The sequence below is a fragment of the Numenius arquata genome, chromosome 5 (genome assembly GCF_964106895.1).
Source record: "Numenius arquata chromosome 5, bNumArq3.hap1.1, whole genome shotgun sequence".
Lineage (NCBI taxonomy): Eukaryota > Metazoa > Chordata > Aves > Charadriiformes > Scolopacidae > Numenius > Numenius arquata.
Window position 1 is genome coordinate 38,015,646 of NC_133580.1, and position 119,165 is coordinate 38,134,810.

Here is a 119,165-nt window from a genome sequence, read left to right on the forward strand (position 1 = left end):
GCCCCGGCCCCCTCCCCCCCAGCGACTCCTCCCGGGGCACCCCCCTCCCTCCTCCCCCGGCGGCTCCTCCCGCTCACACTCACTTTCCGGGACGGGCTCCGCTGGGCTCTCCCTCCGTTCGCGGCGCGCACGCCTTCCCGCCGGCGAGGCGATGCCGGCGGCGAGGCGGAGCCCCCCTCCCCCGGCGGGAGAGGGCCCGCCGCCCCCTGCCCCGAGGCTGCCGCCGGGGGCCGGGCGGCTTCAAGGGGGCAGGCGGGTCCAGCCCCCCCCGGGGCGGGTTGCAGGCAGGTGGTTCCTCGGGCCCGTTCCCCCGCCGGCTGCGGCTGTCCCGGCGGCTCAGGTGCGCCGCCGCCTCCTCTCACATGGAGCCGCCACCCCTCGCTGCCCCCCGCGCCGCCGCCGCCGGCCGGGAGGAGGCGAGTGGCTCGGGCCGCGGCCCCCGCCCCGCTCTCCCTCTCATGCACTGCGGGCGCCGACGGGCCCCGGCTCCAGCGGCGGGGAGGGGGGCCGCTAGGGCCCCAGCCGGGCGGCGCGGGGCAGCCGGGCGGCGGGGCTCGGCGCCGCGGCCGCTCCGCTCTCCGGCATGTGGGAGCGGCGGGGCGGGGCGGCGGGACCGGGGGTGGGGTGGGGGGAGGCGGCGGGAGCGGCGCCCCGGGATCCGCTCGTTTCCTGCGGCGCCGGGAGGGAGGGGGGCGGGGAGGGCGGGCAGGCGGGCGCGAGAGAGAGCGAGCGAGCGCGGCAGCGGCGGCGCGCGCAGATGACAGCCGTAACCCCAGCAACAGGCCCCGCCTCCCTCCCCCCGTGCCGGCGCAGGGCAATGACGCAAGCGGAGGGCAAGGTGGAGCCCCCGCAGGTAGCGCGGCGGCAGCTGCATGGTTCAGCCCGGGACAAGGGGGCGGGGCCCGTGCCCGCGCCCGCGCCGGCCCCGCGCGCAGCCGCAGCCGGCGGGGCCCCGCCCCCTTGTCCCGACCGCGCGGGGCGGGACCTCTCGGCGGCGCAGCCTGAGGACCGTGACGTCAAGGGGCGCGGGGAGGGGCGCGAGGCCCTTGCCCGCGCGCACGTGCGCGTGCCCCCGCCCCGGTGGCGGGGAGGGGCGGGCGTTGGCGCTGCCACGGCAACGGGCCGGGACAGGCCGCGCCGCCTCCCGACGGCCCAGGGGTTTGTGCCACTTCGCGTCCGTTGAAGCCGTTGGTGGTTTAAGGAACGGCCTCGGAAGGTGTCGGTCACCCGGCAGGCGTTGCTGCGCCGATAGTGTCGGAGGCCAGGGTATGCCGGTCCCCAGCAGGGCCCGGCCTCTGGGCTCGGGCTTCTCCCCAGCGCCGCCACCTCTGGGCACCTCAGACGCAGTGGTCGGGGCGGTGGTTACACAGGCCCTGCTTTCCTAAAGATTGGGAAGGAACATAGCAATGGCAGGAGCCGCTCGCATTGATGGCAGAGTTGTGGCCGTGGTGCGAGAGCTCTGCCAGGCTGCCTTCAGCACGCGATGCAGAAGATACGATGCCGTTCATTGAACACAAGGAAAAAATAAAATACTTAATTGCCGCTCATTAAGTGCGTGGGATGGCATCCAGCTCATGCAGTAAGAAAAGTTTAGGCCCTGTGGAAAAAAAAAAAAAAAAAGGCAATATTTGATCGTGTTGCCATCATAAAACACGTACAAGGGAGCAAAATTAAGGTTACTCGTATAACTCAGGTCTGGCGTTTGCTGCCTTTGGAGTGCTGATCTCTGCCACGTTAATGTCTCCCCCGGGCAGCTGCTCTGCCCGGACCGCACGGCAGTGCAGGCCAGAGGCGATCGCACCGCCCTAAAAGCCCTCCCATTGGAGGACATTTTTCCTGTCCACTACTCAGTTTTAATACTGCCTCTTACTCTCCATCGTCTTATGCTGGACATCTTTTCCCGTAACCTTGTTTACCTGATTTTTCTCTTCCTGTGTGTTAAAAACAGGTGTTTGAACTGACCTGAGTCTCCAACCCTCCCCCTGGGACAATGTAGCACAGGAGCACTCACCCTTCAGAGCAACAGCCGGGTCCTGTCCTCATCAGCTGAAGCTCCACACCTCAGTCGCTGCCCAGCTTATGCTTTTTGTCACAAATTGGCGGGGGGTGTTTTTGCAGAGAGCAGCTTCCTTCACCAGTGAGCACCTCCTTCCTCACAGAGCACCACTCACCTTTCCCACAGAATGACAACGCAGCCCTGTAATAAATACATAGATAAATATGCAATCGGATAATTAATTTAAACTTTGTATTCCCGGAGCAGGCAGGAATTAAGTCTGCATGACTAATCTAATTCTAATATTTTCATTTTGGTAAGGTTTTTTTTCCTAAGCTTACAAAAACGTGTGTGCGTTCTTCGCCCTCTACAAGGGAAATAGTGGTGCTAAAAACTTTTACATCTACTATATTGATCTCTGCCCCTCGAGCTCAGAGAAGGGAGATCTCTTCCCTCAGAGCTCATCCACATCAAGGAGTTACTAGTTTCTATTCCTTGGACCCATTGCTTGTTCTTCTGGCTTTCCGTTTTATTGCAGTGTTCTCCCTCTGCCAGCTGAATAATAGATTTACACATAGATCAAACATATCTGGGACACTAGTACTGAGTACGTATCACTTGGGAGTGAAGGGAAAAGTTGGCTGTCTGACCAGTGTAGATCACTGACAATGGCAGATGCATCATCGCTCAAGGAACAGAAAATCACTACCCTGCCAGCACCGATGATAGTGCCGGGACCGTATGTGGACTTAATGAAAATGTTACGATTTTTTATTAGTCACAGATTAAAATGGTTCAGCGCCTAGTCTTTAATGGAAATGTGGTCATGACTGACTGCACTTCAAACAGCGGGGATAAAAATAGGAATCATACTGCAGATCGATGCATTGGCAGAACTAAGCAGGGAGATTAACACTGTCATATGCCAGACTCCAATGCCACCACACATACAGTTTCAATAAAACTGATTTTAAAAATAAAACATAGAACAGTTTTGAGTGGAACTGCATTGTTTTCAACATTTAATCTGGTGACAACACAAAAAAAAACTTGCCAGAGGTTATTACTGTGCATGAAAGAGTGACAGAGCTAGAGAAACACAGTTTTCAAGCACTATGTCTAGAGGCTGAAGGGATACCTGCTGCCTGTCTGCATGTATTTTCTTCCCATGATGTTTGTAATCTTGATGGACTACCATCTGTACCAGAAATTGGTATGAAGCTTAATGGCAAGACTGCAATCTATCATTTTTTTATTATGCCTATAATGCACGTATGAGAAAAACTGCACTGAAAAACATTAAAACTTCCCCACAGCCTTGGTAGCTGAAAAGACTTACGTGCTAAAAGGCATAGAAAAATTAGATGATGATTTGAAAATGTGCGTTAGCCAGGAGGGAGGGGGCACATGCATTAGTAACAAATCTACAAGAAAATCGTTATTATAGAGGAAAGCTGACCCTGAATTGTACTATGTCATCTTTAAAATGACATAAATAATAAGGTGAAATAACCAAATGAAGGGAACAAATTCAAATACTAAACCACCATTTTAAAAATCTGATTAATTTGCCCATTTTCTGGTTTTATCAGATGTCTACGATAAATTTTGTAAGCTTGAAGTACTGTTTGCAGATAAAGGGAAGCATAAAAGATTTCTTTGCGTGGGAAAACATGGACCCAAGTGAAGTTAATGCTGAAGGAGGCTTTCTGTACAAGGTTTGCTTCAGTTTAGCTAACGCAATATAAATTCACATTGTTACTTTTTTTTTAAGACCATTTGCCCCGAGTGTTTACAGAGAGATGTGTCCTAATGGCTTGCAGTGCTGTGCATCACACCGCCTGCAGAAACAAGAATGGAAACTGAGTGCCATCTCAGGTGGGTGTTTCAGCTCCTCTCACCTGCCCGTGTCCAGGCACGCTGCTTATCCGCGTTTCAGATCCCCCCCCGCCAGACGCAGGCCGGAGCTGTGGGGATGCTGTGCTGTTGCACTGCAGGTGTAGGAGGTGGCAGGCAATGGAGCGGGGGATGCCGGATCAGCAGCTGTCTTAATCACAGCGTGTTCTGCTGGGCGAGAAAAAAAAAATACCTCAGGAGCAGACAAAAGGTAGCAAAATGGGCAAGATAACCAAGTGACAAGGGACCAGCGCCGTGCTTTTTGTTGTTAGTGAAATATAGATCGGTTCATCTGTCTCAAGCTTCCCTCTACTAGCTGCAGTGGTGTATGTTGCACATAGGTTGTCAAAACCTTCATACTAAATCTACTAATTCAGATCGCCGGCTGTGACTTCCTAAACGGTATGAAACATCCTATTTATCTGCTTCATGTGAAGACGTAAAGTAAAGATGCAAAGAGCTCCTTCTTTTACAGACAACCTTCCTAGAAAAGTCACGGTTAGTTCTACCTTTAATTCCCAGGAAATGAAACCACTGTCCTAGCTGACCTTGGGGAGGTCATTTTAAATACCCTGCTTGATGGAACTGAAACCTCCCCCCTCCCAGCAGCTAGACGTTTGGTTCATTTCTGTTTTCTTGCTTTTCTTTTCAATAATGTTTTTAGAGTGACTGGTAAGGCATAATTCACATTTCTCCCGTGGTTTTACGGAGTATTGTAATGCTGTGCACAAGCAGGTTGCACCAAACTTCAACAATGAAATCATGGTAGTAGATAGAACCTATTGCATTCAGACAAAATAGAAAAGGTACAACAGCACTGACAACAAGAAACCAGGAAAGAAAATCTTTCATCTTCATTCCTATAAGAAATTTCCTATAGGAAACAAGGCCTCACAGATACACTGAGCTCAATCCAATAAAAGGAACAGCTAATGAAAAAAAGAGCTAGCCAAGATCTCATTTTCAAGAGCTGTAACAGCCTAATACTTCCCAGTTGGAGATAGAAGGTCTGGGAAAGACAGAAGAAATTTCTGAGATAGATAAGGCAAATTTTCATGCATGCATTCAAATAACCAGAGCCTATTTCCCAAGCCTCCTCCCTGCTTGGGAGACAAAGGGAGTAAATTTACTGCAACCAACATCGATGAAAGTTTAGCCAGACATAACTACAGCAGAGCCAGGACCAGGCTGCAAGTAAAGATAAAGGCCAATGCTGCGACAGCACAAGCTCAGGAAGCTGATAGTACAGATGGTCTCATCAACAGGGAATTTCAATCTCAAATCATAGGTCTTGGTGACAACACCATCCTTTGCCATGGACGTCTACATATAAATTTCGTAGCAGTACTTTATCAGAGAGGGTTTGTGAATTCTTACTCTTACTCAGGAAAACTCAGGGAAGAAAAAATCTTGCCCTGACTGAGGAAACTCAGTTTCTTTACAGTATTGTTGAACACCTCATGCAAAACTGTACTTTTAAAAGACACAGCTTTAAACAAAACCACTGGGTTTTGTGAAATGTTTGGAACTGAGCCCCAGTTTGACCTGACCTCTACAACACTGCAAGCTCAGATCTCTGATCTTAGAAACCTTACAGGCAGATATTTAACTCCATTCCTACGACTAACACACCTGATAACACACTCAAGTGAACCCATTTCTGAACGGTCTCCAAATAGACACCAAAACACAAAGTTTGTCAGTTCTACCAAGGGCATGGTTACAGCAGGACTAAACCAGCACTAGAACCTTGTTTAAAATTAATTGCATCCTGGAGAAGTCGGGGCAGACATAGCAAAGGTGGTGCAGATCAATGTATTGGCAAAACTACATTGGGCAGCTTGCCTGAAAGCTCGCTGCTAGCAAGCTTTGTCAGTCTCTTGCTGCTATGGGACCTGAAATTAATAGGAATAAAAAGAGAGCTTAGATATCTAAGAGCAGCTACTTGTTCCCATTAAAGCCACGGAGGGAGCACGGAAAATTCCCATGGGAGAGCATCTATTCTGTACCTTTGTTAAGTACTAGTTTACAAAACATCAGCCTATTTATAGTATTCGTCTAAGTGTATACTTGAACTTGAAAGTGTTAGCACCTTTCTTCTATAATCTATATTTAGCCACGGTAGTCTAACTGTCATGGTAAGCAAAGCAGGTTTGGTGGGAGCAAATCCTAATAAGGTATCCACCAGTATTGAAAATCACTGAGTCACAGCTGTAATATTTAAACTATAATACCATTAAACAACAGTTCATAGGAAATCACTGTGGAAACCTGTTTCCAGTAACACTGCTGTTTTCTGTGACAAATTGATCTTAGTGCTAAATAACCCCAAGCCACAGCAAAGCCCAATTTTTTTCAGAAATTTCATTAATTCCTTGCCCCTGTCTCCCGAGGTAATTGTCCAAAATTTAAGATTCATGTTTTGACTTAAATTTGAACATCTGTATTTCATCTTTATTTCAAATACTATCTGAGACTGTCCTGCTCTCCGGTATAATTAACATTTTGTTCAGCCATCTTACTTTGGCCATCAACAGCCCATCAGCAGCATATATTTTATAAAACAATTATTGAGCACATCAGCTCCTGAAAAAATGTTTGCACAGATCTGAAAAAGGCAGTCTTCAGAAGAAAAAGACATTGGACTCGTGTATTCGGCTAACTCGGAGAATAATCGCTAACTGTAACAGGTGACACAGCAGTCTCATCAATTAAAATTTCTGAAGCCATTTCTACTTTTGATTTTAATTATGTGGCTTTAAAATGGGACACTGAAGCGATCAGCATCTGGTCCTCCAAACTCATAGTCTGTGGAATGGGGGTAAAGGCACTTTCCCAAAGCCTGTCTGAGAGAGACAGCTCTCAATTTATCTGTATTTATCTATAATTAGGCTATTAGTAGTGCTGTGGAGTATCAACAGTATCTCATCAAATTCTGGGCTTTAAGGCTTTTCTGAGATTACGTTTTGCAATCAAAAATACTGGGAAATGAATATAAGCCTAGAACTTTGTTTCAATTAGCTTACATGCTCTCCAGTTAGTAGCTTGTTTCCTGCGTTGCTCTTTTACTTGATAGCACATTCTTACTTCTCCCATGTCTGAACAAATCAAACTCTCCCATGACTGAATAAAATATAATCAAGTTTTGTAGTTGTGCTGCTCCAGAATAGACTTTAACTACTTATATTTTAATAATGATATTTTAATTATATATACATTCAGAGAGAGCAAGAACAACTTCTAGAGTATTTAGCTGTATACTAAAAAAATCAAGACATAACTGTTGCACAAAATTGTACAATACAAACTGAAAACTATTCAGATATGTCAAGCCTTGTGAAAAAGGAATAATCTTCCTATCTCTTAATGGTGCAATCCAAAATAATAGTTTTGGTTAGCCAGTCATGCTGCTACCCTTTTTTATTTAGCTTCAGCTAAATAAATCCAGGCCCCTAGGAAGAATGGAAAGACAGTGGGGTTTAACACTTTACACTTCCTCAGTGCTCTTTGGGATATTTTTTCAATAAATTAGCAACAATTTAACAGGAAGCTATTAAATTATATAATGAAGAATGGCTTCTGCATGGCAGGTTTAAAGCACAGTGCTACTCTCTCTGGCTTCCTATAGAAAATACCTTTTCTCATCAGATAAACCCGTATCACATTGAGTCCAAAGGCAATCAAAAGCATTGAGAAATAGAAACATTCACCACATGGGGAGCACTAAATATTGAAAGTATCTTGAGCCAAGAGCTCAGCTTCACTGAGAAAATTCCCAGACTTGCTTTTCAAAGGCAGAACCCACAGACATTACCCGAGGAACCAAGCAGGCAGCTGCAGGTTTGTTCTTTCTTCAGAGCATACTTTTGCTGTAGGCAGGTAACACAAAATGTTCCAGAAGACAGTAGCGTAGAGGGCTAAATAGGCTCCCAGGGAAGACCCTGGTTCAGGGGAGGGGAAAAAAATGATACCATAAATTTGTGTTGAATACTGTCTTTTTCCCCTGAAAAAGGAAACTCTGAAGAGAGGAGGTGTTACAGCCCTGACTATTGCTATGAAGAGTGATCCCTTCAGATTATTATACTCCATCTATCTCAGATATAAAAGTCAGCAGTGCAGCATAAAGCCCCTTTCCAGAAGGGAAAAGCTGGAGATCTCCAAGCATCAGCAGGAAAGATGGTCCTGAAATACAACAGAGGGGAGAAAAACCATTTTTGATTCCCTAGTGTTTTCAAGGGTTATTCTGAGGATCATCATCTCTTTCAGAGATGGCACTTCTGTGCAGGCTATATCATGCAATGCAGAGTGTTTTAAAAGTTTTAAATAAAGAAACCAGCCTGAAAGCAATTGCTTATTGGACGTAAGAAGTAGTCTCAGCTGCCTGAGAGGGAAAGCTGAAGGCAATTCCAGGATATTTGGAGGCAGTCCAAATGAGTTTCCAAAATTTTACAGGATTCTTACATAGTTGGACCCTCTTGCTAACCCTGTCATTATGACAGCATTTTTTTTTTTTTTTTTTAAATGAACATGTTTATGGGAATCGGATTGTTTGTCTGAGTATCCTCAAATACGGTTCTCATTAGCAAGGTGTTACCACAGCTTTTTTGGCTAGTAGCTGGTATTCCTTTGGGTAATATTAACAGCTGCAATCGGAGACTGTTAACTATTACCTGGATTAAATAGCTTGTCATTCAGATTTATGTAATTGGGGGCAGGAAATAAGGATGAATTCCATTCTAGCACTCACAGGTCAAGTATTTATTGTAGCTTAGCTAGTATAATGGGCTTGAACCATGTCATAAGCTTCAACAAAAGGCAAGATAACATAACATCTCTTCTGCAGCTCTGCTCAGGTCAGGTTCTTCACTGTTTCTATTAAGCAAAGCAATGAGCCTACACATGTTATTTTGCAGAATTACCATTTAGCAGAAGCAGTACGAGAAAACAACTTAACAAACAAAAATTTCTCAGCCAGAACGTCTCCTCAATTGCCATCTCCAGTTGCTCTACCGTGCAATAAAACTTATCCTAATTCAGCAGGAAACCTCAAGACCCATGTTATTTGTAGAAAAAATGCCTAGAGTTATAGCACTCAATCAGCTGCATGAATATTAATAGTGCTGAGAGCCTTAAATGTAGATAGTTCTCAAACTTTGCAGACTTGTTCAGCATTATGTTCCCGGGAGCATGCCTCAATGACACAGAATTGGTTGCTGGAGCTGAGGAAAAGCTCGTACCGGTTCCTGACGCTGCTTGCGCTGCAACTATGCACCATTTAGCAGCAGAATCTGGGAAGGGAGGGTGTTAGAAAAACCCGCAAATTCCTGCATACAAGGCTGCAGAGGAAAAGCAGCATTCCGAGGCTGAGCATGCAGAGCCTGGCCAGGTGCACGCCAGCAGACCACATCCCTGCCTTCCCCTGGGAGCCTGGGCTGGGCTGCACCAGGAACCACTCCTTCAGCCTCCAGTTTGGTGTGTTAATGATGCTGCACACAAATCCTGATGCTCCCTAGCAACTGCTGCCAGACCAGGTGTAGCCTTCTGGATTTTTGTTAATGCTGCTACCAATAAAAAAGCCATCATTCTACTGTCTGATCAGCAGGTTAGCCAATCTGAAAAGGTAAAAACAGCCACAGGGGCTTGGCTTTTTCACTCAAGAATTGAGGAGAAGTGAAAAATGCTTTGAAATCTCAGACCCTGCTTTGGGAACTCTTTATTAAAAAGTCAGGTCTTTCATAGAATCGTAGAATGGATTAGATCTTAAAGATCACTTTAGTTCCAACCCCCCTGCCATGGGCAGGGACACCTCCCACTAGAGCAGGTTGCTCAAAGCCCCATCCAGCCTGGCCTGGACGCTTCCAGGGATGGGGCAGCCACAGCTTCCCTGAGCAACCTATTCCAGTGTCCCACCACCCTCATAGTGAAAAATTTCTTCCTGATATCTAATCTAAATCTCTTCTCTTCCAATCTACCCTCTTAGTTTTTTCCTCTGACTTGGGAGCAGCTTCGGAAATGCAGGCTGGGTTTTACCCCATGCCATTGCAGAGGACAGGGCACCGAGTGTCATGCCACAGTTTTGGCACGTGCCAGCTCTGGGGGGGCCTTCTCACCTCCACGCAGCACAGCCCTGTCCCCACCCCAACTGTGATACCAGCTTTTTGTACAGCCTTAAGAAAACCAGATCAGAAATAACCCCTTCTTAGGAGGTTGGTTTTGAAGCTCAGTCATTTAACTGCTCCTTTTTTTCCTATGATGTGGCGATGCTGGGGGCTGGTGCACTGAGTACGCTGGAGAACAAGCAGCTGAGGAAGCACGAACTTCCCAAATCCAGCCTGCTCTCGAACCTAGCGCATAGCAGTTTGTGTTTCATAAAGCCTCCCAAAGGCTTCACTCACTTCTGTTAAATGGTTGTTAAAGCAAATGTAAAATAGAAGCTCCTGAACAGTTGGCAGAAGTCACATTGACCTCACTAGGGCTAGGACTTCACCCATTTAAATAAAAGCACAATTAAATATTTCTTGTGGTGTCATCATAAACTTAGCTGTCCCCCAGCTGCCATAAAGCCTTCCAAGCTGGATATGGCTTGGTCTTCTAATGCAGCAGATGAAAGACCATACGTTTCTTAACTTTTACTTTCCAGCAGGAAGGAAAGTGTGAAACTTGGTTCATTTTTTCCTGTCGGTCACTTAGATTTTAAGCACTTGATATTCAGGGCTGAATCTCTGAGCCGGGGGGGAAGTTTGTGCCATGAAATTCAAATCTGTTCCATGTCCTTTGGATCTGAGTTTTAGTTTCACCTCTGCTTTTCTTTCAGTGTTCATATTCCACACACAGTGCTAGCTGCTTATTGTTGTTATATTTCCAGGAAAGTCATTCAATATCTTCTGATAAACCCTGAATTATATGCTTACGTCCATGTTTGTGTTATTTCTGAACTCTGTAACCATAGTTCCTAAAAGTTTAAATACATCAACAGAACACATAGCATTCACTTTCTTCATTTTATCTCTCTCCACTTAGTAAAATTCAGCAAGGGATCCAGGTAAATAACACGCTGAGGATTACAAAGGATTTCAGCAAAACCGGCTGCAGAGCTCAGCTTTGGCATGCAATATTGTGATGGAAGAACTACAAACATTTTGCTTAAGTTGTTACATTGAAAATAGACACCCTTTAAAATCTTGTTGCGTACGAACAGCTGATAATTGTTTAAAAGGTATAGAATAAGCTGAAATATGTAACTGCCTTAAGTTTTTAGTCAGATAATTAAATCTGATGCTTTATAATAACTGCAGGAACCAAGGAGGAATTTTTATTGTTATACACCCATGGAATCTAGATATACTGGAGGAGAATTTATTCTTTGAAGCAGTAGGTATTTGTCACAGGCAGAGTCGAGATGCTGAACTTGATGAACAAATTGCTTAATGACATATTTTCCTATTTTTTTTTCCCCTTTGTCTGTCTCCCTTTCCCAAAAATAGGTTACAATCTCATCTATCATTTTTTAAATGAAAATGTTTCATTAAGATCCATCTATGACAATTTTAGCTTCGTAAGCATAGTAGGGCTAATGCATTAGGCTTTCACTGATGAAGTCCTAAATTCTGTTTCAGAATAGTTCCCATGCAATATGAATTTCATTATTTAAGTCTGGTTTCTAATGGCCATAATCAGTATTCTCTGTTTAAGGGAAGACCAGAACTGAAACATCAGACATTTCTGCCTTTTATGTTGTAAAGGGAAACAATAGATTTCTACCAAACCAAATGCAAAGAAAACCAGTAACTGACAACAACAAATGCTTGAAGCCTCTTTCCTTTTTCATCAGCCATGAGCTTCTTATATATAGTCATAGTTAGACCCTAGAGACACTAAAGAATTCAGGTGCCTGAGAACCGGGTAAGGCAGTGACCAACCTTTGAGGCTTTATCTGCACTGACATCAAAAGCTACTCTTCAAACCATCCTTCACCTGATCCAACCAGCAGCCACTCGCAGTGGAAGTTCTGATATCTCAGCCCTCGGGAGCAATTCAGCCCAGCCCCAGGAATGGGTATCACCTGGAGTGACCTTGCCCGCTAATTTGTTTTGGTGTGGTCCTCTTACGCTGTAGACTTCAAGCAGTAGTGCCACAGCTTTGTGTTCCTGGCTCTCAGCTGTGGCTCGAGATTTGAGATAAACATGGAAATAAAAGCAAGGCTGATAGGCTGTGGGCTTTATGCTGCCTGTGGCAGTATGATGCCAGTTCTTATGGTTCTAAGATAAGATACACATTAGTGAGCCTCGGGCTGACTAAACCCCAAATAATGGCTTTTTATGAACCTGTTGAAACTTGCATCAGAATTATGAGTTAGGTGTGTTGATCTTGTGTGGTACCAGGAAAACAACAGAGGCCTTGGAGATTCCTTTTAATAAATGGTATGTTGGATTAGAAGGAAGCCATTCTACATGAATGCTGAAGACAGGTCTTCAAAGTCTCTCTTTTTCCCATATTCTTGGAGTTGTTTTCAGTTGGCCTGCTTTTGTGTTAGTGTAATGAGGAGCCAGGTAAGAAATTGGACATATGCCTATACTGAATGTTTCTGTTGGTCTGCTCTCTGCGGCTCCTGGCTCAGCACACAGGTTTTCTGGACTGTTGTTCAAAGGCCCCTTTGGGAGTCAGTTAGTCTGTGATGTGACCAAAGGGAAACCAAAAAGAGAAGGTATAAGGCAACAGATGTCCTATTGCCTAGGTCACTAGAGCTTCACAGTGATGGTTAGACTTGTAATGTTACAAATAGTGAGTGCATCATATTATTATTCATTGTTGCTATTAAATGTTTCTAGCTGCCTGGTGTTGCTTGAAATTGGGTATTTTGAAGTATTTCAGTGGGGGAAGAGGGGAGAAAAACAATTTTATGTGTATACCTAGAATCAACTGTGCTCTGATTTGTGTAGCCTGAAATGTATTGACAAAAAGGTATCTGTAGCAAAACATTTGCTCCAGCCCTGCAAATTGCAGGAACAGCTCTCTGATCCCTAAAGGTATTTACTGAGTCAGAGGGAGAGATTTATAATTCTAACTTCAATAGCACTGTGCAGATTTACATCAACCGAGGAGCCTCTGTGTGCTTTTTAGCCTTATCTGCTTGACAACTTGTCCATCTTCTCATGCGACTTGACTGTTTTCTGTTCTTAGGCTCTAGTCTTCTGCACATTAGTGGGTGTCATGGTAACTGAGGAGCAACCACGTGCATAGGCTAGCAAAAAACCCAGAACTGCTGAAGGTTAAGAAATAACTGGAAGGAATATTTCAGTAATGTAAAAATGAAAACAAGAAAGACACTTCAAACTGATCTTTGTGGGGCTTTTTTGTAAAGTAACACAGTAGCAGTAAATGAATAGCACAGATAGTGTCCAACAGCGATGTGCTGATTCAGTTAAATGTGTTGGCAAGCAACAGGCTATGGGTTCAAATCTGGGCAACTTCTTCTGCCTGCATAGGAAGGAGGCTGGAGGCAACAAACTCTGGTTCACAATTCAAATCCTCTTAATCTACTGACTTCTAGATAATCTAAAGATAAGTGGAAGACAAGGAATGAGCTTGGCCTATAAATCCCAGATTTTGGACCTTCACCTGTGCTGATATCCTCCATCCATGCATTTTTTGAAATGCAATGAAGACTGTGCATGGGAGGCATCTTCATAACTGCAGGACCTTAGAGATGTTAGAAACTCTTGTAACCATGCCTTAGTCAAAAAAATTCTCTAGCCAGCTGCTGACGGTGGTTCAGAGTTCCCATGTCACAGAGGGAAAGTGAGATTTCTTCAGAAGTCTTAAAATAACAAATGCATCCTGGTCCTAGGTTAGTTATCCTTTTTATGAGAAGCGTTTCTTACTTCTGCTTTGCATTTGTCTAGCCTCAGCTTTCATCCATTGAATCTTTTAATATAGACTGTAAATATCTCCCAGTGTTGAGACATGTAAAATGCTTCAATTTCAACTGGAATGTGTCACATGGCAAAATAATACCTGAAACATAGTATCATTTTTTTATATATAAATCATTCTTCACTGAGGCAGTCTTGTACTTGGAGAATTACAGGCTTTGCATAAGGCATCTGTCCGAAAACATCCTCTAACGGCACCCAAACAACGCGCTTCAGAGCTGTAGGCACATCCATTGCTGAAGGAAGACTTACAAGAGTAAGGAGGCTGAAGAGCTTCTCCCAGGTGCTGTAATAAGCCATTTTCTCTTTCTCTGTTGGTCACTTTTCAGACTGGACAATTTGAAATCACTGTGGTGGTCTGGTTTTCTTTCACAATAAAATTAGTAACTGCTCTGCTTGCTTTCTATCAGTCACTAGAAACTACATCTATCTATATAAAGGAAGCTATTACAATGTGTAGATGCCATCTAATTTCAGTGTCTTTTTTATGGAACAAGAATTTAATGAGACAGCAGTTGGATTCTTTGCCCCTTGCTCTTCCCCTGCCTCTTCTCCTGGACTATTACACCAGGGTCTTTCTTGCACACTTTCTTTTGAATGTGTACCCAGTCAGTCTTGGCTTTCCACCCCTCCCCATCCCAGTACTTCCCATGGGCTAGCTGTCTTCAACAGTACAAGTGGACACATTTGCCTCTACCTAAGCACATTGGTTTAGGCATGATCTTGGGATTGGGAACATATATATATATATAACTGGGAAAAGAACAGCAACCCTCTTGGCTTTATCTCAAAACTAATGATGAATATAGGTATATACATGCTTGTGCAATCTGTGTACAAAAATCATCTTCTGCCCCCCTCCAGTGGCTCTGTCTTTTGGATACTGCTGATGCTGTGAAGCTGAAATGCTCTCTCTGCTGCTCTTAGCAGCCCTGCAAAGCGCGAATCCTGTCAGTAGTTCTCAGCACTGAAGCAATTGGGTCGGGTGAGAGCAGGAGTGTGGCTCTCCCGTGGAAGCTGCATGGCTGCCCAGGAGGGCAAGGTGGTAGCTGGGGAACCATCACACCGCAGCTACGGGAGGGGAGCCAGCCTTGGGGAGGGTGGGATGTAATGTCTCAATCACCTTTGCCTCTGAAAAAGTAAAGAATTGAATTTTCGGTTGCAGTATCCTTTGTATGGGTGGAGTGAGTGATAGCTTTAAGCCATATTTCTGCTTCTCCCCAGTTCAAACCTAGGATGAGTAAAACCAGGCCCCAGTATAACCTGGCACAGACTCGATCCAGCTCTGAGTTATCCTCCGCTGCTGGCAGAGATGGCAGAAGCTCCCTGCAGCAGCTCTGTGCCGCTCCTGTGTGGACAAGCAGGGTCCAGACCGAAAGGGGAAGAAAAATGGAGTAGCAGATTATTCCAGGAGGAGCTCTGTATTGTATTTATAAGGCAGTCAGGTTGGTAACCAAGGATGGAGATGCTTATGTGGTAATGGAGTAAATGCTATAAATGCAGTTTAGAATGGATGGGAGGATGAAAGCAATTAATTTATTTTTAATTTCAGCTTTATTCAAGCGTAAAACATTTTATATGCACAAATGCAAGAATATGCAGACTGAAAGTAAAAACATACATGGATTTTCATATTAATCTGAAAGAGGTTAAAGGCTTCTTGCTGGAAGAATCACTGAGGGAAGTGATTTTTTTTTTCTTTGAAGCAAAAGGATGCAGGCCTTGTCTGTCTAGGATCAAGGATTGTGTTACAAAGGCAGACAGAGGAACACCGGGAAAATAAGGCACAGAACTGCACGCAAGAAAACGGTGAACAAAACCTTAAAATTGGGGTCCAAGGTAAGACAAGGGTAATGAGGTGATGAGCTACTGGAAATAAAATGCCTGTGTGTATGGATGTGGTCAAAACTCTGAAGAGGATTTCTAGAAGAGAAGAAGAAATCATTAAGTTCTTATACTTGGCATTTTGAATAGACTTGGAGGAGGAAAAAAGACATAGATACTGGGTAGGTCAAAGAGCTGATGACTATAAAGTTACAGATTGCTTTGATTCAGTTCGCCGATGTCATGTGGGAAAGACCCTAATAATAAAACTGTAGATGTCCAACCAGTGTGTCTCCTGTGTGGACAAACTCCCCGCTGCTCCATGCCTTTATGATATTTCATGAGTAGGGGGACAGATGAACAGAGATGGGATGCCCTAAGCTGGGCAGGGAACTTGCCAAGGCTTGCTTGTCAAATCGTATTTGCTGCAGGGACGGAGCCTGAGGTGGGGAGAGGGATCGACTTTGGTGTGGAGGCACTTGCCAAGTGAGCCCTTGGAGCCATCCTGCCTGGGCATGAGGAGGCGACAAGGGGGCTGCTGCCAGGCACTCTGGCTTAGTGCACGGGGGTCACTTCGGGGAACAATGTGAGTCCAGAACTGGCATAACTGAAGTGTCAAGTGTTACTGGTTTTAAACAACGGTTTGGGCTGGTTGATTTTTTGGCCTATGTTTCCCAGAACAACACACGTTTAGTCAGCTTTCCCAGTTGATAGTTAATGACATGGGGACAGGAGGGAAGTGAATCACTGGGGCTAAAGGAAAATGTATTTAAAGGAGAACAATAATGCCATATATAAACAATTTGTGGTTCTGTCACTTAATAGTTCATCAGCCATAAAGGAGCAGCTTGGGATCTCTGTAGACTGAGAGCAATGGCCTGTCTATACCTAAGTTATTTCAGGATTAAAAAGGGCTTCATGATACTTGTGTGAGAGTCATAGAAAGAGTCCTATAGAGATGAATGGTAGCTGGACTGAGGCCAAAACCATCACATGCCTCTTTGTAGTAGTTGCATAAACAGAGGATGAGTAGATCATTTCCCGCTCTCTTCTTCTCTTGTTTAAGTTTTTTCTTGTCATAGATAATTATAAATCAAAAATAATGAACTTCCCCTTTAATGCATTTGAAGCTTTGGCATGAAGTGATGTAAACAAGTTCTGAGGTCTAGTGTGCAGGAGCGTTAAACCTAATTATTAACAAATGTATAAAACTTGTTAGAAAACTGAGGCAGCAGTTTAGGGCTGGTGTTATTTTATATTAATATCTGTATAGTATTAGTAAATAGTCTTCTGTGGCTAATCTCATGTTCATAGAATAGACGCAATCTGTGCAAAATACATAGAACAAAAAGGAGCCAGTTTATTGTGCTGCCTGCCTGGACCTACGAGTCCTCCCCCAGACCTCAGCTCTTCCCGTGCTCCTGGAATGCACAAGGATAATACTTTGATTCATGCCTCCTTCTGGTTTTTGCTTTCAGTTCAGCAATTTGGCTCAAGCGAGGTAACACAAGGATCTGTCCTTTTTAGACTGTGGTCTTTTATATGTTGACTAGTTCTGTTTTTATTATATTTTTTAAGTTTTCCTACAAGGCAGCTCGTGATACTGAAAATTGAAAAGAATTATCTAAGGTTGAATTAACTGCTAGCAGTGTGTTTAAGTATTTAAATTACAGTAAAGAGGCATTTTTTTGTTTATGTGTTTTTTTCTAAAAATAAATCTTGCCTGTGAAGCTAACTAATGCATGGCTAATACCAATCCTTGTTTTTCCTCTAGGGTTATAGGCTTCTTATTTTATATCTACTCTATTTCTCCTTGATTACCCCTTTTATCCGTGCACTCGGACAGTCTCTGCTCTACAGACAGCGATGCTCTTTACACATATCCCTGTAGCACTGTCATCCAAACACTGGATGAACCAGCTTCAGAAGGCTTTCCACTTTACTGTCTCCACGAGTCCTGTTTTCCCTCTTTGCTGTTTGTGAATAAAGCATTAAACCCTTTGATGGGTCTGGCAATATAGTGACAGAAAGAAGCCAGTCTTAAATCAGCTTGCTCCTGAAAGTTGCTGTCTGACTTCTTCTGCATTAAATTTGTGTTCAAGCACCATACCGCCTAGCAGATAAGAAGTATCTATGTTCTGCAAGGAAAATGCTTATAGTTATTCTAGGGGGGTGGAAAATACTATGGTTCTTTGCTTTCTTAAACTGCCCGTTTTGCTACAAAATACCCTTTAGAATTATTTTAAAATCATGTAATACTTGGGAAAGTAAATGCTGCTGTTAAGGACTGTGAGGTTGGCCTGATTGTTTACTTGGGAGAAGGCCTGTTTAAGTTGGAGGAAAACTGTCAAAATACAGATTAAGTTTAATTTTCAGTGTTTTGAGAAGAGTCTTCTTGTATCATTTGGATTGGTCTGCAGGACTAGTACCAAATAAGACTGAAAAGGTCTGGCTGAAGATCGTACTGCTCTAGTGCTTCTCATACTGCTTCTTCCTGTAGAAGAAGCTTGTGCTGTGGGTGATGTTCCCTTGGGAGGAGTTTTCCCCTGGTTGTGGCACTGACCGGCACAGCTTCATGGCCTGGGGTGGTCACCCTCACAGCTGATACCACCAGCACAGTGAGCCATGTCACTGCCCCACAGCTCCAGTGTGCCCTCAGGATGATGGGCAGATAACTAGGGTCAGTGGTGCTCCCCAAAAAGTGTTGGGTACCCGTTTGCTGGGGTGAGAGCAATTGCCTTGTAACCAACCCGGGCTAAACTCCGGGGGGCAAGGCAGCCAAGCCAGTGTGGCCTGGGGAAAGAGTATTTCCCCCTCCCGCTGACACTGAGACCAGTTACCCCCAAACCCTGGGGTCCTTCTATGGCTCCTTCTTTCAGTCATAAGAAGTGCATTTCAGTGGGGAGTATGCAGTGCAGGAAAAAGCACTTCTGCAGTTGCAGGTCGGGATTCCCTCCTGGGGGTGGCACTCGGAGTTATCATTTCCAACCAGAGCTGGCTGTGACTAAGGCAGAGCAAAGCGGGGAAACACTTTGGTTCATTGTGATACCATGCCCAATTATATATATAGTCAGGAAATCTAAACAAGGGCTTTTTGGTAACCTTATTCCATCCTGCGCGTAATTCTCTCATTTCTCACAGTTTACTGGACGTTTCCCTGCAGTGAGTGCTGCTTGCTGTATTCTGCAAGAAAAATGTGAAGAAGGACAAGCGTGCAGGTACTTCAATCCAGGAAGGGTGTATGCTTATTCTTAGTACCTACAATCTGACTATAGTACACTCAATAATAAAAGTTACAGCTAATTCATGGTGAATGGTAACCTCAGAGGTCTGAGGCTGATAAATTATTGCTACCATTACATCTACTGCCTGAATGCATTTGCTACAGATGTTGGAGGGACTGTAAAGTTTTATGTATTTTTTCCAGATATTATTTGGACCTGTTGTAAAAGAAACAAAATTTTTCAACAAAAAGCCCACCTAGTGTCCCTGAGAATAGAAAGCCAATAAAACTAAACTACTATGTTTATTTAAAAAAAAATAAGGGGGCTGAATCTGCTAGAATTACTTGAATAAGGAATTAACAAAACTACTGCTTCTGTTGGGGAAACCTGCTAGTTTTGATACCTTGTCATACAAATCCCAATGACAGCAGCATAACATAAACCATTTGCTCCTTATTTCAGGTTATAAAATAGAACAGAAGTCTGATTACAACAAGCAAATCCCATGTATATTAATGAAACCTGTCAAATCTGGTAAACATCAGAGATTATAAGGCAAGTCTTCAACTTCTACTCTGTGTGCGTGCATTATACAAGCATATAGATCTTTTCATCTTATGAAGAAAATAAAAATTGAGATTATACTGCCTGATTATACTGCCTTCCCGGTGCCGACACTAATGTATGCATCTTCATTAGGTATTGCTTCTCAAAATTAAATATGTAAGTTCAAACTCAGCCTTGATTTTAGGTTTCTGTCTTGGTATTTTTAGTAGTAATATCTGGGTGGGTATTTTTGTAGTAGGCTTTATTTCCTCTGTTTTAAAGAGCGTAAGTCTCAAACATTAGCTTCTCCTGTGAATTGAAGTAAGAATAAATAAAATTTGAGTTGTTTGGAGGCAAGATGGAAAGTTAATTGAACTAATATGTTTTACTCCACTTCTGGACTTGATATTAGTACTCTATATGGAAAAACACTTTTGTTTCAAAACTTCCTAACAAAATATGTTGAGAAGTCCCATTTCAGTAATTTCTAAAGTTTTTGTAGAAGTTAAAAATCACTGAAGTGTCTGTACTTAGAAGTGCTTGGTTTTGAGAAAAATCATCGTTTTCATGAAAGAGCAACTAGTGAAAAGATGTCCTGATCCTTCTTTTGAGGCATCTTCTTTTTTTTTTTTTTGATTAAAATTAGCTGAATGAGCTAGATGTATTTATGTTGCCTTTCATTTAAAAGTTATATCACATCTAATCTCTTCAAAGAATGGGGAAAGGAAAGAATCCTTATTTTTGTGTGAAAATCTTCTTAGTGTGTATCAAATGGCTTGCTGTGTCTTTTAGGTACCTAAATTAGCAATTTTTATTTCTCCAGTTGCCAGAACCAATTTGACAATTCTTAAACTACAGTTATGCATGACTGGTATAAAAACAACCATTGAAAATCTGCTAATAAAAAAATGTGATTTAATATACAAATAAAAACCTGTAGGAGAGTGCGAATGGGACCGTAAAAATGCACTACTTAAATAATCCCCAACTTGTGAGTGGGTCGGTGTGACTGTGGCACTCGTACCAGTGTCCTGCTGCTGCTCGGGGGCCTGGGTGTGGAAAGGAGGTGCAGTTTGCTCCCAGAGCCGTGCTGTGTTTATAACCTTTCTTCTTGTGAGTCTTGTTTCAGGTATGCTTTTAGCCTTTTTTCGCAGAGAAAGATGATTTCCCATAGATCAGACAATAGCAATAGCCCTAACATACGTGCAAAACACCCTGTGCCTATGACTGTTTACATGGTTGTGTGACCCAACTGACCCTGCTTTGTAGCTTTCATTGCGGAGGGGGGTGATGATGCCGCCTGTCCCCTCCACGCACCCCTCTGCAGTATCTGCTTAGGGGCTCGGAGGGTTGTGCAGCAGCAGGGAAGCACTCCCAGCCCTCAGCATGGGGGATCCCACCCAAAATCAGGCCAGAGAACTGATCCAGCATAAAACCCGACCTGAAGCAACCACGTGCTTTTTACCACAAAGTAAATGCTTGGGATTTGTCCTTTGCCCATCCCTCATCTCGTCTCTGCTTGCCAATCCAGCTGCCCCATGACCCCTTCCAGCCTCCTTAGTGCACGCTGGAGGAGCCCCTGCTCTGGGGGGCAGCACGCAGAGGGGCACGAGGTGTCAAAATAGATCCTTGGGCTCTGTGGTCAAGTTTTCTTTTGCACCTCCGTAGAGGGTGCCCCAAAATACAGATTTATTTTTGTTGTTGTTTTTAAGAGTCTGAACTTGTACCAAAGACAAGTTTCTTGCTGATGTGGTGTTTAGGGGAGAGAGAGAGAGGGAGAGAACTAGTTTCTGCCTGGTTGTTGCTACGATGCTCTCATATCGAGGTTGTTTGAACATTAAAAGCATTACACAGAATCAAGACTGGTTTGAGCTTTCTGGATACCCCTGAGCCGTTCTGCTCCCCTCTAATGAAACTGCCTGCTGCAAACACGGGTGAAAGTAATGCTCTGCTTTATTAATCTTTTCTAAACCTCTATCTAGAAATACGTCTCTCTTTTTTTTTTTTCTCTTCTTTTTCTTTTTTTTTTTTTTTTCCTTTTTCCTTGTATCCACTAAAAGTTATTTTAGCAGCTTTATCAATTTGGAGACTCTCATTTTGGTGCTTAACTGGAATAACCTGAGAAGCGATCAATCATTAAAGAAAGATGGCTACAGTCACTCAAGGAGAAATCAGGGGTGTTTGCCCATTTCACTGGAGCCAGAATTTGACTATTGATAAAGACAATTCAGAACAGCCGAACAAAAATATAATGAAATATAAAGCATCCTATTTTTGCTTAGGTAAAATTCATTTCAAAGCACTTCAGTAATTTGGAAAGGCTAGGGAACTAGCCTTTGGCTTTGCTGCCTGAATTTTAGCTAGCTGATGAGAGTAACATATCAACATATCATATATATCTTTGTATATCTTTTCTGGCTTGAGTAATCTTGACATCAACAACAAATAATTAGCACCCATTGACTTGAATGGATTAGCAGGACTATGGGAAAAAGAGAACCTATAGACACTAAAACCTGCTATAAATCTTTATTAGAAAAGATTCTTTAAAATCTCCAACTCTTATATACAGTTCAGCAATACTATGACTTTTAGATATTTAAATTACAAAATAATTTGAAACAACTATTTGATAAAACAAATGCACATACAGCAGTTTCATATACAGAAAGTAAACGAAAGTTGGAGGTTTTTTATAGCCCTCCATTAGACTTAGCATTGCAAAAAAAATTACTTTTTTATCTCATACATCAATAGCTATCTATGGATCCATGACTTATGACTACCTACAAACTAAAACCAACATTCTTTTTGCTGAGGTTAACGTAGGGGTTATGTTCTTGAGAAGTACATGACTATTATGGTCTCAATCGACTGCTGCTAATGCCAGTAACGTTATGTTTGTAACTTTACGGAGTGGGCATTTATATTTTGTTGAAAAATTCTGTTAAGGTACTGATTTTTAGCATATGTAGAAGAGGCACTGGTTGATAATTACCCTTTTTCTTATGCATATATCTCTCAAACAATTCCTCCTTTGGCTTTCCTGCCTTCTGTAGGACAAAAAGTGCTCACACCATAAATCAGATGTCAAATTGTCTCAAGCAGTGCTTGAGCAGTGCTACTAAAACACTGGAGGAAAATGGAAGAAGTAACAGCTCCTTAGGGATCATCACATTTGCTAAACATTTTAGAGTAATACATAGTGCATGTGACTTTCTATTCGTATGGTTTTTTCTCAGTTTCTACTGAGGGATAATAACTTGAGTGATCGGTTGGTGGTAGGTGTTGCAAGATGATGGTGAGATGGGCCAGCTCAGATCAGGCTGCTGCTGAGGGTATTACAGCAGATGTGTAGTGTGTGGCAATATTAAAATAATTTTTAAAATCTGCTTGTTTCTTATCTGCTGTCTGGTTGTCTTGCTCTTTGTTTTGTGGATGAGAGGACCTGTCTGTGTGCATAATTTAGGGAAAATTAAGGTGCATCAACAGAAGGGTGTGAAGGTAGTACTTGTAAACTGGAATATTATAATGTTTTGGCTGTGCTAATACAGGAGTAAAAAGGTCTAAATCCCCTATAATTCAATCCACCTACAAGATTAAAATACTGAGATAAACTGCATGCAAAAGGAAATGCCCAGGAACTGATGACAAGTGTAAAACAAACAGGAGTGCAAGGGGCACACAAGTAAGCAGGAGAGGGCAATCTCGAATGGGGTGAGGGAGGAGGGGAGCCAAGGCAGGGACCAGGCTGGAGCTGGGGCCACACCGGAGCTGTGCCCATAGACTGGGGCTCCGTGGAAAGACTCGACTGTAGCCAGAGTGAGTGGATGCTGCGCGGTGGCCCTGGCAAATGCAGAAATCAATGTTAAAATAATGATCAAAGAAAGAGACCAGAGGGGTGAAATGGGGCAGCGCGGAGCAAGGGTGAGGTATCAGATGAATGAGTGATCCCCTCCATAGCTTAAGGCTGGCGTTTCCATTGGGAGGGGAAGAATTACAATGACGTAAAAATATTTAGGGAAAATGGAAATATTAAAAATTGTATTTGTCTAGTACTAAGGGAATCTATTAGAAATATCCATTACTATGCTGAAATGCAAATTATTTGACAGGTGGGCTGTTTCACATGGGGAGGATAAGATTTGATGAAATGCAATCTTTTTCAATAGTAACTCAGCAACTATGAGACTTATATTTTTTTAAAAAGCAGTAGGTCCAGATAATTTATATCCAAAATTGACCAAGTGTCCAAACCATTTTTTGTATTTTGCAATGCTTAGAAGGTTCCAGAAAAGAAATTTCCTGACATGCCAAATCTTGGAGATGGTAAATGGCATAACCTGGATAATTATAGAGCTCTCACCTAGACATTAGTTCTGGGCAAAATTGATTTTAAAGCTTGATGTAGAAACTGATTAATCATGAAATCTGGAATAAGAATTAATTCTTATTCATCTGAGTTTACAGAAGATGCATTCCCTTAAGCTAAACTTAAATCTTTTTTTTAAATGAGACTAAATCTCTGTGAGAAACTTATTTGGAACTGTACAGCATTTTATCTAACAAAAGGACCAACTGGTATTAACGTTAATCCCAAACAAACAACAAAACACAGGCATGACACAGCCTCTTCTCAAATGCCGTAGCAGACTGAGTTACTGCATTACGCTATTGTAGCTGCTATGCATAGCTGGGACAGGGTGAAGGATCATCAGCATGTCAGAACTGACTTCGGCTATATACTGCCATTTTGGGAGGCATTGGGTAAATTTTGAAAGTAAAAAAAAAATAATAATAAAACACTTAAAAAAGGCAAAGCTTCCAGTTCTTTGTCCCAGCTGTGCTTCGGCTCTCTTCATGGAGAAGGCGGTGGCTTCTGGATGCGGAGCTGCGTGGCCTGAAGCAAGGAAGGGCAGGAGTCACCACTTGGACACTGATGCTGCAAACTGCTGGGTCACTGTGGGCTGCCCTCCAACCACACAGCTGGTAATGGTCTCAAAGTACATATTTTTATCTTCTACTGTTAAAGAAAACATTCTCTGTTTTGAGCAGGCTACTGCTTTGCAAACTGTAGGAAGTCTGAGCATAAAATCTTAGTTGGAAAAGAGTTGCTAACAAGGCTGCTACCAGAAAATATTCACTTCCATTTTTCAAAAATTTCCTATATTTCAGTCTTTCACTCTTCCCCCTTGTGACTGCATTATTTTACATCAACACTCTAGAGAATGAGTTTACTGTCAGAAACTTGTGGAAATTTAAAATTAAAAAAAAAAAAATTATTGTGGAAGATTAACTTAAAACATTATTTTTAAAGTTAAAAATCATCAAAACAGGGAGAATTAATTTACCATCACTCAATATTAAATCCAATATTTGCAATAAATTGTTTTGGAACAATGAAGGAATCTTTTACTCCTTGAGGAAATTACTAGTCAAGTCATACTCAGTAACAAGTGAATATGGTTAGCTGTAAACATTTTTTCCTTTTAGATTTTGACACATCCTCAATTACTCACGAAGCTGAACCCTCCTCTGTATCTGTCAGCTGTTAGTGACACTCAGTTGTCATCCCAGAGGCTTGGAGTGTTTGCTTGCTCTCTTTAACCAAGCAGTGCCTGATAACATATTAGTGAAATATTTGCAGGCAAACCAAAACGATCATATTAAACATGCATTGAGTGGGGAGAAATGATACATTTTAAAAGAAGATGAGGATGGGTAGGATATAAAATTTTAAATAAGGCAGGGGAAGCTTTGCACAGACAAGGATCCACTTTCATGTGCGTTACATATTTAAACTACATCCATAAGAGACGTGCCACATAAAATCAATGGATGCAATTACAATATTTATATTCCCACCTTGAGGTATCTCAGGAGTCTGACTTTTTTTTTTTTTTTCAGTGTAATTAAAGTTGACCGGGCACACTTAGAAGTCAATGTCTTTCAGATATTCCAAGCTCAATATTCAAAAACAGAAGAAGCAGAAATCTTACTGCATCTGAAAACCTTGACCAAGTAGTTTCGCATAACACGTACTCATCTAAATGTGTGTTTGGTGTGAGTACTGAATTGTTCAGTTTTTCAACCTTTCTTATTTTTAAAATAGAAATATTTTCAAGTTGAATATTCCTGAAGTAGGTATTTGTTAGAGAACAGCACCCAGCAGGGTGGAGGGTTAAATAGTAAGAGCTAGCTCAGGGTACTAACCTGTGGAGATAATGAACTGAAAGGCAATATCAAAATAATCTTTTTCCACTTCTATAGTGCCTTTAATTTGAAAACCAAAAAGCACGCTACAAAGACCATGCCCTTGCTGGGCTGCAGTTGCTTCCGTCGAATCCTCTGAGAGGCTTTTCAGCTGCTCTGTCCCCCCAGAGCTGGTCTGTCAGTCCTAGTCTGGTACCTCCCCAGCAGAAGTCCTGTGCAAGTCAGTGCACTGTTACCAAAAAGCAAATTGAAAAACAAACATTGCATAGGCATGAGCTTCAGATCCAACAAACCAGGGTACTCCAGAATTATGGATGCTGTTCATATCTTTTAAAAAAAGGCACAAAAAATACAAAGAAAGCCACCAAACTTGGGACAGAAGTGGTTCTGCATGATACACAACTGAAGAACTAGGCAGAAAAGTGGACTATTTCAAGAACTCTTTTTTTGGGGGGGGGGAAGGCTTCTCTTGATTTGTGATTAATCCCATTGCAGAAGGAATTTAAATCAGCCCCTACTCTTACTATAGTGCTTTTCCTTTTTTTCTTTCTTTTTCTTCCCCTTGGTGATGTTTCCTTTCTGAAGACTGTACGTAGCAGGACACAACAAAAGCTTTTGCTTCTCTGGCCTTTTGAGACGAATTATGTTTAAATCCAGTTCATCCAATATCTGGGGGGAGGGGGGGATCGTTAGCTTGTGCGCTGCTTCCCTTTAATTAGTTCTTTGCTGTTCTGACTTCATGATTCACCATCGCTGCGTATACATGGAAAAGAAAAAAACACACCAGTGTCATGCTGTTGGGTTAGTTGTCTCGGCAGGAAATAATACGCAAGAGTATCTCTGGAGTCCCGGAGAAGGTGTTATCAGAAAACAAATGTGTCAGCCATGCAATGCACGAAATGACCCCATCTGTGGTGCTAGATGCTGGCACAAAGGGCTGGTCTGATTTCTCTGCTGGTTAGTGGCTACCCAGCACGCCCCTTCTCCTGCTCCCAGGCCAGGACTGAGCAATCAAAGTGTCCTCTTTCCACAGGGGAGGATAATTTTTTGCAGATGGAATTTCTGTATTAAATCTGGCCTTGTAACAGGTGAATTTTCTTTGTCCTGCTGGTTTCTGCCTAGCACTTTGGTGTTTGTTTTTTGCCAACATTAAAAATGCCACATTTTTAATCAGCTGTTTAGACTTAAGTCAGCATTAACAGCAGGGCTTTAAACCACCTCTGAAGTTAAAAGGGCTAGTCGTAATCTTAATATTTTGCATTTTTTAAAGTATCTTGCCAAACAGAAGCACAGCCTGAGAAAGGAGAATTTCTTTCTGTGCTGACTTATTCCCCCCCAGAACACCTCTCCATAAGAAAGAGCCACCCTTTTTCAGGCAGAAAGACTAGGAGGGTGCCCAGCAGTGCCCAAGGAAAACCAAACCCACTCGGGAGGTGTGATAAAGCAGGGGTAGGATTGCTTCATGGCACTTGACAGCCTGCAAAGACTCACGCCGTAAGGGGACAGGCTGTGCTTCTGTTTTGCTGCGGGAGTAAAGGTCCCCAGAGAAGACCTTGGTCTTGCACCCCTTGTGCTCCACAGGAGCATCAGCCCTCACCTGCCCACTCCCTCCTGCAGGCACAGCATGGGAACCCCAGCCCCAGTGAGGCTGGGGAGGCTTTGGGGTTCTCTGCTCAGGCACAATCAGGATTTTAGCACTAGGTTTCAAAGGCAAGATATATTATTTTAAATATATATATTAAAGAAAAAAATGTATATGCACATATATATTTTTAACTTAGCTTACACATAAGTCAGATGACCTCCACCTACAAAGGAGCCCAGGCTATTGTATTTTGCCTCTCGTGCACAAATCTGCAGCCTTGATGCTCACGAGTACAAATTTTTCTCATAAAAATAGCTTATTTCTATTTACTTCATAGTCTTTCATTTCTCTTGCCTAAAAAAAAGCTGCTGAAAACACCTATTTATCTGTACATAGTTCTCTCTCTGACATTATTTGTTCAGCTAAGAGTTTGGTCAGGAAAGCAGCAGATCTTGGTCTGATAAGGTTCAATTGCAGAAGTAAACAGGAATCAATTATTTTTGTTTACCAGGAAATCCCACCACCTCAGATACCTTTTCACTTTGCAATGAAGCACGTTTCAAAATTTCATCTAAAATGAAATTTGGAAAAGTAGTTTTGAGTGAAGGGAAACACTTAACTTAGAAATATTTCCCCACCGCAGGGTTCTGTTCTTTAAACCTTTTTAAAATTTTATATTAAAAAGTCACTTACTCTGAAAAGTAGTTTTGGAACAACTTTCATTCTGAAAATGTCAAAATGTCATTATTGAAACATTTAGTCTGAGATGTTTTCAAAATTATATTTTATCAAAATCAATTCATCGTTCAAAACATTTGGGTCTTGATGAACTCCCCCCAGCATCTTTATGAAGCAGGAAAACAACACTCAGCCAGCTGTGTTCAGTGAAGCCTTGAGATGTTTCCCATATTGAAATGTCATCAATAAAATCTAAAAAAGGAATTACCATAATCTGAGAAGAAATTTGCCCAAGCAAAGCAGTCTTTCAGAATCTGAAATTAAACCTAATAATCTTGCACTTTGTATTCAACTAATATCCTTTGTCTGAGCAGCTCTGAACGTTTTAGAGATAAATCCCCTCTTTTTATTTGCATTTGTTTGCCTTCCTACAATGTAACGGCATAAATTTCTCTATGGTGATGCTAAGATACCAGTCATGAGAAAATATGCTTAAATAATGTGTGTACCTTCACTTTGACTGAAGCATACTTATCTGAACAGGGCTGCCTTTTTGCATCAAGGCTTAAGCCTCGCAATAGTGCTTTGAAGTGACAATATCTCTATTTTACAGGTGGGGAACTTGAGGTAGGGTGTAGCCCAAAGATAACTTTTGCCAGTCAGGAGCAAAAACCCCCACCTTGTGATGGGGTTAATGCAAATCTAGTACAAAAGCACTTTAGCAAGGAGCACATTTAAAGTGTTGACTCAAGCTGGTAGGTCATGATGATTTTTTTTCTGAAAATTAAACGTTCAGCAAATCTGTTTTTAGAGAACCACTGTGTGTCTGCCTCTCCTTAACAATTTTCCCCTTCTGAGTTATCATTTAGAGGCTGGAAGGGAAGACCCAGATGGCTAGAGAATCCAGCATCTTTTCCAGCTGCTCAGGGTAAAATTATTGTTCATGCTTGTACCTGGAACCTAGGATCTAAGTATTTAAAAAAAAAAAAAAAAGGCAAACCAAACCAACCAAACAAAAAAACCCCAAACCACAACAGAACAACAATGGTTTCTCTTGCAGTAGGTGTAAGCAGAAACCTTTTAAATACAAATAGCTGCTGTGGAGCAGCCCCGTCCCAAAGCCACCCTGAAACTACAGCTTTGGAGCAACTGAGTTGCAAACTCTCCAGCAGCGGTGATTTAGCATCACTGCTGTTTCACTCCTGAGAAAGGAAACTCAGAAAAGAGGGAGACCAGGATACTGTGGTCATCTACAGTGGGAGGTGTAACTCTGTTAGAGAGGCATGTTGAGCTGAGTTATCCGGTGCCATGGGAAGGGGAAGAACTAGGTCCTCCTCCTGCCACCCCTTTCTGCTCCCAGCCTTGCCTGCTTGCATCCACTGCTTCCACTGCACCAGGGATTTTCTTGGCACACAGGATGGTTTAATCATTTGTTATCGTAACCTGGCACAGAGGAGCTGCTTTGCCCACTCCCCAAACAAACATGCAGGCAAGGGTGATGTACAGCCCCTTGCTTCCAGCAGGAAACAGAATTTTTAATTGGGGACAATGTGAGTTTGAGAGAGGTTTAAAGGGTTCTGGCCAAAACCCTGAGGAAACCAGCTAGAAAGTTTTTCAAGTTTGCAAGCTGTTCATTGTGGTTCCTCTGGGATCTCTGCTTGGAAGGGGAAGATCCTTTGGGTTTCTCTTGGGGTCTGACAAGCTGCTGTCTGGCAGGTCACAGCTCCAGCCAAAACATCTGGCAGTGGTTCTCAGGGACCTATAGGCACCTGGTGGCAGAGGGGAACTGGGTGTCTGCACTGCTGAGGAGTGGCAAGGAAGCTATGCTGAATGCTTGTATTAACACCTTAGGAAACTGTGATTAAAGTCTGATCAGTGAGTGAAACTCCATCTGTGCCATCTGGTTGTCTGTCTCGCACAGGTTTACAACTACAAGATTATTTAGTGGTGCAATTTACAAGCAGGGACCAGTTTAGAAATAAGAGTGTCAAACCTTTTGTTTAAGTTGAAATCAAAGTCCCTATATATAAAAACTTTAAAACTTAAATAGACCAAAGAATGACTCTATTTATAATTATATATTAAAAATTCAGAATATTTTGGAATGACATTGACCATATTTCTTCAAATAATATAATGAATTAAAAGTACCTTGGGTTGGCAATTGATTCTTTTTCTTCTTCTCTGACAGTAGGCAAACATTCACAGTCAGCTGAAAAAGGGTAAGAAACAAGAATACAGTTACTCTTGGCAGTTCTACATTTATTTCAAAATTGCACCAACTTTTATCATACAGTCTCTCTAGAATGTAAAACTGCACATACTCTTCTGCACCCTTTTATCTGTAAAATCTGCATGGCCCCCACAGCAGAAACGTTACGTGTTTTAAATCCTCCTTCCCTTTGATAGGTGTTGTCATAATTTCTTTATATATATTTCAGTTGTTTATGTACACCTATACAAATGAAATACTTTTAAGGACTGTTTCCTATGAACTGCTATAGGAAGGACTATTTGTTAACCTTCCACTGCTTATAGTTGCACCTATGCTTCATAGTCCAGCTTGAAAACCCATACATAAACTATTTACTTCCTTCTGTCCACAGAATTTAAAAAAATATTTTACAGCACAATTTCCCGGTGTACTATACACACTGTCTCTATTTCTCTGCTGTTGCTTAGCACATGTTTTCTGCTAGAGCTTACGGACCATGAAGGTCAAAACCCCATCATGTGGAGCACTGTGCTAACGCAAAGAAATGCTCCAAAGAGTTTTATGTCCTGAAAAACAAAGCATCCCTAGGAGGTCAGGCAAATGAGCCATTTGGACATAAGGCAAGAGAGCAGGAATGAAAAAAATATCAGGGCTTCAGCATTTCCTAGCCAGTGAAAAGCTGTTAGCAGTTCAAAATCAGGCCTTGGTTAATTCACATCTTACCCAAGACCTGCATTTTTTGAGGAGATCCTTGAAGAGCTCTTAGAGATTTTGATCGGGAGATTTCAGTTGGGAGGAAAATGGGGGAAAAAATACAAGACACTTAGAAGTACCTAAGAAGGAGCTGAAGATGCTGCTGGCAATAGTTAGTGCAGGTACTAATTGCTCTATGGGCTGATGACTTGCAAGAGAGGATGTAGATGGTGAACGGTGCTGGCAGCAAAGAGCAGTGTTTCATGCAGTAGAGGTGGTAAGCGAGGAAAAGGACACAAATAGGGGAGGGATGTATTCATAGGATCCCCGCAGCAATTCTAAGTGGTGGTCTTAACTATCAGTAAACGCATATTTCTTCTCCAAAAGCACAATATGGAGCAGAGAACTGTAGAAACTCCGAAGACTGGAAAGACTAGATGCATCAGAGAAACTAGTATTTCACATTAAAAATCTGTATTTAAAAATATAAATGCCATTCACAGCTATATGTGTGTTTAATAGAAGTGTCTACTGGAAACTCAAAACATTTATGATATTCCATCATATGTTAAAAATAAGCTCCCACACAAACTAAAATACTCCTCTGAACAATTCTACCCCTGACATTTGTGCTGCTATTTTTGTAGCAGGGAGTCAAGCACACAACTGAAAACGTTGAGAAAAGCAGCGAAACTGCCTCACACTCATTTTCTACACGTGGTATTTACATCAGCTAGAAAGAGAGGGATGATGGATTAGAGGGGTTACCGTGTACCGTTTTTGTTCATACTGTTCATCCATTTATCAAGCTCTTCCATTTCTATTTCCATAACAGAGGGTGTGTCTTCTTCAAAAATAGGACTTGAGAGGAGGGAGGGAAGAAAAAAAAAAAAAGGCATTACACAAAATGCTTAATTCAAACAACTCACAATGCAGTAATTTTAGAATCTTTCATAATTCCAGACACATGTATAAACTCTGGAAAGCCATCTTAGCCTAGTAATCTGAGAAGATGTCAGCCTACTGGGTGTGAATGAAACGGCTGCAAACTGATGCGAAGGAAAGGCAGCGAGATGCTGGACCTGGGCAGAGGTAGGGCTGGCTGGGACATCACATGCTGAGGGACTCAAATGGTGCAGTCTGGGGTATGCCAGTGCACAGGACCACTGCAGCTATTTGAGAACTGTCCTTACTGTAAATAGAAAACTGAAAAATAAAATAGTTTGCCCTGCTGGAACACATGCAAAAGTCCCATTGCTCCAGTGATAAAAGCAGAGGGCCTAAAGTTTCATCCTAGCTGTGACTGACATCGGCAGTGACTTCAAAAGGAAGGTCATGAGTAGAGTAATTCCACATTTATTTAAGTGCCTCTGTTTAGCTTCCCTTTGCTGATCAGTCCTGGAGTCACACGGTACAAAAATTACTTATAGCAAAACTCCCTTTTTTTCACCCTGTGAAACCAATTTAATAACTTCCAGCATTGATTAGCAAGATGGAGCTCGATAAAAGATAACAATAAAAATTATCATTCTGGTAAGAGCCACGCAGCTTTTGGCTTGTTTTCCCAGCAGGTAAGACATTGGTTCCAGGGCAGCTGGGCGAGCCTTTCTGCCTCACCTCAGAGTGAGAAGACAAACTTGAAAAACAGGGGAGCGAGACACAGAGCTTATTCTGAATAGTAAAAGCTTGTGATGAGCCTGGGAACTGATCCCCTTTGCTTATGGGGCGCCTTGCACATCCTGTGGTGTCTTGTGGCTGGTGGACCTGGGGGTGCCCAGAGCAGGCGTAGGGGTGGCTGTGGGCAGTGGGTGCCTGTGGGGCAGCGCTCGCCTCAGCCACCGTAACTCCTGTTCTCCTGCTCTAGTCTTACACTTTCAGCTAGATAGTGAAGTCACACTTTAGCCACCTCTAGAGATAGTTAACTGGAGCAACTGATGGCAAAAGGTAATGGTGTTCAGTGTACAGTTAAATTAAAACAGGTGGTAAAAGAGCCAAAAATCATAATATCCTGTTAAAGTATAATAAAAATAATAAAAGTGATGTTCATAAACTTTACCTTTTCACATTTTCACTTCCCAGCTCATCTGGAAAAGACAAAAGTTGGTGTTCATTGTTCTGCTCTTTGTATATACAGGGTCCAGACTGCAAGCAAGCCTTCAATAGGGTCACGTAAAACAGATTGCATTTTCAAAAGGCATAATAGTTAACTTGTAGATGAAAGACAAAACATTTATTCCTCTTCGTAATTTTCAGAGGAACTCATTATTTTTAATCTTGACCACACTAAAAGCAGCTCATTATTAGCTCAGCCGTGCTGGGAGGGAACTGACTGTTAGCGCCGTGGTGGGCAGGACACAGCAGATGCACGCTTCCCTGAGCAAAACAGATGTTGTGAGAGCAATGGCATCCCGAAAAGGAACTACTGCTGCAAAAAAATTGTTTACTCGGAGCATCGGGACATTTTGTTGCAGACTCCACGCAGGCAATCCGGCTCTGCCTGGAGACTCTGGGAGCCGCTCATGGAGAGAAGGGGGGAATGGACTTGCATGGCAGATTAAGTCTCAGTTAGGCAAATGAAGCTGAACTAGCCAAATGTCAAAAGGGATCCAAAACTAGTTATGACCCCAAGACAAAGTAAAGATGGGGGAAAAAGAAAATGTAACAGCCGTTATTAAAAAAAATAATCTTGCCCCCAAGGAATCAAGTGGCTGAAAAGCCTCAGCCCTCAAAACAGAATGAAGAACCACATTTACGTTTCACATTGTATACCATCTTAAATCAGCTTATTTTTAACACAGTGTCACCCATGGGTGCTGACACTTGTTCCAGCACATTCCCTGACTGCAGAGTCACCCCAGGATCACAGAGCCTGGGGCTGCCCAAAATCCCAGCTCCAAGCAACAGGCACAGGGCAAGAGATCCCAGGCTTGTGCTCCTGCAAGGCACCACAGTTCCCCTCCCTCTGAACGGTGTATCAGCATTTCAGGTCATCCAGAAATAGGCGGGTAACTAGGTGCCTGGTTGTGAATTCAGAGTTTGCTGTGAGGGTGACCTGGTGATAAGGCAGGTGCAGCCTAAAAATTCCTTGGAAAATGGACTTAAAATCTATGTTGAACATTTGTCACTGTCTGCAGGCTGAGGAGTTTACAGCTGCACTCTTGTTCTGTAGAGACACCAATACAACCATTTCAGGACTCCACTTGCCAACTGCCTGGTTCTAATATGACACCTCAGTTTGTTTTCTGTGGCTTGACACTCCAAGTTACCAATTTCTTTGCTAATAGATCAAGTTACCTTCCTGAAGCACTGCTCTCCCTATTGCAGCACCCAGGCAGCCTGACTATTGGATTCCTAGCTCATTTACTGAGATATCTTCATAGCTGCCACCACTCTACAGGATCCCTTGAAAGTGTTCCTTAAAATGGTTTTGCTTGTTCTTATTCTATTGAAGTTTTGAGCAGCTTTACCTTGTGGGCAGTATATGCAACAGAATCATTGAATTCACCTTGCATGAAGTTATTAAGCATAAAGAGAGAATAAGCATTTGCAGCCACATGGCTACATCCATATGCCGTTCCCGGCACTGCCAGGAGCCAGAGCTCAGTGTGGTGGCTCCCATGGGTGTGCTGCAAGAGCAGGAGGTGCCAAGAAGCCAAACAAGCTCCCACCCAAGGAGAGCTGCGTGCCCAGATACCACTGGACAGGGGTGGATCCCTTTCCCAGCTGTCAAACGTGCAACTACAACCAGAGAAGTACATCCTAAATGTGGCATCCTAGGCCTCCGAAAAAAGTTTTGTCCATGTCAAGTACATCCTAAAAATATCCTTCTGATGAGCAAGAATACAAATTTACCTTGCTTAGACTTTTTCCTTTTATGATGTATTACAAAAAATATGATGACAAAAATCAGCAGGACCAGCAGCACGATGGGAACAACGTATATCAAAATAGACTGTTCTGCTGCTTCGATGCTGTCCTGATTGCCCACGACATTCAATTCAGTACTTGAAGTACTTTTTGTTTCGAAGCTGCTTTCAGTAGCACTTGCAGTGGAAGGTACTGGCTTGTGGTCATCCCCAGTTGAAGAATGCGTAGTAGGAGGAGTCATTACTGTAACGGTGGATAATATCGGCAATCCATCTCCTGAACCATCATTTTCAGAGCCTGCCAAATATATGGGGACAACTTAACATTTTGTGGGTTACATTGGTATTATCAGTGAGTCAAAGCATACAGCTTTAATATTTACTTTTCATTTGACATCTTAAAAAGACCCCAGGAAATGCCCCATACACGCAAGTTTGAAGTCCCAGGCATCAGATGTAAAATTACATCACAAATTTGTCACAAAATCTTACCAGTCAGTCCTGACCACGTCCTTCAGCTGGCTTTTACTGGGACACGTCATCATGCGCGGTCTGTCTGCATGCAGCGGTCTTGCACAAACAGATTTTTTTTATCCTGCAGGTTGGCAACCGGTCTCACTCTCACATAAAAGTCCTCTGCTTCTCAGTAAACCACACCATCCTGCTTTGCTCCTCAGCCTTGGTGCGTACAGCTGCACCCTCTCTCACCCCACCCCTTACCCAAGGAGTTAGTAATTCCTCCAGGGAGACTATTATCCCTGATTCACCAATTCCGGCTCACTCATCTCCCTGTTTCTGTACCTTTCTCAAATGTGTTAAATTTGTTTCACTGTGGAAAACAGAACTGGTGAAAGGAAGTCTGAGGCCTGCAGAAGCTGCTGACTTTCACTTCTGCGTGGACTAGCAGAGGTAGTAACAACGCAGGGACTTTAGTCAATACAAATGCACTTACCTGCTCCTCCGTCTGAATCTGCAGGCTGTACAAAGGAGCGTTACAGTAAAGAGTCAGTGCTGAGTGTTCTTCACAAATGTTAGGATTGGGGGTTTTGAAGCTTGATTTGGGTTTAGGGTTCATTTAGCAAATACTTTGCAAGAAAAGTGGCTAAATTTGGCTGTACTGGTAATAGTGAAACAAACTTTTCTTTTTTTTTTTAGGTTAATTAAGAGTCTATGTTGACTGTCGTGGAGTTTAAAGCTTAACAGAAGTACAGCAAATTCTGGGCTCATACTGTATTCCATATCAAAGCGAAAAATTCTGTTGTAGCCAAAGATGCAGAAATCAGTCCCTAGAGAAATTACACTAGCATGTTTCAGAATGCAAACCCTTCAATAATTTTCTTAGCATGACACTAAATGATGACTTTTTGTGTTATCTGTCCTTTCAGATACAATGCTGGCATGGTGCAGCTCTCATTTTATGCAATAAAGCAGGGCAAGATTTCATGACTTTTTACAAAGACGTGTTTCTCCCTGTTCTTGTAAAGTGCTGGGCAGCCACAGTTTCCACTACAGTTAGCAAGAGCTTAAGGTTTTCAGCACCTCAGTGCTGGCATTTTGAATCTCACAGGACTGAAACCAGAAGTACTTAGCATTTTAAATGCTTTTGTAAACACATTAATCTTCATAATGGCCCTGAGAGATGAGCAGTTATCATCCCATTTTACAAATGAGAAATCAGAAGGACAGGGATGCTGTTCTTCCCAGGGACACCAAGTGAGAAAGGAAAACTGGGATTAGAGCGCTATCTTTTGCCTAATCCACTCTGCAGCATCTCCTCTCCTGTCAGATTTGTCTTGAAGAGGAGATAAGTATCTCGTGAGACTGTATTCCAGGAAAGCTAATTTCAAATGAATGAAATTATTTGAGTGTGACAGCAGTGATTTATCTAGATTTTTATTCTGCACTTATCACTCAGGCACCTGATTGTTTCATCCTTTCCTAAAAACTAGGAAAGAATTTTAATACTTAATAAATAATACCTAATACTTGAATGTAGTATTTAATACTGCAAAGCACACCAGAATCTTTCACCACAATATGGCAATGAAAATGTTAGCTTGCCTGTGGGAAAGCACTTCATATCCATAATCTGTCACTTTCTTCTGTATCTAGTATTTCAGCCAAGAGCAAAACACGAGCTCTGCCTCCCCTGCAGGTAATGACCTCTTTATGCGTGTGCTCCTCCACCCGTCCCCGTGATCTGCTGCCTGTCCTTAATCCTATTGCAGAGGACGGGAGGGAGAGTTCCACTCCCTTATTAGTTTGGCCACTTGACTTTTCTTTCCCGAGGTAGCTTATAGTCCCTGGGGCCCGCTGCTGCTCCATTTCGATTGCCGCGAGAGGTATCGCTAGAGACATCCGCACCGCAGACTGCAGTGTGATGGACTGCACTGCTGGCAGAGCTGCTGGACCACCGCAGCCTCACTGAACCGCATCGATGACCTTGCTTTGTTTTCTTCCTCTAGCCATCGCCCTTGAAACCCCTCATCTGCCACATCTGATATATTGACAAGGACAAGCCCGTTGCTTAGAACAGTACAAATGGGAAAGGGTGCGGGGAAGATACCTGATTTCTCATTTACTCTTAGAGCTAAGATGGATTTTTCAAATGTCTAAAGCCTGGTGTGACTTTAAAGCAAAAGCAACCAGTCACACCTCATTAACTGTGGGGCTAAACTTTCAGCGGCAGCGTACGCTGTGCTTGATTTCCGAGAGAGAGACTTCAGTGTCTCTGCTACTTTTTATTTGCCTGTTTTTGAGCTATGAATCACATTTCAAATAATCTGTCTCTGTGTGAAATAAAATTACCTTTTCTAGTCTCCAAGCAGAGAAAATGGCAAATTGTGGGGAGTGACCTTGCTGCCACATATTTTTGTTCACTTTGCATAATTCCAGGGACAAAACAGCATCTCTTCTGTGAACACCATTTTCTCTTACAGAGATCTTTTCTCCAAGTCATCTAAATACGTCTTTCAGCAGAAGGGCAGCCAATTGCACAATGTTCTTGGAAGGACATTGCTCTTATTTCCTGTGTTTCACCTGCTGCCTCTACACATTTCCCTTCAGCATTTCTGCCCGTCACCTCTGAGGACCAGAGCTCGGACCCACAGAATGCCTTCCCTACCTGTCACACAGGGGCTGCTCTCGCTCTTGGGCCACCCACACATCACATTTTTTAGGCCACAAGAAAATCACCAGCTGCACCTAGGTGGGCCTGGTGGCTTGCACCAAGGAAGGATTTGTACCTCCAGCCCAGCAGGGAGGGATGGATTCAGGCCTCCAGGTGCAGGCACAGCGCTCGCCGCCGCCAGCTGCCCGGGCCACATGAGACCCACGTGGTTGGCCCTGAGGTAGACGTTGTTTTTCATAATGTTTCAGTTTAAAGTGCTCAAAATAGCATGCGGGCTGTGCTGCAGCCAGCCCAAATGGCTGTTTTGTAGGGTGAACAAAAGCTGGATGTTGTAGGGTTTGGAGCAGGGCAGGATAGCATCTGAAAGTCAGAGATTTTGTGAGATGCTATTCAAACATTTTCTCCATGCCTGGAGGGAGCCAGATTTGCGATGGTCATTCATATCATGAACTGTCTTGTCAGCTGTGCTTGTGTTTCGTCTTGCAGAGATCATAGAATAGTTTGGCTTGGAAGGGACTTTTAAAGGTCATCTAGTCCAAACCCCCTACAATGAGCAGGGACATCTTCAACTAGATCAGGTTGCTCAAAGCCCCATCCAACATGACATTGAACATTTCCAGGGATGGGGCATCTACCACCTCTCTGGGCAACCTATGCCAGTGTTTCACCACCCTCACTGTAAAAAATTCCTTCCTTATATCTAGGCAAAATCTACCCTTCTTTACCTAAAAACCATTGCCCCCTGTCCTATCACAACAGGCCCTGCTAAAAAGTTTGTCCCTACTTTCCTGTAGGCCCCCTTTAGGTATTGAAAGGCCTCAATAATATCTCCCTGGAGCCTTCTCTTCTCCAGGATGAACAACCCCAATTCTCTCAGCCTGTCGTCACAGGAGAGATGTTCCATCTCTCTGATCATTTTTGTGGCCCTCCTCTGGATTTGCTCCAATGGGTCCATGTCTCTCCTGTGCTAAGGGCTCCAGAGCTGGATGCAGTACTCCCGTGTGGGGTCTCACCAGAGCGGAGCAGAAGGGCAGAATCACCTCCCTCAACCTGCTAGCCACGCTTCTTTTGATGCATCCCAGGATACGGTTGGCCTTCTGGACTGGGGGTGCACTTTGTCAGCTCACGTCCAGCTTTTCATCCAACAGTACCCCCTACTCCTGCTCAGCAGGCCTGCTCTCAACTCCTTCATCCCTCAGCCTGTATTGATACCAGGGGTTGCCCCAACCCAGGTGCAGGACCCTGCACTTGGCCTTGTTGAACCTCAGGAGGTTCACTCCCTCTGAAAAGGAGTCTGACCATAATATAACGTACATTCAGGATGAAAAACCAAGGCCAATGGAGTGAAACAAGGAGCAAGACACATATGACCATGTAGATATCTCTTGACTTTACAGAGCACACACCCCTCCTCTTGCTGAGCTCAGCCTTGTGCTTTTGGCCACAGTCTGACATCTGTACTTGGCTGTCTACACATCTCAGCCAAGGAGCAGGTGCTCACACAACTGCATCCGCTTCAGGTTTGACTGGACAGCCTGGGGCATGAGTGCTGGCAACTTCTCCCCACGTGGAGGGATGTGGATGGGCCACATCTTCATGTTATGGGCCACGCCACAGCTTCAGCGCAGCCTTTATTACCACTTTCCATGCTTTCAAGAGCAGAAGCGAGAGTGGCTGTCATGCTGCTGCGTCCCACCTTGATGGGGAGCTGGGCATAGCTGGAACTGGATGCTAAAAAGCTGAAGCTGGAAGCTAAGAAGTCCTCAGGTTCCTACCATTGAGATATTAGAGGATCTAGTTCTCAGGGGACCAAAATGCCTGAGCAAGCACCAGCAGCGGCTCAATAAAGGTTCCATTATGAATTACAAAAAGGCTATGTCCCTGTACGCAGATACCATGGTATAAGGTATTATTCAGTATTTTCTACTTTAAAAATATGCTCAGATTACTGATGGACTTTGTGTGAGTTTTGGAGCCTTTCAAGGGAGACAGTGGGAGTTGAAGATACTGAGCAGCTTTACAGACTAGAGTCCAAAAAACCGCATCTCAGACAAACAACCAACATTTCTGTTGTTGCAGCATTTCTTCCTCTGAGGCTTGTGCTATAGCACTCGGAGGTGGCGATATGAGCTTCTTGATGAAGTAAGTGGGCAAACAGGTTTCTGATTTCAGTTGGATGCGAGGCAAAGGAAAATAGCCAGCAGTCAGCACATTTGGTTCTGCTGTAAATCATCAGTCTCCCTGCTGCCTTCTCATCAGACCCGCGGATTGGGGGTCTCTGAAGGGAATTTTTCAAACTACACTACAGTACCTACTTACGGAGGAAAAAAGAACGAGACAGAGGAAGAGCAATAGCTAAGTCAGTGGGATAGTCAAGCTTATTAATTTGAAAGGGAATTTATTTCTCCAAACATTCCTATAAGGTATAAAAATGCAGTGAAAGGAAGGCTCATGAGAGGGTGACAAAACAAGAACAGGCTGTAAAGCCGTGCACACTGGAGTCAAGTTACCACATCCTACATCACTCCGTTCCATACACACATTCCTTCTGGTGGTATAGTCATACAGCTCCACGTGGTCCGTATGATCCTCTCTCCTATTGCTTGACTCATCCCTGTTCTGTTCCTCTCCCTGCGTTTCATGTTGCTGTAAGAAGGGCCGTTCCTTGCCATGGCCAGGGCTTGCCCGGCTGCCTGTTGCAGCAGGTCCCGCCTGTCAGTCTGGCTAGAAGAGGAATCCTCACAAGCCTGCAGGCTAGCTGTCAGGCACACACGCTCTTCTGATGAGGGAGCAGAAACATTTCAGGATGGCTAATCTGCAGACAAGATCCTATTAAAATGGGGTGCTTAGAAAGTGTTATCTAGGTATAACCTGAAAGAGGAAACAACTGTTTAAGTTCATTTCTAGCCAATGGAAACTGCTTTCTCCTCGCTGTGCTTCCATCCAGTGTTAACTGCCAGTGTTGCAAATTCAGTCACGCATCTTAGAATCAAACTGTGAACCTGTAGTCTCATTTCTTACCCCCAGTACTAAAGGTTTTCTGTAATTTATGCATTTAGTTGCATCTACTTAATCTCGTGGCCTTCCAGCTCTGCATCAGGGATATCTGTGTGACCTCACTGTGATGCGAATCTCTTGGTGTTCCTTGCTCTCAGGAGGACCCTGAAATTAAAGATGTAAAAGCTCCAGAGGCTCTCCAACTGTCTCTTCAGGGAACACAGACTGGGGTCACTGGCTGAAATTTAGTATACAATCTTGCTGATGTAAAGGAGAGATTTTCTGAAATGCCCCTGAAGCACTTGAATAAAACACAGTGGAAGTTTGTGTGTGTGGATGAAAGGGATGAATAGGAGTAAATATGTACCAGGAACTGATGTATTCAGTAGAAAGGGTTTTTCATCTGCTTTTTAGGAGGCTGCACTTTGGAAAGAGAGGATGTAGCAAATCCTCGTTTCCTATATCGCTGCTTTGCTAGAAAATTTTAACAGGCAACTGTTTGATGGGTTTGATGTTTGATTGATTGGTTCAAACGCATTCCTGAGTTCATTACTCTAGGGGGGAACAGGTCAAAAATATCACTCCCTTAGAGACCTTGGCTTTGTAGGGGACTTCACCTATAAGGCACTTCTCTGCGTAAGAGAGAGGTTACGCCTGTTCTTATGGCACAAGCTGCTAAGTATCTGGATCTTTGATAGGAATGTTTCTTTGAATGGCAGCTCAAAACAATAGCGCAGAGACACAGCCAAAATAAAGCACTATCTGCTCTTCCACTTAACAACCTTTCCCTGCTCCTCTCCTTCACATGTTTTCTTGCTCCCCCATCAGACCACTTATGCTGCAATTTTCCATGTGTTTCACCGAGCACGGAGGGAGATGCCGTACCCTTGGAAATGCCCATAGGGTCACAGCCTTTTCCTATAAGCTGCAGTAAGGGCCTTAATACTTGTTCCTAGGGTCAGCACACACCTAGGTAGGTCTTTAGGGCTGCTACGACGCTGAGCAGCAACGACCATCACCCAGGGCAGCAGCATCCACTGCTGGCCCTCAGCAGGTCATCAGCAGGGCTTTCTGCCTGCATAAAGCAAAGGGATGAGCAATGGGAAGGGGACTGGTGCAAACCCTGATGTCCCCTCCGTGTGGAGCCGGGAGAGGGCCTGCACCCACGGCTGAGACCTCAGGCATGCTCTTAGAGCTACCGGCTTAGAGTAATTGTAGCATAGCTGGGAGAAAACCGTCTGTTAATCATAATCCCAATGGCAAGGCTAGGGTTTTACAAGGCTCCAACAAGGTATGGGAACAGAACTTGTAAAGGCTTCAATCTGTCTATGCTGCAAGATTTAATCATACTCCTATCACCTATTTGGTAAGTGGTTTCTAGACAGTAGAGGTGAGACCTGGGAGATCTGCAAGAGCTTCTGCTCCCCTTCTCCAGCAGATCTCTTTAAAGGTGAGGACTGTGTCTGGGACTGGAGGAAAAAGGCAAAAAACTCCTTTAAAGGTTCTGCCTTGTTGATCTGTGAGCAAGCAGAGGTGGGAGCAAAGGATGTCTCCAGCTGGCTGCCCTCAACAGGGGGGTCCTGACCCACCAGTGCCTGTGAGGTATATAAGCCTCTACATAAACTCTTCCCCCTCCAGCTCAATTTCTCCCCCAAGGTCCAAATTCACAGCTCCCTCCTTCCCTCCCACCCTTGCAGTCAGAGTAAGCCCCAGGTATATTTTGGGGCTGCTTACGCAAGCAAAAGCCACCTTTGTGTGGGGAGCAAGGGTCCCTGCTCTTCTCTGGGCGGGTGCTCTCCTCCCTTTCCCCCGGCAGCTGAGGACTGGCTCAGGAGAGCTGGGGCTGATGGTGGTTGGGGAGAGCTCTGGCACAACTGACTCACTCCCATGGAGGGACCCTTCCTAAGTCAAACAGAATTTAAAAGTGGACCTACCGGAAGGAAGCTGCTAAAGGCAGTGGGGAGTAGGTGGGGGCACTTGGTGTGTGACATCTGCCCGGTGCTTTGTGCAGCCCTTTAATGCCCATTGTAAAGAAGGGCAGGAGGGCCAAGCCGTGGGCTGGGGGAGTTGGGGACTAAGGCATCCCTCCGCCCTTTGGAGATGGTGATGAAATGCCAGCGGCCGGTACACTGCAAGTGAGCCGAGGAGGCTGGAGCCTGGTCACTCTGCGTTGCTCGTGTTGTGCCCCTCTGTTTCCCTGGGACCTCTGTTTAGCTTTGTCCATGGTGGGATTTTTTCCTCTGACCACTTTGATTCTGAGCTACGTTCAGCGCTCGCAGCATATTTTCTCAATGTGTCTGTAATGCAGCAGGGCTGCAGTAATGCAGACAAGACCAAACCATTTCATACCTTGCTTAGCTCACTATTACAGCTAAACAAGACTGCTAACTGTGAGCAGCTCGGCAGCGCACCAGGAGCCCAGGTTTAGACCCTGCTTATACTACTGATTTTCAGGGAAAAAACACCCGTATCAAGCCACCTATTTCACCAATGCATTTTAAAACTGTGATAGAAGAAGTCCAGTGACAGCTGAGAGTGACCATCCTCTCTCCCTGCTTTCTGGAGAGCTCCAGTGGCAGCAAGCACTTCTTGTCCATACTGAGGCACTTGGGCAGTGATTTGTTTGACACTGACAGGCATATAAGCACCGCCTGACAAGGTTTTACTAAAAAAACTGCCTGTCTTGTGCAGTCATTGGCTGCCAAAATGCCAGTGGAACAAACTACCCCCAGTAAATGGGTGAGAGCTTCTGCAACGACACCCCAGCGCTTCAGCATTTTGTCACAAGCAGCTTTTCTACTTGTGGTTCTTCCCTTCAGGTCAGGACCTAAATCCATGGTGCCGACCACTTTGTTCTGCAGCCGAGAATTCAAAATATTTGTCTCTGGAACTGGCTGCTCTTTTGTTAAACCGGTTTCAGTGCACCAGGACTACGGAAATCAGCAGTCAGCTTTTGAATGGAAGCGGTGCTCCATCTTTAACTTTACTATTAAACGCTGATAGTATGGGTGTGGGGTTAAAAAAGTACAACAAATAATTAAAATTAGAGCCAAAATGCCTGTCAGGCCAGCATGGAAGCTCTGGTTCCCTATGCACCTGAAATTTAGGAATTGTAGGATTCGGTTGCTGCTATTTGGGGTTAGGTCTAAGGAAACAAAGTCAAAACTTTGAAAAAGACAGGCAGCTGAAAACAGAGAGGGTAAGCACAGCTAAAAGAAGGGGAGAGCAAGTCCCCACAGATCTTCCCCTAGCGCTCGGTTTGGAGGGTGTTGCCCTCCGACTCGGTCCCATTGCTGCAGGCACAAAACGCGGTCCCACCTCGGGAGGCAAAAAAGGGGCTTTCTTACTCACTGTTTTCGGCAGATCCCCTGGCCAGCGAGAGGACAGAAAGCAGGGTGACGAGGTTAGGCTTTGGCATGCTGCCTCGGCGGCGCTCCCACCCGAGGGGCACTCGGGCCGGCTCCTGCTTCACCCGAACATTGACGTTTCCTGTTTCCTGCCGGGGTGCATCTGAGTCGCATTTCTGCAGGAGATGGACTCTCTTTGATGGGTTTTAGGAAGTGATGTAATTCCGTCTGGGCCTGTCAAGCGAGCAATGATTGCAAAAGAAAGAAGTAAAAAAAAAAAAAACAAAAAAAAAGTTGCTCTTCAAGCACTAACTCGGCTGAAGCACCTTTATGCTGCAGGTGAGTGAGCTCCTACGCTCCTCTGCTTTTTTGACTCCTGACTTTACTACCATCCACCTACATCTACACACAGTGTCATGGGATGAACATCACACAAATAAAATCACAAAAGACCATTGACGTGTGTTAGCAGGGAGGTTTTAGGTTGCTTTTCAGGGTGGTTAAGCAGGCAGATTTCAATTGTACCTCCCCTCCCACCTCAGTTTTCGAGCTGTAATTTTCACCCCAGCATGGTGGGACACTGTGCATTTGTGATCCCAAAAGGCAACCCCCAAGCAGGGCAGTCTCCAGCAATTGGGAAAAGTGGCTGGTTCACTTGGCAGCTTGTAACTGAGTACTCTGGGCTGGTTTGAGCCAGGAGAGGGGAAAAAGCAGAAAACCACATCATTTTTTGTGAGGAGCAGGTGGCTTAGCTGGAAAGCACTTAGTCACCAGTGTGACAATGGCTGCAGATGCAGGGGATGGAAAGTCTCAAGCTCCACCAGGATGCAGTGCCTGGTGTGGGGGTCCCTGGTGCCACAGTTGATGGAGGTGGCGAGAGGGCAGGTAACTCCTGCCTCCCTTTCTCCATCCTCCCGATTTTTGCTCCCCCCTGCTGGTCTCTGGCTGGGGGGACAGACCACCGGGCATGACTGTGCTCCACCACGCTGCTCTGCCCTCTGCACCCACCACCCTACCACCACCCGCTCATTCAGAAACACGTGAGGGTTCAGCAGGGGCTTCCACGTATCGCCTGTTGCTGGATTAGAGCAACGGAGGAGCTCAACATTAAACCCAACATTTTCAATCATCTTGCTATATGGGGTGGGCCAAGCCAGGGCTCAGAATTTGGACCTGGGTCTAAACCATGCCTGTCCCCAAGCAAGGAGTGGGTGAGGTTGGACCATAGGTTTGGTTTGTTCCACTCTACAAATAAGTAGTAGGTCTGAAATGTATCCCTCTGTGTCCAGGAGAGTCTGCATCCCAGATTTTACTCTGGAGCATCCCAGGTTTGAGCCATTTTAAATACTTGCTTAAAATTTTCCGGTAATAGACTGAGCAGAAGAGAGGTATGCTGCATGTGTAGCAGCTTCATGGTACTCCCCCTAGACATTAGTCTGTGTCAAAATCTGACTTATTCTGAATTATTTGAAGCTGGCAATGGTCAATCTTTCTGTTCAGATTGGTGAGAGCTGCTGAAGTGGCCAATTGTTGCTCTTCTTCTGCAGCTAATAATTTCTCTTAACACTGATGCTTTTATAGGTCATCAGTTATAGTATCTTAGTTTGAGTAGCTGAGAAATAGGTCAGTGATTCATTTAATGACCAACTTGTTAATAGATTTAAAACAGTTGAGTGGCTTAGTTAACTATAAATCTGAAATGGTTGCCTAGTATTGGCAATGTGTGCTTATGCACTTTATAAAACAGTGGGGAAAAAATAGCAAACCAAAGTTACAACATTGCAGCTGCAAGAAGATAAAGAGGAACTCCGAGTTATGAAATGACTGACTAATTAAATATTTCTAGGAGATATTCTTTCATATGATATCATGGTCATACATGATAATACTTACCAGACAGAAGTGTTAGAGGTGAGACTTGTGACTGCTTTTGAGATTTCCTCGTTAAAGAATTACAGAAGTTCCAACTATTAGTAATATTGTCTAATTGATATAGATACTTTCAATTATGAAAGTACTATTGAGGCTACTCAGGCATCTCCTATGCGCTCAGAAATGCCGTGGCTTTGTCTAGTCTGGCAATGGGAAAACCAATAATCGGCCACTGGGGCAGCAGGGGCGAGGACCATCTGTGTTTTTATAAGCATAGACTCAGGCCCTAAGGCTATTACTATTGTCCAGCCTCAGCTTTTCTGTAGCTTTAATCAATAGCAGGCAAAGTCATGCTCTTTTAACAGTATTTTTATCTGTCATTTATTTAATGCATAAAGGATGTATTATCCTGCTTGCCATTTCTTCCTCATCTTCTTCCCAAGTTTGGCACTCTCAGTCTTTCCAATATCCCATGGGCTGCAAACATTTTCTCTCAGTTTGTCCTTCTCCCCGTTTTTAACTGGTTTGCCCCATTCTGTAGAATTAGCCCAACTCACTCATCCCTTACTAAAACATAAACCTAGATAGAAAGACCGGAATGGAAAAGAGGAAGGGACTTGTTATTTTTGCTTTGTATCTTTGCTGCATTTTATCTCCTATCTCCAATGTAAAAGACTATATCCTTTCCTCTTTTCCCTTCCAATCTGTCTCTATAGGTTGTATCATTTCCCACTCGGACTCCCATCAACTGCTTTTGACACACGTTCAGCTAACAACTCATTGCTGCCCCTTGAGACCAAGATAGCTGCCCACTGGTGTGTACCCAATTAATGACTTCTAAGGCAAATTAAGGAAACGTGACTTCATGCCACAATACATTTTAATTAAGACTTTAGGGTGAAACAAAGTCAGCTTGGCACGCGTTTGACTATTCTAATTTAAAAAAAAAAAAATTATAGAGAAAGAGGAATGAGATATTTTGGATGCTGATGAATCTGACTGTCATGGAAGGGCAGTAACCTTGGTCCATCCCTACCAGTGCCATGATCGTGCTCCCCCTGAAACACCCCCAGCACAGTCCCTGTTGGCTGTGTAGGAAGTGGGGTTAGTACCTTCACCTCAGTCACCGTGTTCAGTAGCATACTTCTCTTTTCACAGCAGAAATACAGAAACCAAAAGCTATAGTGACGACCTTGCTACAAAACAAACTTGTGCATTTGGAAACCCAAGTGGCTTCAGTCACAGATGATTTTGGTAAGAGGGGTAGATTGTATCTGATCATTTCATAGGCCTTAGTGTATTCACTAGGATCCACAACGCACCTTAGCAAAAAGAAATGTCTTTTTGCAGGTGAGACAACTAAGTTTCCTGTGTGCTTTCAGTGTATATTACCCAGTTGGAAACATCTGTGCATGCTTTCAGTACTGTTTCATTGACTTTTATGTTATAAAGGGTATTTCTGACTGCCTAGCTAGGCTGTTTGCTAATGTTCTTCCCTAATCAGAGAAAGGTTTGCATCACTGGGATTACAGGATGTCATCAGTGTGACATTTTCAGAAAAACAGAAACGTTTTGTAACACTGCAGCAACTTGACTCATGCTCTTCTCGTTCCTTTTTCCTATGAAAACTCCAACACAACAACAACAACAGCAGCTAAACTTTTGAGAGTGATGGAGCAAGCTGCTGGTTAGTTATAGGTCTTATAAACTCCTGCTAGTGCAGCTTGTCTGCCACAGCTGTCAGCCGCTCAGCCGCCTGCTCTGAAGTGCAGGCAGGGGCTAGTGCCAGTCAAGTTCTGCTAGTCCCTTAATGACTTACTTATTTCTGCCTCTGACATATGTTGGGAAAGGACAGATAAAATTTTCCCACAAGTCACCGTGAAAGAACGGGAAATTGCACTGTATTGCAATTCACTGCAACATTAAAAAAAAAAAAAAAAGAATATCCCCAAAGCAAAGGAGGGTTTGCAAAGCCCACAGGGATCTTCTCAAGCCAGCCTGAGTGCCAGCTGCACCAGTGCTTCTGTGGGCTGCAGAGATAAGTAACAGTTGCAGAATCAAGGCTAAAATCCACAGCATCCTTGTGTAGAAACCTCATGTGGACCAGGAACCACATCCGCGGTTGCACTTTTTTCAGAGCAAGCTTTGCCTGGGTGAGTTGCAGAAGCTCTCTCTCCAGTAAACTCTCTCAATTCTGGATTATATGAAAAGACAAGCTAGATTTTATTTCAGCTGCAGCAGTGCTCAAGAAAAAGATTTATACCTTTCTGAAACCAGTGCCACCAGTATAAATTAGAACAATGTTTCAAACAATGAAATATTGGCTCTAACTGGATATCATAACTAAATAATATAATAACTATAATAAATAAAATTAGAGTGGTAACAAAAGCATAAAAACAAGTATCTGCCAGTTTTAAGTACCTCTCTGCTTAACTGGGCTTGTAAATTTCTGCTTTCCTTTATTGTCTTGTTCCTTATTTTCTTCCTTACGCACAACACAGGCCATTAAATCATGGCTATAATATTTTTTTTGAAACTTCGATAGGAACAGAAAGAAAATACAAAACTTTACTTGAAAATATCCAGATGTTTTTATATAAGTTTCCTTTAACAAAATGAAAAATGGATTCCAAGTCCCTTACCACTGAAATCTAGGTGAGACTCCATATGATGTATCTTTGTCTCAATGCAGGCTGGATAAAGGTGGGATGAACCCCCCAAAGTAAAGCTTCAGGGTTTGTTTTGGGGAAAGCCTGTGCTTATCTCAGTGCTACCAGCTTCACATTCCCTTCGGTGGCTAAATAATAAGGGCTCTGTCCCAACTTTGCAAGGCCTGAATGCTCCCGAGCTCCAGCAGTGGCTGTACACCCCCACTGCCACCCTCTTCTGGCCCTAAAACCCTCTGTTTTAACATGGAAAACCTCAGCAGTTGGGCCAGGAGGCTGTGCTCCACTTTATTTTAAAACTATGCAAAGCATCCTCGTGAGACATGAAGCGTCAGAGAAGCAGCCAAGGTCTGCCTGATGCAATTCCGAGAATCGAGTTTTCAGACACTTTTATTAATTCTGACAATACTGCTATTGTGACAGAAATCTACAGTTTATTAATCTCTTCTGTTTGGATCCTTCAAGGCCAGTGATGAAATGAAACTGAAATAAAATGCATCAACTTTTAAAAGGGCTCGGGTCAGTTTCCTGATCTTTTACGTACAAATAAATCAGGGTTTCACTTCTTTGCAGAGCAGCACAGGGAATTATTAGTTAAAAGTTTGTCTCACTCTTTGAAAATAATTATGTAAATGATGCATTACAATGCTTAGGGTCTAGGGTGGAATTAGAGACTGAATGATTTAAATATAAATTTTCTGCAGGGTTGCAATGTGTCCCAAAGACCTCTGGTATAAACAATCCAAGATAAACTAATTCAAGGAATAAGTGGTTCATCCTGCAATTCTGTTGGCAGGAGAGCATCCCCTTCCACTCCCCACCAGAGGTTTGGGAAGACGCCTGACCAGACCTGGACTGCAAAACTCGTGTTTCATGTGTATGGATGTAATAAGCTACGTCTTGTGCTCAAACGCCTGTTCAGAACAGGAGGTGACTGCAGTCTCCAGTATCAGGAATAAAGTCGTCTTGTGTGGAAACGACTGGGCAGGCACAGGAGGGGAGCAGACCTCGCAGTACAGACAGATACAGGACAGAGAATACAATTGTAACGCTCAAAAGAGTATCCGTGCAATTTGGAAAAACACTTCAGAGAATGGAAATTCTCTGTGACTGCTGCCGGGAGCAAGAGAAGAAACACTGCCTGGGTGTCCGGCACAAGGATCAGAGCTTTGTCTGGCCACAGGCTTTCATGTGCCAGCTCAGCTTGTAGGTGCGCAGACAGAAACTTAAATGGGGAAAAAGCCGTCGGGCGGTGAATTATCTTTACCTGAAACACCACTACCGCATGTCTTACACGGAGGTGCCTACTCATAAGCTGTCACTTTCAAGTCAGCGTTAGCTTAAGATTTGTCTTGAAAAACCCCACAGTGCTCTGTAGAAATTGAAACATTTTTTTCTTAAAGAGATAATAAAAAGCGAGATTGATGAAATAAAGGATTGAAAAAACAAACATAGATCTGCCTCGTGTATTGCTTGGTGAATTTAGTAAAATGAAGAGTAGAGAAACAAGGTACTTGAGGGAAAGTAAACCAGATTTTTTTAAACCCTTCTTATTTTTATTTCTTGGGTGCTTCAACTGACTGAAAGTTATTTTCTTGGCTGTGAACAATTCATAAGAAGAGAATAAAGTCTGAAAAGCACATTCTTCCAGTAATACTCTACCATAAAAAACCACACCAGCACATAACGTGAGTACTAAGATTTTTCCAGCCCCACCTTAAGTATCTGAAGATAAACTTTGATGTCCTAAAATAATGCTGCTTAAATGTTGCTTGATACTTTTTTAGACTGTGGCAGCTCTCATTTGATCCTCCCATCTAAGCCTCCCTTTCTCTGTTCTTGAATTAAAACGTTCTCTACTTTCTCCTTTGCATATTTTCACTGTAATTACTGAACTTTACTTCACAAATAGCTAATATAGAGTCCAGACTAAAAAGAAACATTAAAGATGAGCTTTTTTAAAGCTACTTAGATACCTAAAGCTGCAAATAAGCATTAACTACTTACAGGAGTATGGATATCTGATCTGGGGCAAGTTTGGTTCCTACACACTTTGAAAAAGTGTGTTTTCCTAGTTGGTCATTTAAATACCTTTAAAGGATCTGACCCAAGTGCCCAGTTCTAGTCTAGCGTTATGAGCCACCCTTTAAAATCATGGAGGCTCCAGTCCTGCTTTTGTCCAGCTCTCCAGAAGTTGTGCACATATTTAATCATGTAAATAGTCCCAGTGGAATCAAAGCAACGGCGTCTGACTGAAAACAAGACAGATATTAAAGGAAAAAAGTGTGATAGGCTGTCGAGAGATTGTATTTATAATGTGTATACCAGCAAGAGGCTAAATTAAGGCTGTGTGGATGGCTTTCAGCCTGCGTTTCAAGTATATGCCTTTTTAACTTCAGGTCCCTATACAGAAAAGTGTTGATGCTCCTGAAGGCATTTTTGCCCACTCTTCTATGCCAGTGGAAACAAGGACTGAAGCAATGAAGCATAGGTGTTTTTTTTAAAATGGACCTGAGCATATTTTTGAACCTAATTTAAGAAAAAAAAAAGGCAAATAAAGTATTTTCTATGGCACTATATTGTCAATACTGGTTTGACCATCACAGGTGCTATATGTGATACGTACCTTCATCATTGTGATGGTATGAAGCACACGAATTGCTAACTCTGTGAGTTTTTTACAGTCTTTGCAATGCCATGGACACTATTTTAGGAATTTGTAAACTTCTGCATGGTATCTGAAATCATTCAGATGCCATGCTGAAACCTGGAAAGTCACATGCCAGCACTCTCCTTTTCAGTAGGCAATGTGAGCAGTATCTTGCTTACAATTCTTATTTCTCTGAAAACGGTGCCCTGACCCAACACATGGTGTATTTAATCCCTGACCTTCATGCAGGTCTTCATGCAGCTGATAATATTTTTTTTTCTGATACTTTACTCATCCAAAATACTGTAAGTCACAACCCAGGGAGGGATATGCTGCGTGGAGTTATGGCAGAAAGCACCTCCTCTCAGCACCTGGTGTTTAAATCTTTCAGTTCAGTGTAGCCAACTGTAGTGCTGCAAGACTACCTGGGGAAAAGAAATTCAGAGATTTTGCCTTGTGTCTTTTCTGCTACTTTATTTTTGTTTCTTTCTCTCCGAGATATGCCTTTCTTCGTTCCTCATGAGAAACTATGGTGGTTTATTACATAGTTAAAGTAAGTTTATGTGTTTATTCACTTCATTTAGTCTGAATGGCTCAATATTTAAGTCGCAATCTAGCTGTCATTCAGTGAAAACTTACAAATTTGATTAAGTTGCGCAAGTGCTGAGTTTACCAAGATGTCACTTGATGAAACCTCATGAATTTGTATAAATTATAGAAACATTGAGTTTGCCAAAATACAAGCAGCTGCCTATGTCCCTTTCCTCCTGCTTGAGTCTGGCATGGGAGGAAATCCTTCCCAAACAGCTGGTTTAGATGTGCTGTAGCTCATTTTCAGGTACATCCATATTTTGATTGGTATCTGTGACAGCAGTGCAAGCTGGCATACCTTCACTAGATTATTTTTTTTTTTGCCTGCTGTAGAGAGCGGTGACAGTGAAATATACTTCAGTATGGGCTAGCAGTCCTAATAGCACTATTAAAGGTGCCAAATGATTCCATGATTCTATCCAAAGTGATACCCTTTGACTCCTACGGCTCCTTTTCCATGTACCTATCCATGCCACAGTCACACCTCTGTGCCAAAGTGTAGGTGCACCAAGTGTGGTGTGACGCGAGAAGTTCCTGGGTCTGACAGGCTGCTGCACGGCCTGTATGCTGCTCTCTGAAGATTGATCTACTGTCAGAAGGTACCATTTTTATATTTAGGCGTACCTTGCATACGAGGTAAGCAATATTAAAATTCTGCAAGAATTCGCCCAGCTACAGGCAGCTGCATCCAGAGTAGAAGAGGTCAATGCTAATGGCTGGCAATGACAACCATGATGGAAAGAATCATAGATATGTTCCTATAGGAAATACAGGCTTCCTAGAAGCTAATTTATAATTCCTCTGTTAATCCATTTTGATTCTGACTACCTAATTGTGAAGTTTTATGTCTCCTACCATGTCTGCAAAGGTTAATCCACACACAGTTTGAGCCCACAACCCCCTTGAAGGTCAGTAAGGGCAGATCTCTGCCTGGTATAAATTCTTATAATTGTATCTCCACATGGAGAGAGGAACGTGGAGTTCATTTGAGCTCTACACCTCATTCTTTTCCCGTTAGAGCTGGAAATGCTTTTAGAGAATGCAAATATCTGGAACTCAAAAAAAGCAAAAAGATGCCTGCCAAATATAGGAACTATATTTAAAGCCTGTAAATCAGGCGGGTGGATGGCACGGAACTATCTCAGGTTTCTGAACCTGGGCACTGATCAGATCAGGCAGGCGGCTGACAGGGAATTTTTAATCTCCAAGGAGCTGGAATGGCAGACAGGAAGGAGAGTGCAGGATGAATGATGAAAAGCAAACCAGTACCTGCATTTCTGCTTTCTGAAGATGTAATCTCACAAATATGTGCCTTGCCTGAGGAGTCGGCATCCTAAGTAAGGGGCTGGCTCAACCCACTTGGGAGGCAGAGCAGCAGTTACACCTCCCGCTGGCTGGAGCATAAGGGCTGTTTTCCATACGTTGCAGCATTTCCTCCTCATTCCTGCAGACTAACACGCTGGCAAACACCAGCAGAGCTCCCCACAAAGAAGGCCATTCAAAATGATCACGCTACCTGCTGTGAGACTGCACCAGTGCAAGCCACTGGGTTCTCCCCTCTGTGAGATGAGGTGAGAAGATGAAGAAATCTGAAAGAAGTTTTAAATTCATAAAACTTCCTAATCCCCATTCTAAATAATCCCTTAGGAAGCTTACATTAATGTAAATTTCATATAATCTCATTGCCCAGGATGATATCTGTCATCCCAGTATTAGTCCTCGACAGATCAACACTGGCACTTAACTAGGAATACAGGTTTGCAGCTGCACACGTGCATTAAGGCTGGCTATAGATAATGGTGAAGGTATTGTTAGGGAATCATCAAGTCCAGCTATTTTCCTAAAGCCTCTCGGTTGCTATTTAACCATGAATATTTAAGATGCAATCGTGAGATGGTTTCTAACCATCCAAGCACTTAGTTTGCCAAATGCTCTCCTGTTAGCAGTAATGGGCAAGTTGCTGGCATTAAATTAGATTTTGACAAATCTTTGAAAGTGCTGTCTGATTTTGAGGGCTGTGCAGGTGGCCCCTTGAAGTACTGCTGCTAACTCCACATGGGCTGAGTAAAGGCCAGGTAAGAACATGAGACATAAAAACCTACAAGCTTCATTGTGCATTTACTTCACCTTTACCTTCTGTAGTTCTGGTTTCTGCTGCTAACTTCTACACCCTACAAGGGCATGAATCACGACATTGCCAAACCAGCAAGAAAATCTCAGGTCTTAAATCTCTTTCAGTTCATAAGAGAATTTCCTTTGCTTTTTGAAAAAAAAAGGGTTGGTAATGGGGTGTGTAGGGAAAGTCCTTCTGATGGGATGTAGAAAGATCCTTTATAGTCAATCAAAAAGCGGAGCCGAGAGCCTGTAGCTCTGTCTGCCTGTACTTGTCTTTTCCGTCTTGCTGTTGCATGTCTACAGCGTCTGCCACGTCTGCTCCTGCTTCTCCACAGACGCTCGCCATATATGCACTGAGTCTGGTCACCCTCAGCTCTCACAGGGAATTGAGGGCCTATCTCTGCTAGCATTTGAATTGTAATGTTTGTCTGTGCCACGTGTTGCATGTACATGCACCACTCTTCGCCACATTTTCTCAGCGCTGCAAAGTTGATATCCATCAAGCTAGCTTTTCAAAAACGTTCAGTAGTTGTTGGGAACTGCGCCTAATAAGTACCTCTTGAACTCAGAGATCCCAAGTCCATATGACAAAGTGTCTCTCAGTAACTTTTGAAATCCCATGCCAATTTTCAAGCTCATCTGACTCTTCCTGCAACTTCTAGACTATACAGAAATACTGCTCTTACACAGAAACGCGGTTTCAGCCTTGCTTTGTCTCTCGGCAAACTTATATTTGCTTATTGAATGTAGATGAGCCCTGGGCAGTGCAGGGACAGACGGTTTACATAGATCATGTCTCCTTAGCTCTGCAAAAAAAACCCTGTGTCAATTAATTTTGAAGTCTAGCTGAATTATGGGTGGCCATTTCTTGCCATCCTAAATTCAAACATCCCGTGGTGTTATCTCTCGTATTAATTTTTGTGACTTATTTGTGTATGGATGTGGACTTTCAGAGGACTCTGAATATTGGTTGTGATTAAAAAGTTCTGCTTAACCTGAGTTACAAGTTCTCCTAAAGTTCCTGCAGGGGATTCTCAATGGACCAGGACCTCGCCTTTTAACTCCTCCTTTTTTATGATCTACCTGCTTTTCTCCATGATCTCAGGCCTTATGGGCTGGCTACAAAGCCAAACAAGGAATAAATATCACAGAATCACAGAATCTTCTAGGTTGGAAGGGACCTTCAAGATCATCTTGTCCAACCATCAACCTAACTGACAAAAATAAACACCCACAAAACAACAAAATGCAACACCATCACTAAACCATGTCTCCCAGCACCACGTCAACCTGTCTTTTGAACACTTCCAGGGATGGTGCCTCAACCACCTCCCTGGGCAGCCCATTCCAATGTCTGATAACCCTTTCAGTGAAAAAATTTTTCCTAATATCCAGCCTGAACCTCCCCTGGCTCAACTTGAGGCTGTTTCCTCCAGTCCTGTCACCCGTGACTTGGGAGAAGAGACCGATCCCCGCCTCTCTACACCCTCCTTTCAGGTAGTTGTAGAATATCTGGAAATTCACAAAAAAATATTGAAACAGGAAAAATCAGAGTGAAAATAAACAACAAAAAATGTAAATTTAAATAAAAACCTTGGTAGAAACTAGTTAAGGTCTGACCCGGCTTTCAACTGATTTATTTTATGCAACATTGTAACACAGTTAGCTATGTAAACAAATAGCCCCAAACTCACTCCCAAAATCTGTGCAGATTTTGTCTGTGGGTTTATTTTTTTTACAACCTTAAAAATTAATCAAATTAATGCTGGTGATCAGGAGTGCAAAAGAAAGGCTCAAGCAAAGGAAAGACTTGAAAGTGCTAGGAATAAAGAAGGGGAGAAAACAAAATGCAAAAAGGCAAATTTAGGGAAAATAACATACTTCTAATTAATACACAGTCTTTGATCTAAGGGTATCATGAAGACACATCAAGTAAAGTAGAAAGTAAAAAAAACCTGTCTGTCTCCAGAAAGAGTTAAATACTTTGGTTTGGAGAAGAGAAATAGACATTGAATCATGAAAGGAGGAAAAGGAAGTTTGAAATGTAGTCTAAACATTAGATGGGGCCCGTAAAAGAGGAGGGAAGAAAGATCCAAAGAGCTGAGGTTAAGGGTATGATATTTAGAAATGGAAAAGTAAAAGTGAACTGTGGCAAAGATGCTATAGAGGCAGATAAGGGTAAGAGATGAGAGACAAAAGGGAATGGTTCAGATGAAGATACTAAATGTCAAATTGAGAATCTCAAAAGTACAGATCAGAAGGGACCACTGACAGAGGGAAAAAATGGAGACACCTGAAAGGAGAGAAAGATTATATGTTTTATTACCAATTCTCTCAGACACGCTGGGCGACTGCAGGAAAAAGCACCACTCACCCTCCTCCACAAAAAGAAAAGACAAAAAGAAATAAGGACATACTAAATGTTCCTGGCTAAATGAAGCAAGGGTTTGGGAAGGCCACTAAATACAGCAATGGAGAAATTAGGGCCTGAGGTCACGAGCATGTGTACCAAGAGGGTGACACTAGCTGATACATGAGATGATTCAAAAATACCACCCGCAAAAGATAATATTAGAAATAGGGAGAGTAAGGAGAAAAGCAGCATGCCAGAAGGTGGTGCCAATGACCCTAACATTAGCACTACAATTAGCAGGATATCAATGAATATAAAATGATAGAAGGCAATGGATGAAAAAAAAAGGTGGAAGAGGAAAGAAATACCATTTTGAATAGCAAAATATCACATTGCGTCATTTATACAGCTTAGAAGTATAAGGCATCAACACTGCTAGGAGAAACGCAGTGGTTTCAGTAATTCGTCTCCTTGTACGCATGATGCGATGGCAGCCCCATGGCACGTGTCTCAAGAGAAGTGGATGACCTCAGATGAGAAAACCAGCAGCTAGTTATCACACACAGAAGTGATTCTTCTTGAATAGCGAGTGTTCTCCAAGAACTCCTCCAGAGAGTAGAGCTCTTCAGTTTTGCTACTGAGCAGGGAGCAGGGGAGCGGAGACCTCTTACCACCCTCCTGAGATGTCTCTATCAGCAATCCTGGGTCTCGCAGAGTTTTCAAACAGCTGATCAATATATGATGAATGGTGTTTAATTTGGCATTTGGGGTGAGGTTGCACCACCCCATCTGTTATGGTTTGAGGAACCCACAACAATTTATTGTCGTTTAGACAATTATTCTATCACCCGATGACTCCTCCCCTACCTGGGAAGGGGAATTGGGTTAAAAACAAGGGAACCCAAGGGTTGAAATATAAACAGATTTAATAGAATAAGATGGTTCTGATTTTCAAGAAAGGACCCCCCCCTAAATAGTCATATTAAAGGATCTAGATAAAAATACTAACTTCCTTGCTTAAATGTAAAATCTCTTCTCCGGCTATAGCCGCAATAAAAGCTTTGCAAAGTCCTCCTTTAACAATTGCCTCCCAAAACCCGGAAGCACCAACTTTTATTAATATTAAAGGAAGAAAATAATGTGAAACACTGTCATTGCATGCCATGGTTGCCCAGTCACCACAGGTTTCAGTTAACTGTTGAGTAGGCCAATATTCATTCTACCATTTCAGTGGACACAACCACGAAAAAAATCTTGAAGGTATTTTACTAATATTTTACTGTATAATTTAATTGACATTTGTGACATTGTTGCAATTAAATTTGACTAAATTGGTTCACACTGTTCATTGAAAATTGGTTGCCTACCTGAGCATAGCTATACTTTCCAGGCTGGTAGAGAGAACGAAGGAAAATGATCTGAAATTAGCTGAAATTAATACTTGCATATGATTGCTGTTTACTACTGCAAGAATACTAGCTAACAAAGCGGTATGGCATTTCTAAAACTTAAAATCACTAAAGATTCTGCATGTGTGAGACTATCAGTCTCAAGCTTTATGTAATAAATAATAAGAAATCATCTACTTACTTACTCCCTCCAGATTACTCGGTTATCAAAATGTCACAGAATTTGGGTATAGAGGTACATATAAATCCCTGACTGTCCCCTCTCTTCTGTTTGTGCCTAAAGGTGCAAAAACTTGTTAAAGTAATTTCCTTTCACCTTTAGAGGTGAGTAATGCTCCTTTGAGTAACTATTTTTAAAGGAGATACAGCTTTATAGATCTGAAAGGTATGCAGAACCACACACAAAAATCAGAAACAGTACAGTATTTATTAAAATTTTCAAATGCAGGTGTATTTTGAAAACCATACTTAATTTTCCATGGTACTTGTCTCAAGCATGACTCTGAGGATGCTTCTGATTATATCAAAGATATGTTCCAACACTTTTTTTTTCTACTTTGGCCTTGTTTGGAAGTTACTTATATTCCTAAATCTTCATATTTTCAGTTCACACTTCTAGAAGTAACTTTGGGTTACTTAAAGTGACCTCACTGACTTTGATGCCAAAGCACACAATTATTATCTAGCTATAGCATAAAGTAGAAAAGCCTACAGGAAAAAAGCACAGAGTTGTCCAAACTAATATCTGAAGTACTAAAGCAAATGATAGCCTTAGTAATCTGCCTTTTGGAGAAAAGGTTCTTATTTTTAAATATGGTGCAGTCTAAAGCAATATTCTTCCTCTCCCTCCAATAGATACCACCCCAGACATAAAAAGCTGGCGTCCTGAAAGTTTACCCAGACAATGTAAAAAAATCTCTAGCTCGAGCTGTGTACACAGGCTGAAATGGCTAACATTTACATAGCAAGCCACTTCCTTTGCCACTGCTAGCATTTCGGATCTGAGGAGTCTGCGCTTCCCCGTGAACAAACACCTGAGATAGCAACAAGCTTCAAAATGGATTTCACATGCTCTGTTTGACTATAAACGCAACCAAAATCCAAGTGAAAAGAAATATTTGGGCTCCTATATAATTTTGAAAGCTATAGTATTAGAATATAAAGTGTCTGACCTAAAAAATTAGTTTCAGTGAGCGCATTTTAGCTTGGCTTCTCAGAATGACCTAGGAAGCTAGGAAAAAGCCATATATTCTCTTAAGATATGGGATTTCGACACCTTGTATGTTTTTTAAAGCAAGTTCCACAGTTCACCTTCAAAGTCCAGGCCAAATTAGTAAATCCCTCCTGTTGTTTTCAAGAAGGAGTAGGACAGCTCTCAGCAATTTATTTTCTTTGCCATCAGCTAGTGATGTTATTTAAAATCTCCCGATTTTCAAGCCTCATCTTGCAAAGACTGCACTTCTTGTAGATTGACCCCTTGTTTAACCAAGATTTGCTGTTTACTTACACAAGTCTTTGTCACTCAGATCAACACTTTCACACTCAGGATTCTCTTAGAAGGAAACAGAGAGGCTCCTTATCTGGATCCTGGGCTGATGAGGACCACATGGAGTTGAATGTTAAAGAATATATAAATTTACTATATTGATTAGAAACTTTTTCCTAAACTTGTCTTTAGCAGAAGCTGTTGCAAAAAAAATCATGGATTTTAAATCAAAAGATTACTGTAGAAAAATTATCTGCAGGGCTCTGTGGGATACATATGAACTTCAAATAAACTTAGCCCAAATAAAAACTGCTTCTCATAAGCTTGTGCTAAAGTATTTAAGCAAGCAAAATGTGTTGATCTATTTGACACAGCTTCTGAATGTAAAAGACTTTGCATCTGTATTTTAACAAAATAAAGAGTTAACAGATAATACAGAGGGGTACCTCTTTCATAGACTCTATAAATCTCTGTGTGGAACTTTATTGGAATTTCAACAGAAATTTTTTATTTCATCAGAATATCCTTCGGATGGAAATCATATCAGATATTGCATAATAAGAAACCAGAAGTTTATGGGGGTTTTTTGTAGGGGTTCTAGTAAAACATCCATAGCCATAGGCATTTTCTCACCATCCCCTCCATCCCCTCATTTTCACTGTCTTCCAACAATTTGATAAATTTTATGAAATGCTTTTAGAAATGGATAAACTGTCCTCCACCAGAGGACAGAAAGAACAGTAAACAAAGCTTTAGCCAAACTATTTATTGAAAGCTATATATTCAAGTAAGCAGGAGATTGTTTCTCATGGTTTAATTACAGGCACCATAATAGATTCTTGATTACACAGGCTTCCTAAAGGGCTTCCATAAAATATTTTATTCTTCCTCTAAAATAGAAAAATTATTATCTCTAGCTTTTGAAAAAATTGGAATTGGTAGATATGGAAAATATTTTAAACAGGTTTCGAGAAAAGTCACAAACAGTACATCTCAAATTTAGAGTTTTGGCTCTGGTATGATTACATTGCTTGAAGCCCATACTTGAAGATGCGTAAATGTACTGTGATTTACTCAACTTCACACTGCATTCACGCAAACATTCATGCAAACCCCTGTTAATGTCAGCTAGAATAGTGAACTGCATTCGTGCAATGGCTCCTACAGCAAAGCCTTCAAGTATAGTAAATAAAGCAAGAGTTCAATAAGGTTCTGAGTGCAGATACCGCGTAAATTGATTATTTTCTGTATTTTCTGTAGAAATACATGGAGTTGCACAGAAGGACCTACATAAAATCAAATACCAAAAAGGTTGAAAGGGAGAAAATGACCTTCCTTTTTCACCCCTTCAAAGACCAAGTAAAGGTTTGTTTGTCTTTTGACTCTTGGATAAATGATTATGCCATTCGTGTGCATCCACACATCAACAGGTTTAAGAAAACAAAACACATCGAAAGCTGCTAACTTTCTGCTGTTCATCATCTGCTGAAAGAATAAACTATGGCCAGAATTCTTGAACAAGGACCAAAAAAATTTATTTTAAAAACCCCTTGGTTCTCAGAAGTTAAGCACGTATTTTTTCTGTTATTCAACTTTTTCTTTAAGTATCAAAAGCATCAAGCTGATAAATATTTACCGTTCCACTGCCAGCAACACCAAAGACACTGGTGAAATTATTGATGTGAAGAAGTGCTAATCTCTTCCCGAAGAAAGAATTCCAAGTGGGCACCAGTTCATCCTGAACACACCAAACTGCTCAAAGAATTGCTTTTGCTTCTACTGTATTTACTACAGTTACCATTTTAAAGGTTCAAATTATTTCCTCTCTCCACCCCAAATTTTGTGTTCTTTCCTCATGATTTTGTAGAAAACTTCAGTTCACAGCCCTTTTTCATAATTTCCTTTTGTTATATATATCCAGGCATCTGAGCAAGACACACTAGAGAACGTTGCAGCAACACTTGTTATTAAACTGCCTATTTTTGTTTACTTATGTAATTCCTTTTTTTTTTTTTTCCAGCTACCTGCTTTCATACTTTGCTAAAGTACTTATTTACATGCTACATGTTGAATAAAATTCTCCAGGTCAGTTAGGGAATCGTGAAGAGAATCATTCGTGTCTTGACTTCTGAGAAACTTTCGAAGCGTATCTAAAGCACTCAAAGCCTCATTTTTTGATGGTAAAGGTTGTTCAGCTCCCCGAAATTGGTCACCTTCATTCGTATCTTCATCAGCAACAAATGTCCCAGCTTTATCTGATGTGCTTTCTTTGGCACACATCCTTTCATTAGTTGTGGGCACTTCACAAGTTACCAAGCCATCATCTAGAGCTGCATATTCCTCCAAAGATAAACCTTCTGGAAACTCCACTCCAGCTGCCTGTGCATGTGCAATCAAATCAAAATCTCTTTCAACCTCTGCATCGCAACCATTTGCCTTGGTTTCTAATTTGAATGCCGCTTCATTATAACTTTTAACAAAAGTCTCTGGTCTTACTTTCCTCCAGCACAGGTGCAACATCTCAATTGCATCAAGAAGAGTCAGCATAAATTCTTTATTACCTTCTACACAGTCAATAAATTTCTTGATAAGACAGCGCCTGTATTTAACTTTCAGACTTCTGATAACCCCTTGATTCACAGCTATACATGAAGAAGAGTCTGGAGGAGAGAACACTAATTTGACAGACTTGAGGTTCTCTACTTCTGTGTGAGCTGGAAGAGAATCAGCAAGAATAACTACTTGTCGCTGCTGTGCTTGAAACCTGTCATCAAGTTTATGCATCCACTGTTCAAACACTTCTGAAGTCATCCACGCCATATCATTTGCTTCATAATCCACAGGTAGCGACCTCACATCTTTGAAAGAGCATGGACTTTTGTTTTTTCCTATAACAAGCAAAGGAAGTTTCTCAGAGCCATCCATATTTGTACCCACTGCTACGGTTATTCTCTCTTTGCTTAGTTTACCTACAGAACAAGTTTCTCCTTTAAATGCAAATGTGCTATGCGGTAACATCTGATACAACAATCCAGTCTCCTGTATAAAAAACACATTTTTTGGCTGATAATCATTTAAATAATAAGGAAGAACATTTTGGTACCAAGGAGTTGGAGCATCCACTGTAGTAGTAGCAGCTGTTTCTACAGGCTGAGCTCTGAAAACTAAGCCATACCTTGACTTGAAACGATCGAGCCAGCCATTGCTGCATTTAAAATCACTATGTCCAAACTTCTGGGCAAAATCATTAGCCTTGAGGCGCAACATGGGACCGTTTACCGGCACATTCAAGCACTGAGCCATTCTGTACCACTTCATCAATGCCTCCTCCAGGTCGGTATAAAAAGCAGTCCTTAGCCTTTTTCTTTTAGGATCAAATCGTAAAGATTCAAAGGCTTCCAAAACTTTTTCTTTATTCTTCATAATCGAAGACAAGGAATTCTTCTTGATGCCATACTTGGCTGCGATGTCTGCCTTTTTCTTGCCGCTCTCCACAGCACTTATGATGTCGATTTTTTCCTCGATAGAGATGCTTTTTTTCCTCCTCACTACGGGCTGGGGCAGAGGGTTCCCTGAAGCCTCTGCCATGGTACGGAGCATCCACACCCGGGCAGGCACGCTCCCGCTCTGCTGCTTTTTTGTTGTGGGCGCCTTCTATGAGGCTGGTTTTCAAGACTGCGCTCTGATCTCACGGGCATGGCACTTGGCAGAGGCAGGAGGAGCCTGATCCTGGTTATTGCTGCCACACACACGCCAGCGCCGCAAAGCTTAATTCTGCGAATGCCCTCGCCCGAGGGCATTCGCAGAAATAAGCTTTGCGGCGCTGGCCATCCGTATTGGGGATCGGGCAGCAGGCCCAACACGGCGCCTCAGGCCTGACCGGGCCCCGGCTCTGGTTGCCATGGCTACGGCCCCGCCGGGTCAGCGACCATAGAGAGGCGCGCCCCGCAGCCTAGAGAGGCCGCTGCCCGGCGCCGCCGTCAACCGCCTTTCCGGCCAAGCGTTTCCGGCTCCTGCTGGTACCGGAGGAGGAAGAAAATAAAGCTGGAGAGGGAGCACCGGTGCCGCCCCGCCCGGCTTCCTCCTTTCCCCCCTCCCTCCGTCCCGTCTTCCCTCCCCCCTCAGCACGACGCGTCCGGGGCGGCAGCAGGTGAGGGACGGGGCCTTTAGGCCCCGGGTTCGGGGCGGGGAGGGCCAGGCCGGGCCGCAGCTCACCTCCCCTTCACGGCCGTCCTACCTGTGGTACCACGGGAGCGGCCTCCGCATTCCCGGCCTCCCCGGCAGCGCCTGGGTGCGGGCAGTGGGCGGCTGGGTCTGTGGGCACCATGGGCGGAACCAGCAGCCCCTGTCGGGGCCCACCCGGGGGCTGCCAGCGCCCGTTTCGTCCTGTCCACCACCCCGGGTGGCCTTGGCGTAAGGGTCGGGAGTGCGGTGCTGGTTAGGGTATGCCCATCTCCTTACTTGTCTGTGGGGTCCCAGCTCCGGGGGGTGGTGGTCCCCCGGAGAGGGTGGGCAGAGCCAGAGCTCGGTAGAAGGTGGGTTTCACGAGAGAGAAGAGGAACCTGATTGTTGGTGGAGGAAGAAAACTCTTAAGTGCTGCATGAATTTCATGCCCCTGGGACTTATTCCACACCCTGACAATTACTATTTTAAGTGTTCCAATTTGTCTTTTGCAGCTGCCTTACTGTTCTTAAAACATGGAAACACTGTGGTGTTGTGTGACAAGCAGGTGTTGCATCTGGTATTGTTGGCAAACTATTCTCAATTCTTCTAGTGTTGCTTATAGTACACCTCTGATCTATCATTTTGAACTGAAACCTCCTCGTGGCCTTTAGTCTTGCATCCCCTGAATGGCATGTAATTTCAGTCTCTAACATGTGCTTTTTATGCTTGGTGGAACTGGTTACAAGAAGTTAGCACTTGCAGTCAGTGGCTTTGTTATCCAAGTGTGATAATCTAGAGAAGATAACAGAAGGGTTCTTTTGCAGGGCTGGAGAAGGATGTCATTTGATCAGTGCAACTCCAAAACTAAATGGTTGTCTGAATGATATATAAGTTTATGTATATATTTATGCACACACACAGAGTTAAAGTTGTAGGGAATAAGTAACACAGAAAAACCTTAGACTGGAAAAATTGGAAGCTGAGGCAATATCTTGAACAGCTGCTTCTTTCTGTTTTAGTAGAAGTTGAAACCCATGGGAGCCCATGCCTTAGTTAATCTGGAGACGAGCAGAGCGCTGAAGTGTTTAGGGGCAGGTTGGCTGAGAGTAGGGAGGGCGGTAGTGGCAGCCCAGTTCTCCGGTCCTTGTTGCTATCATGTCTTCTAAGTTTCAGTCATAATTAGGTCTTGCAAGTGGAACAGACAGGTAATTCAAGAGCATAAAGAGGAAACTATTGTGTGATTGCAGCAGAAGGTGTTTAATATGGTTCTTTAAATTCTTTTTAAAAAGGGATTGATCTTGATCTTGAAAAGAATTAGTGATAGTTTTCTTAATTAAAAAATGAAATCAAGAAAATATGCATGAAGTCATTATTTTCCACCAGCACTCCATTTTCTGCTGTGTTACAAAAACTTGTATTGCTTATCTATGCAGTGGAGTAATAAGACAACAATAAAAGTGTGTAGTAAACTTTATTTGGACAGAAGGTATCTTACTTTTACCTTATTGATGATTAATTTAAGAGAAAAACTTAGGCAGGGGCCACTGCATCCTGCTTGGAAAAGCAGGTATAATTGTTGAGAATCCTGTGGTTCTTGTTTCTGATACCATGAGTCATTTACTTAGGTAATGTAACTATGTTAAGAATAAACCCCTTATTCAAAACAAGTTTATTATTGATGTTTAATTCATATTTGCATGAATAAGCAGATACGAATTTTTGTATGAAAAGTCCATAAGTGTGCTCCTATAACCACTAATTATATCTGGTTAAACATCTCTGAAGCCTTCATCCTATAGGAAGCTTAGTAAGTTGTTTATAAATTTTTGCTTTACTTTTTATTTTGCCAGTTGAAGAAATGATATATAAATCCTCAGGACTTAAAAATTAGGTGGTCTTATTTATGAGTGAGTGGAACTCACCGAGTTTGTAATCTGATATGTGTTTAAGGTGGCTTTGCCATGGGGGCAGGATTCTCAGTCTGTTCTGTCTCCTCTGTTCTACTCTGGTACAGTATTTGTGTGGATTTGCAGAATTGGTCTAGTGGGGGGAAAAAATGAAAATCCATAGGGGCAGGAGTGATGAGGTCAGGGTTTTGGGCTTAAATTCATGTCAGAATATGGGTCAGGTGTGTTTTTCCAAAAAGAGCATATCAGAGTTGTAATGGCAGCTGATGGTAATGAATGTCCTGGTACACTGAACAGTCACCTGATGTGTTCTGAGGTTGTGGCTGCTTTAGTGAAAAAATAATTGATAATGCGGAGTTCCTATGGTACTGAACATTAGTAAGCTGTTATAAAGAATGGCTCTTTCTGTGACATTGGAAAGAGAAAATCGGGAATTACTGAGATACAAAAGTCTATATGCATTTCTGTAATGGAACCTTAAATATAAGTAATATATGTATGTAGATGCCATGTTTGCTACAATTTCACATGAATGTCTTAACTTCTGGATCTTTGTAAACATGTAGAAAGCTTTCGTCCTTACATCCGGCATCTGGTGACTACATCCCCCTTTTTTTTTTTTTTTTTTGCTATAGAAGTAGTCATCAGGCAATTCTGTAGTTAAACTAGAACATACAGTTAAACTTTTTACGAAAAGCCACCTTTAATCTACAGGCTTCCCCTTCTTATGTTTTAAAGTTGGTCAGTGTGATCCTGCAGAGCTGTGTTGAAAGTGTTGATACTGTTTGCAGGAAAAGAATACTATACAAAAAAACAGGAGAGGGAAGGTTATAATGCAAATGGTGAATTAATTTGGATTTTAAAAAATTAAGATGCAGTGTCTTCTACATGGGTTTGTGAGATGGTTCATGCCTCTAGGCTATTAAGAGTTTGTAAGGCTATTGAGAAAATATTTTTGCTGCTTATAGCATTTAATAGTTTTAAACAGTGTTGTAGTATGTAAGTTTGTATGTCAGGTACAAGCATTAACTACAGGATAAGCGATGTTGTAAAACTGAGGTACAGATTGTCTTAATCAAGTGTGTACTGCAAGATGAATTTAGCTTCTTGTTTAACCAGCAGATCAAAGAAATTGCACTCACTCTTCTAGTCCATAATGGAAACTTTTTATCTACCCAGAAATAAGCTGTTAAGAATGGAGGTTGTTTTCAACCACAAGCAGAGTTTGGACAGGACTGTGTGGGAAAGCAGCACCTCTGCTGTACGGTCTTTCCTATTCGAAAGAATTGTAGAAAATTTAAAAAAATATTAAGAAGTTATACTTAATACAAAATTTCTTTCAAGGTAATTGGTTGGAGAAAAATCTAGCTTCATTCAGTGATAGCCCTGAATGAATTGTTTTTCTGGGGAAAATCTCTTATTTTACGTGTTTGGTTTTCCAAAGGAAGGTAATAGGTTATCCAGTGTAATATGATCTAGATGGCTCAGTTTCTCAGCCTTTGTGTCCTTATTTTATTTCCCTTGTCATGTGAACTGCTTACCTTATTAATTATTTGCTTTAATTAAAATGTTTTATAGCTTGGGAAGTTGAAATACAATATAAATAGTGATCTCTATAATTTTTCTTAATCTGGTATATGACTGAACACATATGAAGTGGTACAAGGCTTGATGAACTGCGGTCATGTGTGATTATACTCAATACAGACAGACTTTGTTTAATTCTTAATGATTGGTTGTCTCCTCCTCTCAAACAGCTCAGTGAATTTTCAGTGCCTGTAGTTACTAGCTATTTGAAATTAGTTTTAGATACCTAAGATAGCTTAAATAAGAAAAGTATGTAACTTACCTTTCATGATCACTCTACTCACAGAGTTGATTTCTTGCACATGTCCTCAGTGTTATCAACTTTCTTTGCCTCTGTAGATATTTTTTTTGATAATAAAATGAAAGGGATTCTGTTTCTCGTTAAGCATAACAGACTGAACAGTTTACTAGGTTCTGGTGGCTTAGCATCAGTGTAAACTTGCAACATTTGGATAAATCTCATGTCTTGATACAGTTGTGATCTTTGCAATGGCTGGATACAGTCAGTGTGTTGTTGCAGGTGACAGTAAATATCAGCTGAATAACCTTGTTTGACTTCCTGGTTTTTCTGTTGCAAGTTCAGCTGTCTGTGCAGGGAAGGCTGCTTTGGCTATGGTAGTTTATGCTAGATTATATTCTTAGTCTTGGTTAGAATTTGGAGTGCTAAAGAGCTGGTAGTCATCAAAAGAGGGAGGTTTCTCTTTGCTTTAGCAGAACTTGTAAAAGAAATGTTTCCCGAAAGCCTGCTTTGGTTTCTGTAAGGTGCAACACCCAACTCCTTTCACATCAATTAATGCATGCCATACCTATTTTATTTTCAGGTATGTCAGAACACAGCAATGAATCCACAACACTTGATGAATCTCACCCAGCTGCAGAAGAGGTCCAGTCTGACTCTGAGGTGATTGGGTGAAAGTTATATCAGTGTAAAATCAACCAATCCCAGCAACAGTTTCAGACTGCCCAGAATTCTGATATGCATAGCACAGTGAAGTTAGTATGGGAATATGAGCTCCTGCGCATTATCTTGGATGGGTGGCTTTGGTTTTGAGACACTATTAAGAGCAATCTAATTAATTCATATCAAAGGATTACTTCAACCAATAGTCTTTTGCTGTGCTGCGGTATTTGTTTTGTAGACTGAATAGATATAGGTGGGGTGGAGTCTGAAATGTGTCGGTGCAGCAAGAAGAAAGGGTTGGTACTTAAAAGGCAGCAGTCTTTGTGTAACCTCACTATAACAAGGTATTCTGTCTGCTGCTGGAGTGGTGAATTGTTTTTCTTGGGAGCAGATAGAGCTTGTACCTTCATTGTGGAGAAGTCTGTGACTTTTTAAAGTAATAAACAAATTCCTAAGGTTCTTGATAATATTTAGCCAATCAGATGTGCTTGGGAGGCTGTTTGAGAAAGGTAAAGAGTAAACATTTCCCTGGCTGCTCTAGAGGGAGAATGAAAAAAGGTGATGCTGACTTTATCATGATCAGATTTTCAATACCAGTGAATGGTCTTAAAACTTTGTATAAAAACAGAATAGTGATTCCGTGGATATTTAGTATATCTTAAAATCTGATATTTGTAAACAGATATGCTAAGAAAAAAGTTACTAAAGGATTAATATATTTCTCTAAATGAAATACCTAGATCAAACTTCATGATTTTCCATAGTGCTTATTCATGCCTAATACAAAGAAGTTCCTAAATTTGCACTGATATATTTACTTTAGACTCTTCCTACATACGACAAATTTTTTTTTCTGAGGGTGCAGTTTCTGTATATACTTAGTTTAAATTGTGTTTCGGAGAACCAATTTGAGTGGAAAAATTCCCCATCCCCTTTTTGGGCATAGGTCACCTTCTTTTAATATGCAGTGTTTCCGCAATCTTGTTTGCTGTACAAATACATTGTTCTGGCCCAGGGAAGGGGTGGGGAAATTGGGGAAGCTGATGGGGGGAAGAGTTAGAGGTAAAGGGCAAAAAAAAAAAAAAAAAAAGGGGCAGGAGGATAAGGACTTGTTCTTGGCAGCAGTGTTAGCTTAGACTGTTGGCTAAAATGCAGATGGTGATTTCTTGTTATGGCTGAGCCAAATAGCAGTTTATCCCACTTCCTTTTTCAGCTGCTCACTTCATGTCTTTGGTGCTTGCCTGACCTCATTGCAAACTGGTTGAACTCACTGAAATTGTGGAAAATTAACCCAGTGAAAAGGTCTGTTGTCAGGCTAGTGAGTTGAGTATGTTTACTGTACAGTCAGGTGAGTGGCAGGCAAGTGCTGTGGTTGGGAGATGGGACACTGCCTGGCTCGTAGCGGGGACTGGAAAAGGGCAATAGTGAGATGTCCTCCTTTCAGCAATGGAAGATTGTATTTTAGTTCAGATGTAACATGAAACTGAACTTAGCAAATAATTTTTTGCTTTCTCTGAAGTTGGTACGTAGGTTTGCCTCAAGTAGAAACATCTAAAAAAAAACCCTGTGAATTGCTTCTAGGCCTCTTTAAATTTCATAAGTTGTCCAGAGAAGCTGATGATTTTTTCCTTTTCTAATGTATGTATTAGAGACATGTATGCATGTGTGAGCATGTATATCTCTGAAAAAATGCATAAACATTGATCAATGTACAATATTAGCAAAATTATTTGAGATTCTTCCTGAAAAGCACCCAAGCCAAGCCTTTGTTTTGCCTTTGATTAAATTTGGAGATGCAATTTTGTTTGTGATTCCTGCCAAATGAAGTGTATCCCTTGACAGTACAGGACTTCCTCTTGACACTGTTTTCTGACAATTTTGTTCTGAAGAACAAAAATAGCCTTTGCTGGTGTTTCAGTATTGTGCAGGTAGCTGTGACAGGCCAAGCGTTTTGAAAAATACCTCACTTTACTGCATCAAGTAGAAGTATAGTTCCTAGTAGTCTTGGAGTGTAAGCAGATGTGAGATTTAGCTCAGGCTTCTTCAGCTTGCTCTGTTGGACAAATTTCCTAAAGTAAAGTCTAACATGACAGGTAACTAGAGCATTTGATCTAATGGTATTGTATAGCAACTCCCTGTGAGGAGCAGAGAGTTGGGCTGGTGATACTTACGGGTCCCTTCCAACTCAAGATACTCTATATTCCATGAAGTAAAAGAAATTACTGTTTTAAAAGTAGTCATAAACATAAACCTTTTAGTGTGCTTCATTATTTTAATTTACTTAAAAGCTGTGAGTTTTTTCTGTTGTATGAAGAATGACCCAAAGCCCAGCTGTTCTGTGTTCTAGTTGTGGGTGAAAACAGGACTCTATGGAGAATTTGGTACGCTAGGCCAATGTGAATATATGGCATGTGAGCTATTCCTTCACAGGGCTGAAAGAAGGCATTTAATGGATCCTAAATGAGAGGGACTGATGGGATAAGTTAGTGTGTTATAAAGTCACTTTTTTTGAATTTATAGCACACTGTCATTTTCTTAAATGATTTGAAATCTGTTTTCTGTGTATCTAGAATTTTTTCAAAAGTTGTGCTTAAGTGTTTTGCTTCTCAATTTAGGGAAGTGTTTGAGAAAGCAAAACTGAATTGAAAAGCTACTCTTTCAAAAATAGTGTTAAGTTAGTTGTAGAGAAAGCCTAGATCCTCCAAAGGGGAAAACGTATTACCTCGGATGGTATTTTGCGGGTGTGCATCCACAGACTGTAGTTCATGTGTATGGTTGTTAGAGTGGCTTGTCCTTGGTCTTTTTCTTTCTCTTCTTTGTATGGGTAAAAGGCAGCATTTACTCAGAACTCAATGGACTTCAGCCTCCTTGCTTTTTTTTTTGTGATGGTGGTATTTTATGCTGCTAATTGAAGAAGTTTATTTCACTTTCAGAAATGTAAATCAGATCTTGTACATACCAAGTAAAGCTTGAGTAGTGAGCTCTGCTTCAAAAGACCAACAGAAGTGAAGTCTCAGTAACTTAGAGTATTTGGAAGAAGTTATGGTAACATAGCTTTGAAAGCTGTCTGGAGTTAGTGGAGAATGTTTATTGGAGCCCATAGACAGTGACTAATTAGAAAAAAGCTTGGGATGCCCCAAAGCTTACTAAGGAAATCAAGTTTAATAAATGAAGTGGTGATAGGTGAAAGTGGGGGAAATAATAGCAATGGGGTATGACGGAAGATGTTGCCAGTTAAGAATCACAGAATCACAGAATATTTTTGGTTGGATGGGACCTTTGAGATCATTGAGTCCAACCAACAAAAACAAACTAAAAAAAACCACAAAAAACACCAAAACAAAAGAAACCACCCCAAAATCCCAGAACACCAAAACCAAACCAAAATGAACGCCCACAATCACACCCCACCCACAAACAGACACAAACCAACAATCTCGGGCACTAGAGCATGCCCTGAAGTGCCATGTCTACATGTTCCTTAAATACCTCCAGGGATGGTGACTCCACCACCTCCCTGGGCAGGCTGTTCCAGTGCCTGACCACCGTCTCAGTAAAGTAATTCTTCCTAATATCTAATCTAAACCTCCCCTGCTGCAACTTCAGACCATTTCCTCTGGTCCTGTCGTTATTCCCTTGGGAGAAGAGGCCAACACCCACCTCTCTACAACCTCCTTTCAGGTAGTTGTAGAGAGCAGTGAGGTCCCCCCTCAGCCTCCTCTTCTCCAAACTAAACATGCCCAGTTCCCTCAGCCTCTCCTCATATGACTTGTTCTCTAGACCCCTCACCAGCTTGGTGGCTCTCCTCTGGACACGCTCCAGCACTTCAATGTCCTTCTTGTAGTGAGGGGCCCAGAACTGAACACAGTACTCGAGGTGAGGCCGCACCAGGGCCGAGTACAGAGACACGATCACTTCCCTACTCCTGCTAACTTCTGGAAATGCCTCTTCTAGGTTATACCTTAGGTCATTCTCGAAAGCAGTGGTTTCACAGCTGCTGCTACTGTGCATAATGCAGCTGCAGTTCGAAACTAACTCTGGTTCTTGAATTGCATTGGTGCTAAAAGTTCTTGTTTCTGCATTTCACTTTAGATTTACTGCTGTTAACTGAATGAGAGTTGCATACCAACAGTTTAGTCAGAAGGTGGCACTATATTATGATAAAATAAGAAGCAAGTTAAACTATTTTGAAGTTTGGAATTATTACTTTTCTTTTTGTAACAGATGATTAAATTCATTGCACTTCTCTAATATTTCTTGCTTATCATTAGCCAGTACATTTTTTTTTTTTAGCCAAGCTTATATTTTTTATTTTTAAAATAAGTAAACGAAGGGTCAAGTGTGCATAGAAATATACTTGTCTGGCCCCACGTGTCTCATTTGTGTCTGGCACACCCCTAGGGCCCCCCATATCAGTCAGTTAAATTTCAGTGTTTCTTTTAGATCTTGAAGCTTTAAATTACTTCTGTCTGAGCTGTGCTATTAATGTGATTTGAGTATGTGATGAAATGAATGTATACAGACCTAGTATACCAGAGTATTACCAACAGGGGTTTGAAATAAAATCAACTGTTATGAAACCTATACATCAAATAAATTTCCTATGAGTGATCTATATAAAAATAAGACAAATGCTAGACTTTATGTTTCTTCTTATACTACAGGAAGGTGCAATGGCTCAAGAGTCTCCTAAAAATTCAGCAGCAGAAATTCCTGTGACTAGTAATGGACAGCTGGAAGATTCTCATGAGCACAGCTTTAACAGGGTAAGAATTTTCTTTGCTAACAAGGTACCATTATCAGAACTGCTAAAGTTACAATGCAACACATAGCAGACTTCACTGAGCATAGTTTTCTTGAGCTCTAATGGAAAACCTCATAAATTATTGTTAAAGTTGACACAAGACAATATGAACGCACATCGTGATAACTTTTTTTGTATAAAAGGCATGTTAGTAGTGGTAAATATTTCTGAACATGAAATAGTGTAAAGAATTGGGTGCTCTGTAGTGCACAATCAAGTGTATGTGCTTCTACGTTCTTGTCTTTGATACTAGTTTTTAATCCAACAATTTTATTCATAAAACAGAACAACAAACATTTTAAAAATATGAGACTTAACAGGTCCTGTGAATTCAGGCTACAAAATCCTAAATTTTTTATGAAGAAGCATCAAACTGTTCAAGGCAAGCTACTTCTAAGGGGTATTAAATTTGGAGGCAACATGTCTAAAAGTAAAGGTAGTCGTGTTCTGATTTGAAGTTGTAAATAGGAGAGAAGTAGCGTTTCTTGTGTTGAAACTGAAAAATTACTACTGTGTTCCTGTATACTATATAGATAATATGAATTTTGATATATCTTATCTGTTGTATGTTGACAAAAAATTTATACTTCCATAATCATCTCTATGCAATTTTGAGTTCTTTCCCTTAACCTTGATATATTTTACTATCAGTTCTTGTGTTTGGCTGTCCAGCAGAGGGTGCTGTGGTATAGTTCATGTAATTCGGGGTTGGTTTTCTTTTTTTTTTTATTTTCCTTTTCACTTGGAAATATGAACACTAGTTAATTATCCACATTTATTTGATATATGCTGAGACTTAGATTTTAAGGAAATCTCTAAGCTTTAACAGGCCCATGCTGACTTGCAGTGCAGGATTATTTTTAAAAGAAATACTGAGTAGAACTTCAACATTTTATTCTGTCCTACTAAAATGTTGATTAGAGGGGGAAACCTTCATAAGTTTTAAAAGAAATTACATATACATCCTGAATATTGGTAAAATAAACATCTGCCTAATTTTGTCTTTTGGTTTTAGCTTTAATAGAAAAAGTCCTCCAAAGGTGATAAACTATTGTAAAGGTTGAAGCAGCTACTGCACATTGCAATAACTTTTTTTGTATGAAAGGTGTATTAGTAGTGGCAATTTTTTCCTGAATGTTAAATAATGTGAAGTACTGGGTGCTCTGTAATGCACAATCAAGTGCATGCATGTTAATTATTGACTCTAAGCCTTGAGTATACTGATTTTTAATCTAGCAATTTTATTCATAAAAAAGAAAATAAGCATTTAAATATACATAAAAAGTATATTTTAAAACGTGTTTATTATATTATCATTATAACTAAAAATGTTCTTTAAATATGTAAAAATACGTATTTTAAAAAATATTAAAAAATAAAATGCATCCTGAAAACAATATCTGAGGCCATTTGACTATGATTGAAGGGTAGCTGTATACTGAACATGACTGTAAAAAAAGTATAAAACTTCATGAGATGAAATGCATCTGTATTTGAACTCTTATTTAAAAAATACTGCACTTATTGTGCATTTTTTCTACTTATGCTGAATGGGCCATGGGTTTTTTTTTTATGCATAGCACTGTAATGAGGGAAGGCTTATGTTCTTTAAGTTTTCTTATTCAACTAAGATCTACCAACTAACATAATGTAAGAATTAAGATGATATTTAATGAAATAAAGTTAAAACTAAATTTTGATAAAGATGTACCTATGTTGGGGGGAGGGGGGCATAACAAAAATACACCTTGAAGTGGTAATGAATTTGGGCTCACCTGGAAGTAGAGAAACAGATTTACTATTTTTAAGTCTAATGACCTTGATGCTGCTGTGACTTGACTGCTAAGTTATCTTTTCCTTATGTATTAATTGCTTCTTCAGTGTAGTGCATCCAATACTTATTTTAGTTACAGAAAACTGAATTTGCACTCCTGTTGACTGGGTCAGAGCCCTTGTTCAGTCACTATTTTCTATGGAAAGTTGAAATATTCAAGTAGTTTTTGTGAACACGTGCAAAAGTTAAAGTAGGCTTTTGCTGGCTTGGAGTTAACTAGATTTGAAACTTCCACGAAAATGGGTCAAATATTTGGTCGAGTTGCAGAAAACTCATACTATACAAGCAAAGTTGCGTTTGCTGCTGTAATTATTTTCACAATGCTTATTCTGAGATCAGTGGAGATGAAGTGCACTTCAAATATTTTTTTGAACTATCTTGTACAAGTTAACACCTGCATGTGTGACCTAAACTCAGAATATGTGATAATCGGGGCTTCTTATAAACAAAACAAAGAAAACAAACTTCTTGGAATTAACATCTAGGTCTGTTTACTAATCTGTTAGTCTCAAATTCTAATATTTAGCTTCTATTCATCTTGCTTTGTGTTTGTTATTTCTAATGCTTAATGCTATGCTTTCTCTTTTTTTCCTTGCCAGGTAGTTTTTTGTTTTAACCTAAAGCAATATGCATTGCACTACAGAATTTCTGTGCCAGGTTTTCGGGGGTCTTTTTTTCCTATTGACTTAGGGAAATGACAAGCCAAGTACTGATTTTTAGGAGGTTGCTTAAAGTGGTAAGAAGCCATTACCACTTTAAATTGTACTGTTACCACAGAGCTCGCTAAGACTATGTGACCACAGTAGAGCTTAGAGCACTCAAACTCCAATATACTGATGTCCGTTACACCTTATCGGGAAGCTGGGCAACCAGGTTACTTTAGTTTTTTGTTACTGTTATGATCAGGGCGCTGTTCATCTAGGTGTTTTATAATTAAGATCTAAACAATAAAACATCATTTATGCTATTTTTTTATTTGTTCATCTACAGCAATTTTGCAACAAACACTTGAGCAACTTTGTATGATTTTGATAGACTGAGCAAAGAGGTAGTTGTACAAACTTTTCTTCAAGGTTCTTTAATTACAAAACTAAACTTTCCTCTAGCCTTGCGTTCTATTTAGCATTTCCATCAAACTTCATCGATAAGCTGCTCGGGCATGAAAATGCACATTTGTTTTCCACCAAATGCAGTGTTTGTATATACTCAAGCATGAGAAGTATTTCATTTTGCAAGGCAATGCAGTGCAAATGTATTTACCTGGAAGTGGCAAGTAGGGTTGCTCCTTCTTTGAAGAAAAATGCCCTTAGTTGTGCAGAACATCAGACAGAATAGATTGCCATAATGTCATTTCAGAGGGAGGAATATTAGTTCCAGTCTTGTGGGAATGTGATATAGCACTACTTGATGCGTCTTCTTGGTTCCTTATGCTTAAGAAAAGAATCAAAAGAATTTATAAGGTAACTTAATTTAAGTGTTTGCGTAACTGTAAGGTCTCATTCAGAAATATGCTACTGCATTCTAATCCTGTCTTGTTTGTAATAATAAGAGATGCCTGTGGAATTCTGACAAGTTTTGTCCTGCCCGTATGATGGATGGAAACTTTTTTTAACTAAAAAAACCTGTAGCTTCATTTGTCATTGGATGAGATGTCTAATGTCCTTTCATTATGAAAAAGCTTGACCCGGTGTTTTTCAGCTCTCCAATCTCTATTCGAAGTCAAGCTTTAAAAACATGGTGCATAGAACTATTTGCCAATGTTTGGATATTTGTTACTCTGTCTTAATAGCAGAGGACTTCAACATTTCCTAATCAAACATGTTTTTCTTAGTACTTTGTACAAGAAAACTCAGCAACAAAAAAAGTCTTGTTGGTTTATATTCTCTACTGGTTTATTTCACTTATCCTTGACTTCTAGACCATAGTTTTTTACCCCATGCTATTATAATTATGTGATTAGAATAGTGGTGTTTTAATGTCACTGAGGGGGTTGAGAGCTGAGGACTGTGGGAAGGAGTGAGGAAGTATATTATTCCAAATTCAGTAACTTGCCATATAGTGTGAAAGCTGCATAGGAATAAATTAAATTAATCAAAACTGTTTGGTCTGCCTGTAAAGGTATTCAGGCAGCTGTGAGCAATTTGTTGTGTTTAAACTATTGTATAAAATCTATATGAAGTTCTTGTCAGTCTGAGTCTCTGAAATTGTTGTTCCAATTGTTTCCTTTCATTTTCAGTATAAACTTTCTTCTGGCTCTCTCTGTACTTATGGTGACAAAACTGTTATTAACTACGTATATAATACCAGTAATAAACTTCAGGCTGCAAAAAATGAATTAACTTTGTTGTGATTCTTCAATTTGTCTTATTAAAATTACAAAATAAGATCTGGGATATGATGAACCTGCATGTGTTCAGTATCTTGTTCTGTAGTTTTATTGCCAGACTGCACAAATAGATAAGGTTGATTCTTTTTTTGTCTTTTGCCTTCTGAAAAAAAAAATGCTAGGCTTGTCACTCACATTGTACTTCAAACTTCCGAGTTCATCTCTTATGTTTTGCTATGTTGACTGGCATAATTAGATTTTACTCTGGGCAATTATATTTCAATTAATGTAGATGGATTTAAAATGTATTTCTGTGTGTCAGTTCTAGAAAACTGTTTTTAGGAGATGAAACAAAAAGGACCAGTGTTTGTTGCCAAGTGGTCTGCTTCATACAGTCTTAAAAACCAAAGATATGAAGGTTAATGGTGAGAGTAGAAAGGAAACTAATTCAAAATTCAGTTGTATGACGTTAGGTAAGTGAAAAGGGATGTAGTAGAAGAAAGGGTCTCCTGAGTGAAGAGCAGCATATTGGAGAATAGAAGCAATATGTCAGTCCATGTTGTTTGTCACTTCAGCATAGATTAATGCCTTCATTTCTCCTCCTGTTGATTTTTATGCTTGAATTTATATTGATGTAAGGATCTAGTGACTTAATTCATGGAAAAGAGGAGCTGAGTGATATAGTAGGATAAAGAGAAGAAGAAAATGCTGAGCTCCCTTGTACATGAATTAGGGTAAGAAGTTCAGAGCCAGTTATCTTACTGGGTAGATGTTATGTCTATCTACACAACACCTTGTTTCATGGGACTTGTAATCTTTAAAAGTGAACTTTACAGTAAGTTGTGTTGCAAATTTTTCCTAAGGGTAACTTGAGTAGTTCTATTTAAAATGTCATCCACCATTAAAAAAATAAATGAGCACGTGGTTGTTCCCAGTTTAGTTGCTCCACTTTTAATGGACTCCTTGAACTAGCTTGTGATGGGGGTTTTTAAAATACCTTTATTCAAGGTAGTAAAGGCAAATAAACTCATATCTTTTAAATTTACTGTTGGTACTAAGCAAAAGATAATGCTTAGTCATGGATTAATAATGGACTGACATAACTAAGAAACTTGTACAATGTTGTTCGCTGGCTAGCTTTGGCTGGTGGAGAAACACTATAGTTCTGGTATCTTTCCCCTCTTCATTTTAGATTATTCTGGAGAGCATGGATGGGAAGTATCTTTTTGGAAATAGTCTTGTAACTCAGCCAACATTCCACCATGAACATGCATTCTGCGCGACTTCTTTGCTGAATTTACTGTCTCAACAGGACTTGTATGTCAGAAATTCATACTGGTTCATCTAGACGATCTGCATAATAAACTGATTAATATCCCTGTTAGTCGTGTAAATAAACCTTACAAAAATGCATTTAGTTTTATATGGTGATTTGAACTAATTAAAATGGGATTTTAACAAAGGGTTTAAATGTGCTATACAAGATAGGTTTGTGGTGTCTTGACTAGATTAAATTAAGCTAGTGCAGCTCTTCTGTGTACTTACATTTCATACTTTTGCTTCTCTGAGCCTTTAGCATGCTAAATGGCTGAGAATGGGATAGGTAATCCAGCCTTTTGACTTCTTGCGAATTTTCTGAGTTGTAGAGTTTTTATACCTCTAGCTCTGGATCTCAGTGAAGTTACAATATTAAAATACTTCTGGATGATAATTGCATAAACATGCAATGGTTTTCAGCCTCATACAGTTGAAAATTATGAACGAAGCATCCTTTTTTTTGTGTGTGTGATGGTGATCCCTTAACAGATTTGTGGTTTTGAAATGTATCAACAAATTTTGATGAATTCTAAAAGCTTGATTTCCATTTTATAAAGAAGGAGGGAAATCATGAGTTTGAAAGCAGATCTTCTGATCATCAAAATCTTCCTCTTAGCTAGAAGACCAATATGTACTCAAAATACAATCACCTTATTGTAGTAGGGGAAGCTCTCCTCACTTTCTGTTTTACAACAGCAAACATATGTTTGGTGTGAACAAAAAAGCTATTTAAGTTGATTTCTTACCACTCTCCTTAAGTAGTCATACCTTCTCTTAAATGTGAAATTTTGTGCATGTCTTTTCTTACTCTAAAGCTGTTTCTAAACTATACTCTTTCAGTAATTTACGAAGAAGTAAATTGCTTTGTCAGAATGATTACAAATTTTGGGTAGTTTTTTTGTTTATCTGCACTTGTGGGGGGAAAAAAACCAGCAAGCACAATCAGTTGCAGGAATGACATGTTAAAAATTGAAGTTTACGTGCACAAGCATGTCTCCACTGAACAGTATCTTGTGTGTTTATAAACAATAAAAAAGTAGTGTATTGATGATCACTGACTTTTTGATGACAATTCTGGTCATATATAAATCAACAAATGGTAAATCTTTCTTTTAAATTCATATGCAAGTGTATCTTTCTGCGGGGTATATTTCAACTGGTTAATATAGGTGTTTAAAAACAGGTTTGAATCTAGTTCTTTACACTGAACTTTGCCTTTTTGCCAATGAAAAAAGTAGATATATGTACACACATTTGTTTGAATCTATATTTATGTAAAAAACCCTCATGTGTGTATATAGACAGTTGTAGATCTTAATAACTTTCATCTTCCAAATATCAGGTTTTTATTTAAGAGAAAGATATGTTGTAATATTCTGATTTAACTCTGTAGTTTGTTCAGCCTATGTTTAGTTTCAAATTAGAATTAAGTTGAATGTACCGAAGTAGTACAATTGCTTAAGTTTAGATATAAACTTTTGTCTTTACAAAGCAGATGTTCTGCATATTAACCTTAAATCCAGATGATTCCTTAGATTCCTATTGCAGACATGCTTAAGCAGGTTAGCTGTCTACATTTCTTTGGCTACTTGTTTAGATATTTCTGAAGACTATACAATGTGCCAAGGTGCCTCCAGGAAAAAAATTGATGCCATGTCCTTTCTGTTAAATCAGTGCATCTTCTCTGCAATCTGGTTATCCTTTTTCAAGTCTCTCTGCTTTTTCAGCTCCTAGTGACTTGCTACATTTTGAGTTAAAAGGACTCTGTCTATTAGCTAAACTAAGTTGAAGCAAAGGCTTTCCAGTATACCACCAACTGCGAGTACTTAAATGGAAGCACCAGTGTTAAGTCAGTTGTGAAGACTGAAAACAGTATGTATCCAATGTTGTGATATGCTTAATTTGTGAGATCAGGCTCTGCATGTGACTACTATTCATTGTTCATGCTGTTTATTTTTCCCTTTTTTGGGGTATAATGCTTCAGATGCCCAAACATAGCATAATCTACTATTAAATAGCTGGTTCATAGGAGTGAAAGTATGGCTACAGGAATTGGTTACTCTGATTGCAACATCATGAGTTTTCATTGTCAACAAGATTTCTGTTCTGCTGGAATTCATATGTTTATAGGTCTTCCTTTTTTCCTGCTCCTCTGAGGTTTGTTTTAAACTAAAGACAGCTAACTAAATCAATAGGAATGTAATCCAAAGCCACTTCTTGACAATCTGAGCCTCTAGGCAGTATCATTCTTACATACTAGCTTGCTTCTGGTTTGTGGATTGAGCGACTACGGTAATATGTCAAACATAGATTGGATTTTAAAGGTTGTGTTTTCTTTGTAATTAGAAGCATTTCATACATCATAAATAGTTACTGCACATGTCCAGGCACTGACATCTTAAAGCTATGTATAGTTGTTCTTTGGAAATTTCACTACTGCTTCTCTGTACTTTTTCATCTCTTTTGCCTCTGTATGGAAGCAGAGGGGATACAAAAGAGTATTTGACTCCAGAAACTGCCAGTTTTTTTGTAGGTGCATTTGTAAGCTCTTTGCTTTCACTTCCAGAGTAGCTTTTAAATCACTTTTTACTTTAACAAATTAGTGGTTTTAAATTGCTTTGAATGTCTGAACTTTTTTTTGAAGCACTAAATATATTCTGTAATACCAGAGGCTTAAACTTCAGTTAGATGGCTGGAAATGCAGCCCAAGAAAGCTTTGGGGAGCTATTTGTAGAGGTAGGTAAGATAGCAAAAATGGGTAGTAGGATGCTATATGAATTATGGTGTGTTAATTCATAGTTGAATAATAGGCCTTCACTGGGTTTCTGTGAAGACTTCAGTTGCCTGAAAGTTGGTTGTAGTAGTTAATCTAGCTCTCAAAAGTTGCTCTCGGGCAATTTGAAATCAATGAGTTTCAAAAGCAATCAGAAGTAAATGGCAGCTTTGTGATGTATCGTAGGTGTTCAGAAGGAAGCTCTTGAAGCAACAGCCTCTCTGGATGTTCCTCCCATGTCAGATATTCCAGAGATTTCACATGCTATTTGTAGAAATTAAGAATGCTGTGAATTTTGAAACTATTTCTTACTTAAAGTGAAATAACTTTTTTTTTTTTAAATCTTTAACATTATGATAGTTGCTTCCACAGTTTTGGTTTGTAAAATGTTGTCTGCTCTTAGATCATTTTGTACCCCTGTCAGCTTTTGACTAGAAACATTATTGAACTGATATAGTTGGTTGGACCAACACATAACATGATGTTGCAGGCCACATTTTTGGTAATCGCTGCTCTAAGAGATGGTATTCTAGTTGTTCATCAATATAAAAAATTTCTAGGATAAATACATGGGCTATACTTACAGTGTTTCTCATTCATTTCTGTTTTATTTGTGCATCTCAGTAGAATGCTGTAACACCAGTGAAGACACTCCAGGCTGAAGGCAGAATTGCCTGTCTTGAGAGCTGCTGAAATTGCATTGTAATATTTGTGAGTCTCTTCTATCTATTTTTAAACATTAACTTTCCATTTTTATTTAAATATTTCCAAGGACTTGAAACGTTCATTGCCAGTTGGACTTGGACTTGCTGAAACCAAAATAACATCTCATGGCTTTGACAGCACCAAAGAGGGAGTTGTTGAGGCAGGACCATTTCCAGGTAAAGGTAACTGCTTTTTTGTCTTCTCAACTTCAAATCTTTAATCTTTTTTTCATATGGTCATGAATAGCTGCTGTAGCTGCTTTGAGCATTTTGGTATGAATGTACACATTGAGATGTGCATTAGTGACAACCTGTTTATCTTCTCTGGTAGCTGGGTTGTTAAAATAGAGAATACATGTTACACTTGTATCTGTCAAGGAACTAGTGGAAACTATTTGGTGTTAAATTGGTCTGCATTTACAGGAAGGGGAGTCCTTGAGCATGTTGAAATGGTGTCAGTCTGAAGCATTTTACTATTGCATTGCATTGAAGTTTTCTTTAAACGTTGAAGGTATTGTTCTGATTTGGAGCGTAACTGGAGAGTTTTTTATTTCTTGCTACACAGTTCACTTACCCAGAGCAGATTGAGTGGAATCCTTTTTTGTTGCCCCTGAGACTTGCCTCTCCTTTTCTTGTTATATTGCATACATTACTTTAATGTATTGTTAGGCGTGATAATGCTTTGGGTCTCTTTTTCCAGGTACTACCTAATGAAAAGTCTGTTTTCCTGTTTTCTCAGCAGAGAAAACTTTGTTTATAGCAGAAGGATTCTAGTTAGTAAATAATTAATTCACTATGCAAATATTAATGTATGTTTTAGAGAATCTAAGCTAGTATTAAACAATGAGAAATACAAAGCGATAAACAAGTCAGTAGTATCAGTGTTTCCCATCTGTCTAAAAAGAAGTGCGCCATGATATAGTGTGTGAAAGTGGTATTTTAATGAATTATGTAGCTTTGACAATTTCTGTATTTGAAAGGTTTGAAATGATCTTAAATGAGCAGCTGTGAAAATAAGTCTCTTTGTAGTCATAGATTTAATTTACATTTTGCTTCATTTCCTGTTTGGTAAAATGTGCTTATGAAAACAGTGATTTACATGCTCTACTTTACATACATTACAAAGTGAGTGCTGTGGATTCTTTAAGTCTTTGAAATTAGCAAAATATCTAGTTAAAAACTGGGCAGATGGCAAACTGCTCACCATTCTTGCCTTTTTGTATTCTATTAGCAGGATAACTGTTGCAGCTGTTAAGTGCATTAGCCTGTAAGGGAAATCTAGGATGTGTTTCAAGCTACACTAATATGTTTGAAATCCAAATGTTCTCAGTAAGTTATGTACACAAATTATGAGCTCTGGACATGTAACTTCTGATGCTTCAGATATCACAGTTTTCCTTCAAGGATACTTTCTTCAGATTTTTCCTTATGCTCTAACCAAATCAGACAGAGAGAAGTGGTAGAAACTAAGGCTTCTTATGAAACTATGGACATAAGTAGAATGATTGCCCTATTTCTAAAAATTCCTTTTTTTTTCTGTGTCCTTATTAGGGCTTCATTTTAGAATGCAAAGTAGACGATACTGAAGGGGAAGGGCTTTTAGGACTTGGGGACATTGAACAACGAAGCATGCATAAGACTGCATTAATACTCTGTCAAATGATAAGGATTTTTTAAACTGCTTGTCTTGGCTCGCTCGCTGAAGTGATTCAGTCTTTAGGCCTTTAGCAGGATCTTGCAGTCAGACTTTTACACCTGGACGAATCCAGTTGCAGCTCTTATGCAATGTATCGCTGCAGAAGGACACAGCAAGTGAGCAATCTTTCAATCTTGTCTTTTCTGTGCAGTTGGATCCAAGTCATTGGATTAATTGTTCCTCATGTTAGTAGTGCTCTATAGTATGTTTAAAAGGCAAAAGCTGACTTGATTCAATTCCTTTGAGTGATTTTTTTGGTGTTACTGATAACCAAACTTTGTTGAAACTGCTAATATTTAGGTTTGATTTCCTTTTCCTCCAACACGCCGTCAGACATGAAGTATCTCAGAAATTCTCAGCAAAAGCAATAAAAGCTTCCCTCCCCCCCTCCCCCTGGCCCCGTATGATAATTACTCATCTCTACAGGGAAAAAGCTAATTTGTTTGTTTGGGTTTTAAATCCTGAAAGCTTCACGAGAATGCCACTTCACATTTGGGATATGAAAGAGTTGCAAAGCTCTGAAAAGCATAATCCTAAAACAGCTTAGAGAACACATGTGGTGCAGGTCATTTAAAGCAGGGGTTGTGGAGTGCTTTAAAATCTTTCTTTTGGGAAGATGATTACACACCTTAACAGCTAATGGCTTGTGTGATCTTCAGGATAGTTTATTGCTGGGTGTTTACACAGAGCAGATGTTAATCGAGTATATCTGAAACTGGCACAGATTTCAGAGCTTACTTCACTCCTTAATTCATTACCATTCAGTGACAGTGCAGAGTAAAATCTACCTAGACCTTAAAAAGGAGGTTTCAGCTCTGGAAGCTGCATATAACAGCCTTTCATGGAATTTTCTGTTGATGGTATATACTTTACTGATGAAGCTGCCAGTTGTATTTTGATTACTCTTAGAAAAAAAAACCAAAAAAGTTTGGCATCGTGACCTAGAGAAAAGTATTAAATCATGAAAACTTGGAGTACTTCACATGGACAGCTGCGCCTCTTAAAAAGCATTTCTATCAGAAATTCCAGTGACTTTTCTGTGAATGCTTCCATTTAGTGTTGTTGAAGTAAGTGTTTCTTTGTTTTGAAAAAAAGCCCTACCTGTATAAGAGTGCACATTGCCTTCTAAGGGAAGATGATGGATTTTCATGATTAAATATGTCCCCTTTTCAGGTTCCTCAGCATCACCCAAATCAACTGTTATATCTCCTAGCAGTGCAGCAGCTAGCAGATTGGCTGGACAAGGTTGTGATTTAATTATTCCCACAGGTATCATAGCACTGAATGGATAACGCCCTTGTCTCTGCTGACACTGTACTAACTCCTCCATGTCTATAATAATTTGATTTACTTTCAGTTGGAAATATAACTTCTGGGGGTTTTTTGGTGGCTCTCATTTCTGGCTTTTAACAGTTCACAAAGTAACCTCTGCTTTTCTTTCTCTGTGCTGCTTTTTGCTCTATAAAACTAAAAAAAAAATATCAAATATTCATAATAACAAACAGTAGCTAAAATGGGAGTAACCAAAATCTTTTAGTTAGGTTAAACCTGAAACTTGGAGGTTTTTGCCAAAATGATCATGTATTTCAGTAGAATAGAATATGAGGTGGCCACTAGGAATTCACAACACCCAAACTGGGCTTTGCCACTTGACTCATTTTGTGCCTATGGGCAAATTACTTAACATCTTTGTCTGTTTCCTCTATATAAAAGGAGAAAACCTATTCACTTACCTCATAAGGGTGTTGAGAGGATTAATTACTTAATGTTTGCACAGCATTTTGAAGATGTAAAGAACGTAGTAGAGCTTGATGCTAAAGGAGTATCTTGAGGCATCTGTATAGACTTTTTTCCAAACTCTTATTTACATAAATAACCTGGCACAGCTAAGGTGACTAAGTAGCAGTAGAGTTTAGAAGCAGGAGTAGTCAAAATTTTACATGAATAAATAAAAATGTTGCTTGAAAAGTGGTTGTGCTTTGCAGTTCTTACTATTTAGGACAGTAGGAAATATTTTTGCAAAATTAAAAGTTAGAATCATTGTGATGTCCCATATTAACTTGAAATGCTATGTATTGGCAATTAATGTGTGGTGATTGGCCCTAGATATTTTAGTTTGTTGTTTTAAATCTTTTTCTTGCTGTTTTTATACTGGTGTCTTGTAGAATTAATTGTTCCTAATACTATGAGCTAATAAAATTGAAATAAGTAAATATTGGCAGAACACATCTTCGGGAAAGGATGACTTTCATTGGAAAAGATAAAAAATATGTTTTGAAATTTATTAATTGTAGTCTTTGACAACAGTTTTTATATGCCATTAACTTTCATTTAGTGGTCTGCAGGTTGTAAACAGACTTTTAGGTTGACTAAATCCAAGAAGGTATTAAATTGTTGGAATGTTAAAACATAGATTAAGTAATAAACATGTCTCAAAAGCTGTTTTAAGGTTGGTTAGTAAAACTCTGTCCATGCAGGTAAGCTTTATTCAGCCTACATGAAATACTGACATACACGCACACTTTGTATCGGTTTTAAAATAATTCTTTCTTTCTGGAATTGATTTTGAAAATCAGCATATTCATCTTAAGTTCTTACCGTCACCTTGCTCTCCTTTTGCATGTGCAGTTGCACAAATCTTCCATACCCGCTATTAATCCCTTAAAACAAAAAAAAAACCAAACCCAAGGCCTTGAAGATTTGCTTTGTGTCTGACATAGGGGGCAGAGCTCAGCAGAAGAGCGGACCTGTTGTATTAGCAGATGAAGTAAAGAATCCAGCAATGGAGAAATTGGAATTGGTAAGAAAGTGGAGCCTAAACACTTACAAGGTATGCAGACGTATATTTGTGCATGTATGTATGTATTCTAGAAATGAGTTTGCTACTAGATCAAACTAAAGCTTACAAAGTATTGTACTCCTATATGAAACTAGTCACAGAATCACCTAGGTTGGAAGGGACCTTTTAAGATCATCTAGTCCAACCAATGAAAAAAAAAAAAGTCTGTTGTTGCAATGAGTGTAAGCCTAGGGAAGGGTTAGTTTTCTTCCTAGTGTAGCATTCTTTATAAGCCTTTTTAAATTCCTTTTAAGTGTAAGGTTTAAGTTTTTTAGTGTAAAGTCTTTCATAGGTATTATTAATTTAACAAGGTAGAGAATGTTGTGTTTCTAATGTTGCCTTCAACATACATAATGTACAGATTTCAGCACTAATGCTTACAATTAAATTTTTTTGCTATCCTTGAGTTGGTTCCTGATACAATAGAATTTTAGCTGATGGGAAAAAGTCATCTACAATTTCCATACTTGTTAATTGCTATTCTGATGTTTTTGTTCTGTCTTGGCTGCTTGGGTTTTTTGAGTGTTGGAATTGTTGTCTCAATTCTTGTGTATTTTACTTTAGTGTGATGCTTTTTTATGATCAGTTGGGATTTGATGAAATTAAAATAATTATGAAAGAATAAAGACAAGGTGTTTAAAGCACACTGGTTTGCCAGAAGTGGCTCTCATTAAAAAGCCAAAAGGCAAGGAACAATTGGTCAGGGAATACATTACTATCAGGAGTTTTAAACAAAGACCAGTTTTGAAAAATAGCTTTTTGATACGCCTGCAACTTAAATGACAGAGGTGTGAACAGGTGGGTTGTGCATCAGTGAGATCTACATCAAGCCGTGAAGAAATGAAGAATCTGTGGAAAAAAACTTTCCTTGTAAAACACAGGTCTGAATCCCTCCAGTGTTCTTAAGTCCAGATAAGGACTTCCTCCCCAGTGAGGATGGGAAGCAGGGATGGAGGCATTCTACCCACTAGTAAATGCTTATGCTGTTCTTTGTATTAGAATCAGAAGTTTGCATCTTCTTAGTGTCTAATTAAGTGGTGTTTAGAATTTCTAGTCATCTTGTAATCTAAATTTTGTAGCAACTGCAGAATTCTGACAGCTACTCCTGGACTGTGCTGTGATCCAATCGGAATACATGCTATTCAGCTGAAGCCGTTCTTTAAAATTCTCTGTCTATAAAAAACTTTGACTCTTGAGATTAAATCTGCTATGACACAATTAAATGGGAGAGGACTTGACCTTATTGTCTTTTTTTGGTGCATTAATTTAGAAAACAAAACCAAAAAAATCCCTATGTCACAATGGCAGAGTGATTGCAAACCTATTTATATGAAACAATAGCCAAAGGACTAGTGAAAAATGCGGGAAAAAGTGGTGTCAGATCCTTGTATAGAATATTATTTCATTGTCAGTAGTCTTTGCAAAAAGTCTGGATTTCTAGATTTCTTTCTTGGCGTAAGCCTCCCTTAAACCCAGAATCTCACCAGCTACAGCATAGCAAACAGACTAGCACTTTCAGAAAACTAAGTGAACCTGTTTTCTTGAAAGTCATAAGCTTGATGTTGTCTCCCAAGTATGTCTAAGGAGATTAGTCATTTACGATTCTGGAGTCCCGTACTGACTTCTTGTACGGCTTTTTTGGAGGAATAGGATTGTTCAGAGAGAGGTTATGAATTCATTCTGAGTTGAGTGAGCATTATGCAAATATCCCTGGAGACGACAAACATTTGAAAACAGTTTGTATATAGGCTATATGAAAATAGCATACTTGATTAAGGACAGTATTTCAGTTTGTGCGCATATTGGCTTGCTGTGGTTCCCTTGAGGAACGTTGTGGGAAGATGCCTCCTCCTTATCTCGTAATAGCTAACTGATCATAGGTCAGAAGATGTAGAGAAAAAAGGCAGGACTAAATGGTTAGTGGAGGGAGGTCTGCAGTTGAACCCCTCTGAGCTGAAAGTCATGCTATTCAATGTACCGACATTAATCTGCAAGTGGAGTTAGTGGTGAAACTTGCTGTTGGGAAGTTCTTCAGCAATCTGATGTGAGTGTCAGATCTCTGTCTGATGCTTGTCTGTATTGGGGTTTGTCAAATCTGTATTATTGGATGTGTTAGAAGTCATACCCATCTGTGAAGAGATGATTAATCATGCCTTCATATATTTTGAGTACCTTGATTTTTGTCCCGTAAACATTTCTGTGAATGAGAGACAATTGCTTTTATCTCCCACTATTTCTGTTTTAAGAAACTGTTTCCAGTTGAAAATCACAGGAGGTTGAAGCTGTTCTGTCTAACCTAACCATGAATTTTCATAGATTGTATTTAACTTTTCCCTGTAACTTATAACTTGATAAGATTATTCAGTCGTCTTTTCAGCTACTGTCCCTCTTCTCTCTTCAGTCTTATGCTCCCTAGTAATCAGGAGTTAGTGTCAAAAGAAATTGCCCGTCTTTCCATAATCTAGCGACAAGAGCTTTTTCTGTTCTTTTCCCTTCCCTTGCCTACCCCTTTGGATGAGAAAGGTGTTTTCAGTTTAGCAAGAAGATGTAGGCACAAGAAAGTTGTAACTCTTCCTGACTTTCAGCGATTCTAGTAAAAAGCTTTTTTTCAGTTTTCATACAACTAAAACTTTGAGGGGAAAAAAACCCAATATACCTGTTTTACAAGGTATACTCTCTTTAATAGTGGGCTACTAGTGGAACTTTTATTTCTGAGATGTTTGTTCATCTTTTAACATATGCAAAATAGATTTCTATTAAATGATTTTTTCATTGAGACTTGTTTTTCTTAAACCTTGCCTTACGTGACTTCTTTTTGAGGAGTGTGGCCTTATTCAGGACAGTGTTCTTCGTAGATACTCTTTTAGAACGAACCAAAATGGAATTAATGTGTGAAATATTCTGTTTACTACTGAGAATATACAGCAATTTGTGTTTGTACTAGTCCACTTAGAACCAAAGTAAAAACCAATAGGCACATCTTTCTCAATTGTTCAGTCTCAGTGTTCAACTTTAGCTACATCTCATTTAACAAAGTACACAGTGTAAGTCTTTCAAACTACCGTTTTTTCCTCACTTGTCCCTGCTGGATGTTTTTTAGGTGTTTTGATGTAACTTCTGAAGCAAATACTCCTTGGTTGAAAGTAATCTATTCTATTGTAATTTATTCTTGCTTCCAAAAATTTTGCCTTCCGCCATTCAGATTTTTCTCTTGCATTTCCATAGATGTGTGTTGTGTCTCAGCTTTTTTGGAAAAGATCCAAAATTTGTTCATTAATTCCATAGTTCTTAGTGAAATGCTTATTTATGCTCTGACCATACTCATTGCTAAGCTCTATGTTGCAATTTCTGTTGCAGACTTTACTACCAAAGTTGTGTTCTATGTTGATATGATTTGTTATGCTCTCCCAAATTTCTGATTCTTGACAGACAAATGTCTCCCAGCTCAGGTGTGGTCTTGCTTCTTCGCTGGTTGAATCTAGTGAACTAGCCCAAATAGTCTGTACCTTCCAACGTAAAGCTTAGGAGTTATGACCAAGTTGTTTTGCTTGATCATTCTTGACTCTTTCCTGTGTCTGTTAAATATAGAAAGGAAATAAAAGTTCTAGGAGGTTAAATGTGTATCTCATTTGTACATAAGTAAAACTGTATTAAACTAAAGTCCTTGAATTTGGAAACCCTAGGAAATCCAGTGATGTAATGTGTTTGGGGAATGTGATACAAGATAGGCTTGGGCATTATTTCACCTAACAAAATACAGCTCTGCACTTAGTTTAATTCCCTTCAGAGTAGTTGTGGCCTTGACTATTAACTTAGTTTCCTTATAATTCTGTTTCTAGCAGTAATTCTTCATATGTGTAACTTGGTTATCCCATCACCTCTTGGGATCACAGATTAACTTCAAGTGCCTTACTATAACAGTAAATAATTCCTGCTTTCCATAGAGATACTGTATGACTTTGCCACACATCTGCTTTACAAATGGCTTCTCCTTTGTCTCAGTCAAGGGAAACCCCAATGTGCATCTTGGGAGGCTCACTGCCAAGTTGGGCTCAAATCTCTGGCAGAGGTGGTGTCACAGATAAGTGGAATGCGGTAGCAGCCTCAGTTGTCACAGCCATCGGCTGGGTGAAGGTGCCTACAGCCTTGTAAGAAGAGCACATTTTCTGCTCACTGTGTTAATGCAGATCTGTTCAGAATTTCACTTGTAAGAGAAAAGAAGTAGTAAGTCTTTCTGAGACAGTCAGCTCCATTCTGTAGATGTGTAAATAATGAGAAACACATTTTAATAGTTTTACATATTTCTCATTAGGAATTCCCAGTTTCCTAGTCAGCTTTAAAAAAGAGGCTGAAAACCACCACCTCCTTACCTCCTCCCCAAATAGACCCCCAAAATAAAATTTTTGGAAAACATAACATGGATGATCTGGAATGGGATGGCTGGTAGACAAAGCCGGAAGATCACTAACTAGATATTTTCATGCAGAACTAGTGATACTCCCATTAACTGACTTCAATGCAGCGGGCTAAATGGCTTCTTTTAATTTAATGAGATTCACCAAACCTAAAAAGAGATAAGAGTTCTTTTACTTGAGAAACAATTAGTTATGCTCTTGATTTGCTAACTTGAATATTCATCTTAGTAGGAGTTGAGACTTGTCCAACTGTTCTTGCTGAGTCCTGATAAACTTCTAAAGAGTGTGTTGTTTTTTCAGTTTGTTGTGCAAACTTATATTGGGAGGGGTGATTGTGAAAGAATTGTATGTAATTATATGTCCCTTGAAGCTGAAAATGGGTGTATGCTGTGTTGTCTTGAATATACTTAATTCTTTATAATTTAAATTTTTTTTTCCCAGTGTACACGTCAGATCATCTCTGAAAAATTGGGTCGTGGCTCAAGAACAGTAGATCTGGAACTAGAAGCTCAGATAGATATATTGAGAGATAACAAAAAAAAATATGAAAATATCTTGAAACTGGCACAGACGCTGTCCACACAACTCTTCCAGATGGTACATACCCAAAGGCAACTTGGAGATGCATTTGCTGACCTGAGTTTGAAATCGTTGGAACTTCATGTAAGACGTTTATAGTGTTAAAGAATAAAATGGCAGAGATGAAGATAAGCCTAATTGACTCACACAGTGTATATAGTAGTTAGCAGCTATTTTTCTAAACATTGTAGTTAACAATATATTACATGTACTTTGTGTTGTAATTCACTTAAAACTATAGGAAGTTATTGAAATTACTGCAGTTCTTATTGTTTCTTAAATGTTTGCTTTTAGTTAATGGTTGGACTAAAGAACTGACAACTTTCCTTTGTATGAAAAATGTGTTTTACTATTCATTTTGCTTCTAATCAAATGTCATCAAAGTGTTCCAGAGTGTTACGTCGTTTCAATTACAGGATGTCTTTGGGGAATATGCCTTGGAGTAAGTAGAATAGGGCATGTTACTTCACTTATGCACATTGAATGTGAGTAAATTATTTTTCTGTAAGATATTCAAGCATTGAGATTTCATCTCCAAGTCCTTATTTAATCAGAATTTTTCTACTGATAGGACTGATCTGTATTCTTATGTCGCTTGGAGTTTCTGAGCAAGAGAGACAATCTTTAGGTATCTGCATTTGGGTTGTTAATGATTCCTTGGTTTAGGAGTTTATGTGACACTGGCACTTTTTGTTGCTGATAATAAATCTATCTGCAGTAGAGAGAAGGTAGATGTTGCATACAAAACACAGTAGCTGGCTTGTTTCTAAATTGATTGTTCTGTGCTTCCAAAGTTAAAGGAATTTGATACTGCTACTGTTCCTTTGGAAAACCAGTATGAAGGGGCTTAATGATTCCCTAAAACGTAACTGCTGAAACAGCCCAAATTACCTTTGTGAGTATTAAACTTAAAACCTCTGGCTGGTTATTTTCCCCTTTTCATGATTTTCTCTTCCCATTGAGTTTTAAGGGAGGAGGTGGAGTTCATGCTTACGCAGAGGAGCCCTAACTGATAGCTAGGTGAAAACCTTGGGACTCCTGCACCTGGAGTACAGGAATTTTTAGTATTAGAGCATGACAGATGAAAATCTGTGAAAGTAGAACACTTCTAGCAGCTAAGAAATTAAGTAATCTGCTGAAAGAAGTTGGTTTTGATAATGAGTTTACTTTGATACAAATATAGGCATGTGGTTTGTGTCAGAACTTAGTGATGGGTATGAAGTATGTGCTGAAGCTGGATGCTTCTTCTGAAACTTGGATTAAATCTGGCATCATGCTCTTGTTTAATGAATGTTGGAGGGTTTTTTTCCATTAATAGCTTCTAACTTCTAATGGGAATACTGTTCTTCCAGGTTCTTCCAGCATCTGGTACTGGTCTTGGGATTTGTTTCAGTCATTCATCTCTTGTGTAGATTATTGAATGGGGCTGTTGATGCAAATCAAATAAAGGTTTCTGCTGCTTGTAATAAAAGTTATCTAACCTTTGCCTCTTGGAGACTTGCCTGATATTTGTCTCTTTCCTCTTTGTGTTTCCCCTTTATTTAATCTGTACTGTATTACCGTCTGTAGCCTGGCCTATTCTTGGATGTTTGGATAGCATTGTTGCCTTTAAAACTTGTGCAAGACTGAAAGTAAAATTCCTGGACAGTTAGTCTTTAATGTTTAACGTGATAGCAGTATGTAAGTTTAAAAAACCCAAACCCAACATCACTTCTGAAGGTAATATTTCTTACTTTATACATGTTAACAAAATGAGATCGTTAAGCAATACCTCTGCAGATACCACATTATGTGAATGTTTTGCTGTTTCTCTTTTGGATACAAAGATAACTCCTGTTTCCAGGCTCATGTGCCTCTAATTATATAGACAGATGAGTTCCAATTTTAATTGACCTGTGCATAGAGTATGAACTGAGTGTAAACCCTTGATAGAGGAAGGATTTCCTGTCTGTTTCGTAAGAGAGATCCGCAGAGGTCATGGATGAAACTCTAAAGTCTTTATAGGAAACTGCACAAACCAGTAGAAGGACAGTTCGGGTGACAGAACCGACAGAAACTAGCCTGTTTCTTAGTACTGCAGGCCACTGCAGTCCCATCCTCCTTACCCTCCTCCTTTGAACTGCTCGTGTTGCTCAGTGATGGTCTGGGTCAGAGGACCAGCTGGAAAACTAATTGCAGTCTTGCCTGCAGGAGGGAAAAGAGATGGGACTAAACACAGCTAAAAGGGGCAGTCCTGCTGTTGTCTCTGCTTCTATGCTCCTCTTTCGTCCCTCTGCTAGTGCTTGTGTTACTGTGTAGCTGGTAATGTTAGAGCAAAACTAGCTGAAAAAGATTTAATTTTTTTACTTCAGCAAGTTCTATAGTGATTTGGCTGGCTACATTTGCCATGCAAGGAGCTGGGCAAAGCAAAGGTGACATCTTTAGTGGTGTTTAGAGTGTTTAGCTCATGAAAACTTGCCCAAAGTTCTCTTCCTTTTTTTCTTCTCCCTCAAATTGCTCACTTCCACTGCACCTCCTTTTCTAGAGGCTTCTTCCCTTACTGTTGCCTGTTGCCCTTACCCTCATGAAGTAGTTAATGTTGATGCGAAATATCATTTGGCTTTGGTGTTCGTGTTCTAGACAGATGAAGGGAAACTGGGAGAATACAGCACTTCTGAGTCAGTTGTTGGCAGTGCGCAAACCTAAAAAAAACCAAGTTCCAAATATGAACCTAGTGTTTTACAGCCATTAAAACCGGAGATTGTACTCTTTTGTGAGAACTCCCATCTGCAGAACATGAAGATGCCATATGGATGACATAAATATAATAATTGGACTTGTTTGGCATCCATGCGTTAGGAAAATCTTTGCAGCCTTGGTCAGGGCTTACACTGCTATTAACAAATACATGAACAAACATATATCCAAATGTGACTGAAATGCCTTGGAAATAATTTTGCCCTTGTCCCTTTAGAATTTATGGGTGAGCTACATTATCATTTTTATTTGCTATTCATTATGGTGTTCTGCTCTTTAATTATTTACAACCTATTAAACTGTGATAGATGCTGGAGTTTTTCTGCAGTGCTCTTATCCAGAATGTAAGAATAAAACTTAATAGCTAATTAATACTGTATGCCCTTGTGAATTTAGTTATATTACTGTATTTAATGTAGTGGTGTCTGTTGGTATTGAAGCATTACCTAGACAACCACATGAGAGATGGTGGATTAACACCCTGCTGAATGACAATGGAAAGATTACATTAGCACTTTCTTTTAACTAACACTAAAGACTTCCAAGTGCAGAAAAAATCATATTATAAAGTAGAATTTAACATGTGTGGTAACAATTGTAAACTATGTTTTAATGATGTTAGGTTTCATAAACACTGTGAGCCGAATATTGTATTGAAATTGTATCTGTTTAATCATAACCATACCCAAACAGAAGTGACAGAACTTCAACATCTGTGTGTTTGTATTTTTTTTTATAGTTGCTGATGAATGTTATGATTTTAAATGATCTACAGTTTTGTTTTCTCTGCTTTGTCTTTATAGGAGGAGTTTGGCTACAACGCAGAGACGCAGAAACTTCTAGCTAAAAATGGAGAAACTCTTCTTGGGGCTATTAACTTCTTTATTGCCAGTGTAAATACACTGGTGAATAAAACAATTGAGGATACACTATTGACTGTGAAGCAGTATGAAAGTGCCAGGTAGCTATTCTGTGTCCAGCTATTTTCATTATAAACTGATGTTCAGGAAACAGACTTTGTACAAGACTTTTGTACTTTAGTCCTTGTATTTGAGTGACTAACCTGTCAGATAGAAACCTTATAACGCAACTCTTATATAATTAAGATTTACAGTTAACTGCCTCATTGCACATATCTTCAAATGTTTTGTAAAAGTGCTCTTGTAGACTTAGTCTTACTTGTTAGTTCTGTGTCTAAGAGTAATTATAGCTATTTTTTCCTGTCTGCTAGGTTAAGATGGCTTTCTAAGCAGTGTGACAGTTCAAGATTAACCCCTTTATTTAGCTACATTGTAATCGGTGAAATCATTTATTTGACTGAAGAACACTTAATACTGGGCTTCTGTTGGTACACACTATGTGTAATTCACACTTCAATTTTTATGCAGAAGCTGTAGGCTTGGTCAGAAAGGGGAAAAAAAAAATAAATTTCTTTGTGAGTGAATAATATCTAGCCGTAGATAATGGGTTTCCTGCCCTGGAGAAGATTGCTTTCAGATACGGCATAGTACTCTAAAGCCAGGTTCCCTTCTCCTGCCGGGGTTTGGACTTGTGGTCCTTTCTGATGCTTGGTTACATTCTGACTTTCTTTCACTTAGTAGGATAAAGTGTGTTGCTTTTAATTTGCCAAAGGATGTAGTTTATGCATGTTATGTTTCATGGTATTTTTTTTTTGATCAAAAATTGCAAACTGCTTGAGTTTTGAAGTTCTTCCTCCCCTTCCTTTTTTTTTTCATTGTTCTGTTCTGATGCTTAACCTATAAGCAAAATAGTAAGTTATTGTTTTTAATATTTAGGTAGACTTTCAAAAGGCACGAAAGGGAGAATTAATCTGAATTAATCTGAAGTATTGCTTTATTTCTTACATGAAAGTATTAAAAAAAAAAAGTTTAGATGTTTTCCAGGTATCGCCTTGAAAACTTGTACAAAGTAAATCTGCTAAGATTGTTCTTGCCAGTCATTTTCCGTGTATGACTCTTTCATCCTAAAATACCTTCATTACTTTCCCTTTTTGTTCTTTAAAGACATCAAGTATTTTGCCATTTCAATAAGGCAAATTACAAAGATTCTGCACTTACATAGCCAGTCTATCATTTTGCAATGTGAAAGTAGATCGCATTATTTTCTGTGCCTTTTCTTCCCTGTCCCTAGTTGCACTTAAGCATCCATCTGTTCCCCTCTTCTGTCAACTCTGAATTGGTTTGATTCCTCTTTGGAATTAAGTCATAAGTTATTTAGATAAAGCCTGAGTTGTAGTGGCAATGAGGATCAGGAAAGCCCTGTGAATATTATAATTCCTTTTACTTCTGAAAATGTTATATTTTATTTTGGAGTACTTACACCACCAACTGAAGTTATGTTTATAACCAGTTTTTAATCCAGACTTTTTTTTTCTCCCTGATTTTAGAAATGCCTGAGACAGTATATTCGAAAAGCCAGGAATAGGTTGGTTTGTTCTGTTAAAATTGGCATCTATCACATGCTGATACGCTGGGTCCCATTATTTGAAAACTGCAAAGAGGTGTGGAAGGAAGAGTGAGGCTTTGGGCAGGTCTGCCCATGACCCTGGTGTGACTTCTGGCTATTGTCTTTTGCTGTACCTGGTCAAGTGCACATCTTGTGTCAGAGGAGGAAGAAAAAAGTTAGAGGGTGTTACAACATTTCTCATCCACTTGCAATAATGTTTTTAGATATAAAAATAGTTTATCTGGCAAGGATCCAGTGTTCAGTAGACTTGTAGGTAACACTGGAAAGCAGAAGATTAATTTAGTGATACAATCTTTAAAGTATTAACATTCCATAGGTGCTTTTCCCACTTATAAATGTTACGTGCTGACGAATAAAAAGCTTAACTTAAACTTTCTTGAAAAAAAACCCCACCATCCAACAATGTTTTTGAAGACAAAACTGAATATTCAAACTTCTGTATTAAAAATAATTTAAAGACATTTTGATTTATTTCATTAAAATGAGTAAGAAGGTATGACTGGATCATCTCTATTCATGTAGTAAAAGGGTACAGTCTACTATGGAAGGATATCAAGGAGGTTTATAAATTTTTAAATAGTGGTATATGAAGACTAGCTGGTTCAATTAAAATGTCAGGTATATACAGGCAAGAGCCTATACCATAGTATAAATTCTGTTTTTGCTAGCAGTATCCATAAGAGATAATTTGGAGAGAACAAGAGTAAATTAGAAAATGCTTTTTATCTGTCTTATTTAGATATGGGATATGTATCTTTGATGCAGAGTTAGCTTAAACACTTATCCAGCTGTTAGTCTTAACCTTCTGTCTTTCTCTTCTCTTTTTTCTCCTTCAGTGGTGGTGTTGATCCATAGAGTTTGACTTCCCTAGGAAAATAAGATAGGCCCTCAGCAGACTATAAATAATGCATCATCTTTTTTGCAGGCTAGTTATCTATAGGACAGACAAGTTGTTGCAAAACTACTTGTGGAAGAACTATAAAACTGTTCCAATTAATGCATACAGGGAAGCCTAGAGCATGCAGAAAAAGCCATGGGACGGAGTTTGGTAGAAGTGAGCCATTGCTCAAACATCTCCTTAAAGGGGATGTTCTGCTCTTGGTGCTTCTCTTGCATTGGACACAAGCTCTTCACTGAACTGATTCAAAAGTAGAAGAATAACCTGAAAAAAAATTTACTAATTTTATCTGGATTAATAAGCTGAGATGTTCCAGGAAAGGCTCTGACTACTGAAGCCAACACAAAACAGGGTTGGGAGCGTGTGGCTGAGTCAGGAACAGACGAGGGGAGGATACTTGTTGAGGCAGCTTTATACAGTGTACCTAAGGGTGGTTTTGCTTGATGAATAAGGGGGGGGGGGGGGGGGGACAATTTGCCTGGGTTTTTTATTTTTTTCTATACTTGACTATTCTGTTCATCTACTTGGCCCTATATGTAAGGTCTGTTTTGAGACACTTTGCCTTTAGATTGTATTTTTTTCCTCCTCTTTCTTCTCAGGATTGAATACGATGCTTATCGAACAGACTTAGAAGAGCTGAATCTTGGCCCTCGTGATGCAAATACTCTGCCAAAGATTGAGCAATCACAACAACTGTTTCAAGTGCATAAAGAGAAATACGACAAAATGCGTAATGATGTATCTATCAAATTGAAATTTTTGGAAGAAAATAAGGTAAGCTACAACTTCTAATGTTATGTTTAGAAGTTTTGTCCTGTAAATTTCTGCTTTGCTATAAATACTTTAGTTGTTATATCTTAAAATACATGTTAATTTAGAAGTAGAGTGAGCAAAGAAGCTGAATTTTTTGATTTCTTGCTCTGTCACTGGAGGACAGACTTCTAGAGCAGGCAGCCTTAAAAGTTCCTAATCAAGCTGTTCCAGCTACAAATGGCAAATGCTATGGCAGTAAGTTTCTTGTTGAAATGGGAAGTTTCAAGTTTGGAAAAGCATTACTTTTGCAGTTTATTACATTTAGTGGTTAAATGAATCATATAACTACTGATTTAAGATTCAAAGTAAAACTAATGTTTGAAAACACTGTCATGGAGGATATGCATAAAGAAAGTGAGAGAACTGTGAAGAGGCTTCTTCAAAATTAAGCTTTTTTTGAGCTAATAACTTGAATTGAGAAATACAATTCTCTATAATTAATGCCCTTACAGTTTCTTAATTCCAAACAGGGCTCTTGAACTGTTGGTTTCAAGGTTTTTTTTTCCTCATACATGTTTATTCCAACTGTACAATTTCATCTATACCCTCTTAATGATGGGATTCTTACCCCTCTTTATTCTGTCTACCGTGTGAAAATAGGATTGCTATACAGAACACTCTTAAACTGTGGGGTTTTTGGTAAACAAGTAATTCTACATTGTTTATAATTAGATGTAAAAATGATGGTGCTTCAAGATCTGATTTTTTTTTTCATACTCATAGTAAATGAAGTGGTTATAACCACTATGACTATATTTCCTGTGTCTTCAGAGTGAAGAAGATAAGATGAAAATTTCCATAAAAGATAGTAGTTTGTTAGTTTGTCCATGTCCAGCAGTGGATTAACACTTTCAGTATAGGTTAACTCTTATTTTAAAAATCTGAATGTAGGTAACAACTGCCCATCAGAGAATACAGGAGTGGCCCCAAATGACAACATTAGCAAACCAGGCTCTTTGCAGGAAAGGAGGAAACTTTAAGGGAAAACCATGGGGACAAGCTGAACTGATTAAAACTGATTATTATTCTGAATTCCTGAATATATTATCACATATGCAGTTGCATCAGCTACTTAAAATAAAGATGGAAGACAGGAAAGGAACATGAACTGTGAACAGATGAGGAGAAAAAAGTGGAGAAAATAAACAAACCTTTTGGTTTCCAAAACAATATATGCTGAAAATGTAGATCCTGAGCGCTTTTACTTCACATAGGCATTTGCATTAGAACTAGGGGTCTGGAATCACATAGCCATTAAGAGCTAATGAACCAGATCATCAGATGATTAAAAACTGGTATTGCCCTGACTTTCATTTCTTATTCTTGCTGAATTTGTAGCCCATTAACTTTCAAATGGAAAAAATCCATATTGAAATGAATGTTCTTGAACAAGCTGAAGTCTAATCTAAATGCTGATAGTTATGCTTCAATTAGAAAATGCTCATAAGAACTGAGTTGTAAAACTATGCTAGATTGAAAACAGGTATACTGAAGGTGTCTCTCCCCCTGCTTTGCTTTTATTGTCTAGTAAGGAGTTTGCTACTAATACAATGTGCTTCTGTTGAAACTGTTTGATTCTTCCAGCTCATATCTGTACAGGAATTTTGATGCTTAAGTTCAAATTGGTTGAAAATAGCACTTACTCTGCTTTCTCTTGGTTTGCATTAACTATATAGCAGACTGATCAATTTATGTTTATACAGATAGGAAAGTTTCAGAGTGAAAGCATTTTATCTCCCTTGTGTACAAAAAAGTTTCCGTATTTTTTAAAATATTAAATTAGATAACTTACGGAACACAAATGAAATTGTCTTCCTAGTGACAGTCTTGAATTAGATCAAGCATCCTGTTAGGAGTCACAGCCTACAAATTTTGTTTCTGAAAGAGATTGTTTTTTCCTTCCTGCCTTTTCTTTTAGATTAATACAGAAGAGATTTTCACATGCTTAAGCCTTTTTATCACTGGTTGACATTTCTCAGTTTTGACACCAGAGATGTTCAAAATACTTACTGAAGGGTGTATGCAATTTTGTTCCCAAAAGCTGTAGAAAGGACTTCCTTTACAGTTAAATACTGGCTTAAATATAATTATTTACTGAGAGCTTTACTTGGGTAAGATTTACTTTGGTATTTTCTATTTATTGTATAGGATTCTCCGTAGTAAACAATGTGTAATCTTAAAATTTAATTTCAGGAGCACTTTTTTTTTCATCTTGCATCTGTGTCTGATCGTTTTTGTTCTTCTGTTGCCCAGAATACTTCTGGGGTGTAGTGGGAGGTAGTGGTTACCTGGGAGATGATGTTCTTACCAATCTGACATCTTTATTCCTTTTTGTGGTGTCAACCACTTATTTTTTTTCAATAATGTCAGCAGAGGGAAGCTCCTGTTAGACCTCATTCTTGTCCTGCAGCTAGTATTAAGAAATTGAAATGCACAATTGATTTGCCAGACAACTATATAACCATTATAAACATTACTTTTAATCTTTAGCTGTATACAAAGTGCGACTGCTCTTAAGTCAATTACTTTTTATATTTTAAAGGATTATTAACTCAATAAGTATAGGATCAGTAATTATAGGAATTACATTTTAATTTCAGTTAGATTTAATAATCTCAGATGTTCTACTTTTTCCAAAGGTACACGATAACAATTGCTGTGATCCATCATAATTTAAACATCTGTAAATAGAGTGTGTGCCTAATGTGAAGGAGAAGAAAGGAAAGAGGAAGAGCACAATGGGTACAGCTGTGAGTGTCTAACACAGCTGCTTTAGCTGTGGCAGTAGGGTGCTGTTTAGGAGGTGGCCTAAACTGAAGACCTTATATGATGTTGAACTCCCAAGTGGAAGGGTGATTTTGATACTGTTAAGCTGTTACAGTAGTCCAGGGGAGGGGATTATACTGGTTGTACTGATACTATCTCCTTAGTAACAGGAACTTGCCATTTTGTCTGTCTGTCCCCAGGACAACATTGGTGCCCATCTAATAGAATGGGAGATCAAAATGAAGATCAGATGGACAAAATACTAGTTTTACTTAATCTTTCACAAGGGGCCTTTTTGTAGTCTGTTTTGGAAAGCCTATGCTGTTACAGGCTTATTGCATACGAGGCAAATGAGGGTTAGTATTTGAGCAGCTATATCATGGCATGGCCTTGCCAGACTCATTTTACAGTATACTAGAACATGCAAATCTCTAATCATCAACTTTATTAATAGGTATTGTCATGATGCTGAATCCAGTTGTGGATTAATATTTGTTCTGAGTCTAATTAGAGAAGCCTTTTTAGGTAAGAAAATGGTATGGTAGCCATATAACTTTTTTTTTATTGTAGGTTGTGAACCTTTGGGCTTCATCTACATATATTGTTACAGGATGTAGTACAGTGTAGTCTCGAGCTTAGTTGCTGTCACTTCTGTGTTGAAAACAGAATTGTGTAATGAAACCTTGCCATAGCAAAGCAATTAAGCAATTTAGGGTTTAATTTTAGATTAGATAAAGCAGTTCATTGTTATCTCCCAATAAATACGTTGCCACAGTCTAAGCAATATTAAACATTTAAAACCAGTAAATTGTATATTTTTTCCTGACAAATTTATGTCAAAACAGAATCCTAGATGTTCTTTTGTAAATGTACCTCCAGTAGATCCACTCAGTTATGTTCCCACTGAAAAGTTTTGTCATGTATTTGGTTAAGTATGACATATGAGGAGAGCAGGGGAAACCAGGAAGTGATTCTAATTGTCCCTGCAAAGGAACTATAAAGCCAGTTTAACTGGCTGGGGGGCTTGGGTTGGTCTGTGTTGTTCCAAATGTCACCAAACAGCTGTAATCTAGCTGGCCCTACATTTAGGGGAAAAAAAGGCATCACATGGTTGCAGTCTTTTTGTGCCTTTTCTCCTGGGTTCAATTGTTAATATTTCAGTTAAAAGCCCCCAACGGTTCAGAAAGCTGAATTGCAGTAAAGCTGGGATTGCAAGTTTCTGGCTGTAAAACCAAGACATACAATATTTCTATTCACTTTCATTATAGTATTCGATTTTGAAGTTAGAACTGGTTTTCTTTTTTTTTTTTTAATGTTACTGCAAAGCTATATTGGTGCTACCCCCAGCTGGCAGAGTTCTGTAGAAGTTTGTGGCATTGTGTAATGAGTACAAGAATAGCTGCAATCAACTATTTGTAAGCTACAGTTTTTAATCTTTTTTTTTTTTTTATAAAGATGGTGGCCTGTTCCTGGCTTAAAAATTTCTGCCACTGAAAAAATTGTGAAAAGGTGTTGTCTTTTTGAGAAAGGAAAAACTGTTTTTCATGTATGCACTTGAGAAATGTCAAGTCTTTCTGTGTAAAGAAAGAAATTGAATGCACTTCTGTGAGTTGTACTTCAGGAGTTTGATGTTTAAATGCTTGCTTCTACAAATGAAAGCAATGTGCTGTCTAATGGAAACCCAGATGACATAACTGTTTAGATCAAATAACTTCAAATAATGATAGCTAGAAGAAAGGATTGTTATAGTTGTGAGGAGGTACAAACTGACAGAAACACTAGAATGGGTGTACTCTTTTGGGCCGTTGAGATGGCTGAAACAATCTGAATGAAGAGGATGTAAAGGCTGTACTTACTGTGCCACGGAAGATATGGTGTTCAGAGGGAGGTGGGGGAAGAAGACAGTATTTAAAAAGAAATTAAAAGTTAAGAGTGTCCAGAGGAAATGCGACAAACCCAGCCTACAGGATCTTATCTACATCTCACTTAAGTCTTCTGTTTAGGGCATGCCCGTTTTTTATGCTTATACACAAAGTTCAGTTTTTGAGACTTTCGTTTGCCAAGCCTATTATGGAGTGCTTACTCTGCTCGTAATTAGGAGCAAATAGCTGTATGTAGTTAATTAACAAGGAACAATGATTTTAAATGGTGCTCAACTGTAAAACATGATGGCTTTTTGACAGGCATGCTAGTCATACACAGGAACATTTATTTTAGCAGCATAGCATTAACATTCTTTGGTTGAAAGGTAACTCTTCAAATATGCCTTTACTGGAATAGGTGCTACTGCTTAGTGCTCAAGAGTTGGCCTTTAGCGCTGTGGTCTGACAGTCACCTCAAGGCTTTACTGCAAAAAAAAAAAAGTGGTCCCTTCATCCTCTCTCCCCCTTCTCCCACATTGCCTTCTCTGTGTGCTTACAAAAGTGTTTTTGCAGCTGTGCAGAGAATCAGATTGGGGAACTGATCCAGGTTAAAGCAAATATGTTGTTGTCTGGTTAGTTTTAATCTAGATCTGTTCCCTGATCCAACCGACTGCATAACTGCATGAATGTTTTGCCAACAGAGGGCTAAGGTGAAACTGTGTGGAAGTAGGAATCAATGGCTGGATACGGGAGTGGGCAAGGCTGAGGTTCTGGTTAGATGGGAAAACAGGTTAGATTTGCACTTGGCTTTAAGTGAATAGAATCATAGAATCATAGAATGGCTAGAGTTGGAAAGGACCTTAAAGATCATCTAGTTCCAACCCCCCTGCCATGGGCAGGGACACCTCTCACTAGAGCAGGTTGCTTAAAGCCCCATCCAGCCTGGCCTTGAACACTTCCAGGGATGGGGCATCCACAACTTCCCTGGGCAACCTGTTCCAGTGCCTCACCACCCTCACTGTAAAGAATTTCTTCCTTATATCTAATCTAAATCTCTTCTCTTCCAATTTAAAACCATTGCCCCTTGTCCTGTCACCACTCTTCCTGACAAAGAGTCCCTCTTCAGCTCTTCTGTAGGCTCCCTTCAGGTATTGATAGGCTGTTATAAGGTCTCCCCGGAGCCTTCTCTTCTCCAGGCTGAACAACCCCAGCTCTCTCAGTCTGTCTTCATAGGAGAGGTGCTCCATCCCTCTGATCATCCTCGTGGCCCTCCGCTGGACCCGTTCCAACAGGTCCATGTCCTTTCTGTGTTGAGGACTCCAAAGCTGGACACAGTACTCCAGGAGGGGTCTCACGAGCGCAGAGTAGAGGGGCAGAATCACCTCGCGAGACCTGCTGGCCACACTTCTCCTGATGCAGCCCAGGACACGGTTGGCTCTCTGGGCTGCCAGTGCACACTGCCTGCTCATGTTGAGCTTCTCATCCATAAGCACTCCCAAGTCCTTCTCCTCGGGGCTGCTCTCCAGCCATTCTCCACCTAACTTGTATTTGTGCCTGGGGTTGCCACATCCCAGGTGCAGGACCCTGCACTTGGCTTGGTTGAACTTCATGCAATTTGCACGAGCCCACCTCTCCAGCCTGTCTAGGTCCCTCTGGATGGCATCCCTTCCCTCCAGCGTGTCAACTGCACCACCGAGCTTGGTGTCATCAGCAAACTTGCTGAGGGTGCACTCTATCCCACTGTCCATGTCACCGACAAAGATGTTAAACAGTACTGGTCCCAGTACCGACCCCTGCGGAACACTACTCGTTACTGGAATACTTGTCATCCAGTTCTTAGCTGTGATTGCAGGTGTTTTTGCAGTGGACATCAGGTGATTTGAGATGTTACAGCTTTTTCTGTTGCCTTGACTGGCTGCTGCTTCATAGTAGAGCTCATAGCAGAGCTTCTTTGTCTAGAGTCAGTTTAAATGGTCCTTCCTAGAAATTTTAAGTTACCTGAATGAAGCTAGGGATAAGAAGATCCCACTAGCACTTTTGGGTTTCGTTTAGCAATCAGTTTCTGAAGGAGGAGAGCAGAAGTTGTAATACCTTGAACCTCTGTAACCAGTTTGATAACAATCATGAAATTTATACCACAATGAGGTAGCTCTGGCTTGGGGATAGAACCTCATACAATGAGGCAGCTCCGGTACTTCAAAAAACACCACCAAAACAAATCATACTTTTTCAATCCAAATCATCTGCCTCTACATTGTTAATTCCTGCTTCTGTGTGTGTGTACACACATTAAAGCCTAGGCCTGACTGAATTTATAAAATTATCGGAAGACTTCAGGGCAGTTCACAAAAGCTTTGTGTTAAAAGCTACCCTAAATAAGTATACCAAATTTGGCCTCCAATTGATGAACTTGGGCTGGGAGAGTGGATTAATTACCCTTGTTTTATTTGAGTTCCTATAAACAGTTAGAATAAAGGTCTTGTAGCATTTTAATAATGTGCTAGAACTAGCTTGGCCTGTGTGCAACCTTACATGTCAATGACGAAAGAATCTGCTCAAGAAGAAAACCTATACTTGCTCTGGACTTTTACAACTCTTGTTGTCATGATGTTTTCCACTTGTATAACTTAATATTTCTGGGATGAAAATACAGATTTTTAAAGATACAAAAAATGTGTATTTATATACTTCTATTCCCACACAAACTGAAAGAGGCCATCTTTCCTGACTCTGAAAAACTGAACTGTACATTTGTTGAACAAGTGTAGTTAGCTATATTCTACATCTCCTAAATGTTTAAGTGTCTGTACCTCATGAATTTAGTGATATCTTCTATTGTAAATGAAAAAAACATTGTCCCAAGATGTGATGTGCACTGCAGATTCCTTTCTCACCATACCCGCCTCTCTCATATTTCTTCTTGGGAGAGCTTTTTGGTGGAAGAACCTACCATTTTACACTATTAATGAGGCAAAAAGCCTATTATTTCATGCGTTAAGTTTAAATTAACCTGAATTATTAGGGGAGAAAACACAGGTGTACCAGTTTTCAAATTGTCAGAGCAACTTAGACCAAAATTTGGTCTAGTTATAAGAGGTTATAAGAGAGGTTATCACTTAAGTAGGTGAGTTTTCCGTATTTTTCTGATTCTTCTCCCCATCCCACTGGGGAAGGGAAGAAGTGAGCAAGCGGCTGCGTGGTGCTAGTTGCAGGCTGGGGTTAAACTGCGGCAGTAGGATACTAACATCTCTACAGTTGTCAGTTTATGGGCAAAACTTAATTACTGAAATGAGACTATTCAGTAGAAAAAATAAATTGTAGTATACTCAAAAAATTTCAACTTTTAGTGCTGAAACTTTTATATACACCTGTGTGCATGCGTGCACATGCACACATGCTCAGCCCTTTTGTTTCTCAAAGTATTTTATTTTAAATTTATATTATTACATTTCTGTGTAAGACACTAAACATTACACTCTTCTGGTGTAATAGCAAGTCTAATACAAGTTGTTTTTTTTTAATTTGAGATCCTTTCTTAGATGAAGGCAATAAAGTGTCTCTGTATTGAGTTGCATGCATTTCAGAAAAGCATGTTAGCCAAATAACCTGTTAAAACAGGCATGGCCAACTGGTAGGCATAGGCCAAACCTGGCCCGAGGACAGTTTTGCTTCCTAGCGTGGCAGGAGTAGACTTTCCCTTGTGGATTGTGCTGACAGATGGGGCGGTGATCCATAGTTTGAGTAGAGAAAGCTAAATCTGCCTACCACATCCTCCCTTTGGGCTCAGTCAGCCGTTCTGTTCCTCTGTTCTCTTCTGTGTTGGCTAAATGCTGTTGGGCTCAAGGTGTTGTAGGCTGAAAACAGGCACAGGGCCACCACCTTAGGGATTTGGGCTCTCACACAAGAGTAGGGTTGTGCTGGACTGGGTGTACACTCAAGAACAAAAAGTGCAAGTTTTAGCTGCAAGAGAAACTGGGCAGATACCTTTTCCAGAATACTGCTGTTCATCATTCACAACTTCAGGTTTGCTGGTGTGCTAGGATGAAAATGCTATATTTGTTTAACTGTGGCTTCATCAGTGCTGTAGCTTGTCATCATAGACTAGACTGGAAGAGAAAAACAGGGATGCTCTCCAGCTACTCTTGCGCTCTTCTCCCCAGGTTTTGATACTGCTATGGGCTGTGTGTTTCATGACTGCTTTGCTTAAATGTTATAGTCAAGATATTGACCAAGTGCTGGAAATAATACAGGAGGTGGGCAAGAAATATTGCTGGGAAAAGAACATCAGTTTCATTTGACTTGGGTATACCTGAGCTGGAAAACAGCAACTCTCTGCAAGTGGGGGCAGGGGCAGGGCTAATAAATGAACTGTATACTTAGATAATGCATAATGGGAACTGCTGGAAAGAGTACAGCAGAGAACTACAAAGATGATTAGGGGCCTAGAACATCTCTCTTATGAGGAAAGGCTGAGGGACTTGGGTCTTTTTAGCCTGAAGAGAAGACTGAGGGGGAATCTGATCAATGCGTATAAATACTTAAAGGGTGGGTGTCAAGAGGATGGGGCCAGTCTTTTATCAGTGGTGCCCAGTGACAGGACAAGAGGTAACGGGCACAAACTTGCACATAAGAAGTTCCATCTAAACATGAGGAGGAACTTCTTTACTTTGAGTGTGGCAGAGCACTGGAACAGGCTGCCCAGAGAGGTGGTGGAGTCTCCATCACTGGAGACATTCAAAATCTGCCTAGACACGTTCCTGTGCAGCCTGCTGTAGGTGGACCTGCTCTGGCGGGGGGTTGGACTAGATGATCTCCAGAGGTCCCTTCCAACCCGTATCATTCTGTGATTCTGTGACTTGCCATATACTGTCTCAGGGAAATCCATTTGGCCTGCAGGTAGGTATCTTAAATGGAGGTTTGGCATCTAATTTCAAGGAATCAACTACTTGTAACGAAGTGTTTGATATTGGATAACATTATGCTGTTTAGTGAATTGCTTTTGGTCCATGCCACTGAGTTGGTATTGACTGTTAAGCGTAATTTATGAAAACTCTAAATTGCTTTAATGTTAAAGAATTTTGCATTTGCATCTTGTACTTTTAAATTTTTATTAAAAAAAACCTGTATGAAGTCTGAGCATCTCGAATATACCTATTTTTTTTATACCTAGCCTGCGATGTTGTTAACATCTCCAGCCTCCCTTAACCTATCTCTATCCTTGCCTGCAGGTCAAGGTATTGCACAATCAGCTTGTTCTGTTCCACAATGCCATTGCGGCATACTTTGCTGGGAATCAAAAGCAGCTTGAACAGACACTTAAACAGTTCCACATCAAATTGAAAACTCCTGGAGCAGATGCCCCATCCTGGCTTGAAGAACAGTAATCAGATCAGAGAAGAGGACCCAATGTTAACCTGAAATCTTTGAATCAGATGATAATTAAAGGTTGGGGTTGAAGGACTTGTAGTGATTCTTGCACAGACAGCTTTAATTCCCCCCCCCTTTTGTAATACTGTAAAACTGAATTTGGTGGGAAAGTGGGTGACTTTAAAGTAACCAAACATAATTTCTGTCATTTTAAATATATAGAGCGCTCATTTTGTATGTGAAGGTTGGTGGTTATTTCTGTAACTGGGATGGGGGAGGGTGGGAGGGGAAAGAAAATTATTATAGATTTGCACTGACAAATGATGTTTGATTTCTGGTCATTTTGGTGGCTGGTCAAAATATTTCCAAGTGGAGGTTTACATGATTTGTACCAACATCTGGTATTTTATAGGCGAATATAGAAAACATCTTTAGTAATTTTCATATGACTTTTAAAAAGGAGAGAGTTAAAAGAATATTTTGCAGATTAATAATATAAGGCCTATATGCGATATCTGCATATAAGGCAACAGTAGCAGATGGATCATTGACTAGTGGAATAGCAGCAAATGGCTTTAAGAAGATGTACCTTTCTATCTTAGGTTCAAAAAAAAGAAAAAGTAAAACACTAAAGCGAGAATCACTGTCAGTCTGAGGCTTCTAAGCACACATTTTTGCTTTGCACCAAGTGGTTTGCTGAGTGAGGCCAACCATACAATGTACTAATTTCATTTAAAATTTTACTTTCTCTATGAAACAAATACCGTACTAGCCTTAAATCACAGGTATGTGCCTTTTTATAAGATAATATTTTCCACCAGTGTACATAGTCTAAGAACCCTTTCACACAATGGTTTGTCAGTTCCCAGCAAGGGGAAGGAGACTGTGTAAATGCTGTTCCGTTTTATGCTTAGAGCAAGTTAAAGCTTTAGTTAACCTTCATGGACAGGTATGGTTTGAGAGAAGAAAATCGGGCCAGTATGGTTTTTCTATTTAAATGAAAAGTGTACTTCGGTAATGAGAGTAACATGGAGGATGCTTTTTTTAATTTCTCCATCAATCGTGTAGTCCTTAAATGTAAAGTTCTATGTCAATTTTATCATAGGCATTTTAAATTCAATATATTGGAGTCCTCATTTGCACGTTATGTTGCTTTGTGTTCTATTAAGTAAAATGAAATACTTCAAATATGTTATTTACAACGGTGTGGATTGTATGATTTATGTACTGTATGTTCAAATGCCTTTCAGCTGACGTTCTTAAAGTTTTCAGTGCTTAACACAACTGTAATGTAACTGTAAATCAAACTTTTTAATCATTCCTCATTAAATTTGTGGTCTGGCAGAGCCGCCTTTATGTTTTTGTTCTGTCAGAATCTCTTGTAATAGTTCATTTATGTTCCCCAGAATGTATATCCTTTGTGAATTTTGTATTCATATTAAAGGTGTTTGCAGTCAAACTTCCTTGACTTGTGATGGTTAAGAGTAGAATCCAGCTTCTGCACTGAAAGCTTAGTCCTGTTTCTCCAGGTTGCCACCCCTGCCCAAGAATCTCCGGTAAAGCAGTACTAGGCGGTCACACTGCTGTTCTATTTCAGGATGATTTAATACTGTGCAAGTTCAACTTGAATGTAGACTCACAGTGAAACAAATCTTTCCGTATATGTAATTCTTAAAGTTTTAAAGGAAGTTTACATTTACAACTTTCAGGAAGCTGTGGACTTGCACTGTCCCTGAATCTTGGCATATGTGCGGTATGATGGTGCAAGAAAGAAGTTAGCTGTAGAACTACAATTGAGCTAGGAAATGAAGGTGGCAGCATTATAGCAGGGATGAAGAATGCAAACCTACTGACTACAGTTGAAATACCAGCTTTCAGACCACTATAGGAAAAGGATACATACAGAACATGTGCCATTGGTTTCTATCTCCGATTCATGCGTCTCCTTCTGAGGATAGTCCCTGCCCAGAAGGAACTCATCTGTCATAAACGGTAAGAGTGAACATGAATCTGAAATTGCCTTATGTAGGAATGGCCCCTGTGGCATTGTGTAACCCTCAGACTTTTGCAATACCTTAAAACAGCCAGAGTCTCTTCACCTGGAAGAAAAGGTTAGACAAAAGAGATTGCTTGCTAAAATCTGTGTATTGTTTCATACCAGGGAGAAGGAAGAATGACTTCCATTTTGCTCACAGAGGCAATTATTCTAATTGATAGCCTCAGTGAGGAGGGTTCTATGTTCAGCTGATCGATAGGATATTAAATGGATTGCCTTTTATAGTACTTTGACTTTGTTTCTTTGCCTCCATTCAAAATATATGCTTATGAAATAAGTCAAGCTCGCACCTTGTATTCAAAGTTAACTCTTCAGATCTAACCAAATTTAGAAACTTTTGCTTCTGGAGATCATACAAGGAAGACACTTCTGAGGTTTCTAATGGGAAGTAATTACAGTTGTCAGCTTTTCTGATACTAACAAAAAAGCTGTATAAATATCTTAAGATAGTAATGCTGACATTTATCTGTGTAGACAGTTGTCAGAGTGGGTTTCTTTTTGTTTGTTTGACAAGGGGGCCGTGCCCACCTAGTAGAGTCTTGTCCGTGAAAGATTTCATCTCTGTTACAAGTTACCACATTACTGCTTCTAGAGTTTTGTGAGGTTGCTCAGGAAGAAGAATTTAAAGCAGTTAATAGAGTTTCAGATATGCTGTTGTAGCTGCTCTACCAAACCAAGATCAGTGACCATCCTATAAGTTTCCTGCACTCCTGACTTGTTTGAAACTTGTAGCTCCTGTTACTTTCATTGTAAGAATTCTACAAACAGCTCTTCTCTAAAAATTCACTTTACAAAGCTTCATGCTTTGTAAAGCCCTTACATTCTATAACCAGAAATGTTCTTTGGATCTATAGTTACATTTGAAGAGAGGTCTGTGCAAGTAGAGTACAGGAATGCACCAGTATTGTTAAAGTAACAGCTTGATTTCAATCTTCTGTCAACTGGTTTTCCCAGCAACCTTATCTCTGTTCTGTCTCTGCTTCAAAAGATGATCAAAGTAATATAAAAGGAAAGTTAAATGTTCCCCTCAACTCTGTTTTGAACTGAACTGGGGGGCATGTTCAGTTTGTATTCTCTGCTTATCTGCTTTTGTTCCTTATTGTGGTGTTACAAGAATAATAAGGTATTATAATTACTTAGCATTCCTCATCTGCAATTATCTTTAGGCTTTTTTTTTTTCAGTCTGGCTATCTTTCCCATGCTGCATGTTTGATGTGGAGGTTGTACTAGTCACAGATTTATTTTTTTTTTTTATAATTAGTCATTAATCTTTTCATATTTTCTGATCGCCCTCACCCCAAACTTATCCAACCAGTGGCAGCTGAGTTGTGTCAAATTGAAAGCTGATTTTTTTTTTTTTTTTATGAGAAGGTCCAAAAGAGGAGCTGGACTGTTCGTTGGTTCATATTTCTTTGTTCTCCTTATTACTTGTCGTTGTTGACATCTTTGTGTTCTTTCAAGTGGTGTGGTGTTAAAGCTACTAGTGCATAGAAAGCACATTTCTGTGTCTGCAATGGTGGTCTCGTTCACCTCACTGCACCTATTCTCACCAAGGTCCTTTCTCTTAACTTTTGTCAGTCTTACATGGGAATCAAGTGGCTGAGTAGATGGGGTGTGTGACCGTGGCAATAGTCTGAAGTGAATTAAGGAAGGACCTTACCTTGTTGCGCAAGAATAGCAAGTAGGATGGCTTGTACCTGCCTTGGAGAAGGATGGCATAAATTGGTAGAGCAGCAGTGGAAAGGAAGTGTTGCTGTTTCATCAAAGTCCTTATACTGAAATGCAGAGACGTGTATGAACCTTGCAGAGCAACGGCCTTGGATATAAAAGCTCAGTCCATGGATTGCAAATCTTTCCTTTCCTACAGCTGGGAGTGCTGGCACAAAAGTATTACTTGTAAACTTTAGCTGCCTTTCAAAAAAAAAAAAATATTAGGAAGGGAACAGGAGCAGCAACAATTCTGTGCTGTCTGCTATTGGTAGTGTATTTCTGTTAAGTACTTATCTCAGCAAAATGTATGTTCAACTTTTTGTCTTTTTCATTGTGGGTGAGGAAAAACTTTGTTTTCGGAGCAAATATGCTCTGTCTCATCTCTTTGTGAGAACCCATTTTAAAGATAATAGCTGTTGGAGAAATGGAAATATTTTATATTCCAGGAGAAAGAGAAAAAGAGATCAAGAGTATCTTTGCAGTGTTCCCTTGCACCAGCGGTTGGTAAAACTTAGATGGGTACCAGTATGGCTGTATGATAACATTTCTTAATTAAGTGCAGAGATCAGATATGGACCAGAGTAAACCTGAAACTAATTTTTAGTTCAGGTTTGCCCTGTTATTACAGTTTATGCCAGCATAAATCCATCGGTTCAGTCAGGAACAGTTCAGCTATCAGCAATATGTTCCTAGTAAATGGTACTTAAGAAATGGTATGGTTTACTGTGCTAGTTAAAAAAAATAATTATACACCTTGCTACCTTTTAAAGAATACCGAAGGCTGTAAATTCAAGCACTTAAGAGATAAATAATGCTAAAAACTAGTGTTGCCTGTTCAGTCTTGATTTGCCTTTCTTACATATGTGTATGCATCATACTAGTTTTATGTGATAGTGGTAATTAATTGCAGGGTTTTGTTTCAAGAGGTTAACTACCACAGTGCTTAATTTTGAAACCAAATAGAACTTGGTTTTAATGTCTCTGAAGTATCACAATTAACTTTCTCTCCTGCCTTTGTCCGAACACTAGAAATGAGGGTTTGTGATGAAGATGATGACACTCTTTGTTTCAGGTGGCATAAATTTCTTTGTTCCCATTAGATCTGTTTGGTTGTTAAATTTGTGCTCAACCTGAAGCATGAGAAGCTCTTTGTGCTCTAAAGAAAAGCAGAGTTCACAAAAGACACTTTTTCTCTCATAAGAAAGTGTAAAAGCAGTAGTCATCTTGAAAACTGTCTCGAGCATTTCATTAACTAGAAATCTTAAAATATTAACAATATCATTTGTTTTTGTGGTATACCAACCCATCTAAATGCTATCTGTTCTAGGGAGGTGCATTTGTTGCTTATTATAGGTGGGGCTGCTCGATCTACCTATTATTAAAGTTGCTTAATACTTCCTACTGTAAAGACCTGTTTTCAGTTGTTTGTAACTCGGATGAATTTTAGCCATGTGAGCAAAATCTTTGCTTGCTGAGTGTTCACATTTTAAGCGGGGGGGGGGTGGGGGGTGGGGGGAGGGGGAAATCAGCTAAAAAATGTAAAATTAGTTTGCTAACATTGTGTTTTGGAAAAGTTCGGGGTGGGGGGGTGGTGGTGGAACCCACAGGGTGAGGAAAAGTTAAGAGTTTAACTTCACATCCGGACTAGGTCCTCTGCTGCCCTGTTAAGGTTTGGGGATTTTTTTTTAATACAATGCCATTATGCAAGTCCCTTGTTTGGCTTGCTCTTTCCGTCTTTTCGAGTGAACATTTGTGCTCATGACTGGCAGCAATGAAAACAAGTCTCTTTGGTTCCAACACAAGCAGCTACAGTCCAAGCGGCAACACGCTTCCTCGCTGACGACCTCAGGGGTGACCCGACACTCTCGAGGAATGTCCGTGCTGGCTCAAAGCTGACCGTGTCCTCCCGGGCTGCTGCGGACCCTGCCAAGTGGAGATGTTGTGTGGCGTGATACAAATTGCCATTTACTGCAACTGGACTGATTTCACTTGGTGAATTTTGAGCTTAAGTGACTAGGTTCTGACACTGCATTCCATAAATTTTCCTTTTGTTCTAATATTATTTATTTAATTTTTTTAAATCAAATGACTCAGGCTGTCTTGGCAGACCGGTAGGTCGGATCTCTGGCTGCAGAACTGTAAGATGGGATGGTGCAGCCTCAGCCACCACAGGCCTGGGCTTCAGGTCTGGGGCTGGGGGAGGCCACCTGGCCTCCCGCTCTTCCTCCAGTTCCTGCCTCCCAACTCTGGGCGGAGGCAGCAGGGTGCAGGTTAGGCACTCCACACCGAGATGAGACACGCTTTTGTCCTTCTGTTCCTGCCCTCCCACCCTCGGCAGGCCGTGCCAATGTGTTTTCACTCTCATGTGCTCAGCTCAAGCTCTGGTAGCTGATTGTGCAAGGCTGGAGGTGAGCGTTTTTCTCCCTCCCTCCTTTCTCAGGCAAGGAAGCATTTCTGATTCTGCCTCGGAATTGACCTCCTGTAAAAAAAAGTAGCGTTTGGGGTGTGTGGGCTGCGTTTGTTCCTTACAGCTGTGACTATTTGAGTGAAGTTCATTGCCTTTACTCTTTTTGGGAAAATGGTTTTATTTTTGAAATGTAATTGATTCTCTTTGCAAAGTATTTTAGGACAATGTATTTGTTGGCTGTATCATCTGTACCTTGGCGTTCAGGTGTCCGCAAGTCACATGAGCTGCCTCGTGGGACGTAACCCAGGGCTGCGATCACATCTTAAATTGGTCTGAAGATCCCTCACCCTGCCTGCGTTTGAGAATGACTCTCAGCCTTGCTGCTCACCCGTGGGGCTCTGAAGGCGAGTTTGCACCCCCATCTTGCCGACCTGCCCGGGGTGAGGAGGCGGTGGGGGAAGGGGACGGAAAAAGGGATGTGTGTCTGGGAGCGGAATGGAAAAAGGGATACATGCCTGGGAATGAGGGCAGAGGGTGAAAGGCTTCAGCGGTGGAAGGGAGCCCTGTTCCTTCTAACTGGGAGCGCCGCTGGTAGTGCTGCTGTCCTGTTCCTGTAGAAATACTGTTCCTGCGATTTCGGTGACAGCATGTGGTAAATGAGATATATATATTTATTTATTTATATACCCCTCAGTGGCTTGCTTAGACCGAGACACACCGCGGACGCCAATGCTCACCTCACAACCGGATGCTGCCGCCGCGGCGTGCGGCCCCCCCCCGCCAGCACACAGCACAGGTCTTTGGGTAGCACCGGCCGCTACACCGGGCCGGGGCGCTCCCGGGGACCGCCACCTCCGCTGTCACCTGCCGCGGCCCCGCCCGCGCCGCGCCTGCGCGCTGCCCCGCCCCCGCCCGCTCCGGCGGCGCGGCCGCGGCGCGATGGGAGGAGGCGGCGGCGGCACCGGGCCCTGCTGCGCGCGGCGCCGCCTGCTCCCGCGGGCGCGGAGGTGAGGGGCGGCGGGAGGGGCGGTGAAGGGGTCTCCCCGTGGGTCACACACACACCCCCCCCCCAAGTCTCCCCGTGGGTCTCCCCCTGGCTGGGCAGGGGGCTCCGCGCTGCTGGGGAACGGAGGGGGGCGGTCGCCACCGCCCGCGTTAGGTCCTTCTCCGCCACCCCGAGCGCTCCTGGGGAAACGGGGCTCCCCTCCCCGCCGGAGCCCGGGGGTCCGGCGCCCCCCACGCTGCTTCTTTGGTCTCTCCGCCTCCCCTTATCAACGGGCGGGAGCCGCCGCGGCTCCCCTCGCCCGGCGGGCGCGTGCGGCGGAGAGGCGGCCGCCCCGCGGGGGTACCCCCGGCTCCCCTCGCGGGGGCCGCTGCCGTTCGGGAGGGGGGGTCGGGCAGCTGCCGCCGGGGGGCGGCGGGCGCCAGGTCGCCCCCTGCCGGCGGGGCGGGGCCGGGCCGCTGGGGCGGGGCGCGAGGGAGCGGAGGGCGCGAGGCGCCTCAGGGTGCCCGGGAGCCGGCGGGAGGCTGAGGTGAAGCGGGTCGCGGTGGTTCCCCGCGGCGGCTTCCCCCCGCCCCGAAAAACCCTCAGCGCTCCCCCCCCCCCCCGGCATCAGTTGAAGGGAGTCACGGAGTACGGAGCTCTCCCCGGGCCCCTCGGGTAGTCCTGGCGGTGGGCGCCCCGGCCCGACGCCCTCTGCGGACGAAGGTAAGGCGGGAGGGGCTATTCCGCTGGCGTCCCCTCTTCCCTGAGGCGGGGTGAGCCCCGAACAAAAATTAGCTGGAATCGAGCTCCCCTGACAAAACCCTGATGACCCCCTGCCTGGTCCGGGGGCCCTCTGTCCGCTCCCTGTCTGGCTGGTGTGGTGAACCCGTGAGGGGTTCCCGTCCCAGCCTGGCTGGCTGGCTGGCAGGGAGGGAGGTCAGGCCGTATAAGTGATTTTGTGGGATGCGTGGAGTGGTTAAGTGCGAAGTTGCTGCGATAGCGCGAGCTGCACCTTCTTTGTAACCCACACGGTTTGGCAAGATCGGCGGCTGGTTGTACGAGGCAGCGTTTGCAGCTTCTTTATCTGCAGCAAGCAACTGGTTGCTCCCTTTACCTTCTGGTGTAGCCGTTCCTGAGATCCAGACATCCAAATGCTGTGGTTGGGCTTTGGTGTCAAAATCGGCGTTGTTCTCATGAGAATTTGGAGGATGCCTGACACAGAAACGTGGGCAGCAGAGAGCATAAGGCGTGAGTTAAAGGGAGTAATATCTTGCAGTATGAATTATGAGATGCCCTTCAGCGCATCGTGCATTTCACCTGTTAATTTGTGTATGCAAATATAATGTATGTCCGTCTCTGGCAACTGCTTTTTTTGCAAGAAACAAATTACTATAGAGCGTTTGCCTTCTTACCTGGGGAGAAAGTTGTCCCCACCCTCTAACTTTGAAATACATTACCAAGTTAGATTAAGTTGGCTAAAACAATGAATGAGACAAAGAAATAAAATACTTCTTTTATGCCAAATATGGACACAATTAAAACGTGCGGTAAAGACTTGACTTTAGAGCTCTTGAACTTCTTGGGTTATTTTGGATAACAAACATGTAATAATGAAGTGTAATTGAGACATCTTAAATGTTTGTTCTTGGGTCCCTTTCTTTTTTTTTTCCCCTTTAATCCTTTGAAAAGTGCAGAGAGGCTCCTTAGGAGTTAAATTTTGCTTGGGTTTTATTATGCATCCCTATCCTGGCTGCATGTCTCAGTAATCTGTAGTTCACAGTCAGAAGGGCTGCGTTGTTCCCCACCTCCTGTCGCTGTACTTCCTGCTCGAAGGCACCTGCTGATACCAGCAAGCAGCCCAGAGCCTGTCCCAGCTGCCAGCTTCTCTCCTCTCCCACCCACGGTAATGGTGGGTGCGCTGGGAACAGCTTCGAGCCGCTCTTCTGAGAGCTGCTCAGCAGGAGAAGGGAATTTTGACCAGTCTCCTGGTATCTGGTAACTTGAGGCTGCTGTCCTCTTACAAGCAGGTGACCTCTGTCACCTGCATCGTGCTTATCTGTCAGAAGACAAAGCTGAATGCCAGCCTTTATGCTGTGCCTCTCCTTTCATGTCTTCCTTCCAAATGCTGATTCTTCCCCTTTCCTGGTTCTGGGTGACGGTTACCTCATCTAAAGCAGTACAGGGCTCATTGGCTTGAAAACAGTTTTTCCTGTTCTATCTATCTATCTTCACATCTAGGTTGGGATGTTTTCTTCCCCTTGCGTTCTCCACTCCTTTCACTAGGAGTGTCCCTTGTCTAACTCAGAAGCGCTCAGGTCTGAGATCAGTCATTTTTCCACTCGTGTGTTAGCACTGGGACTCTGATGATTCATCGCCTACAACTTTGTTTCATTAGGATTTGATCTTATTTTTCTTAAAGCATCTAGATTTATTGGAAGTTTCAAAATTAGGTTCTTGCACATTGCCCAGGGGCATGGTTGGTCGGTCTGTCTGTCTCTTCTGTCTTTTTTTTTTTTCTTTTAAAATCTGTGGGAACCCAACTTAGAAAATAATAACTGTTGAATACTGCTTTGTGATGGTGGAAGACTAGCTAATACATTTTTCATTTTTAAATAAGTGGTAGGGAGGAAAAGATTTTTTCCTAGTTGAGTATTTCTTTAAATTAATGCAACACTTAATTGCTTTGAGTGGTTAATCTCTTTCCACCACCTTGCACCTGCTTTTTTATGCCTCTCTGAGTCTATGATCACGAACCTGGGAGAAGAGGCAAGAACGTACACAGCTCTGTAATACCAACTTGGGTATTAATGCTGATTTAAATTTGAAACCCTCTGTCCTAATCCACTTTCTTTGTAGTTCTTCCCCCTTTTTACCCTGCCATTAAAATATTTTCCATCATTTCTATGACTTAAACCTTATACAGATTTTTATATACGTTTTCTATTCTTGCAAATACCTTGATAATGTAAGGTATAAGGTTAGAAAATCTGAAGAAGGAAAGAGGAGTTTGTTGCTACCTACCTATCCAAGCTTTTGAGAAGAAAAGGTACAGTGGATTATTTTGTATTCATTTCCATTAACTTCAGCGAAGCTGTGAGTGACTGAGTCCTTGCAGTCCAAGAGAGAATTTGCCCTAAGGCTTGTTTCTGTGACTTAGGTCTGTTTGTTCATGTACGCTGTAATGATGGATCTCTGGCAAAAAAAGCAAAGGTTTTTCATCACTATTATACAATGTCAAATTGATCTGGATTGCTATTAGCTCTATGTGAACCATGCTGAAGAGACATACAGCTAAATCAGTGCCAAATTTCTGGTTTTATATTGTTCTTGTGCCAGTGAATTACTTCAACTTTTTCTGTTGAGTTTTCCTGTGACTGATTTTTGCTCAGAGGCTGTCTTTCCTCTATCTAATTTTTTATTGTGCATTATCTTTGACTTTTTTGTAAATTCCCAAATTTTATTTGAGAAAACTTACAAATTTCCATAAAATCATGGAATTCTTCATTGGTCTGTATTTGAAATACCTTAACTTGTTTTCTCTGAGACTTATGAAATAAGTCTTTTAATAGATGTGGCTTGTCAAAAGCTTTTAGATGTGCTTTTTAGATGTGCTTTTTGAGGAAGTCGTATTCTTACTTGAATGTTTACTGTCAAGAACAGAAGCTTTGTTTAGTAGGTGACAGTATAAGAAAAATTGCTTAAAACTATTGTGATTCCTCTTAAACTGCTTCATGAGGTAATTTAGATGTAAAAGCTTTCCTAACAATTTAAAGTTTTGCATATGTACAGAGCTTAGGATGTGTAGTTGACTGTTTCTGTTGTCTCCTCTGTCCTTTCTCTCTCTCTCCCCCTTCCCGTTTATTGATCTGGCTGTGTTAACCTAGATACTGAAGTAAATTATAGGGAGCAGCTTAATCAACCTGTGGTCTGTCTTCTCGTAGTGCA

At 40.9% G+C, this 119,165-nt stretch overlaps 3 protein-coding genes across 8 annotated transcripts; 1 reads left to right on the plus strand and 2 right to left on the minus strand.

Annotated features, from left to right (window-relative positions):
- Positions 1-29,741: 29,741 nt before the first annotated feature.
- Positions 29,742-44,213, minus strand: TMEM154 (transmembrane protein 154). The gene is made up of 6 exons (XM_074147579.1): positions 44,147-44,213; positions 34,655-34,966; positions 32,859-32,886; positions 31,578-31,663; positions 30,046-30,106; positions 29,742-29,823 (listed from the first exon to the last, which is right to left on the minus strand). The coding sequence occupies exons 1-6, from the start codon at positions 44,211-44,213 to the stop codon at positions 29,742-29,744; spliced, it is 636 nt and encodes a 211-aa protein (XP_074003680.1).
- Positions 44,214-61,336: 17,123 nt separating this feature from the next.
- Positions 61,337-62,887, minus strand: TIGD4 (tigger transposable element derived 4). The gene has a single exon (XM_074148208.1). The coding sequence runs from the start codon at positions 62,885-62,887 to the stop codon at positions 61,337-61,339; it is 1,551 nt and encodes a 516-aa protein (XP_074004309.1).
- A 418-nt stretch (positions 62,888-63,305) lies between these two features.
- On the plus strand, positions 63,306-109,518 carry ARFIP1 (ARF interacting protein 1). 6 transcript variants are annotated; one of them, XM_074147384.1, is made up of 9 exons: positions 63,306-63,437; positions 72,511-72,612; positions 81,673-81,787; positions 84,474-84,545; positions 86,021-86,130; positions 90,996-91,217; positions 94,673-94,830; positions 97,854-98,028; positions 107,924-109,518. In XM_074147384.1, exons 2-9 carry the CDS (start codon positions 72,520-72,522, stop codon positions 108,077-108,079), a joined length of 1,101 nt encoding a protein of 366 aa, XP_074003485.1. In that variant the 5' UTR covers positions 63,306-63,437; positions 72,511-72,519; the 3' UTR covers positions 108,080-109,518. The 6 variants fall into 6 exon arrangements, with proteins under 6 accessions (XP_074003485.1, XP_074003483.1, XP_074003484.1 ...); XM_074147382.1 differs by lacking the exon at positions 63,306-63,437 and adding an exon at positions 67,739-67,846 and having other exon boundaries at positions 84,474-84,569; XM_074147383.1 differs by lacking the exon at positions 63,306-63,437 and adding an exon at positions 67,773-67,846 and having other exon boundaries at positions 81,673-81,781; positions 84,474-84,569.
- The last annotated feature ends 9,647 nt before the right edge of the window (positions 109,519-119,165 follow it).

Coding starts and splice junctions, on each gene's coding strand:
- TIGD4 (XM_074148208.1), bottom strand. CDS start 62,887: ATGCTCCGTACCATGGCAGAGGCTTCAGGGAACCCTCTGCCCCAGCCC.
- ARFIP1 (XM_074147382.1), top strand. CDS start 67,739: ATGCATGCCATACCTATTTTATTTTCAGGTATGTCAGAACACAGCAAT. Junction 84,570..86,020: donor TGATTTAATTATTCCCACAG/GTATCATAGCAC, acceptor TGTCTGACATAG/GGGGCAGAGCTCAGCAGAAG. Junction 94,831..97,853: donor AAGCAGTATGAAAGTGCCAG/GTAGCTATTCTG, acceptor CTTTCTTCTCAG/GATTGAATACGATGCTTATC.
- TMEM154 (XM_074147579.1), bottom strand. CDS start 44,213: ATGCCAAAGCCTAACCTCGTCACCCTGCTTTCTGTCCTCTCGCTGGCC. Junction 34,967..44,146: donor CAGGGGATCTGCCGAAAACA/GTGAGTAAGAAA, acceptor TATATTTGGCAG/GCTCTGAAAATGATGGTTCA. Junction 31,664..32,858: donor GGAAGTGAAAATGTGAAAAG/GTAAAGTTTATG, acceptor CCTCCTCTCAAG/TCCTATTTTTGAAGAAGACA.